This window comes from Platichthys flesus, chromosome 1, assembly GCF_949316205.1.
Source record: "Platichthys flesus chromosome 1, fPlaFle2.1, whole genome shotgun sequence".
NCBI classification, from domain to species: domain Eukaryota; kingdom Metazoa; phylum Chordata; class Actinopteri; order Pleuronectiformes; family Pleuronectidae; genus Platichthys; species Platichthys flesus.
In genome coordinates this window covers 1,274,048-1,398,092 of record NC_084945.1, presented here as the reverse complement: position 1 = coordinate 1,398,092, position 124,045 = coordinate 1,274,048, and the positions used below count along the sequence as shown (strand labels likewise).

The 124,045-nt window shown below is 46.5% G+C and overlaps 11 protein-coding genes across 18 annotated transcripts in view; 9 read left to right on the top strand and 2 right to left on the bottom strand.

Annotated features, from left to right (window-relative positions):
* Positions 1 to 13,610: 13,610 nt before the first annotated feature.
* zdhhc1 (zinc finger DHHC-type containing 1) lies at positions 13,611 to 19,239 on the top strand. Its single transcript, XM_062390786.1, is given in 16 exon segments — positions 13,611 to 13,713; positions 13,716 to 13,784; positions 13,787 to 13,827; positions 13,995 to 14,174; positions 14,694 to 14,794; positions 16,566 to 16,582; positions 16,585 to 16,647; positions 16,650 to 16,691; positions 16,990 to 17,007; positions 17,010 to 17,144; positions 17,237 to 17,352; positions 17,494 to 17,582; positions 18,092 to 18,173; positions 18,175 to 18,213; positions 18,290 to 18,365; positions 18,442 to 19,239. Coding segments are annotated over 16 exon segments (1,695 nt in total). The 3' UTR covers positions 18,966 to 19,239.
* Positions 19,240 to 21,939: 2,700 nt separating this feature from the next.
* Positions 21,940 to 24,943, top strand: tppp3 (tubulin polymerization-promoting protein family member 3). Its single transcript, XM_062390661.1, has 4 exons — positions 21,940 to 22,037; positions 23,047 to 23,247; positions 23,770 to 23,923; positions 24,345 to 24,943. The coding sequence occupies exons 2-4, from the start codon at positions 23,060 to 23,062 to the stop codon at positions 24,537 to 24,539; spliced, it is 537 nt and encodes a 178-aa protein (XP_062246645.1). The 5' UTR covers positions 21,940 to 22,037; positions 23,047 to 23,059; the 3' UTR covers positions 24,540 to 24,943.
* Positions 24,944 to 25,890: 947 nt separating this feature from the next.
* Positions 25,891 to 41,291, top strand: LOC133955589 (transient receptor potential cation channel subfamily M member 1-like). The gene is made up of 28 exons (XM_062390540.1): positions 25,891 to 25,971; positions 29,072 to 29,148; positions 29,314 to 29,506; positions 29,641 to 29,854; positions 30,066 to 30,190; positions 30,294 to 30,465; positions 31,132 to 31,306; positions 31,876 to 31,999; positions 32,968 to 33,040; positions 33,124 to 33,273; positions 33,451 to 33,572; positions 33,913 to 34,047; positions 34,793 to 34,843; positions 35,334 to 35,474; positions 35,591 to 35,620; positions 35,711 to 36,003; positions 36,295 to 36,523; positions 36,724 to 36,855; positions 36,940 to 37,080; positions 37,206 to 37,334; positions 37,473 to 37,724; positions 37,911 to 38,103; positions 38,486 to 38,506; positions 38,700 to 38,844; positions 39,108 to 39,310; positions 39,402 to 39,534; positions 39,646 to 40,007; positions 40,091 to 41,291. The coding sequence occupies exons 1-28, from the start codon at positions 25,891 to 25,893 to the stop codon at positions 40,765 to 40,767; spliced, it is 4,773 nt and encodes a 1,590-aa protein (XP_062246524.1). The 3' UTR covers positions 40,768 to 41,291.
* A 707-nt stretch (positions 41,292 to 41,998) lies between these two features.
* Positions 41,999 to 45,799, bottom strand: galr1b (galanin receptor 1b). Its single transcript, XM_062390177.1, has 3 exons — positions 44,927 to 45,799; positions 44,462 to 44,527; positions 41,999 to 43,207 (listed from the first exon to the last, which is right to left on the bottom strand). The coding sequence occupies exons 1-3, from the start codon at positions 45,608 to 45,610 to the stop codon at positions 42,881 to 42,883; spliced, it is 1,077 nt and encodes a 358-aa protein (XP_062246161.1). The 5' UTR covers positions 45,611 to 45,799; the 3' UTR covers positions 41,999 to 42,880.
* Positions 45,800 to 48,182: 2,383 nt separating this feature from the next.
* Positions 48,183 to 50,155, top strand: LOC133955421 (chymotrypsin B-like). Its single transcript, XM_062390296.1, has 7 exons — positions 48,183 to 48,334; positions 48,698 to 48,801; positions 48,913 to 48,992; positions 49,158 to 49,239; positions 49,314 to 49,494; positions 49,615 to 49,748; positions 49,879 to 50,155. The coding sequence occupies exons 1-7, from the start codon at positions 48,283 to 48,285 to the stop codon at positions 50,038 to 50,040; spliced, it is 795 nt and encodes a 264-aa protein (XP_062246280.1). The 5' UTR covers positions 48,183 to 48,282; the 3' UTR covers positions 50,041 to 50,155.
* A 4,292-nt stretch (positions 50,156 to 54,447) lies between these two features.
* LOC133955509 (chymotrypsin A-like) lies at positions 54,448 to 56,410 on the top strand. Its single transcript, XM_062390415.1, has 7 exons — positions 54,448 to 54,540; positions 55,152 to 55,255; positions 55,338 to 55,417; positions 55,536 to 55,614; positions 55,706 to 55,886; positions 55,971 to 56,104; positions 56,184 to 56,410. The coding sequence occupies exons 1-7, from the start codon at positions 54,489 to 54,491 to the stop codon at positions 56,343 to 56,345; spliced, it is 792 nt and encodes a 263-aa protein (XP_062246399.1). The 5' UTR covers positions 54,448 to 54,488; the 3' UTR covers positions 56,346 to 56,410.
* A 259-nt stretch (positions 56,411 to 56,669) lies between these two features.
* agrp (agouti related neuropeptide) lies at positions 56,670 to 59,210 on the bottom strand. Its single transcript, XM_062390052.1, has 4 exons — positions 58,433 to 59,210; positions 57,536 to 57,693; positions 57,032 to 57,129; positions 56,670 to 56,955 (listed from the first exon to the last, which is right to left on the bottom strand). Exons 1-4 carry the CDS (start codon positions 58,582 to 58,584, stop codon positions 56,764 to 56,766), a joined length of 600 nt encoding a protein of 199 aa, XP_062246036.1. The 5' UTR covers positions 58,585 to 59,210; the 3' UTR covers positions 56,670 to 56,763.
* A 1,342-nt stretch (positions 59,211 to 60,552) lies between these two features.
* Positions 60,553 to 91,995, top strand: vps13c (vacuolar protein sorting 13 homolog C). 5 transcript variants are annotated; one of them, XM_062389770.1, is made up of 85 exons: positions 60,555 to 60,720; positions 61,726 to 61,769; positions 62,086 to 62,128; positions 62,250 to 62,345; positions 63,797 to 63,898; positions 64,667 to 64,776; positions 64,881 to 64,940; positions 65,045 to 65,104; positions 65,298 to 65,378; positions 65,708 to 65,765; positions 66,011 to 66,138; positions 66,230 to 66,336; positions 66,454 to 66,625; positions 66,873 to 66,935; positions 67,015 to 67,153; positions 67,221 to 67,321; positions 67,402 to 67,544; positions 67,640 to 67,832; positions 68,028 to 68,142; positions 68,232 to 68,368; positions 68,444 to 68,576; positions 68,663 to 68,780; positions 68,882 to 69,014; positions 69,121 to 69,193; positions 69,281 to 69,381; positions 69,461 to 69,608; positions 69,749 to 69,828; positions 69,935 to 69,994; positions 70,178 to 70,328; positions 70,406 to 70,522; positions 70,600 to 70,703; positions 70,794 to 70,961; positions 71,607 to 71,642; positions 72,633 to 72,937; positions 73,170 to 73,326; positions 73,536 to 73,644; positions 73,744 to 73,874; positions 73,967 to 74,123; positions 74,196 to 74,275; positions 74,360 to 74,419; positions 74,558 to 74,711; positions 75,057 to 75,176; positions 75,263 to 75,366; positions 75,479 to 75,646; positions 75,780 to 76,084; positions 76,164 to 76,311; positions 76,729 to 76,867; positions 76,958 to 77,076; positions 77,227 to 77,393; positions 77,669 to 77,922; positions 78,029 to 78,255; positions 78,735 to 78,827; positions 78,932 to 79,162; positions 79,251 to 79,382; positions 79,475 to 79,564; positions 79,936 to 80,091; positions 80,257 to 80,521; positions 80,607 to 80,767; positions 80,861 to 80,982; positions 81,078 to 81,375; positions 81,445 to 81,834; positions 82,027 to 82,131; positions 82,279 to 82,431; positions 82,605 to 82,730; positions 82,820 to 82,953; positions 83,109 to 83,235; positions 83,332 to 83,567; positions 83,649 to 83,793; positions 83,995 to 84,135; positions 84,216 to 84,297; positions 84,681 to 84,750; positions 84,953 to 85,064; positions 85,148 to 85,261; positions 85,442 to 85,572; positions 85,755 to 85,836; positions 85,994 to 86,107; positions 86,236 to 86,311; positions 86,551 to 86,714; positions 86,800 to 86,845; positions 86,999 to 87,122; positions 88,745 to 88,859; positions 90,611 to 90,702; positions 90,783 to 90,906; positions 91,037 to 91,117; positions 91,200 to 91,995. In XM_062389770.1, the coding sequence occupies exons 1-85, from the start codon at positions 60,621 to 60,623 to the stop codon at positions 91,299 to 91,301; spliced, it is 11,112 nt and encodes a 3,703-aa protein (XP_062245754.1). In that variant the 5' UTR covers positions 60,555 to 60,620; the 3' UTR covers positions 91,302 to 91,995. The 5 variants fall into 5 exon arrangements, with proteins under 5 accessions (XP_062245912.1, XP_062245754.1, XP_062245607.1 ...); XM_062389623.1 differs by having other exon boundaries at positions 69,461 to 69,650; XM_062389848.1 differs by lacking the exon at positions 71,607 to 71,642.
* Positions 91,996 to 99,629: 7,634 nt separating this feature from the next.
* On the top strand, positions 99,630 to 114,539 carry LOC133957129 (EMILIN-1-A-like). Its single transcript, XM_062392574.1, has 15 exons — positions 99,630 to 100,045; positions 103,506 to 103,631; positions 104,449 to 104,660; positions 104,998 to 105,257; positions 105,617 to 105,790; positions 106,549 to 107,197; positions 107,963 to 108,123; positions 108,601 to 108,907; positions 108,984 to 109,370; positions 109,447 to 109,695; positions 109,872 to 110,063; positions 110,515 to 110,631; positions 110,786 to 110,803; positions 110,950 to 111,084; positions 111,733 to 114,539. The coding sequence occupies exons 1-15, from the start codon at positions 99,912 to 99,914 to the stop codon at positions 112,053 to 112,055; spliced, it is 3,444 nt and encodes a 1,147-aa protein (XP_062248558.1). The 5' UTR covers positions 99,630 to 99,911; the 3' UTR covers positions 112,056 to 114,539.
* A 457-nt stretch (positions 114,540 to 114,996) lies between these two features.
* Positions 114,997 to 121,427, top strand: si:ch211-71n6.4 (para-nitrobenzyl esterase). 4 transcript variants are annotated; one of them, XM_062392076.1, is made up of 10 exons: positions 114,997 to 115,053; positions 116,392 to 116,662; positions 116,753 to 117,173; positions 117,427 to 117,534; positions 118,177 to 118,361; positions 118,641 to 118,840; positions 118,917 to 118,975; positions 119,066 to 119,233; positions 119,327 to 119,554; positions 120,770 to 121,427. In XM_062392076.1, exons 2-10 carry the CDS (start codon positions 116,399 to 116,401, stop codon positions 120,910 to 120,912), a joined length of 1,776 nt encoding a protein of 591 aa, XP_062248060.1. In that variant the 5' UTR covers positions 114,997 to 115,053; positions 116,392 to 116,398; the 3' UTR covers positions 120,913 to 121,427. The 4 variants fall into 4 exon arrangements, with proteins under 4 accessions (XP_062248060.1, XP_062248042.1, XP_062248051.1 ...); XM_062392058.1 differs by having other exon boundaries at positions 115,000 to 115,053; positions 116,330 to 116,662; XM_062392067.1 differs by having other exon boundaries at positions 115,036 to 115,139; positions 116,330 to 116,662.
* Positions 121,428 to 121,622: 195 nt separating this feature from the next.
* LOC133956786 (USP6 N-terminal-like protein) overlaps positions 121,623 to 124,045 on the top strand; it is a 12,870-nt gene continuing 10,447 nt past the window's right edge. Inside the window, exon 1 of the mRNA XM_062392097.1 lies at positions 121,623 to 122,072. The gene's annotated coding sequence lies outside the window, so the exon portion shown is untranslated. The remainder of the gene's footprint in view (positions 122,073 to 124,045) is intronic.

Sequence of the window (124,045 nt, the reverse complement as noted above, 5' to 3'; positions counted from 1 at the left end):
AGTTCAGCACAGAGCTGCTGTTTGTTCACATTGTGACGTCCTGAGTCTCCACGGGACAAAGAGCCACAGAGAAGAAGCGCCAGCAGCTTGTTTCACTTTTCTATAAGTTTACTGACTCAATGTAAAAGTCTGATTTACGGGGCAGCTGCTCAGCACGAGGCTTCAGTTAACCTACATGCATCAGATTCACACAAAGACACGGACACACAACGTCAGAAGCTGTTTTAAGACCTGAACTGAGGTTCGGACATGTTCCCCACATGTTCCTCACATGTTCCTCACATGTTCCTCACATGTTCTGCAGGTTCTGTGTGTGAGAACAAATGTGTGAGTCAGTGGCTCTGGACATGTTCTGGATCTTCTCCTGCAGCCTCCTGGTAAAAGGTGTGTAACATGTCAGAGTGAGTCCATGAGAGGAACCAGCAGGACAACGTGTGGAAGCTTCTCAGAGAGCGAGTGGACGTGTTGATGAGGTTTCTAACACGTGACGGACATGAAACACAAATATCTATTTTCCCGGAGTTCATGTTCGAAAACTAAACTACGTGGCCGAAATGTATCAAACAAGTGAATTAATGGAAACACAACAATAAAAGTCACACAACAGAAACAAAATCCCACAGGAAGTGAGTCACAGTAGATGTTGACAGTGAAGCTGTCAGTGCTGCTCCTGCTGTCAGTGAGCTGTCGTTTGTCAGAACCCGGTCAACCAGCCGTCTGCAGCAGGAACTCACCTGCACCGTCCCCCCTGAGACATGAAGGTAGATGTGTATCACGACCACTTGAATCGAATGGATGGAATCTGATGTGAAACAGCTGCAGACGAGTCAGAGGTTTGTGACGAGTCATCTGATCGATGAGAGTTAAAACCACACGTAACTCTTTTACTGTATGTATTGTTTTTTTTTCATATTGGTGTTTATATTGTTGTTTTTATATTGTTGTTTGTAAAGTGCACCAACCACACCAAGGCAATTTCATGTATGTGCAAATATACATGGCAATAAAAAGAATTCTGATTCTGATTCTGATTCTGATGGAGAACCTGACGTTTGGAGATAAGGTGTAGAAACAGTTACGAGCATCAGAGTCGTCTCTCTTGAGAATCTTTTAGTTTTGATCTGCAGCGTCTCCTCGGTGACCCTGAGGCGAGCGCCGATCCGGACCCGGGTCGGCGCCGCGGCGAGCATCCTCACCACGATTACCTGCTGCTGTGGACACGCCCACTGAGCTCTCACCCCTGTCCCTTAATCCCAGAGGCGTTTGGACGAGCAGCCGCTGCTCACGTGTCCCAGATCAGCTTTACCAGTCAGACCGAGACCCCCCCCGGCCTTGCTGGGATGTCCCACAACCTGCAGATTAAACACAAGACACACCACAGGAACTTGACCCACAGATCCGAGACCGCACACAGAGTCCAGACGGGCGGGTCACCTTGGTGAAGCTGCATCTCCACACTCTGTCTCAGCGAGGACGAGTGTGAGACGGACGCAGCAGGATGTTACTTCACAGAATCCCCCGAGGAATAATCCTTTATTTGTTGAAGTTGAAGCAGAGGACACAGTTCCTGGTCACACACGGATCAGCAGCACATTCTCTACTCCAGTGGAAGATATCTAAAAACAACTCCAGTGGAAGTTAAAGTCTCTGTTCTCAAGTAAAAGTTCACAAGTTCAGGCTCTGGAATGTCCTCAGAGTATAAAAGTACAAACTTCCCCCTGAAGGTCGTTCCTATCCCGACTGAGACTCATGTCACATTGAGATACTTCAATGACTATTCAACCTAAACCGATCTTAGGTCAAATCAAACAAAAACAATAATCACAGGTTAAAACAAGATTTGTGAGCATTAAAATGTGTTACGTCCGTTGTGCGTTGTGTGCACTGAGACACACACAACAAGGAGTGGAGTCCATTAAAGATGAAATCCATCCTGAAGTCGAGAAGTCAGCACACAAATTAAAAAACATGGTATTGAAGCAGTAGAAAGTTCAGATATTTGTATTAAAACGTTACGAGCAAAAGTGACAAGTCTGGAGTAACATAAGTATCTAAAGTAAAGTAACAAAGTATTTTTACTTGGTTACCTCTGAGTGCTCCCTTCCCTCCTGTCTGTGGCCTCAGCTCCGAGCCCATTGGTTCCCAGTGAGGACACGAAGAAGAACGTGACGCAGGTTCCAGCCTCATTCACGTCCCTGACAAGAAGAAAGTGTCGAGATCAGGATGTTCTGTGAGTGTTCTGAAGCCGGTGTCTCTCTTATCTGATGTCCTCACACCGTGGGCTGCGTTGAGGGACCATCGTGAAGTCACTTCACGTTTCCAGCGGCTTCTGAAACAAGTCAAACTCATCTGTCGTCTCAGTGAAACTTACTTTCCCTCGTGTGAATCTAACTTGTCTGAGCAAAAAACCCAGAAATTCTTTAACTCTCTCTTTCAGGGACACACCTACAGACTAATGTGTCAAACTTTTGTTTTTACCAATACCATATACTTAGTCTTGGGAAACTGAATTCTTGAGGCCCCATTTGTTTGCCCCGTCCTCCACAAGATTTAAATCCATTTGAATTTCTACAGCCAGATGATAAATACTCTTTCCCCTCCTCCAAATGAATCATCTGAAAATAAAGACAAATCCGTAAGATTCTGAAAAACGTGATTTACTAATATATTGATTGAATCCAACCGACGAACTTTCCATTTCTAGCTCTGGCCGGGGCTGTGGACTCTATCGTTCAATCAATACCAGACATTTTGTTTTTATTAACATTTCATTTGTATGAACTACCATCATTTATAACTACCGTGTTCCATCTATCTTTCCTCAATAACAGATCCATTGCTATCCCTTATATTATTTTTGTCTCTGGTGCCAAACACCACATCTGCAAAGGAGATCTTGTGCTGACCTCTGACCTCTTGCTCGGTTTCAGAAACTGACTGCATTCCCAAGAAGACGCCAAACGATGCGGTCACTTCACGTCTTCCAGGATCGTGACCTCCCCCGCACTCTGCACACCTGGGGCTGCAAGACGTCCCAATGTGTCCTGACCTTTGGAAGAGGAAGTCGTCCATAATTCTTCTCTTGAGGAGCCAGACAAGCAATTTTTACTCTTTCTGGAAGAACTTCATCAGAAAAGTGATCAGAACGGGAGTGTTTGGATTTCCAGCATCATGGACTTCAAATCCCTCAAACTCTTTCATTTCTCCTCCTTTAACACTTTCCTTTACTTCCTTCTCTGCCAGGTCGGCCCAAACGCGACTAATTAAATCGTTTGTTTGCTCTCAATTTATCACTTCCACCTTTTTTTATATTTTCTTGTCTTTCTTCTAATTACCTTACATTTTTACAAACCAACAAGATTTGTGTATTTGAAGAATTCTTGCTTCCGATGCATCGGCCACTGATTTACGTGTTCCAGCCACTTTCAGAGGCTCCTGCTACTTGGTCTCTTATTTTAATCATTACTTTGAATTATTATTACCTCTTGTTACCTCTTAATCTTTATCTCCAGCTCTCTCTGTTCTCCATGGTGAACCACAGCCAACCGGAGAGGAGAAGCTCGGGTATCCCCTCCACTTCAAACCTCTGACTCCGGCTGCATTTCAAAACAGCAGGACAGCAGTCATGAGGAGCAGAGCTTAACGATATGATCAGCGATAATAATGCCCCCCCCGACAAATGTACTTACGTCCCACCCACCTACTTCTCTGTGATGTCATCAACTTCTCTGTGATGTCATCAACTTCTATGTGATGTCATCAACTTCTCTCTAATCTCATCAACTTCTATGTGATGTTATGCACTTTTCTGTGATGTCATGCACTTTTCTGTGATGTCATGTACTTTTCTGTGATGTCATGTACTTTTCTGTGATGTCATGTACTTTTCTGTGATGCTATCTCCTTTTCTTTGTCTCTGTCCGTGTCCCTCTGTCCTCAGGACAAACGTCCCACAGTAGAGAGACTATGTTCCTGGTGCTGGCCTCGTAGAGTCGGGTCTGATTGCAGCTTGTTGAGCCAAACATGCGTCCAGCTCTCTCTGAATGAACACAGCCCATTAGGGGCGCTGTGTTTGATCCCAGTGCACGTTGGCAGAGAGCGCCACATCTTCAGTGGACCAGCCGCTCCAAGAATCCAGTGTTTCAGAGCACCGCCTAAAAACAGAGTGTGACACTATTGGCTTTTTGTCTGGAGCACATGTTGGCGGCTGCTCAGCCTCAGACTTCACAGACGGTCAGCGAGGGCAGGCGAGGCCACGAGCACGACTCCAACCGCGAGGGCCCCGTCCACCCCCGAGGGCCCCACAGAGCCCGGTCTGTGAACTGAGTGATCTGGCCTGTAGCGGGTTGTTCTGGTCTGCAGTGGTTTGATCTGGTCTGTATTGAACTGAAAATATAAAACTTAAAACCTCTATTTAAACTGTTTAACAGAAAATGATTTCATCTCTTCAGAGGAGTCAAATGATCCGAGACCTGCAGCTCGGAGGAAGAGGAGCAGGTGCAGAAGCCTGGAGGTTCAGTTCAGAGAGCTAACCCACAGACTGAAACCCTGGAACATGTTGCATCTTCTCACACGAGCTCTTGAGTCCGAGGCTGAACTCAGTCCCTGCAGGAAAACAGCTGAAGGAGGAGGAGGTTAAGTTTCATAATGCGGACGGGCTGGACGGGGGGGAAAACAACATGGTGGGGGGCAGTCGGGGTCATGTGACCTTCTCGGAAGCACGAGGACAAAGCGGTGGGAGCGGCTCAGCACGTAGGGCTTCTGGTCCGGTCTGCTAAGCAGCACACAGGGAACAATGGAGCTGCAGATTGAGGTCAGTGTGTCACAGATCTCCTCTGCTGCAGCTCTTACCATGGAAACCAGTCAACACCTGTTGGGTGGTCACTGGGCGGAGCTACCTGACGAGGGCGGCGACCTTTAACTGTGTTCTAATCCTTTAGTGTGTGTGTGTGTGTTACTGATAATTATTAGTTTTCAATAACTATATCATTATTATGAATTATTATCTGTGTAATAAGTTGCATGTTTATCAGGAGTAAGGAGAGGATCTGAGGTCGGTTAAAGATGGAAGCTGAGTTTCAGCCTGATGATGAATCCTTAAAAATGAACGACAAACGGGTGAAGATGGTAAATGATGTCACACGATGGATAGATGGTCGATATGTATCGTGGCGATTCATAAAATATCATAAAATACATAATCTCATGGCACTTTACATGTAAACAATGAAACCTTAACGATGATAGAGAAACCAACAGTTCCCAGAATGAGTGGAGAGAATGAAACCTCCAGGCCCCGACCAGCAGGAAGTGGCCAGTGGGCGCCACTTCCTGCTCCTCTCACCTGAGCCTCATCATCATCCAATCAGATCATCAGCTGCTGCACCTCGTGGAGCTCATGTTCAACTCCATCACGATCTGTTTCTCCTCACACCTTCATCTCCAGCTTCTCCTCCACTGAGGTGTGGTGGCTCTGCGTCTGTGCTTGATGGTGCTGAGAGTCACTGACATGTCTGGATCCGTGGAACTTATTAGTACTTTAATTTCCTGTTTATTTCTTCAGAATCCAATTATTCGATTTTTCTTTCCTTCATCATTCTCTCGGCTAAAACAAATGATCATGTTTTAGTTGAGTCTCTGCTGTGGTGGATTCATTGAGAACTGAGAAAAACTCGGTTTCGGGCGGGGGGGGGGAGGGGGGGGGCTGAGTGCAGATGGATGCGTCTTCGAGCTGATTGGTCACAGGATGAGACAACGTGAGTTTCAACTGATCTGGAACATCCTGCCACAGAACGTCTGTGCTGCGGTTTGAACACTCTGACCTGGTTCAGGGGGGGGGGGGGGGTTATATACAAAGTCAACTTCCTGCCTCCGGCTGAAGAATGCTCCCTTTGTGGAGGTGGAGGTGCTGCTTGGAGGTCAGCGTGTGCTCGTCTCTCATTAGAGGATGGCGTGACACGAGGACACAGCCCGATTCAGACGCTGTCAAAACGCTGCAAGTCCACAGTAAACAGGAACAGCAACAATACCACGCTGGCACGCCTCATTTAACCATTAGGGCTTCAGCAGTAAACAACATATTGTCTGTGAGAGCTCGTTGGTCACATGTGAGCTCATGTCAAACTGCCCCTGGATCAGAGGGAGCAGGAGGACGCTCGACCAGCCGCTGAGCCGACCAGATCCGCACAGACCAGATCCGCACAGACCAGTCAGTGGACAGACCAGTCAGTGGACAGACCAGTGAGTGGACAGACCAGTCAGTGGACAGACCAGTCAGTGGACAGACCAGTCAGTGGACAGACCAGACAGTGGACAGACCAGTTTGAACAAAGTTGAAGTTGGTTTTAAGAGGAGTCTAGAATGTGTTGACATAACCAGCTGACTGAGCATCTCTTCATCTTCACACACCCTGACTATTGAGTAAGGGTCACAACACTGCTCCGCTTCATTAGACCTCTGACCTCACTGTGACCTCTGACCTCCGAACCCACCCTTCAGTAATGACCCTCCTGTCAGAAAGAACTGAGGGTCTCACTGGAACCAATAAACACTGATTACTCAACAGTTAATCTGAACGGGCCCAAGTCCAGGACTGTCCCTGACCGCGACACTAATGCTTGTTCCTTTCCACAATCCTGTTCTTGGACAGCGTCCGTATAAACTCAGGAACAACAGGTTCAGATCATGTGAAGAACATGTTGACAATGTGTTGAGACAGTTTGGGAACTTGTAGAATATGAAACCCTCTGTTTCTCAGTGTGCTCCAGCTCTTCTGGACAGTGGGTAACAAACAACTTCTCCTTATTCTTCTATCGCCTTTATCCCCCCCCCCCCCGCCACATTCATACCTGTCCCCCTCTAAACAATGGCAGGGGGGAGATAGTTACGCTGTGGCAAGTGGACATGCTGCTGCAACGTAAATACCACAAGTGAAAATATGAGTATGAAATCATTTTTAAAGTGCTATAACTGATAATGAAAGCATCGTATATTTATAGTAAACTTAATTCTTCCAGTAAACAATAATGCTTTGAAATTATTACTATTGAAACATATAAAATGTAAAGAACTTGTGGAGAACATGTAGAGAACATGTTAGGAACTTATGAAGAATATGTTGAGCATGTTTTAATAACATGCTCAACACGTAGAGAAGCTGCCATGCTCTCTTCTGATCTTTTCTCTAGATGGTTTCATCATGAACATGGTAACATTTGTACAACGTGTGTAGATCATGATGACAACATGTGAAGAACATGTTAGGTTCCTTCCTGTCTCCCAGTGGTTCTTCTTTCAGTGAACAGGTTACGTACAGTTCAAAACTTGATCCTTCACTTTCAGGAAATGATCTGCGTCCTGGATTAATGTCTCTTACATAAAGCATCGATGTTGTTGTTGTTGTTTTGGAACGAGGTGGAAATACTACTCGTCACGGTCCCTGTTCCAAACGTAATGTTCCTGGTGGCGAGGTAGTAGGTGAGCCGCTAAGCAGCTTGGCAGAAGTAACTGCTTTCAACAAACGGAGGTTGGGTGTTCTAAGATAGTAGACAGCTTTAGCAGGATTGAACGGAACCTTTCCAAAAGACAATCTGACCTAATGCTTCCCGTTAAGACGGATAAACCCACGGTGGAAAACACATCAACTGGAAACAAGCAGAGCGACGCTACAGTCCGGAAACACAGTCTGACACCAGGTCTGACAGCAGGTCTGACACCAGGTGTGACACCAGGCCTGACACCAGGTCTGACACCAGGTGTGAAACCAGGTCTGACACCAGGCATGACAGCAGGTCTGACAGCAGGTCTGACACCAGGTCTGACGCCAGGTCTGACAGCAGGTCTGACAGCAGGTCTGACACCAGGTGTAAAACCAGGTCTGACACCAGGTCTGACACCAGGTCTGACAGCAGGTCTGACAGCAGGTCTGACACCAGGTGTGAAACCAGGTCTGACACCAGGTCTGACACTAGGCCTGACACCAGGTCTGACACCAGGTGTGAAACCAGGTCTGACACCAGGTCTGACACCAGGTCTGACACTAGGCCTGACACCAGGTCTGACACCAGGTGTGAAACCAGGTCTGACACCAGGTCTGACACTAGGCCTGACACCAGGTCTGACACCAGGTGTGAAACCAGGTGTGAAACCAGGTCTGACACCAGGTCTGACACTAGGCCTGACACCAGGTCTGACACCAGGTGTGAAACCAGGTCTGACACCAGGTCTGACACCAGGCCTGACACCAGATGTGACACCAGGTCTGACAGCAGGTCTGACACCAGGTGTGACAGCAGGTCTGACACCAGGTCTGACACCAGGCCTGACACCAGATGTGACACCAGGTGTGACAGCAGGTCTGACACCAGGTCTGACACCAGGTCTGACACCAGGCCTGACACCAGGTCTGACACCAGGTCTGACACCAGGTCTGACACCAGGTCTGACACCAGGTGTGACAGCAGGTCTGACACCAGGTCTGACACCAGGCCTGACACCAGATGTGACACCAGGTGTGACAGCAGGTCTGACACCAGGTCTGACACCAGGTCTGACACCAGGCCTGACACCAGGTCTGACACCAGGTCTGACACCAGGTCTGACACCAGGCCTGACACCAGATGTGACACCAGGTGTGTCACCAGGTCTGACACCAGGCCTGACACCAGATGTGACACCAGGTCTGACACCAGGCCTGACACCAGGTGTGACACCAGGTCTGACACCAGGTCTGACACCAGGCCTGACACCAGGTGTGTCACCAGGTGTGTCACCAGGTCTGACACCAGGCCTGACACCAGATGTGACACCAGGTCTGACATCAGGTCTTACACCAGGTGTGACAGCAGGTCTGACACTAGGTCTGACATCAGGTCTTACACCAGGTGTGACAGCAGGTCTGATACCAGGTGTGACACCAGGTCTGACAGCTGGTCTGACACCAGGTCTGACACCTGGTCTGACACTAGGCCTGACACCAGGCCTGACACCAGGTGTGAAACCAGGTCTGACACCAGGTGTGAAACCAGGTCTGAAGCCAGGTCTGTCACCAGGTCTGACACCAGGTGTGAAACCAGGTCTGACACCAGGTGTGAAACCAGAGCACTGCCTGTCAAATAAGAATTGCTTAAAGTGTTTTAGGTTAGAAACAGCAGTGTGTAACTGTCTCAAACTGACAACAGTCATATTAAATGTGTGTGTTTCATATGGTAACACAATATGGTTTTAATATATCACTGTATAGAGTGTTTCATTTTGAAAAGGATCGGAGGTGCTCTGCTGATTGTGTGTGTGTGTTTTGAAAAACGTGCTTCAGTAATGGGATAATGACTTGAGTTGGAACATGAAACTTTTTCAGGAAATCTGTTGTGGCCAAAGCTGGATTAAACTATGTCTGTGTGGGGAGGGGGAGTCCACCAGACCACAAGCACACACACACACACACCACATAACACACACATAAACACACACATAAACACACACACACAGATAGTCACACTACATAAAATTAGGTCTGAACTTAATTATCTTGCAGTTAGAGGCAGTCTGTAGATCAGAGGACCAGAGGACATGAGGACCTGGCTCCTGTTGCGTGAACAGTCTGTATCAGTATTTGACTGAGAAAAGATTGTGCAATATTAGCTTTGAAGTTTATGAACATCTGGATCTCACAATCTGACATGAAGAAGAAGAGAAGAAGAAGAAGAAGAAGAAGAAGAAGAAGAAGAAGAAGAAGAAGAAGAAGAAGAAGAAGAAGAAGAAGAAGAAGAAGAAGAAGAAGAAGAAGAAGAAGAAGAAGAAGAAGAAGAACCAAACTATACAGTTGTCATGTTCACTGCGGCAATTCAAAGTGCCTTCCATAAAATATAAACTGTGTCATCGTCAGTGTAAAGGCTTTTAATTACAAAGGTGGATGGACAGAAGGACGGATGGATGGATGGATGGATGGATGGATGGATGGATGGATGGAAGGACTGATGGACTGATGGACAGACGGTGGGACGGATGGACTGATGGATGGATGGATGGATGGACGGATGGATGGACTGATGGACAGACGGTGGGACGGATGGACTGATGGACTGATGGACAGACGGTTGGATGGATGGATGGGTGGATGGATGATGGATGGATGATGAATGGATGGATGTTGGACAGACAGACAGTTTTTCATAGACTAAGAACGACTCAGTCTGATCGCAACGTCTCCTTCCATCAGGACATTAAACACATCATAATCTATGAGACACAGCTGAAGACCAACCTGTGAATACCCCCCCCCCCCCCCCCCTGCTCCTGAGACCTCTCTTCCTGTCCTGGCTGCTGTGACTGGTTCCAGATGTTCTGGATCTTTGTCCATCTCCTCCTCCCTGTCACATCTGGAGGAACGGTCGCTCCACACACTATTGAACATGTCATGGAATCAAACATGTCTGACTGACGTCAGAGCGTGAGCTGAGCCGATGAGCCCGGCCTCCCGGTCGGTGTGTGACGCTCTGAGGTCGAGGACAGGTCAACTGGGATGTGTCCCGTCAGCCAGGACGCCGCACACGGCCACTTAGTCTCCACTAATGACGCCGTTCTAATGAGGACACTGGTTTTAATGAGGGCGACTGAAAGTCGGACAGAGCAGCAGGTCCTGGATCAGTGACAGAGGACATCGTGCAGAAGCAGACGAGTCGCTCGCTCACGGTGATGACGTCATGTTAACCCCCTGTTTTGGTCCTGGGGGGTGAAACCGTTGTCTCTGTTTTGGACAGATGATGAGTTCAAGACTGAGAATCCAATGACTCAGAGACGGGGCCTATAGGGGCCTCCGGGGGGGGGGGGGGGGGGGGGGGGGGGGGGGGGGGGGACACTTTAAACACCAGCCCCAGTTCAGACGAAGATGTGGTCAGTTTGTAGTTATATAACACACACACACACACACACATACACACACACCGCCCACACACACACACATACACACACACACACATACACACACACACAAGCACACACACTCACTGATGATGAAACAATATAAAATCTGAAAGAGATATGCCAGGCACAAATATATATATACAGATATAAGTTTTAAATTCGTTATTATTGATTGATGAAGTTCTTATGCCTTGGATTTGATGTAAAAGTTTATTAAATATGTATATTTATATATATGATATTGAGGGTAAATTATTATAACCGAGTCAAAGTTTAAAGTCAATAAAGTTTTATGTAAAGTTTTAAACACACACACTTCATATGACTTAATTCTGTTTGAGCCAGTTTCACACTGCTGTTGCTAACTTTAAACACTTTTAGCAATCCAGTTCTCAGTGATTAGAGTACTGTAAGTGAAGTACTCTGAGAAAGTGCAAATATACAATAAATTCACCAACACTACCAAATACCAATACTGCATACTCATGAAAATATAATGAATTCCTCTCCATATCCCCAAATCAGTCATAATGGAGAATCACAACAAAACATGTCCCAGTTGTCATGCTACTACAGGAGTGTGCATAACACTGCAAGCTCGACAAATATCAGACCAGCAGAAACTTCTGTATCCAGTACAGTTTCAATGAGGGAACCTGAGCCTGGGGCCGGAGATCGTAAACCCTCCATCACCATGCTGAGAAAAACTCTTGATTGGGTTAGAGACGGCGAGTATGGTGGAAGGTATGGTACTGTAAACTGTGGATGTGTTGAAACCAGTTCTGGACCAGAGCAGAGCGGTGGAATGACTCATTGTCCCAGATGACAATGGATTGTATCTGGTGCATTTGGTTTACTGCTGCAAGGAAGTGACATCTTGATTAGGGTTGCAAAGTTACGGGAATATTCAAAGTTGGAAACTTGCCATGGAATTAACAGGAATTAACAGGAAATTGTGTGGGTAATTTATACTAACCGTATTTACCTTGTCATACACAGACATAAATATAAACATTTTGTTGTGTCATAGGCTGATTGAGCCCTGAGGAAACGTTGGGCACTTGACTATATGCTTCTGCATCTTTTGTGATTCTTAACATTGGTCTTCGCACAGTATTCATAAATGTACACAGCCTTTCCTCTACATTGGCCAGCTGAAATGTGCAAAGATGAGAAGAAAGCTTATAAAAAAACACTAATGCAATGCTAGAAATATAAATAGTTTGCCAAACAATTGGAATCATTTATAATATATTTTCCCCAATAATATCATTGTAACTTACCTGACTAGTCCTGCACACTACAGCAGGCCTCAATAGCCCTCAATTGTCCGCCCCTTTGCAACCCTAATCTTGATATACTTCTTTGTTTAATGTATACAAGTGTGTTTAGTGTTTTGCAGATCACTGTGTGTATTGTTTTGCATAAAGTGTGAAGGTGACATTGTGCTTATAGTGGTGCAGATCTGGGCCATGTTTTGCTCCTTGAGTGTCAGGTTTTGATAATTGTGTAATACTTGATTGTGGTGTTTATGCAATCGAAAAAAACCTGTGAATGAAAACACGCGGCTGTAGCTCTGCTGCCCCCTGCTGGACACCTCCTGCTCTCACAGCTCAGCGGCACCGACCAATAGGGGCAGACCTGGAGCGTTACCATGGACACGTTGTACAGCGCAGAGGGACGGTCGGAGGCAGCAGAGAAGCTAACAGGCTAACAGGCTAACAGGCTAGCAGCTAGCAGGCTGGTCAGCGGACTGTTAGAATATGAATATTAATATTTAATATGACTCCCCCGGTGAAGTCACACATTCAGACCGAGTCCCGCCGTGTGATTCGCTGCAGTTAGCATGTTAGCATGTTAGCCTGAGAACCAGCCGCCGGATCGACGCGCTACCCGCACATTACGCCGTTATAGAGCAGGGAGACAGCACCGACAGACCCACCGACGGGAGGGATGCGAGTAGACGGCCGGACTCGGACAGTGTGACCCGGGACTGTGGCTCTCTGGGCGGGGACAGTGTGCCGAGACACGGCAGAGCTGCGCGCCGCCGGTCAGGCCCCGAGTCTGGGATGAGATGCGGCGGAGCAAAGGGCCCGTTAACCCGAGCTAACCAGGTAAACTGAACCGAGCTAACCGGGTGAGCTAGACCGAGCTAACCGGGTGAGCGACCCTGTACGATGCTGTCAGACATTAATGTATGATACATGGACCGAAACCATCAACCACTGCTCCATCAATAATCGATCCCCCACCCTCCTCCAATTTATAATCAATGATTAGATCTCTAATTGTGAATATTATATCTATTTCTATACCTACAGATGAGCAGGTTATTACTGATGCTCACTGTGATGAAGGTAAATTAGGGTGGATATTAAACATACTTCATGTTAGAAAATTATATTTATAATAAAAAAACGTCATATATCAACTGGCTACAATCAATGTTTCTCAAATATTAATACTGAATAACTGAATCCATTAAGAGAGGTGTGTCCTGTTTGACTTGTGAATCAACTGACATGATTTGTGTCAGTTTTACATTATCAGACCAAACCAATCGTCATTGAACTCATTGATCAGTCGAATGAGAACTGACCCGATTGTTTGATTCGTTATAAAAGAGTTGGACCAGTGAACTAAAGGTCGGCTGATGATTGTGTGATGCTGTTGTGGATTCAGTTTGCAGGATGGATGTGTGCAGTAGGAACCCGAACCGCACGGCGCCGGTTGGTGAGGACGGACTGCAGGGCGCCGACGTGCCGCTCTGCTCCCGCACTAATGGCTGGAGTTGGCGCCTCACCCCTTCCAGCTGCTCGCATGGCTGCTCTACGTCTACTTCGCTGTTACCAGCTTTGGTGTGTTCGTCCCCTGCTGCCGGCTCACTGGATCCCTGCAGGTTACATCGTATCCTTCCACTACACGTAGACGGTCACTGTGATGAGCCTGAGGGCCCCTGAAGGCCCTGAGGGCCTCTGTGTGCCCCTGTTCACAACAGATAATAACTCTGTGAGTTGTGTGACAGTTAGATGAAGAAAACGCTGTTTGTGTGTATGTCCTTATCTGCGAGTCAGTGCACGGGCATCATGTTTGTGTGTCACCTGTGTGTCCACGTGATGGCGGTGTCCATGGACCCGGCCGACTACAACGTCAGGACAACGAGCCACAAAGGTCCAGTGCCCGTTTTCGACCGCTCCAAACATGCACATGTCATCGAGAATTGCCACTGCTACCTCTGCCAGGTGGACGTGTGAGTAACACACACAAACACACGGACACGCACTCATACCCACTCTCTCTCTATCCGTCCACATCTGAATGTTTCAGGACTTGTTCACACCTGGTTTGTTTCAGAGCTTCAGACTCTTCAGTTCAGTCTGAAACTAAACATCAGGTGTGAATGTTCCTCAGACCAGAAGAGGAGTTCTGGATCTGGATCAAACTGAACCAGGTTCTGTTGCTTTGCAGTGAAAACACTTTGTTGATAGTTCAGACTTTTGGACCAATCACAGGAAGAAGAGACCTCTAGAACCTCTGATCCACTGACGTGAACAGACCGTCAGTGGTTTTATCTGCTCCACTAGTTTTACATGTTTAATGCAGCTCAGCCCTTCAACATGTATAAATAATGAGCTGAGTCTCTAAGAACTGGGTCAGAGGAGCCAGACGTCCTGGAGAGGACCACGATACCCATGATCCTCAGCTGCTGCTGTCTGATCAAGCTGAGCAGTGTGTGTGTGTGTCAGTGTGTTGATGCTGTTGTGTTGTTTCAGGGGACCAAAGTCTAACACTGCAGTGCCTGTAACAAGTGCGTCGCCAACTTCGACCATCACTGTCGATGGCTCAACAACTGTGTTGGGAGCAGGAACTACAAGTGAGTCACATGATCTGACGACGGGAGTGTCCCCTCTGTGCCCTGTGTGTCCCTCCTGGTGCTGAGCTGTCCCCTCTGTGCCCTGTGTGTCCCTCCTGGTGCTGAGCTTTCCCCTCTGTGCTCTGTGTGTCCCTCCTGGTGCTGAGCTGTCCCCTCTGTGCTCTGTGTGTCCCTCCTGGTGCTGAGCTGTCCCCTCTGTGCTCTATGTGTCCCTCCTGGTGCTGAGCTGTCCCCTCTGTGCTCTATGTGTCCCTCATAGTGCTGAGCTGTCCCCTCTGTGCTCTGTGTGTCCCTCCTGGTTCTGAGCTGTCCCCTCTGTGCTCTGTGTGTCCCTCCTGGTTCTGAGCTGTCCCCTCTGTGCTCTGTGTGTCCCTCCTGGTTCTGAGCTGTCCCCTCTGTGCTCTGTGTGTCCCTCCTGGTGCTGAGCTGTCCCCTCTGTGCTCTGTGTGTCCCTCCTGGTGCTGAGCTGTCCCCTCTGTGCTCTGTGTGTCCCTCCTGGTGCTGAGCTGTCCCCTCTGTGCTCTGTGTGTCCCTCCTGGTTCTGAGCTGTCCCCTCTGTGCTCTGTGTGTCCCTCCTGGTTCTGAGCTGTCCCCTCTGTGCCCTGTGTGTCCCTCCTGGTGCTGAGCTGTCCCCTCTGTGCTCTGTGTGTCCCTCCTGGTGCTGAGCTGTCCCCTCTGTGCTCTGTGTGTCCCTCCTGGTTCTGAGCTGTCCCCTCTGTGCTCTGTGTGTCCCTCCTGTTCTGAGCTGTCCCCTCTGTGCCCTGTGTGTCCCTCCTGGTGCTGAGCTGTCCCCTCTGTGCCCTGTGTGTCCTCCTGGTTCTGAGCTGTCCCCTCTGTGCTCTATGTGTCCCTCATAGTGCTGAGCTGTCCCCTCTGTGCTCTGTGTGTCCCTCCTGGTGCTGAGCTGTCCCTCTGTGCTCTATGTGTCCCTCCTGGTTCTGAGCTGTCCCCTCTGTGCTCTATGTGTCCCTCATAGTGCTGAGCTGTCCCCTCTGTGCTCTGTGTGTCCCTCCTGGTTCTGAGCTGTCCCCTCTGTGCTCTGTGTGTCCCTCCTGGTTCTGAGCTGTCCCCTCTGTGCCTGTGTGTCCCTCCTGGTTCTGAGCTGTCCCCTCTGTGCTCTATGTGTCCCTCATAGTGCTGAGCTGTCCCCTCTGTGCTCTGTGTGTCCCTCCTGGTGCTGAGCTGTCCCCTCTGTGCTCTATGTGTCCTCCTGGTTCTGAGCTGTCCCCTCTGTGCTCTATGTGTCCCTCATAGTGCTGAGCTGTCCCCTCTGTGCTCTGTGTGTCCCTCCTGGTTCTGAGCTGTCCCCTCTGTGCTCTGTGTGTCCCTCCTGGTTCTGAGCTGTCCCCTCTGTGCTCTGTGTGTCCCTCCTGGTTCTGAGCTGTCCCCTCTGTGCTCTGTGTGTCCCTCCTGGTTCTGAGCTGTCCCCTCTGTGTTCTGTGTGTCCCTCCTGGTGCTGAGCTGTCCCCTCTGTGCTCTGTGTGTCCCTCCTGGTTCTGAGCTGTCCCCTCTGTGCCCTGTGTGTCCCTCCTGGTGCTGAGCTGTCCCCTCTGTGCTCTGTGTGTCCCTCCTGGTTCTGAGCTGTCCCCTCTGTGCTCTGTGTGTCCCTCCTGGTTCTGAGCTGTCCCCTCTGTGCTCTGTGTGTCCCTCCTGGTTCTGAGCTGTCCCCTCTGTGCTCTATGTGTCCCTCATAGTGCTGAGCTGTCCCCTCTGTGCTCTGTGTGTCCCTCCTGGTCTGAGCTGTCCCCTCTGTGCTCTGTGTGTCCTGCAGGTTGTTCCTCTACAGCGTGTCTCCGCTCTGTTGGGCGTGTGTCTGGTTCTGGTCGTCGCCTCCTACGTCTTCATCGAATTCTTCTGGACCCGACTCAACTCCGCACTGACAAACACTTCTGGGTTTGTCCTGATCTGTATTCACTTGATTTGAGTCCTCTGCTAGAAAACAATAGCTGTGTCTCAATTCAGGAGCTGCGTCCTTCGGAGACTGCGTTTGAGACAGTTGCGTCACAGTGATGCAACTGGACATTTCAGAGGCAGCGGACAGGGACAACATGTCCTGTCGTCCTCTGGAGATCAAGGCTCCTCAGAAGTGGGTGGCACCTGGATTCAGACACAGCTGAAGACTAGCAGTCTACAGAGGTTTATAAAGATGTAAGGGTTCCCCTAATGTATGTGTGTGTGTGTGTGTGTCCGTCCAGTGAGGAACGATACAGGTGTGTGTTCGTCTTCCTGCCCGTGGCACCGGTCCGATCAGCAGCAGCCGTGATTCCGTGTCTCGCCGCCGTCTCCGTGTCCCTGGGTCTGTTGTCGTCAGTTCTGCTGAGTCACCTGCTCTGCTTCCACGTCTACCTGAGTACGAGCTGCCGCCCCTCACACCTGACACCTGCCTGTCTGACTGTTCACCTTGTGTTGTGCGTGTCTCACTGTGTGTCTTTGTGTGTCCAGTGTGGAACCGACTCAGTACCTATGAGTACATTGTGCGGCAGCGTCACCGTCATGACAACCGAGACTTGAGGAAACCAGGACGAGTGAAGGAGCCGGAAACTCCTTCAGACGTCAGGGTAACTGACACACACAAACACACACAGACACACACACACACACACACACACACACACACACACACACACACACACACACCACACTGACATACTCTGACATACTCTGAGGTGTTGGGTATCTGCTCTCTGCTGCCCCCTCAGGACCTGAACTACTCTGGGACACTGGGTTATACCAACCCTCAGCTGGACGTGGAGGAACCTACCACTGTGTCGGCGCGGGGAGAGCCAGAGTAAGTGATCCAGGTTCCGCCCCTGGCCTGCTGTGATTGGCCGAGGCCGACTGACCGGTCCTAACAGGATTCAGTCGCTAACGCTCGTTTCATAACATGAGCGGTCGCCATGGACACCGTTTTCTTTGCAGTAAACAAAGTTAGATTCTTTGGCCGTGAAAACAAAGTGTGTATTGTGTGCTTGAGGGGTGTGTGTGTGTGTGTGTGTGTGTGCGGTTCGGGTGTGCGTGTGACCACATAAATAACTGTACTCACCCCACTAAACTTTATTTTTACAGGACCTAGGGACGGGGGGGCATGTCTACCCACCTCTTTATGCTGCTGCAGGGGGGGGGGGGTCATGTCCACTGTTTACTTTATGCTGCCGTGGGACAGAGGCGGAATGGGGGGGGGGGGGGGGGTCGTCATAGTAACATATGTTATTTTGGACTGTTACATCATAAACAGGAGTGAGTCACTAACCCCTGACCTCTGGTGTGTGCATGTGTGTGTGTTTGTGTGTTTGTTAGGTTCCTGGTTAACGGCAGAGTGAGGAGTGTATCCAGTCCTGTCATGGAGGAAGAAGCTCCACCCGCCATGTCTACACAACTGAAAGCAAACAGCACATACACACACACACCGACGCACACAGGTAAACATACAAACACACACTCACACACTCACACTGACATCTTGTCTGTGTTGATTTGTGTTGTTGCTTTTGACAGAAAAAGAAGAAGAAAGTCCGTAAGGTTCCAATCGAGGAAACGAGGGAGCAGTGCTCGAGCATGGCCCCGCCCCCAGGTACACACACTTCCTGTGAACAGTCGAACCTGTAGAACCTGTTTCCACCTCTGATTGTTGCTGTGTTGTTCTCCAGCAGATCCCAGTCTCTCCTCTGTGTCGCTCAGTCAGCGACTTCCTTTCCCCGTCTTTCCTCTGAGGGCCTCCCTGCCCCCCCTGGCCCTCCCCTCGGGCCCCGTCCAGGCCGCCGCCCCCCCTGCTGAGTACCACTCGGACTCTGCAGAGTCCTTGGAGGAGATCCCTGTGGCGTTGGCCAAACTGGGCTCTTCGTCCTCTGCCGCTGCCGGAGACGCCTCCTCATCTTCACACAGAGCCTTCCCAGGGTTCCCCCTGCCCTCGCCCCAGCCCAGGACTAAGAGGAAGTCCACCTCCTCCTGTGCAAATAAGAGCGCAGCGGAGCTGAGGTTTGAAATGGCCTCCACCCAGCTGCCCACTGTGTTTGTAAGCCGCGCCAGTGGAGAGCCCCGAGAGGACGGCTTCAATCTGAGCAGGAGGCAGATGGGGCCAAGACCCGGGTCCAGACCTGGATCCAGATCTGGATCCAGACCGGCGTCCCGGGCGTCACTGGGCTCAGGTGCAGCTTCCTGGATGGAGCGATAACCTGAGCCAACAATTCTGTTAATCTCTACAATCATGTGCACTGCAGCCACGCACAAGTCTTTATTTAACTGACTTTTATTTTGAAGGGTCTTTGTATATCTCACTATTTATTGTTTTGATATTTTTTTATTCTGAAGCCAAAGGCCAGTTCCTGTTTGTGCACAATCTTTATACTGCTGCTTGTGTGTTGAGCTGTTGAGACGCAGCTCACTGAGTTTGTGGATGTTTGTCTCTCTGTTCCTCTGTGGACCTCATGCCCCCCCCCCCCCCCCCCCCCCCCCCCCCCCCCCCGCCATCATAAACTCCTGAGACGCCATCACATGGTTTTACTGTTTCCAGGTCTCTATGGTAACCCAGCACAAGAGGGATGGCGGTGTTATTAGGGAGATTATATCACTTCCTGTTCTCACAAGTCTCTGTTTAAATGCAGAAACAAAATGAACACACAAAATGCTCATGGTGAAACCCCAACCCCCCCCACTACATATGTTATATTGAATATTCTGAACCATTCATTTATATCACAATATCTTTCAGGCACCATTCATAATATATTCATGAATGAATTTATTTGTATTTATTTTATAAATACTTTTTTTATTTAAAAATATTTTTACTACATTTTTTCATACACTTTTCAGCCAATCAGAGGCCTCCTCTTCCTCTCTCTTGGATGTTGATTGGTTGCAGGTTCAGACCAGAAACTGATCATCGTTCCAGACGAAGCTAAACTCAACAGTTTGTGGACACATGTCTCACTGAGGCTCATCAGATCCAACGTCTCTCTGGACATTTTGCTGTAGCGTTTATATAAGCTGCTGATGCTAACGGTGGCTAACCTGGTTATAGCAAACACCCCCCCACCCCAGCCCCACCCACTGAAATAAAATCAACTTCTGATTTTTACTGGAGAGCTTCGATCTCAGCCCTGACCTCTGACCCCTGAGGTCAAAGGACCATCGGTCCTGACGTGTCTCAAACTCCTGAATGTTTCAGTTCGTCCCCTCTGACATTTTTGTGACATTTTCTCACCTGCTGAACAATAAAATCGGAAATCTGAGTTTTACATCACGTCTGTTTCCTTCCTGTCATTATCACCACCTTCAATCATTTGACTTTGTAAAAGCTGTCATCACATGTCCTCACCTGTCCTCACCTGTCTCATGAAGCTTGTCCTCACCTGCATTCTGAAGCTCATTTAAGATTCACAGGTTCCATCTTTACTCGCCAATGTGAGCCAAGTTTCTGCTGCTCTAGATTTCTACTTATTGGCTCATGTGACCTCAGGACCATGTGACTTCAGAACCATGTGACCTCAGGACCATGTGACCTCAGAACCATGTGACATCAGAACCAGGGACCTGATCCCTCGTTAGTATCAGCCGGTAAAACCACAAGCAACCAATCAATCACACGTATCACCAGTGCTTCGCTCTGGTTTTATTCTGAAAGGCTGCTAACTGTGTGTGTGTGTGTGTGTGTGTGTGTGTTTGCATGTCATCATCCTTCCATGATGTGAGGAGTGGTTGCCCCGGTAACAGGCCATGACAACATCATAACAGCATCAATCAAAGAGGAGTGGCGATGAGAGGTATGAGACACACACACACACAAACACACACACACACACACTGCACTCAACACTTTGATGACATCAACAGGAAGTAGCTGCGGGCTGAGGACTCTGTCATGTGACTCTGTCCCTGCTGGTCGTCCAGGTCCCCAGAATCCCCCGTGCCCTCAACAACATGATGTCATCCTGAACCCCTCCCACTCTAACAGCTGCTTCCTGTTCACACAGCCACTGACATGAGGTCACTTCCTGCTGCTCGTGTGTGTGTGTTTTCATTCACACTGTCGTCATGGAGCCGGGATGGAGTGTATGTTACTTACCACAGCAGCATCACAGCTGAGCTCTGTTACAACTCAGACCACACCCAGCTGTGATGTCACAGCAGCTGTGGTCATTGAGACTGAGGCCACTGGTCTGACTGGTTTCACTTCACTGTGTAACGTGGAGCAGTCGTCATGAGGAGCGAATAATAAAGTTTTATTTTGGCTCTTTCACAGTCTGATTATTAAAACAACATGTAATCATGAATGAATATTAGGTCACGCCCACAAACCCTGCAGCTTCAGTCATATCAAGTGTCTCCAGACTCATACAAGGTCGTTTTGACCTCTGACCCTTGATCAGTTCATCTTTGAGGCATCTGAACAACATTTCAAACAGGAGTGACCTTGACCTTTGACCCTGAACCACCGAAATCTAATCTGTCCTCTGTGTCCATGAGACCAGACCGTCTCTGAAGACATTCCCTCAGTCGAGCCTGAACTCCTTCCTCCCTATGAGGATCCTCTAGCTCCATGACTTTGGTTTTCCAGTGATCTGATTGGTCAGTAGTACATCAATATCGGATGAGAAGGTCAAAGGTCGTGATCTGATCAATTATCACAGAGATGTCTTAGAGAACAGACTGAGGCACGATGAGGACAAACGTCTCTCTGCTGGAGACGGTCTGTCCTCCTAAGACACGTTCAGAGGACGTCACCAGATGCAGTTCAGTCCAGAGTGAAGACAACAGAGAAGAACCGGGACAGAACCGGGACGGACACCACAGGAGACAGGTAGAGACGGCACAGCAGAACTCTGACAGCCTGGAGAACCGGTCCTGGAGAACCAGACTCTGCTGGAGACACTGACCCACTGCCCTGGAGTGGGGGTGCAGTAACAAGTATTTCCTCCTCTGACCTTTGACCTCCAGCTCTGTGAACTGAAAGGAGCCTGCATGGACGAGCTGCTGTACGACCCGCCTCCTCCCTCCCTCCTCTTTTCTCCTCTCTCCCCCCCTCCCTCTCCCTCCGTCCCTCCCTCTCTCCCCCCCTCCCTCTCCCGCCGTCCCTCCCTCTCTCCCCCCCTCCCTCCCTCCGTTTTATGGCCCTCCCCTGATTTTGGACAGGATGTCGTTATGGCGACAGGGTAAACAGATGATAACAAACCCTCGACTCTTCAGAGCTCATTTGAATCCTGCAGCAGCAGCCGACGGCCGGAGGAGAGACACAAGAGACAAGGTGAGGGACGGACTGACAGAAGAAAGACAGAGGACTAGGTGAAGCATGGACTGGCGGGTGAAAGACAGAGGACTAGGTCAGGGACGGACTTGCAGGAGAAAGACAGAGGACTAGGTGAGGGAGGAACTTGCGGGTGAAAGACAGAGGACTAGGTCAGGGACGGACTTGCAGGAGAAAGACAGAGGACTAGGTCAGGGACGGACTTGCAGGAGAAAGACAGAGGACTAGGTCAGGGACGGACTTGCAGGAGAAAGACAGAGGACTAGGTCAGGGACGGACTTGCAGGAGAAAGACAGAGGAGGAGGTGAGGGAGGGACTGGAAGGCGAAAGACAGAGGACTAGGTCAGGGACGGAATGACAGAAGAAAGACAGAGGACTAGGTGAGGGAGGGACTGGTAGGAGAAAGACAGAGGACTAGGTGAGGGAGGGACTGGCAGGAGAAAGACAGAGGACTAGGTGAGGGAGGGACTAATGGAGGACAGACATAAAATGAGGACGGACAGGTTGGACAGTATGTCAGGGCTCAAGATTTTAGTTTAGTGAGTTTATTTAAATGTGTAAATGCATAAAGTTTTATTTATTCCGATTTCCGAGACGTGTGTGTAGGAATGTTAATATGTACACAAACACACACACGCACACACGCACTTCTTTATTAATCCTCTGCTTTGTCACATGTTCAGGTAAAGACACATTTACCAGATCAGATATTCAGATCAAATGTTCAGAGACTGAAGAGAGAGACGAGGACGTGTTAAACACCCACTGTGGTTGTGTAATGATTATTTTTGCCAGAAGGGGGAGACAATCAATCACAAGTCAGCATGACACACTGACACTGAGCCAATGTCTCTGTCCCAGAGGACCAGACCAGGATTGGTTAATTGATTGATGATCAGAATCTAGACTTCCTGAATGTGACGGCTCAGGGATCATATGACTGACCAGTGTGACGTCAGTTTGTGATGATGTCACAGATGATGTCATCAGTTGTGTTTGTGTGTTGCAGGTTTTCTTGCATCATGGCGGACAGCGCGGACATGGAGCAGCTGCTCGCGGCCTTTAAGAAGTTCGCCGTGCGTGGAGACACGAAGGCGATGGGGAAGGAGCTGAACGGGAAGAACTGGGCCAAACTGTGCAAAGACTGTAAGATCATCGACGGCAAGAGCGTCACCGTCACCGACGTGGACATCGTCTTCTCCAAAGTCAAGTGAGTCTGTGGACCAGGTGCCTCGTCCTGATTTGTTCTCACCAGTCACATGACTCGACTACCAGTGCTAACCATAGATATATATTTATAAAGGCTAGATGTCTCATCGGCGTTTCTGGTCAACGGAGTCGAACGTCCGCACATGGCGGCCATCTTGCAACAGGCAGCTCGCCCCCCCATAACATCGTGTTGGTAGTGGTACATGTACTTTTTGAATAAAAAAAAAAAAAAAACATTCTTGATGTATATTTGTAAAGGGAAATCTTGTTCCTATATAGAACATTATTCTATTTTTTAGAAATTAAAATTGTTCATAAGTATGCAGTGTCATAACTACATCTCGACTCTGTTGGCCAAGACATCTAGCCTTTATATATATATATATGGTTGTAACTACAGACCATTGCTAACACTTCCTGTCATCAGAGGTTCCATTCCGTCACCTGACCAGTATCATCCAATCACATCCAGGTGTTTGGTCACATGTCAGGTATCTGACCTCTGCTGTGTGTGTGTGTGCAGACAGAAGACGTCTCGTGTCATCACGTTCGAGGAGTTTCACCGAGCGCTGCAGGAGTTGGCTCCAAAGAGGTTCAAAGGTCAAAGTAAAGAGGAGGCGCTGCGCTCCATCGTCGCCCTGGTGGAGGGAGGAGAGCCGTCCAACGCCGGAGTGACGGTGAGAGGATCCGTGTTTGAAAAGGTCATCGCGTGTTTGTAGAACGACCACAAGGCTCAGGGCGTTTCATCTGACGGCAGTGAGAAGGCTGAATGACAAGATGAGACACGAACACAACACAGACACAGTGAAACCTGAGACCGGTTAAAAGTGTCAGGTTGCAGCTACACAACGACAACACAACACAACACTAACCGCTCTCCTTCGTCCCGACATGACCCTGGAACATCAGTTCAGTTGTAGACCACATTTCATTGTTGTCGTCTGAGGACATGTGAGAACGTCCAAAATCCTGTGACTACTTCTGTACTTCCTGCTCCAGCCTCTGGGGGGACGCCCCTCCACTGTCCCCCAGGGGGCAGCGGCTCAGGTGAAACTGGGCTTTGGTCTGATTTGTTTCCTGTCGTCTGTGTTTCATCAGAAAGTGGCGAAGACGGCGGCGGTGGACCGTCTGACCGACGCGTCCCGCTACACCGGGTCACACAAAGAGCGCTTCGATGAGAGCGGCAAGGGCAAAGGTCGCGAGGGCCGCGAGGAGCTCGTGGACAAGACCGGCTACGTGGGAGCGTACAAGAACGCTGGGACGTACGACACCAAGACTCCGGATGAGAAGTAGAAAGGCAAGAGGTGGCGCCCCCTGCTGGAGGTGACAGGAAGTACAGCTACAGGCCGTTTGTGTGTGTGTGTGGGTGTGTGTGTGTGTTTGTGTATGTGTGGGTGTGTGTATGTGTGTGTGTGTGTGTGTGTGTAAGTACGGCTCATGTGATCGGTCTGCTCTCTGATAGTTGGGTTTTCATTGGACAGCTGTTAAACTAGCACCTAAGTGATGTCACTTCCTGCCAGCTGCCTGATCTCCAATCACATGTTCAAACAGCGGCAGCTTTTGAATGGATGTTGTTTAAAACTGGAATCTGACCTTTGACCTTTGCTACAAAGTAGAAATCATGAAAAATGTGTCTTAATGTTTGTGTTGACGAAACTGGAAACAAATGTATTGAACCAATAAAGAACGAAAACACAGTTCTCTGTTCTCCATGCTCAGTGACATGTGTCATTACACAGAGTGAACACTAGATGGCCCTAATCATCATCATCATCATCACCATCATCATCATCATCATCATCATCACCATCATCATCATCATCATCATCATCAAAGTTGATAAATGTTTCCCTGCACTATCTTGTCTTCGTCATCTTAAATCTTGACTTTGTCCCTTGAACGGCTCTATACAAATTTCACTTAGTATTATTATTATTCTAAATAAAAAATCTTATACTTTTAATATTTATATAATATGTTTTAATCAGTTTCACTCTTTAATGTTCACTAGGAATAGAAATAGAAAACTCTTAACTCCTCACAGCAGCAGCAGCTGGTCTCAGCTCAGCTCCGTCCTCTGCTCCTTAAATCACAGGACAGTGTTTCTTCAGCAGCCAATCAAACAACAGCATGGCCTCAGGTGCTCAGAGACACCTGGACGCAGGTGTGTCCACTGCCAGCAGGGGGCGCTGTGACGTGTGTCAGTGGATTTGAAATGAATAAATAAGCTTTGTGTCCTCGGCTGCGTGATGACTCGTCCTGAAGTGGATTTACCTTCAATCACCATTTATTAAATCTCCATCCATTAAAGAGCAGCGTCCACTAATCCTGATTATACAGAGAGGACGAGGTCTCAGTCTGTCCACAGACGCCTGAACGCACAACACACTGCAGGGTCGACACAGAGGACACAGAGGAGACAGGGGAGGAGACAGAGGAGGAGACAGAGGAGACAGAGAAGGACACATAGGAGACAAAGGGGGACACAGAGGAGGAGAAGAGGAAGAGACAGAGAGGGAGGAGACAGAGAGGGGGAAAGGACTCAAAGGAGACAGAAACAAAGAGGGAGGAGACAGAGGAGGTGACAGGACAACAAGGAGAGAGACACAGAGAGGAGGAGTATGAAGGACAGTTGAAGTTCATCATGGACAGAGGAAGGAGAGGAACGAATGGATCCTTCAAACGATCGTCCATCAAACGCAGCGCATCGTCTGGATCACAGAAGGTGAGACTCACCCCTGTCTCACCCCTGTCTCACCCCTGTCTCACTCCTGTCACACCCCTGTCTCACCCCTGTCTCCCTCCTGTCTCACCCCAGTCTCACCCCTGTCTCACCCCTGTCTCATCCCTGTCTCACTCCTGTCTCACCCCTGTCTCACTCCTGTCTCACCCCTGTCTCACCCCTGTCTCACCCCTGTCTCACTCCTGTCTCACCCCAGTCTCACCCCTGTCTCACCCCTGTCTCATCCCTGTCTCACTCCTGTCTCATCCCTGTCTCACCCCTGTCTCAGCGCTAACTCACCACTGTCTCACCCCTGTCTCACCACTGTCTCACCCCTGTCTCACCTCTATCTCACCCCTGTCTCACCACTGTCTCACCCCTGTCTCACCCCTGTCTCACCCCTGTTTCAGCCCTGACTCAGATTGATAAATGATTGTCTGTCCTCAGTAAAGTCTCAGTTAAGACCTAAACACTCTAATTAAAGAGTGAAGAGTAAATAAATTGATCTGTTATCACTGGGACGTCCCCTTCACCTTCCAAATGCACCCATTTGACGGTACCAGCTGTCAATCTAACTGTGGTACCCCCCCCCCCCCTCCCATACATCCGGTGCTTCATGGTCTGTTTGACTCCAAATGATCATAATTCACTAAATGAACATCAGCTTTTTGAAGACGACTTGAAACTAGAGAATGAGACATGAACTCCTGAATGTTTACTGACGTTGTAAAGTGAGAAGTAGAGTCACTTTCTACAGACTTCTATAGAAACTACCAGTGGAGTCGCCCCCTGATGGTCAGTACACAGTATGCAGTCTGCCACTCTTGATTTGGAGTCACTGTGCACAGGAATCAAACCCGTGGCTCCATTCACGCAGGACTGTGTCTGTTTCGGTGAGCTAAGGTCTTTGATTGGTTCACAGCTGCAGGTCAACTTCCTGTGTCTTTACAAAATAAATAATGATGTCACAGCTCATTACACAAACATGTAGTAATCTAATTTACAAGGCTGCTAATCCTGCTGACCTCCCTGTCTCTGTTCACTGTGCTGTCACATTAAACTGCTCATTACCAAACACAGTGTGTCGGTGCAGGTGGTGGTGAGCTGCTCTAGAACCTGTCGTCACTTTAGAAACTCTGGAGCTGAAATCTGGGGATTCTAGCCAATAAACTAATTTAACACATACATACAAGTGAGTTGTTACTTTCCACAGAATTCATTTAGATCAAAAGTGAAAACAATACACAAGGTTTGGATATTTGGTTTCAGTTTGGTTGAAGTTTGGTGGATGTTGATGGATATTTTGCAGATGTTTGGTGGATTTCTTAGAGCAGATCTGTTGAGTCTGGTTCATTCGAGGTTGAACGTACTGGAGGAGTCATGAGACTCTCAGGAGGATTAACTCAGAGCAGAGTCATGAGACGAGATCCAACAAAGAGTCCTGCTGCCTCCCATGCTCGTCTTAAGAACCCGCTCAGCTGCAGCAAGTCAGGGTCTGAACTGCCACAGAGAGACAACTGGTCCTCACAAGGCTGCACCGAGACGCCACAGGGAGACAACTGGTCCTCACAGGGCTGCACCGAGACGCCACAGAGAGACACCTGGTCCTCACAGGGCTGCACCGGGACGCCACAGAGAGACACCTGGTCCTCACAGGGCTGCACCGGGACGCCACAGAGAGACACCTGGTCCTCACAGGGCTGCACCGAGACGCCACAGAGAGACACCTGGTCCTCACAGGGCTGCACCGGGACGCCACAGAGAGACACCTGGTCCTCACAGAACCGCCTCAGTCTTCATACCACTTTGAAGGACGAGACATTTGGACGCTCAGGTAGGAACAGGAGACAAGCTTTTGTCTGAGAGGATTGCTGAGAACTTAAACGTTCCAGAATAGTCGGTGAGCAGACACATGTCGGTCAATCATGATGATGATGATGAAGAGGATGTTGATGGTGGTAGTTTTTCATTCATGTGAAAACCGTGTAAAGCTGACGTCCGTGTGAGAGTCAGTAATCCTTCATCATCCAGAGTGAAGGAATTTGATAAAGTGCTTCAGTGAATCACACAATAACACACAGTATCACAGTAACACACAATCATACACAGATAGTCAGGAGTTGTGCATGTGAACGTAGAAAATGAGACTTGTTTATGTTTCTTGAGGAAAGGGAGATGTTTCCAGGTATCTAACGACTCCAAGTCTTTATCCTGAGACTCGTTCTAGATGTTTTCAGACATGAACTCTGGAGAAGTATCCACACAGTCTGGACTTTCTCCGGAGATTGTCTTTCCCCTTTCCACCCCAGATTCCTGCTCGTATCACTAAAACCTCTGGTCAGTGTCTTCTACGTGTGCAGCTCCACCTTCTCATCCTGAGGGCTTCGTGTTCTTTTTGTTTCCCTTTTTTCATTTTTGCATCTTTTGCATCTGAGAAACATTCAAACAGCCACTTGCTCGTCTGGAGAAAGAAACAGCAGGGAGAGTGTGGAGCCCCTTTTTCACATTCAGCCACTCCATCAAATCAGGAGATTATCAGGAGTTCAGAGCAGCTCTGAAAGCAGCTTAAGTTAAACAGTTCAGTTAAAGACATTGTCGAAGTTTAATTAATTACATTCATCCGACATCATTGATAAGTCCAGCGTCTGTGTCTGTGTAACAATGTTTGTCTGTGGTGCTTTCTGATAATGTTGCCTAAACGAAGCATATATGAAGTGACACACACACACACACACACACCAGCAACATTAGAGCAGACAGTAAACCGGTTTAAAGGCTCTTCTGTGTGTTTCGCTGCAGCAGGATTACCAGGACTCAGAATAAGAGGATTAGATTCATAAAGACAGTGAAAGCTCCGCTGCTCCAGTAATTAACCAGATAAACGAAGACAACAGCAGTTTGATGCTCAGCGGTTTGTTTCTGTTTGTTCATTTCACTTTCATCTTCACCTGTGAGGAGGAAACACACAGTAACAGACAACATGTGTGTGTGACCTCATCGTGTGAAGTGTGTCTGTGCTCAGTTCTTCTTCCCTCCTCTCTCCTGAGTTTCATTCTATCTGAGTTTAGTTGCTTTAGAAAACTCCGAGCTTGTTTCTCTTCAGGTTCACAGAGTCTGGATCGAGAGGACGTTCCAGAAGAGAGAATGTATCCAGATCATTCCCAGCAAAGACGCCAGCAGGTACTGACACAAACATTACAGGGACTCAAACACGTCTCTAGACCCAGTGTTGACGTCTGAAGAGTGACACCTCACAGAGAGCGAGAGTCCCTCTGGTCATTTAGTCCAGTTCTGTCCTGCAGAGATCTGTCCCTCAGGTTAAGGACGTCATGTGCTGTTGTTCAGGTGCAGTTGTGGTCAGCTGGTGACTCAGCACACTGCCATCCTTCCGGGGGCCAAGGAGGAGGGGGCCCCACTGGTTCAGCTGGAGGTCCAAACTGCAGAGAGATGGAGTCCCCTCAAACACACCCAGGGATCCCCGACTGATGCCTACGGAGTCATTGAGTTCCAGGGAGGAGGACATATCAACAAGGCCATGGTACCAAAACCTCCCATACACCGAAACCTCTGATACACCAAAACCTCTGATACACCCAAGCTGATAGAAGCAGCCGTTTTAATGCTGAGATGTTCGTCTCTGACTCTTTTCTTCTCCTCCTCCTCCCCCTGCAGTACATCAGGGTCTCCAATGACTCTAAACCGGACTCCCTGCTCCACCTGATGGTGAAGGACTGGCAGCTGGAGCTCCCTACGTTGCTCATCTCTGTCCACGGAGGCCTTCAGAACTTTGACCTTCCTCCCAAACTCAAGCAGGTCTTTGGGAAGGGACTGATCAAAGCCGCTGTGACCACCGGAGCCTGGATCTTCACCGGAGGAGTCAGCACAGGTACGTCAGTTTAGGCTCCTCCTCCTGGATCTTCTCAGGTGCAGGTGACCACCTCAGGTTTTTAATCAGGTGTGTGTCTTTTGAGGTCTTGACTTTGTGAGCCGATTAAAAAAAATCTATAATTTTTAAAGGTATTTGCTTCTAGGTGAATTTAAAAAACAACAGGTAAATGGAACATCTTGACCACATCCTGGTCCGCTGTGTGTTTCAGGAGTGATCCGCCATGTTGGAGACGCCCTCAAAGACCATTCGTCCAAGTCCAGAGGGAAAGTCTGTGCCATCGGCATCGCACCGTGGGGGATCATCGAGAACAAAGAAGACCTGATTGGGAGAGACGTAAGTCAAACCAGAGGGAACCAGTCCAAAGTTGCCCAAACCAAACTGATCCACACTGAGACAAACCGTACTGAACCAGACTGAACCGGACCGTATGTTTCAGGTGACTCGGTCGTACCAGACCATGTCCAACCCGCTCAGCAAGCTGTCGGTGCTGAACAACAGCCACTCCCACTTCATCCTGTCCGACAACGGGACCACCGGGAAGTATGGCGCCGAGGTCCGCCTCCGCCGGCAGCTGGAGAAACACATCGCTCTGCAGAAGATCAACACACGTGAGTCATGGGGTCAGCTGCAAAAACCAATCACTGCTGGGTTTCAGCCTCCTGCATTTACAGGTTGAAGGTTCAGTTCAACCAAACCAACGTATCTTCAATTGTTTTATTGGACTCATCTTGGTTCAGTTAAATATGAGTCCCGGTTTCTCTTCGACTCACCTGACCAGACCTGCCACAACCATGTGACTGATCATGTGACCTGTGGGTTTCCCTTTGTCATCCTATTCCTGGAGCTGTTTGTAAGGCAGGGGCCACAAAGGGAGGCTCAGCCGTCACCTCTGACTGCAGCCACTGAGGAACCAGAGGAACCAGAGGGTCCACCACGGGCTCCACAGTGATTCTCCTCACCTCTCTCTACAGCTCTGCCCAGATTCGTTAGCTACTCAGAGTGGTTGCAGTTACTGTAGCTCAGCTATCCGCGCAGCCAGCCTGTTGGTTTCCTCACTGTCATGCAAGGGATCCTGGGATATGCTCCGAACAGGACAGCACAGTCCCGCCGCGGTGACATCATTGATCTTCAGACGCAGCCTCAGTCTCTATTGTTTTATTCTGGTTCTCTTTTGATGATGAAACTGGAAAATTAGACTCCAGGAGAATGGAATCAGTTTTACAGGCACTTAACTTTATCATCAACTTTACAGACTCTGGATCTGTGTGTTCCAGGTCTGGGTCAGGGGGTCCCGGTGGTGTGTCTGATCCTTGAAGGGGGTCCTAACGTCATCTCCATCGTGCTGGAGAGTCTGAAGGAGGATCCTCCCGTCCCTGTTGTGATCTGTGACGGCAGCGGTCGAGCCTCTGACATCATTTCATTTGCTCACAGATATTGTGCGGAGGACGGGTGAGGACGTCTTTGAAGTTATTATCTCTCTGGTCCCTGTGAACTCTTCTTGTGGTTTCTGTTGTGTTTTGAAATAATTGTTAAATTATTGGACATGTCTGCACTCCGTTGTGTGGACAATGTCCAGATTCAGATCAGAACCTGCAGCTGAACTTCTCTGGATTAAATCCTCCACTGTACAACAGATGTTACAGATGTTCCACCATCTGACAGACCTGGATTCAAACTGTACATTAAACCAGATGAGAACAAGACCTTTGACTCTGAGGTTCAGTCAGACAGAGGCAGATGTGGGGCAGGTTGAACTGGGGGGGGGGGGGTTATTCGTGCCTTGATTCTCTGCTCGTATTCACATTATACGACAGGTCGGGCTCTTCCTGCTGTGAGTGCAATGCATGATGGTATATCGCTCTGCTAGTGACCATGGCTTGTAAAATACTTTTCATGATGCATTGTGGGAAACAACAAACATCACTACTAAGTGTCACTGTATCGTGATCAGTGAGTGTTGGTGTGAGGAGGACCTGACCTAACGAGTCACATGATCACAGTCTTCTCTTCCTCCACAGGCTGGTGAGTGACAGCGTCAAGGATCAGCTGCTGGTCACCATCCAGAAAACCTTCAACTACAGCCGCAGCCAGGCGCAGCAGATCTTCCTCATGGTGATGGAGTGCATGAAGAAGAGAGCTCTGGTAGGTCGAAGACGCCCCATTGGTTCATGTCTCAGTGATTCTGTTCTCCTTCTGTGCATTGATTAAAGAGCTGTTCATCCACGTGTGGTGTGTGTCGTCGTTCATTCACCATCATCAACAACTCAGACTCCTTCTAACATCTGTGCAACATCTGCACAACACAGACCTGCTGTCAGACCAAACCTGTCTGAATAATACACTGTGGGAAACCAACCTATTTGTGATCTGATCCCTGAACTGCTGAGAGGTTTGTTGTGTAGTGATCTGAGTTGGACGGGACTGAGACTCGACTGACTCTACGTCTGCTCTGATAAATCTCTATGTTATATGACAGGATGTGAGGTCATCAGTTATTGACCCAGTTACCCACTGTCAAACTTCTGATTCTCTGCATTAATAAACATCGTGTTTGCTTCCACGATAAATCATTGAATGAAAAAACACCTTGATTTAAATATGAATCAATAAATATCTGCTTCTTCTGTCGCTGGAACTCGTCTTCATCACAGAGCGTGGACATAATGATAAAGGTTTTAGTGGAGATTGTTCTGTCGTTTATTTAATCCCACAATCCTTTGCTTCCTCCAGAGAACAGCTGCAGCTGCCATAAAATCACATCCCATCACTTAAAATGATTTGTCGTCAGATTAAAATCTGCAGCAGGTCGAGATGTTTCTGCACAAACGTGACCTGCAGCCTGTTAGCATGTGAGCTAGCACATCTGGATCCACATGAAAAGATCATGTAGCCTCTAAGTGCTGTTAGCGTGGCTGCTAACAATGAGAGGATCATGTCCGTCAGAGTGGCCCAGCGGGACAGATACCTTGTCCACCAGGGGGCGCCACTGAGCAAAGGCTACTGTTTGGGCTGAATTAGAGTCAAACGTCATCGTTATTTATGAGACACATGTTGTTATGACTCAGATGAAATAAGACTCATGGGAGGAGTGTGTGTGTGTGTGTGTGTAGATCACAGTGTTCAGGATGGGGTCCGAGGGGCAACAGGACATTGAGATGTCGATCCTCACAGCTCTGCTCAAAGGTAACAAGGTTTATTCAACACACCTGTTCCATGTAGTGAGTGATGTCACATGATGTCACATGTTGTGATTGTGTTGATTTCAGGGACCAATGCATCAGCGTCAGATCAGCTGAGTTTGGCTTTGGCCTGGAACAGAGTGGACATCGCTCGTAGTCAGATCTTTGTGTACGGACACCACTGGCCCGTGAGTCCACCTGTCTGTCTGTCCGGTCTGTCCACCATTCTTTTCACCTGTCTGTCCCCTGATCTTCAAACTTGTCCACCGGCCACATCTTCATCTGTTGCAGTATAAGCTTTTTTATTCTTTGTTTTGTGTGTTTCTCTGAGTTTGTTGAGGTTTTTCTTGTTGTCGTCTGTTCAGCCCGTCCGAGTCGGGGATCGACCGAAGAGCCCTGCGGCCCAGAGAGCAGGGGGGGGAGGAGGGGGAGGGGCAGGGAAAGGGAAAGCCAGAGGAAAGAAGGGAAAAGGAGGAAAAACTAAAGTTGAACCTCCTGAAGAGACCGACCCCAGAAAACTGGAGCTGCTGAGCTGGGTAAGAGACGTTTGAGCTGCTGCATGAGGTCAAAGTTCACACAGGAGAAAAGACCCCGATCATCAGCTGATCATCATCAGCTGATCAAACATCAGCTGATCCATCAATAACAATTCACTATTTATCCTATATTTTCATCCACCAGTTTGATGGTGATATTAACATTGACAATATTGATGATGCCAAAAAGCAAAGGGAAACTGCAAACATCATAGACAAGAAGTAAATTATAAAACGTCATTTCAAATAAAAGACAACAAATTATAGAGTAATCAGAAATATTGATAACATTGATGAAGATGATGATGATATTGATGAAGATGATTGATTGTTCTGGCAGGTGAACTCTCTGGAACAGGCCATGATGGACGCTCTGGTTCTGGACAGAGTCGACTTCGTGAAGCTGCTGATTGAAAACGGTGTGAACATCCATCACTTCCTGACCATCCCTCGCCTGGAGGAGCTGTACAACACGGTGAGACCACGCCCACTCTGCTCCACCTGAGGTCACCTGAGGTCACTTGAGGTCACACAGCAGGAGCCCGAGATGATCAGTGAGATGAGGTCAAAGTTCAGTTGAGATTCTCAGATGTTAGTTTCTCAGACGTGACAGTCGTTTCTTTTCTGATAAAACAGAAACTTCAAAATCATCACATGTGGAATTAAAATCTGAAAAGTTCTGATTCAAAGCTTTATTTAATATGAGGTAATTAAAGCGTTTATGTGTGAACTTACATGTCAGTGATTCTCCTCCTTCCTCAAACTAACTCTTCAATGAATCCTTCTACATGAAGTAAGAATCATCTCTTTGTATTTGTTATGATGATCATTGTGACACAGATCAGCTGATTACAGACGACCGGGGGACAGAAGTGCTTCTTCACTTTGTCTTAAAATCTAATGTGAAACAAAAGCTTTGGGCTCGAACATCTAAATTCTCACTGACATGTTTATCTGCAGCTTAACGTCCATCAGTGGTTCACGTCTGTTATATCACTGCTGCTCTCTAATCTTAATCTGCTTCCCTAAAAGAAAAAGCTCTTCAAACAACATGTCCGTCCCATTATTGTCAGATTACAGCTCTCTGCTGCCGTGTGACCTGCTCACCTCCTGCTGTTCACACGTTCATCTGCTCATCAGTGACACTGGCTAATTGCTGCGATGACACCTCCACACTAACTCTGCTCATTAATCTGCTGTCTGTCTTCGTGTCTCTGCAGAAGCTGGGTCCGGCCAACACGCTGCACTTTGTGGTCCGTGACGTGAAGAAGGTGAGAGCTGTCACTTGTCCACGAGCAAGCATCAGGATTTGTACCTGACATTTTATAAACTCCAAATTCCTCTGATGTCATCATGGGATGTGAACCCTGAACCTCTGCAAGATGGCGCCTGCATGAGCAGCAGCTGTTCAGCTTCCTCTGAGAAGTGTCTTACTTTCTTTAAACTCTATCTATCTATCTGTTTATCTATCTGTCTATCTATCTATCTATCTATCTATCTATCTATCTATCTATCTATCTATCTATCTATCTATCTATCTATCTATCTATCTATCTATCTATCTATCTATCTATCTATCTATCTATCTATCTATCTATCTATCTATCTATCTATCTATCTATCTATCTATCTATCTATCTTTCCAGCACAGTGATGCAGTGGTTAATACTAAAAGAGTCTTGGCCGGTTGTTGAGAGAATGTATGCTGTGATTCGGCACAATTCAATTCAAAGTGAATTGAATTGAACATTTGTGTTTTAGGGGAACCTACCTCCAGATTACCAGATCACGCTGATCGACATCGGACTGGTGCTGGAGTTTCTGATGGGTGGAGCCTATCGCTGCAAGTACACCAGGAAGAGCTTCAGGGCGCTGTACAGCAACCTGTACGGCCTGAAAAGAGTGAGCACACACTTCTACTGAAAGTTCTCCAGGAAGGACGTCACGTTCCTGAGAATCAAACAGTGTTTCACTGAATCTGCAGGGAATTAACTGCTCTGTCGTCTTTTCTCCTGCAGCCAAAAGCTCTGAAGCTTCTTGGGATGGAGGTTTGTTCTTGCTGTTGTTGTTGATGTGGTCTTTAAATTTAGTTTGAATGTTCTGATGTGTGCGACTGAGATGTGGTCTTGTCTCTCCAGGACGATGAGCCTCGCTCGAAGGGAAAAGGAAAGAAGAATAAGAAGAAGGAGGAGGAGGTGGATATAGATATGGACGACCCTGAGGTCAGCAGGTTTCAGTACCCCTTCCATGAGCTGATGGTGTGGGCAGTGCTGTTGAAGCGCCAGAAGATGGCGCTGTTCCTGTGGCAGCGGGGGGAAGAGGCCATGGCCAAAGCTTTGGTGGCCTGTAAACTCTACAAGGCCATGGCCCACGAGTCATCTCAGAGCGAGCTGGTGGACGACATCTACCAAGATCTGGAGAACAACTCCAAGTGAGTTCCGGGTACAGGGTCAGTCCAGGTCCAGGTCCAGGTCCAGGTCCAGGTCCTGGTCATGGTCCAGGTCCGGGTCAGACCATTTTTGATATAGACTGAGGGAGATCCAGACTGGAGCCTGATCTCTGTTTGATGAGCAGCTCCAGCTTGTGAAGCTCAGTTGATTTGAATGTTTCCTGTCATGTGACCAGCCGGTCTGAAAACTCCATTGTTGTTCTTCCAGTGTTTTTGTTTCTTGTGTGTACTATTCATGACAGCCTGATGGGGGCGCTTGTGTTTTCTGTGCAGGGAGTTTGGTCAGCTAGCCTACGAGCTTCTGGATCAGTCCTACAAACACGATGAGCAGGTGGCCATGAAGCTGCTGACGTACGAACTGAAGAACTGGAGTAACTCCACCTGCCTGAAGTTAGCTGTCGCTGCCAAACACAGCGAGTTCATCGCTCACACCTGCAGCCAGCTGCTGCTGACAGACATGTGGATGGGCTGTCTGAGGATGGGCAAGAGCAACAGCCTCAAGGTAACACAGCAGCGCTCACAGAGCCTAAACACAAAGAACCAGAGGTTGTATATCTGTGAAGAACCTACCACAAAGCAATATATGAATATGAATTAATACATGTGGCTCATACAAGGGACCCTGAGGGACTCCACCAGTGATGAAATCGTCACAGTGACTGAGGGAGATGTTAATAAAGTTCTTGTGAATCTTGTCTCCAGGTGATTTTAGGCATCGTTTTCCCTCCTTTCATCCTCCTCATGGACTTTCGTCTTGGAGAGGAAGCCTCATTCAATTCGTCCAAAGAGAATGAGGACAGTAAAAATAAAGATGACGACAACAAATCCAGCAAGGTACAAACCAAATAGAAATCTTCAGTCAGAGCGACATGGTTCTTTAAAAGCAGAATAAAAACAGTAATGTTTGTGTTTTCATAGGATACCGTCTCTAATGTTGACACGACATCAAAGAAAGGAGACGAAGAAGAAAACCAGAAGAAACATCGGAGGAGGGTTCCCATCGGGAGGCGGATCTACGAGTTCTACAACACTCCCTTCACCAAGTTCTGGTTCAACACGGCAAGGACACGTTTTAGATTTGAAATGCAGAATACTGAGATGTCCAGTTCACTGTTTCACCATCAACATTCAAACAGGACATGTGGAGTCACAGCAGATTCAAATAAAACTGCTTCTCTCTGTAGATCATGTACATGGTCTACCTGATGTTGTATAACTACATCATCCTGGTGAAGATGGAGCGATGGCCGTCCCTGCAGGAGTGGATCGTCATCTCTTACATCATCACTCTGGGAATGGAGAAAGTCCGACAGGTAAACACACCGGAGGTGTCACGACAAACTGTGAAACTCACTGTGGTGAAGTTGTGATGACAGAAGAAAGTTCTCCTGAGCCACATGCATGTTCTATGACTGACGGGGTTTGACCTGACTGAACTGTTCTGTGGTCAGATCCTGATGTCGGAGCCGGGGAAGCTGAAGCAGAAGATCAACGTGTGGTTGGAGGATTACTGGAACATCACCGACCTGGCGGCCATCTCCGTCTTCCTGCTGGGTCTACTGCTGCGGCTGCAGAACGAGCCCTACATGGGCCGCGGACGCGTCATCTACTGCGTGGACATCATCTTCTGGTACATCCGAGTCCTGGACATCTTCGGAGTCAACAAGTACCTGGGACCATACGTCATGATGATCGGGAAGATGGTACGACGTCCTGTCACTAGCATCACTTACAGATAATACTAAAAGTGAAGGTTCTTCTTTCTGAAGAACTTTCTGAGGATCATTCAAAGATTATTGATCATTAACAAAATGACAGATTCTGTGTCCACACGATCTCAATTTGACCATCTCATGTGCCCACCCCACCCCCCCACACTTGGTGTCCAGATGGTGGACATGCTGTACTTCGTGGTCATCATGCTTGTCGTGTTGTTGAGCTTCGGAATCGCTCGACAGGCTATTCTCCATCCAGACGAGAAGCCGACGTGGCGTCTGGCTCGCAACATCTTCTACATGCCGTACTGGATGATCTACGGAGAGGTGTTTGCCGACTCCATAGACCGTAAGACTAGAGTTCATAGTAAGACTCAGTCCACTAACAATCCTGACCTGTCCTCACCCCTGTCCTCACCCTCTGCATACCCTAACACTAGAGGTTATAGAAGGCTCACCGTCAGCTGTCAGTCCTCACCCATCCTCATCCTCTGTCCTTATCTGTCCTCACCTGCTGTGTCCTCATCCTCCATACACCATAAGACTAGTCCACTCCTGTCCTCACCCTCTGTCCTCACGTTAAATGTTTTAATATCTTTTAATCGTATTAATCTTGATCAACTGTTTGTCTGTGTTTAGATGAGACAAAGACATTGTGAACTGCACTGTTTAAACTCTGCTGATGATCATGATCTGTTCTCGTCTTGATCTTTTTCTGTGTCTGTCTCTTTGTCTCCTCTGTTGGACAGTTTACGCGATGGAAATCAATCGTGAGTATTGAGAACTGAAAATGTATAACTTCTTGCAGATAGGAAGCTGTTTGACATAAAGACGATCGATGATCAAATAACAATCAAACCGCAACTTATCAGAAAGATGATGACTATCTATAAACTGCAGTGTGATATTAATGTTGTTATTAAATTGAACATGTGATTAAAGTCAGTGTTGAACACGTTTCAGCTCCGTGTGGAGACAACATGTACGATGAAGACGGGAAGAAGCTTCCTCCCTGTATCCCCGGAGCCTGGCTCACTCCCGCCATCATGGCCTGTTACCTGCTGGTCGCCAACATCCTACTGGTCAACCTGCTCATCGCCGTCTTCAAGTCAGTGGTTTGAAACACAGACCTCAGATCAGATACTGACTGACAGACAGAGACAAACAGACAGAGGGACAGATTCTTCAGAGTTCAGAGCTTGCTTGTCAAGTTTAAATTTGTGGTTTGAGTCATTGCTTGATTTTTGTATTGACTCATTCCACATCAGTTCGTTAATTGACGTCTTCTTTGGACTCAATAGGAAATGAGCACTTTCTCAGTTATTGAATTGATCCAACATCAGTAACTCCTGATCCTCTTCGTCTCCTCAGTAACACCTTCTTCGAAGTGAAGTCCATCTCCAACCAGATTTGGAAGTTCCAACGTTATCAGCTGATCATGACTTTCCACGACCGTCCTATCCTGCCGCCGCCGCTCATCATCTTCCCACACATCTACATCCTCCTGAAGAGGCTGTGCTGCCACTGCCGCCGCCGGCCGGAGGGAGACCACGACGACCGCGAGAGACGACTCCGTAAGAACCGAGTTCAGATCAGCTTCACCAGAACTGAAAATATCAAGTGTCAAATATTAGAAACTGATGACTGATGGATTGTGTGTTTCAGAGCTGGTGTTGAATCCAGAAGAGTTAAAGTCTCTTCACGAGTTCGAGGAACAGTGTGTGGAGGAATACTTCAGAGAGAAAGACGACGAGAAACAATCGTCCAACAACGAGCGAATCCGAGTCACATGTGAGAGGTCAGAACCAGACACTGTCTTTAAACACATGTTAATAAACAAACAAGTGAACAATGATTCACATTGTGTTCGGCCTCACGTTTTCTGTTGTTTGCTGTTTGTCGTGTTGAGGGTGGACAACATGTTCATGCGTCTGGAGGAGGTGAACGAGCGCGAGCACTCCATGAAGGCGTCCCTGCAGACGGTCGACCTCCGCCTGGGTCAGCTGGAGGAGTTCTCTGGTCGGATGATGAACGCTCTGGAGAAGCTGGCCGGCATCGACCGAGCCGACCTGGTCGGGAGCCGCTCCAGAGGGTCGTCGGTGTGCGAACCGGCCGCTCTGCTGCGACACGGCAGCATGAACAGCTCCGATGGCTACAGTCTGTACCGATACCAACTGGAGCATGACGACCGGGTCTCTGTGTCCGGAGACACGGAGACGAATGAAAAGAAGGTGCCGCTGAGTCCAGAGAGACATCGAGGAGACGCAGCAGGTCCGACACGTCACTATCCTGGGCAGAGGAACCAGCAACCTGCTGAGATAAATGATGGTTTAACTCCTTTTTCCCGTTTCCAGGTGAGGTGAAGGGGTTCGGTTCGACCCTGGAGGTGCAAGGCCTTAGGGACAGGACTCAGTCTCAGTCCAACGTGGACATCTTGATCTCCCCCTGCGACCCGGACCTCCGACCAGCCCACCCCCAACCTGCTTCCCCTCAGGTGGAGCTAACGGACACTGATGTGGAGAAACCTCCTGAGAAAAGCCGGCTGCAGGCGGTGGCCTCGTTCCCTCTGGAGACGCCAAAGGTCACCGACTATTTATCCTCCAGCAGGAAGTCAATCAGCAGCATCGTCTACAGCCCCGCCCACCAGGCTCAGGACGCAGCCGTCAGTTTGACCCCCCAAGAGGCGTCTGCTATGACGGAGGACAGTGGCGGAGGAACTGAGCCCAAACAGGAAGTGGAGCATCCTGGGTATTCCGATGGGGAGCAGGGGGGTGAGACATTGATTGATAGCCATGGTAATGGAGAGGGGGAGGAGTCATCAGAGCTGTTGCTGCTGGGGGGGGACAGGATGTACCCGACACTTCGCTCCAAGAGTCTGAACGTCAACCCGAGGAAGACGAGGAAGAAGGAGGACGAGGAGACGCTGCGCTTAGCGAGCAGCGTCCGGGACCTGGTGTCAGCGTTCAGCGGGGGGGCGGGAGACACCAGACCAGAACCAGGTCCGAGTCCGAGTCCAGGTTCAGGTCTTTAACAGCTGTTTAAAGCCATTTTTTTAGACGTGTCCTGCAGAGAAGTGGGTCCGGACCTTCTCCACAGTTTACCTCTCACACGTGCACTGCATGGATTCAAACAGCCACAGAGTCTCAGGTGAGGGGTGGAGGCGGAGCCAGAGGCAGGAAGTGACGTTTCATTTCCACCGGGTAGATCATGTGTTTATGTTTCCAACAAATTGTTGTTCTCTATTTGGTCGTGTCAGACACACAATCTCCGGAGTTCAGTGAACGTGTGAAACCAACTTACGTTACCGTTCAATTCCACAGTCGTTTGTTTGTTTGTTTGTTATGATGATTCATTTAGTTCTTTTATCAGATTTTTTAGAATATTATCATATTTCTGCAGCTATCAGACACAAGGAGTGAAGGTTATAAAAGGTAATAAAAAGCAACTGTTAAATTTAACTTTATATTAGAATATATTAAATTGTTTGTCTGAAATAAAGGGAATTAAATGAGTAGTTTAGTTTTTATATTTATTAGATTGTAATGTTTTTACTGTATCAAATATTGGGTTCACTTGTATTGATTTTATTAACGAAGCTGAAGATCTTATTATTATACTGAGTGTGAATAAAGGGAATAAAATCTACCTCTGTACAGATGTTTGCAGATTATTACTGATCCTTGAATAAAATAATCTATCACCAAGTTTTACTTTTTATCATTTCACGTTGTGTTCGTGACGTTCCCACCCTGCTGTCGTGGTGACGAGTTAAGGGCGGAGCTAGAGTGACCAGATGAGAAATGACTCGAGAAATCACAGACAGAAACAAAGACTCAGAGACACAAGGACTTAGAGACACAAAGACTCAGAGACACAAAGATCAGAGACACAAAGACTCAGAGACACAAAGATCAGAGACACAAAGACTCAGAGACACAAAGATCAGAGACACAAAGACTCAGAGACACAAAGATCAGAGACACAAAGACTCAGAGACACAAAGACTCAGAGACACAAAGACTCAGAGACACAAAGAGAAAAAGGAATATTCTGTTTGTGGTGTTTTAAAACGCCACTTATTTAAACGCTACATGAATGTGAGCTAGTTAAACACAAGGTGATTAGATTCCAGAAAGTTTTCTTATTTGTTTAGAGCTTTATAAACATTTCAAAATAAACCTGCTCCGCTTGGATTCAAAGATTTATTTTGATGGTGATTATTAGTTATATATATTGTTTAATATAAAAAACTAGCTGAGAGCTGAAGAGGTTAAACCTTTATTTTTTTTCCATCTGATGGTCATATCAAGAATTACATAGTGTGACAGCAGTGAGTCTCAGTTCCACAAAACACACACAGGCATTTTAAATTCCATTCACACATTTCAAACCTCAAATAAAAACACCAAACAAATTCAATTGTCAAACTCTTAATAAATAAATCAGTTTGTAAATCAAAGCTGTTCTCTGATCAATATGTGATAAATATTTGATCAGTTTATGATGAGTTATGGTCAACTATCAATTATCAATTATCTATTAGGTTCACTCATCTGCATTCATTTACATCTAAAAAGTTGATATCTGAATATATCATATCTAAAGTTATTACATTGATCCCTGACTGATAATTTACTCAGCATCATAATAAATAATTGAATAAACATAGACACTAATACAGAAAAACATGCTGAGTCATCGGAATGAATCAGAAACTTTTAAAACAAAACTCGAAACTTGAGACATGATGATAATTATGGATAAGAACTGAATCTGATCAGAAACAAAACAACCTGTGAATCTCACCAACAGAAATCTGTGATCATTACAAAAATGTATAAAAGAAGTGGTTAATATGATTATTTAATATGAATTATATATTTATATAGAAAATGCATAGAAAACAGTTTACGAAATTGTTTTCTTGTGATCAATCAGGTTAATTTGTAACAATTGATAAATTATACATGAACCATTATTTTTAAACTGAAAAATTTGAGTTTAACTTTTTTATTTATTGGCTTAAAATATTCTACTTGAAATTTGTATTATTTCCACTTCCTGTGCATCCAGCAGTTCTGTTGTCACTCGACCAGATTAGTGAGAAACAGCTCCCCCTGCTGTTTGGTCTGTGCTCCTGTGGTTTATCTGATCACACTCATTCCCACGTGGGTTGTGGAGGAGAAGTTCTCCATGGGGACTCGAACCACTTTACCCTGAGGAGCCGGTGGACACAGGAAGTGGGAGGTGAAGACTTTGCGGCAGGACTTGCGGAAGTTCTCGGACAGGAAAGCGTAGAGGACGGGGTTAATGCAGGAGTTTCCGTAGGACAGACAGTGGGACACGATACGAAAGGCGAAGGAGGCGTCATTCAGAGGGAAGGTGCCAAACTCCACCCACATGGCGATGATGTGATGAGGCATCCAGCAAATGGTGAAGGCGCTGATGACCAGGAGAACAATCTGAGTCGTCTGCAGGGAAACCCAGAGGAACCACTCATTAAACACTAGACCTTCTAGAACCATCTCTGAACCTTTCATAGGAACCTGGTTTAGAACCTTATTTAAAGGTTCTGTGTGGAGAATGTAGTGGAATCTAGTGGTGAAGTGTCACGTTGCAGCCCCCCCCCCATCCTCCCCCCTTCCAAACATGAGAGAGAACCTGTGGTAGCTTCAGTTGTCATAGAAAAACAAAGGTTTAGTTTGTCCAGTCCAGGCAACAGGATTAATAAAGTATCCATCTATCTATCCATCTATCTGATGTTAATATACAGTTTTTCAATAATCACAAGAACACAAGAACTTTCTCTGGAACCCTCTTAAGAACCTTCTTTAGAACTTTCTCTGGAACCTTCTTGAGAAACCTTATCTGGGACCTTCTTTAGAACCTCAAGAACCTTCGATGGGACGTGCTCTGGTTCTGTGTTTCACATCTACGTATTTACAGCAGAACAATCTGATTCTCTACACAACTGAGTCTCATCATTGAGCAGCTGAATAAAAACCTGCTCGTTCATTCAGGCGTCACCAGAACGTTCTGTTTCTCTCAGTGAGGTGAGGTCAGACTTTGTTCTCCAGGTTCTCCAGGTTCTCCAGGTTCTCCTGACTGTGTTCTACGACCATCAGGTTTCGTGGTCTTTGTTTTGTTCATTTAAAAATGTGTTTTCTGAAGGTTCAGCTTCAGATGTCTCTGAGAGTCAGTCAAACAAAAAGAGGACAAACAGGTGGACACGTCCTCTCCAGAGAGGACACACAAACAACACCCTCAGTTTGGTGGAGGACATTTCTGTGTCCACAGGACCGAGCTGCTCAGTCTCCTCCGTCTTCGCATATCTTGTCATGTCCTCTGAAGTGTTTGGTTTGGTCGTCATTCTGAGAGAATCTTCTATTCTTAGTCTCTTGTCTAAATATTTATTCTGACCTCAATCAGGAGCAGCCGAGACTCTGCTGGAGACCTGGGGTTCGGTGGAATCATTTATTACCTTTCGGGAAGGATCAGACTGAGAGACATTAAGTGTTTCAGCAGACGCCAATAAGACTTGTTTGAATTATCTGAATGAAAAGAAAAGGAGCTTTAAAGCTTCCTCACTTATCTCCTTCAGCAGAGGAAACAATGAACCTTCCTAAAAAGAAGAGGAGACATTTCTGTCCCACAGCTCAGAAGCAACAGAAGAGGAGGAGGAGGAGGAGGAGTAGGAGGAGGAGGATTGAGGAAGAGGACTGTACCTTCCTCTTGACTCTCTCAGACCTCTGTGACATATTCTTCATTTTGTTGTAAAGATGAATCAAAACCTGTAAAAATACAAACAGTAAATTAATCAGGGAAAGAGATCAGAATATGAAGAAGTTCACTTCATCATCAACGATGAACATGTGGATCAACTTTCTCTCGAGCTGTTGATTCACTTTATATTTAGTTTTTAAACTTCAATCAGGAACCAACACATTCTGAAGTCACAATATTGATCTTATCGATATTAATCAATAAATCACTGCTGAAAGAAACACGTTTCAGTTTTATTTTGAAACTTCTCTACGGTGCTATTCTCCGCGCGCTTGCCGTGCGCTTTTACGCACAGACTTTACGATCCTCGGGACTTTGTCTGCGCACTTTGCTCTGTGCGCTGTCACAGGCACGTGTTTTACAGCAGCTCAGTGAAACATTACAGATGTTGGAGCCGGTGCACGGACCCTGGTGTAGCAGCAGCTGATGAGCAGCAGCGGTAGCAGGTATCCGAGCAGCAGGATGGACACTCTGTACGCGCGTCTGGAGGCTCCGCTCCACTGCTCCCAGCAGAACGTGCTATTTGGCGCGGAGGTGTGAGTGGTGAGGGTCTGGTGCTGAGCCACCGGCACCGCGCACGCCACCGACAGCGTCCAGATGACGCACGCCCCGACCAGCGCGTTCCTGCGGCTCCGGACGCACGGGGACTGGTTGGAGCGCACCACGGCGATGTAGCGGTCCACGGACATGGCGACCAGCGTGAAGATGCTGACCAGCATGGACACTGTGAAGAAGAAGTGACCGAAGCTGCAGAGGAACGAGCCGAACACCCACTGCGGCAGGGAGTAGACGGTGGCCTGCAGCGGGACGCAGAAGAGGAGGAAGAGGAGGTCCGCGACGCTCAGGTTCAGGATGAAGATGTTGGTGGTGCTCTCGGTTCGCCTCCCTCCTCCTCCCCCGGCGCCGCTGCACCTCACCCCACAGATCACCAGAATCACCAGACTGTTCCCCACCAGCCCCACCACGAAGATCAGTCCGAACACCAGCGGCACCATCACCGCCTCCGGACTCGAACCCAAGTCCTGCACCTCCGACTGGTTCATCCCCAGGACCCAATCCAAGCCGGAGGACGCGTTTCCCAGCAGCAGCATGATGGAGCTCCTTGGGGGGGGAGGGGGGGGGGGGAGCTGGAGGCTCAGAGAAGAAGCCCGTTAAGGACTGAGTGAAAGACCAGGTCCATGATCCCAATCAAGGACCTTCAGCCGCGCAGACTGGGAACCACTGCAAGTTACTTGGAGGACAGGGAACACAGCTTCCTGTCAGGATGTCAAAGTAAAACAACTTCATCCATTTGAAAGTTCAAAATAAAATAATCTTTGATTCGATTCACAGGAAACAAAGATAAAACCTTGAGTTGATAGTGTCAGGTGAGTTCAGATGGAAAACGCAAAGACACGGTAATACTACTACAGCTACTACTAATAATAATAATAATAATAGTAATAAAATGGACCGTTCTATAATAATGTTTAATACAAATTCAGTTACTATTTCTATACACGTCATTTGTCTCGCTGTTTTCTTTTCTATGATAATTATATATAAGATTTTATTTTGAAGGCATGTGAACTTCCTGTTGAGAAGTCAGTGAAGCCTCTTTATGACAAAGAGTTTCTTTATTACACAGTTTAATTAATGTTTATTCTCTTTATTATTTTAGTCACTTTATTACAGGCGCTGTGTTTGAAGTCACGTGAGGGAGCAGATGAATAGTAACTAGAGTTATTAAGTTACTGCTCTCTCTTTAGTCACTACAGGAAAGACTCATGGACAAATCATGATGAACGCTTCATGTTTCCAGACGAAAGAGTTAATTTCCTGTCTGATGATTTATGATGTCACAGATATAATAACGTTTATGAGCGTATGTGTGTGTGTGTGTGTTTCCAGTAAAAACACCAAACTTATCATTAACAGTTGACCTAGTTTCTAGGTTGGAGGTTAAGGTCAGAGGTCAGATGTGATTAGCTGTTGGAGTTGGTTATGAATAAGTCATGATAAAGGTGAGAGATAAAGAGTCCTCACTTTTCCAATGGGCTGAGGGTTAAGACTTGGATTGAGGATTAGAATTAGAATTAGAATTAGAATTAGGTTTGGGTTTAGGTTTAGGTTTAGGTTTAGGTTTAGGTTAGGTTAGGGTAAGCGTTTAGTTTTGATAGTTAAGGTTTGGGTAAGGGGCTGACGAATACATTACGCCAATGAGTGTCCTCACTAAGATAGAAGTAGAAGAATGTGTGTGTGTATAGCATGTTCTTCATTTCAAAATAAGAGCGCACTAAAGCACTGTGACTTCATTCAGTGAAGCTCAGTGATTTGAATTAAAACTTAAGACTCTGTTTCATGGCAGGCTCGTGTCTCGTGTCATTGGCTCAAAGTTTCCTCGACTGGTTCAAACATATCAGGGAAAAAGCTGCTGATCAGCAGCTGAGGAGCCGCCACGTTTCATCAGAGGTTAATGATTGGTGTGTGTTTGTGTGTGTGTGTGTGTGTGTGTGTGTGTGTGTGTGTGTCTGGCTGTGTGAGTTAAAGTTTCTGTTTGCTCTTTAAAAACCTTCAGAACATTTTAAAGACATATTTAATGTCGAACAAGTCACATAAAATGAATATCTTATTGTTTTCCTTGTAAATAAATATAAACATGACACCTCATACTTGTGTTTCCGTTATATAATCATGTTCCTGTTAAGTGACTGTAAAGTGGTGCGGCTGTCAGGGAGACGGTGGGATTTTCCTTCATGGTTTATTTTGTGTTTATTCATGTGTGTGTTAATTATGAGCTAAGAGATTTTTAATAAAGGTTCTGATGAAATAAACACACACACATACACACACACACACACACACAAACACACACAACAGTCATTAATCCCATATGACATTAGCTGACCAATCATTAACCTCAGACAGAACGTGGCATCTCCTCAGCTGCTGATGATCCCCATTTTCTCCACTTTTTTTTTGCTTTAAGTGTGTATTTTTGTGTGTGTGTGTGTGTGTCTTTTAACATAGAATGAGACCCTTGTATACACTCAGATACAATATGTAACAGCTCTTCATTAACTAGACCTTTGTTTTATATTTTGTTGACTTGTGAACCAACATTGTGTAAAAAGATTTCAAAAATGTTGGAACTCGTAAAATTATTCAAGTTTACCTACAAGTTGGAACGACAGGAAGTAGAAGAATGTCACAACTAAAGATCTGAGGACACAATTTTGAATTGAAAATAAGTTTAATTTAGTTGGAAAATAAGTTGTGGTAAAACTAAAATTATGAACGTGGAGAAAACTGTGTTAAAACTTTACAAACGATGAAATGTCAAAGAAAAGTAACCAGAGATCAATAAACTTAATCCACATTTCATTAACTCATGTTTCTGTCATTGAATCGTTTAAATTCACTTTCATTCTTCTCCTGTTTTATTTCAAAGCAGTCTGAAACATCATTCATAATAATAATAATTATTATAATAACAATAGCAATAATAATAACAATAATAATAATAATAATAATAACAAAAATGTGATGAGTTAAAATGTATTAACTGTTCTGATGACTGGTTTCTGTGTCCAGTTATCAATATGTTTTCAGATGTTTCAGCCAATCACAGAGCAGCAGATGAGGGCGTGTGACCCGTGAGAATGACATGTGGCCTCAGCTCTGATAAACAGCTGCGGACCAGCGAGCGCTCTGATTGGCTGTGGCCCAGCAGGGTTAGAGGATAAAACCTGAAGGAGCACGACTTCTCTTCACCTTCATCACCATGGCCTTTCTCTGGATCGTCTCGTGCTTCGCCTTCATCAGCGCCGCCTATGGTCAGAGTTCGATTTTAAATTATATTGACAAAAATATTATTAATTGTTTAAAGAGTTTAAAGAGTCAGTAATTCATAGTTTAACAAACTGAGCAGGAGCATTGTTTTGTTTCTGGATCAATCACATTCAAGTGATGATTATTGATCAGTTTGTGTTTCATAGTTCAGTGTCACTGTGCCTCTGCTGCCACCTGCTGGTTACTTCACTTGAACCCGTTTCTTAGAGTCAAGGTCACATTCTATGTTTGAGCAGGTTTTATCCAGCAGGGGGCAGATTTACTCCAGTGGCAGAAAAGCAGAATAGTCCTTTAACGCCTGTCTTCCTGTCCTAACTGTCTTCCTGTCCTACCTGTCGTCCTCTCAGGCTGCGGAACCCCCGCCATCGCCCCCCAGGTGTCTGGCTACGCCCGCATCGTTAACGGTGAGGAGGCGGTGCCTCACTCCTGGCCCTGGCAGGTGTCACTGCAGGTGAGTCAGCTGACCTCAACTATCTCCTCCTCCTGCTCCTCCTCCTCCTCCTCCTCCTCCTCTTCCTCTTCATCTTCTCCAGTTCAGATGAGTATGTTTTTTTTCTCACAGCAATCCAGCGGCTTCCACTTCTGTGGAGGATCTCTGATCAATGAGAACTGGGTGGTGACCGCCGCTCACTGTAACGTCAGGTCAGAGCAACACACAATCAACACAACTAGACACAACATGTTAAGAAACATTGTTCATGCTTCTTTCAACATCTGATGATCATTAAATGTGTTGTTTATAAATAATAAATGATGCAGGTTTGTGTGAACTGACCTTTTAAAGTCGTGCTTCCTGTTTCCTGTCAGGACCTACCACCGTGTGGTCGCTGGAGAACATAACAAGGGATACGGCTCCAACGAGGCCGTCCAGATGCTGAAGCCCGCCCAGGTGAGAACCAACCGTCAGCCAATCAGCTTTAGAACACACCAACTTCCTCCACTAACACACACCTCCCCTCCCAGGTGTTCACCCACCCCCGCTGGAACCCCCAGACCATCAACAATGACATCGCCCTCATCAAGCTGTCCAGCCCCGTCACTCTGGGAACCAACGTGTCCCCCGTCTGCCTGGCCGGGTCCGCTGATGTCTTCTCCCCTGGCATGTCCTGCGTCACCTCCGGCTGGGGTCTGACCCGCTACAACGGTGAGACAGACGTCAGCTGCACCCACTGAACTTTCTAATGACTTCAGTGCATTGACTCCACGTCAGAGACTTTTACTTTGAAAGGGGAAGAGGATTTCTGAGTGTTTCCTGTGTCCACAGCTGCCAGCACTCCCAACTTGCTCCAGCAGGCGGCGCTTCCCCTTTTGTCCAACGAGCAGTGCAAGAACCACTGGGGCAGCAGCATCTCCGACGTCATGATCTGTGCTGGAGGAGCTGGAGCCACTTCCTGCATGGTGAGGCCCCGCCCACACACCTGACCCACCTGTCTCACCCTGTCCAGTCACATTCCTGTGATGTTCAGTTCTCTCTTGGTCCAGTTTTTTGTTGTTGATGTTTGTTGTTGACCTGTTTGTTGCGTTGCAGGGCGACTCCGGCGGTCCTCTGGTGTGTCAGAAGGATAACGCCTGGTCTCTGGTCGGTATTGTGTCCTGGGGAAGCAGCCGTTGCTCCACCTCCACTCCCGCCGTCTACGCTCGCGTCACTGAGCTCCGCAGCTGGGTCGACCAGATCCTGGCCGCTAACTAAACTCTCAGGAGCTGAGCCGCCACCTTGTGGGGAGACAGGGGAACCCTGAGACCCCGGACCTCGGTCCCCCGTCAGAGTGGGGTTTATGAAGGATAATAAAAACAATGAACCTCAATGACTGTGTTCGTCGTCCTTTGAATTTGTGTCTTTTCAACAGAAACTGAATGAACCTGATAAAACGACTCAGACACAGAAAGGTTAGAATCGAAGAACCTGGTTTATTTTCAGACTGTTTCTTCCATAGATCTCTGACGTCTCTCATCATCTCATCCAAACATCAACTTGTATGAACATCCTGTCTCAGAAGGAAGACGAGACACAAGATGCATTCGTTACCTCTGCACTGGATTATTGAGATCCTTATTATCAGGAAATAATTCTTTAATATAATTACAATCTGGGCAAGGTGAAGGACTCTTGATTTCCTGGATTGAGGTGTTCTGGTCCTTGTGATCATCAATTGTTCTAATGTGTTTCACCTGTGGTCAGAATTAAAGTCTAGTTGTGAAGTATTTAAAAGTGTTCTGAAGTGACTGGTTCGTCTCTGGCTGTTGTGGTGAGACCCCTGTGGGATCATTACAGTTAATGAGCGTTGTGAGATTATGATGAGCCCACACACGTTGCATCATGTATTAAAGAGCTCATTGCACCATGTAATCCAAAACATCACATCTGCAGACTGACTGTGGCTCTGGAGTCTGGAAGATCAGAACAGGAGGTGAAACTTCAGCTCCCAGAGTCTTCTCCTGTAGATGAGTCTGTGATCAGGGACATGTGTCAATGTCAATTATATTTATATAGCACATTTAAAACAACCTGGTTGACCAACATGCTTTACAGGTGTAATGCTACAACAAAAGGAAGGTAAAATGTAATACATCATGTGCAAGTAATACAAATAATATAAAATTATTAACGTAAAATTATTGACAAAAATAAAATAAACAAAAATAATATACTATAATATTCTAATTAAACTAAAAAATAAAATGAAATATAAGATATAGGAAAAGATGAATAAGATCAGCTGCTATGAAACGTGCTGACATCGAGGAGAGCCTTTGAGAACAGGTGTGTTTCAAGTAGTGTGTTAAACACTCGACCTGAAGTGAAGATTAAATGACTGATGAATCAGAATCTAAATCTGAATCAGAATCAGAAGTATTTTATTGCCAAGTAGGTTTACACCTACAAGAAATTTGCTCTGGTTATTGGTGCTCACAATGAACATAGAAACATAAAACGCAATAATACAACATACATAGGAAAAGTGAAAAGTAAAAAGTGAAATGCAAAATGCAAAACAGTAAACAGGGTCCGATTGCAATATGCAATGTAATACAGTATAATATAATATGAGATAATGTGTTAATTTATTAATTTAACACATCCTTGAGGTGTGGGGGTGGAATAAAAGTCTGAGTCGGGTGGGGGTCCCGGGCCTTGTTGATGAGGCCAGCTGCAGCTGGGAAGAAGCTGGTCTTGTGGCGGGAGGTTCTGGTCCTGATGGACCGCAGCCTCCTGCCCGAGGGAAGAACCTCAAAGAGTTTGTGACCCGGGTGGGAAGGGTCAGCCACAACAATGACATCATCACCACTGTGTTTGTGAAGCTGTAGAGGTCCAACACAACAACAAACATTGCTCATTGTCAAAAACAACAAGAGACAACTTAATAAACAATAAAATCTAAAGATCAATGCATTTACCAATGCGTTGATATTATAATATCACTTATTGTAACTAAACGCAATAAAACTAAATAACAATCAAACAAATTCTTGTTTCTTGTTTTATGTTCTCAACAAGTATGTGTGTGTTTCTGCTCTGTCCCCATATTGACACCTGTTCCTGTTTGGTGTGTGTTCCTGACTGTGCTTGTCAATCAATTAATCAATAATCTAATCAATCAGTCTGTTGAAGTTGTTAAGTATCAATTATTTGTATCTAAATCCTGTTTATAAAACATATATTTATATGACCATATAAAATAAAAAAGTAACATTCATGAAATGATTTATAATAATTTTATAAATAGTTACTATTATAACTAACATGTCTTTACATCATCCGTCAAATAAATCCTCAAAGACACACAACTCTGAATCATATGTTATAAAATAATATGTTTAATATCCATTTATACAAGATTTTCATGTTTGTTCTGTTTTGTGGATCATAAAAATGTATTAATGAATATGCTGTTGCACGCACAGACACACAAAAACACACACACACACACATATGGTCTGGTTTGACATGCTGGGAAACTCACACATGTTACAACAAACTGACCTTCAACGCAGAAAGACACACAAACGACATATCAGAAATAAACCTGAAGTGTGTGTGTGTGCATGTGTGTGTTTGTGCGCGTTCTCATGTGTGTATGTGTGTGTGTTTGTGTGTGCGTGTGTGTGTGTGTTTGTGCGCGTTTTCATGTGTGTATGTGTGTGTGTTTGTGTGTGCGTGTGTGTGTGTGCGTGTGTGCGTGTGTCATCACAGAAACGCTGTGACAGCTTTTCTCTCTGAGCTGATTCAACTATTCTTTAAAATCTTTTATCACTGAAAAGCAAAAGTGTCGCAATACAAACAACACAACACCATCACTATGTTTCCATTTATTCATTGATCCATTCATGTTTATTTTATTATTGCATTGATCATGTGACCAGAGCACAGCAGACATTATGGGGAAACAGAACATTTCATTATCATTATCATTATTGTTATTATTGTTTTTGTTATTGATAGATAATGGTTTAAAACCTAGTAAACTTGTTTTTTTAATTTAAGTTGTTTAAATTCATCAATTTTGTAAAAACTCTGAAACTCCAGTGAATAAATGTTTAATTGATAAATTCACATGTTGAACTTGGTTCTATTCAATTTTGTGTTTTCTTCATTGAATCAGAACAAAAAGTTGTTGATTCAGATGAGCTTCTGACACACCCCAAATGCAGTCATGCAGTACATCACATCATTTTTGATGTTTTGATGTTTTTTCCTACTCCTGGCATCCGTTGAACTTCTGTCCGTCCTGGGAGACGGATCCTCACATGTGTCTCTCTCTGAGGTTTCTACGTATTTTTGCCCTGTTAAAAGGGTTTTTAATAGTTTGTCCTGACTCTTGTTGAGGGTTAAGGACAGAGGATGTCTCACCATGTTAAAGCCCTATGAGACAAACTGTAATTTGTGAATATGGGCTATACAAATAAAATTTGATTGATTGATTGATGATTTTTAACATGAAATTAAGTGCCACGGGTCTTAGTCTAGGGGGGTTAACTGCCCATGGATGTCTTGGGCCCAGGCCATCAGGATGCAGACATATCAGAATTGAGTTACACATTAACATTGTCCACAAACACAGCACATCACACATGACATTACATTAAGACAGTATTCCTAAAGAGAAAGAGGATGGCCTGCAAATGTCCATCGCTTAAAAGGAAAAACAAATAGAAAATAAAATAAAAATATCTTTATATTCTGCTAATCATATCAAATTGAAGTGTAGAGCAATGGGGGACCAGTTGTTTATGAATACCTCTGTTTTCAGTTGTAATAGAGCAGTCAAATGTTCCATCCTGTACATATCTGGAATTCTATCCCTCCATTGGGTTATTGCGGGGGGGCTGTGTCTTCAGCCAGGAGGCTGTTATTACTTTATTCGCAATATAAGAAGGTTCTCAGAGGTTTTGTTGGGCTATTTTCTTCAAGGTTATCAGGCAATATCCCTAAAATAAAGTGTGATGGTTCTAAAGGTATGTCTATAAATAAATATGTATTTATTTCCCTTTGTATTTTTTGCCAGTATTCTGATTACTTTGGACAATCCCAAAATATATGTGTACAACCCCTCCAACATTGTTCTGAGGTGTTGCTCCATTTAGATGTTATGAGTGGAGTTCTGAAGTATCTCATTTTAATCTTCCATCCAAATTCCCTCCAGTTAGGACTACTGGTTACTCTCTCTCCCTGCTCGCACACACAAACAGTTTTAATAATGATACATTAAATATAGAAGAAAATGCTCATAATGTGAACTCAGTTTATTAAGTGTAAGGAAAATCATTATATTCAATGTTTGTGATTTATAAGTTATAATTATCATTATTATAGTGAATGTTTCCACTGTATAAAATAATCTGTTCTTATTTTTTGTTTCCTTTGATTTATTGTTTGGTTTAAATTAATTTAATAATAATATTAACAACACACGGATGAATCACATTTTAGTGGAATTCATATATCATTTTTTCTCGGTCGTGATCAAACTGAGCTGAGAAACTTTGTCTGTTTTCTGAAAAACTTTCCATCATCTCCATCTGTCCAAACTCCCACCGTCCTCTGATACCGTGTCCTGTCCCGCTCTCGTCTCGTCCAATCACAAGTCTCCCTGGTAGTATAAAAGCTCCTCGCTCACCCAGACTCATCACAATCGCACCATGAACTTCCTGTGTATCCTCTCCTGCCTCGCCTTCGCCGGCGCTGCCTACGGTGAGTCGTCCACATCAGAGTTTTACTCTCAGCAGATAACTATTTCAACCAGCAGGGGGCACTGTGGTTATGGGATAATCAACTCTACGATTTTATACATTTGTATTTCTTATATTTTTATTATATATTAAAATAATTAACCTCTGAACTGACAACTCAGAAGATTTAATTGAGGCTGTAATATACAACTTCACCACTAGATGACACCCAGTCCAGTATACTGGTCCTTTAACTTGCTATATCTTATCATCAAGAATTGAAATGAAAATTTAAATAATCTAAAGTTACCTATAAAATATGGATAAAGTTTTGTAGCAGCTCAAACTTTAACATCACTTAGTCAACACTGAAAGATTCACTTCTAATTTTAAACCAGTATATTTGAGTTTTAAACTTTATTGAACCAGTTTATCAAAGTGTCTTTTAGAACAAGCAGAAAATAAAGTTTGACGTCAAATCAAATGAAGCAGTGAAGCTATAGAAAGTTTTCTCTTGAATCTTGTCTGACTTCAAAGTTATAGAAAGTTTTTTCTTGAATCTTCTTTCTTTCTGATTTCATCTTCACATTCATGTTGTTCTTGTTGTTGATGATGTCATAATGATGTCACCAGGTTGCGGCACTCCCGCAATCTCCCCCATCATCACTGGCTACTCTCGTATCGTGAACGGTGAGGAGGCGTTGCCCCACTCCTGGCCCTGGCAGGTGTCCCTGCAGGTATGCACAGACACACCCACGCACACACAAACACACTCACACACACACTTACAATTGTGTAACTGAAGGTATGTGTTTTTAGGACTACACCGGATTCCACTTCTGCGGCGGCTCTCTGATCAGTGAGAACTGGGTTGTCACCGCTGCTCACTGCAATGTCAGGTAAACGCTCAACTGTGTCTACAACATCATAATGTAGTTTGACTGACATTTTAAACTTTAATATCATAAACCAAACTAAACTAACTCACTGCTCCCTTCACCCTCCTGGCCGGTGCAGGACGTCCCACCGTGTGGTCCTCGGAGAACACGACCGGTCGTCCTCTGCTGAGGACATCCAGGTCATGAAGGTTGGCAAGGTAACTGACGCCGGCAACTTTTCATCTCATGTGGGGGGGGGGCGGGACTTTCTGTCTGTTTACAACTCAGGACACTTTCATTTCCTCTCAGGTGTTCAAGCACCCCCGCTACAACGGCTACACCATCAACAACGACATCCTGCTGATCAAGCTGGCCTCCCCCGCCCAGATGAACATGCGCGTGTCCCCCGTGTGCGCGGCTGAGACCAGCGACAACTTCTCCGGAGGCATGAAGTGTGTGACCAGCGGCTGGGGCCTGACCCGCAGCACCGGTGAGACTTCCTGTTTCCACAGCTCATGACCTATTGTTGTGAAGATCAGTGATGTCTGACGCGTGATGTGGTTGTGTGTTGCAGCTGCCGACACCCCCGCCCTGCTGCAGCAGGCCGCCCTCCCCCTGCTGACCAACGACGAGTGCCGTCGCTTCTGGGGCAACAAGATCAGCGACCTGATGATCTGCGCCGGAGCCGCCGGAGCCTCCTCCTGCATGGTGCGTGTCCACACAGAGCAGGATGAAGATGTGTTTCACATGTTGTTCACATTCATTTAATGATGTGTTGTGTTTGCAGGGCGACTCTGGCGGTCCTCTGGTCTGCCAGAAGGCCGGCGCCTGGACCTTGGTCGGTATCGTGTCCTGGGGAAGTGGAACATGCACTCCCACGATGCCCGGCGTGTACGCCCGTGTCACCGAGCTCCGCGCCTGGATGGACCAGACCATCGCTGCCAACTAAGCATCTCAGAGCGTACCACTTTCTGTTTCAACCTGATCATCAATAAAAAACAGAAACTCTGAAAACCATCTGTCTTTGTGTTCTGTGTCGCTCTGTACAAAGAGCTGTCAGTGTGTTAGTTTAGCTTAGCATCGACCCTAACCAGTAACTATGGCTCTGTCCAGTGTCCAATACATATGTCTGTCTTCATTGACCAGTAAGCATGTTCTAGGCATGTTTGCAGCAAGATTGTTACCATGTTCATATGTCCTCCTCGTGGTCCTCATGATATTTTAAAATGATATATTGAACTGACATTTGGAGACAGACTTTGTCCAACAAGTCATTTATTACACAAACAGCACATTTCATACATGTCATGGGCAGAGCATCCATTCAGGTGATTCTCAGTTTGCACGTATCTGACAGTGTGACATCATCAGGTGCGTCGGGGGGGGCAGGCGTGGCCGACTCTGCGGCAGTAGCAGATGGCGTTGAAGAAGCGACAGTAGCAGGTGTCGCAGGGGTTGCAGCAGGGCAGCGGGTAACCCAGGCACGACTGCTGGTGAGGGATGCAGCGGCGAGACGAGCGCATGGCCCGACCCTGCAGCTGCAAGGCGGCTGACGAGTCCTGGAGACAGGGGAATTCACTGCAGTCAGCATTTCTGTGCTGGAGTGTTCTGTGTCTTTAAATCAGTCGTACCCACCTCGTCGTAGGAGCCCGTGTCCATCAGGAAGTGATCCTCCATGGAGTCGCCAGGCAGGAGGGCGGGGTCACGTATGGGCTCAGGGGCGTGGCCTCTCCCTGCAGAGGATGAGACAGAAAACAAATGTGTCTTGTTACCTGTCGTCAACTTAACTTAACTCGAACCAGAGCTGTATAATCATTTGTAATAATCCGTCTCTATGCAGATGATTGTCTTCTTTAAAACTCAGCAACAACTGGAGGAGGAACATCGCAGCGTCAGCACAGGATGTTGAGCCTGAATGAGACTCAGGTCATGAAGTCACCTGAACAACGAGCTTAACAAAGAACCTGCTCACAGAAAAACTTTATTCACACTGACATGAACCACCATCTTTATGTGAGCTGAACTACAGACAAGACTCTGGATGTGGAACTGGTCTTTGGACCTGTTCACTGGATGTGAACCTGTTTTCCGGTGAGTCAGGTGACAGATGAGCTCTCTGATTGTACGAGTGTTACTGACCGATGTCGGACAGGTAGGAGGAGTCAGTGCGTCGGTCATCATCCAGCTGGATGTTCCCATGAACCAGGGAGGAGGAGAGACGCAGCAGGCCGAAGGACCAATAGCAGAGCAGCACAGAGCCAAACATGGTGTTGCTGTCAGAGAGAAGCTTCTCTGCTCTGAGCCGTCGAGAGGAGGAAACACAATAAGAAGATTTTAAGACTGAGACCAGTTGTATGAGATGTTTTTATTCTTAATCTTCATCTTCGTAAAATTGATACTTAATGATGTGTATATTTTTAGATTTCTGTGTAATAATCTGAAAAGGTTCAGCGTTAAATTAATTTTAGTGAAATTATTCAGAAAAACTGAAGAATACAACAAACCAAAGTAAAAGAAAACTTTCACATTAGTATTCAGGTGGTCTTGTGTTTTCATTTCAAGAATAAATCTGTACTTTTAAGAAAGAAAACATCCAAACAGGAATAAAATATTATAATAACAATAATAAAATATGAATCACATAATTTACACATGTTTGCGGTTTATAATTTTCTTTTAAAATGATTTAAGCTCCTTCTCAGAACAACTGGTTTGTTGAGTAAGATAAATATGAACATAAAAGTATATCATCATCATTATTATTATATGTTATACCATTTACATCAAAAAGGTCAAATATTCAAAGTGAATTAATGTGTATCAGCGAGAGAGAAAGAGAAAGAGAGACAGAGACAGAGAGAGAGAGAGACAGAGAGACAGAGAGACAGAGAGACAGAGAGAGAGAGAGACAGAGAGACAGAGAGACAGAGAGAGATAGACAGAGAGACTGAGAGACAGTTAGACAGAGAGAGAGAGAGAGAGAGAGACAGAGAGACAGAGAGACAAGAGACAGAGAGAGAGGCGAAGGGGACTCACCTGTCACTAGGACTATGCTGTCTCGCTCTCTGAGCCGGCGACAGGCCCTTTAAAGACACTCTGAGAGGGGGGAGGTAACATGACCAGCTGAGAGGGGGAGGGGGTGAGGTGAGGAGGGTGAGGGGCATGGCCTTTATCTCTGCATCATTCATTCATTCATAGGGGGAGGCTGTGGCTCAGGGGTGTCCTTCTTACCAGAGGAACGGCGGTTTGATCCCACACTTCTGCAGGATACTAGAACCCAAATCCCCCCCCACAGAGAAAGTGCTGCACATTGATGCACCGTGTGAATGTGTGTGTGACCCGGTGAATTAAGTGTAATGAAAAGAGCGTTGAGTGGTCGTCAAGAGAAGATCGATATAAATACAGAAGATTCACACCTGGACCTGGCGGAGAAACCTTAAACACTATTGAGCCTCAAAACAACTAAACAACAACAACAACTAAATAAACCAGTGACATTGTCAGAAGATGAACCAACGGATCAACGACAATGTAACAGAACAAAAAGACAACGATGACGTCAGAGGTCCAACAGGTCACTGAATGGACGAATTACGGCGTCAGAGGACATACTGAACGAGGGCAGCATTAGAGGACCAGTGGACAAAAGACAGTATCAGAGGACATATGGACAAAGGACGGCATTACAAACAACAGCCTCAAAAGACAAAAGGTCAACGAATGGACCAACATCAACGTCAGAGGACGAAGGGACCAAGGAGGAGTCAATGAGTCTTCATCAGAGTCATTAGTCTTGTGATTTGTCTAAAGGTTGATGATTTATTCTCATGTGTTTCTCATTCGATATTTATATAAATGTCTTAGATCTGAAATAGAAAGTTAACCTGAAACATAAAAATTGTATTATTGATAAAAAAAAATGATGATGATGATGATCATATCTATGTCACTGTCACAGAATGTTCTTGTTTTTCCTCTACAGATGTTTTTACCTCTGCGGTCAGTCTCTCTCTCTTTCCCTCTCTCTCTCTCGCTCTCTCACTCCCCCCTCTCTGTTTATTAGAGAACATTGGCTCAGATGCTTCAGCTGCTTCGTTCATGTGACTTTTATTAAGGTCAAAGTGCTGTTTCATTCAGCTCTTCGTCCTCAGTCTGGAAACATGGCGCTGATTCTCTGAACTCTGACGTCAGCGCTGCGCTCAGAACACACGACTGATTACAGGTCATCAGCAAGAAACGTCTCTTCATTTACAGGTTCTAAACGATAACATCAACAGCAACAACAAATCTCACACACTTCCTGTTTCCGCCCGAGGTATGTCTGTCCTGTGTTACCGTAGTAACAGTGTGGGATGGTATTGCAGGAGAACATTGGAGGTGTGGAGCATCAACTCTTATTGTGAAAAGCCTGAAACAACAAGCTGAACTGGGATCACATTCTTGAAGCTGGTTTGAAAATGGACAGTGGGAAAAGGTTGTCCATCTTTATTTTGTGTTCTTAACGAAGTCACACAGACAGACAGGGTATATGTGCAGTTATAACCTCTAGTGCCCCCTGGTGGTTTGACCGACTTGGACTGGACTTTTATTAATTGTGGACAGTCTTACCAAAACCTTTTCTACAACCAAATCCATTGTTCCTCTTTCTTTAACCTTAATCTTAACCTGAACCTGAGATTGATAAATGTATTTTTCCCCCATAAGGACAACAGCTGGTCATGTGACTGTAAACAGATGGGGGTCCCCACAACTGACGTAATACCCGGACAACACACAGACACAAATGTTTGAAGATATATCTAAGTGAGGACCAGACAAAATGTCCTCACTCTGTAGGATGTAGGGTCAGTGGTCCTCACAAAAAACATGTACTAGCACACATACACACCTACACCTACACACACACACAAACACTTGTCTCTCTATAGCTGTGTCATTGACATAATGCATTCCCTACCCCCCCCCCATCACAACTAGATGTCTCAAACAACCCTTTGTGAGGACCAGATATGACACATCATGTCCTCACAATGATGGTGTTTAAACTAAATTGGCCTCATAACTATAGAAAGACAAGGACACTTACACACAAACACTAACACACGCACACCTCTCGCTCTCTCCCCCCCCCCCCTCTCAGACATCACTAACCGATCTCCTGTCACCATCTGAACCGGAAGTCAGACGGTGGCAGCTCGGTAGTCCGGGTTCGGATCTTTGCGTCATGGTGTTCGAGTCCCTGGTGAGCGACCTGCTCAACAGGTTCATCGGGGACTATGTGGAGAACCTGGACAAGTCTCAGCTGAAGATCGGGATCTGGGGAGGTGAGCCTAGCAGCTAGCTAGCAGCTAGCGCAACAACACGCCAGACTCCGATCAGTAATGTCAGAAATTAAAGTCCACCGCGGTCTGTACGTTAACAAACACTTCTAATCACGTGTCTGAACACACACCGTGGACCTACAAACCCGTTGTTCAATTCGGCGTCAAACCTAACGACAAATTATCTTGTGTTTGGATGCAATTTAAAGTTTGGTCAAAGCTTCGCCCTGTTCTGTCAGGCAAAATATAGTGAGACGTCAGAGGAAGCAAGCGGGATGTTGTGTGTTTAATGTGAAGTCTCGAGGGTCAGACGAGCTGTTGTGGGTCTGTGTGCTGCCGAAGTGCAAAACGGCTCTTTAGCATCAATGAAACTGCGCAGACTCATGTTCTCATCCATTAAATTACACCTGCGAAACCATTCACGTGAAATTAGAGACAGTTCGAACGAGGTTTGGTGCGATTATCTCAACTGTCATCGGGCCAGAGGACACGTGACAACAAGCGGTCACCGAGTAAACACGAGGATGCAATTTGAACTTGTGATGAAAAACCACATCACGTGGAACTGATCTGAGAACAGAGTCCGTTTATTCTAGTGAATTATGACCTAATCAAACCAGAGAGATCAATTACATATATGGACAAGACGGAGGCGGTGTATCTAAATGTCTCATATCCGTGATGAATACCCGGGATGTTATGGCAGGTGTTTGTCACTGGTGAAACCGGATCAGCGTTCATACCGGAGTCACACCGGAGTCACATGACTGACAGCTGAATCCACCAATCAGCTCTGAGTTCCCTGCAGGTGGAAATCACTGTAATCATTCATTGATCATTACCATAACTTAAACTTCAGATTGTTTTTCACACAGAATGACACAGACGTGTTGGACCAAGACATGTTACATGTACACTGTGGACACATGTTTATATGTTCATGTGAACTAATGACTGCAACATATAATGTGAAACAATAGAAACATGTTTCTTCTTCCTGTTATTTAGGAAACGTTGTTCTGGAGAACCTGAGGGTGAAGGAGAACGCTCTGGTAAGTGACAGTGACTCTGTGGCGTTGGTGTGAAGCCTCAAGCCTCATCGTGGTCACAGATCGTCGTCACCATTGGACGTGTTAAACACAAAGACTTCTTCAGTATGCCAGTCTTCTGTAGCTCATAATAGTTTGTAGTTACAGCAGCGCCCCCTTCAGGCTGTACAGAAACCCAGAGAGGTTCAATTAGTAAAATCTAGGTGAAGACGGCAGGTTATACTTAAGACTTAATCTTCCCTCATTCTTTAGATGATTTATTACTGCACTAATTATTGAGTCTGTATTGATAACAGCAGTTTGTGTGTTTGTGTTTCAGAGTGACTTCGATGTTCCCTTCAAAGTGAAAGCAGGACAGATCGGTGAGTTCCCACCTTCTCTGCATCTCCTGCTCTTTGTCTCAACACATTCACCCTCTGATCAGTAGGTCTGATCAATGAATGAATACAAACAGTGGAACCTGATACTCGTCCTGTGTTTCAGGGAAGTTGACGTTGAAGATTCCCTGGAAGAACCTTTACAACGATGCTGTGGTCGCCACGTTGGACGGTCTGTACCTGCTGGTGGTTCCTGGAGCCAGTAAGTGATGCGATCACGTGTTTAAACTTCTGTCAGGTTGTCAGGCACCAGATAAATGGACAGATATTCATGTTTCACTCCCCCTGTACAAAAACCTGAAGACGGAGCTGTCTGGGGACTTTGTTGGATTATCCTAAATCACTCAATGATCAGAAAGCTCGGGAGACTGATATCCCATCAAAGTTCTGTCCTTTCATCTTCCCCTGGTCACCATGGGAATTGGCCTGAGACCGGTCCCTAAAGGTGAAGCAGGACCTGAGGGGGGTTCTGATGGGGTCCTGGTCTACCTCAGGGTCTTCCAGTTGGATGTGTCAAAAGGAATAGTTCAGACTCGTATGTCATGTCCATGTCCAACTCAATCTAAAGACACAGGAAGTCTTGATGGACAAACTGTTCAACAGCAGGTCAACTGATCCAAGACCAGGACCGGATCCACATCAGTCCTCCTGAATCTGAGATTCATCACAGACATCAAACAGGGACCAGTCCTGACTGGGGTGTTACTTCAGTGTTCTGCTGCTTCAGGACCACTAAACCTAAACAGACTTGATGATCCTCAACACTCTGAGGCGGGGGGGGGGGGGTCACTTCCACCTTGTTTTGTGTGGATTAACTTAATGAACAGTTGCTTTAATTTCCCCATTCAAACAATACTACATGCAAGTCAGACAAACAAACCAATCAGAGTCAAGTAGGGGTGGACGCAGGTGGTCATCACCATCAGGACTGTCCTCAGACCGGATCATCTCCAGAGATGAGGGCTGGTAAAATCAATGTTCAAAATCTCAGGCTCTGATTGGCTGGTCTGGAGGCGGAGCTCATACATGATGTCTGACATTGTGTTATTTAGGATGGAGTGTGTTTTCTCAGGTGTGGTTGTGTGTGTGTTGCAGCTGGATCTCAGCTGGAGTCGTGTCCGTATAACGGTAAGATTCAGGTTCTCAGGTGATGGTCCAGGTCTGATCCTGTCTCTTGTTTCCTGTCGTTAATCAAACATTACCCTTCACAATAAAAGACTTGAACATTGCGTTGTTCGTCATCTTTCTCCTTCAAATTCAGACCTGAGGTTGATTCACGTTCACTGCTTTCCTTTTTAGGTTTTTGGTTTCTGTTGTAGTTAGGTGGTCTCTATTGGTTTCTGTTGTAGTTCTCTGCTTTCTATTCTGGGACCCAGGAGGTTTTACTAGTGTCTGGTTCTGGAACAGTTTTCATTCTGTAGAATAAAAACCTGCAGCAGAGTACGAGGACACGGATCAGCATCATGCAGGCTGTTATCAGAGCAGGTCTGGGATCAGATGTGGGGCTGGTCTTGGCAGCAGCTGCCGTGTCTGTCTTTAGGTGTAGTTTCCTTTATGTCAACAGGTGGATCCGGTGGCTGGAGGTGACGGGTGAAGTAAAACATCTGCTTGATCCAAAACTTGACTTTTTGCTTTGTGTTTTTTTTATTTCAGCGATCAAGTTCGATGCGGCGAAGGAGGAGCGTCACCAGCAGGAGGCGAAGCAGCGAGAGCTGCAGCGCATCGAGGAGGCGTTACAGATGGCTGCACGCAGAGGTGAGACCCGCTGACCTCTGACCTCTCACTGACCTCCTGTTTGTGCTTCCTGCTTCCTGTTGTTCTTCCTGCTTCCTGTTTGTGTTCCTGTTGTCAGACACAATGAAACACAGCAGACACACACAGAGACACACACAGTTGGAATGGATGCATGTATTAACTTTGTCTGTGCTGTTCATGCTGCGTATGATGTCAGCATCTCAGACTGGAGATCTGCTCTTTGGTCTGGAGAGTGTTGTTTACAAGGAGCCTCAGAACGGTAACACACAATGACACACACGATGACACACACAATGACACACAGACATGTAGTGACACCCCACTGTCACTGACTGTTGCTACGTGATGACATCGCACACTGTCAGTACCCTCACCTGCCTTGTCACACACTGTTGACTCATTACACTCACTCTGACCTTTGACCCTCACCTGTTGAAGGTGGGTTTCTGCTCCCTCTGTGTTTTCGGGCTTTTCTGTCACTAACTGTTGATTCTCTGCTTTTAACGCTGCCAAGTCCCAAAAGGATTTAAAAAGCATAAAAAGAACAAAAAAGGTTTGAAGAAGTTGAAAGGACTCGACAACAAATCAGGTGAGTTTTCACCTGTTGGATCTGACATGAGAGCGTCTGGTCGGAGGAGACAGGTCTGCTGTCTTTTCTAAGGTCAGACACATCGGACATGCGTCCCTGGTGGGACTCACGTTACCTCTGAGTCCAGGTCTCAGATTTCTGTTCAGGTTCTGGTCTCTGAGCGACTCTCTTTGTTTCAGAAAAACCTCAGGAGGAGAAAAAAGACACGTTAATGGAAAAACTGGCGACGCAGGTTATTAAAAACCTTCAGGTGAAGATCAGCAGCATCCACCTGCGCTTTGAGGACGACGTAAGTACTGATCCAGGTCCAGGTTCAAGTCCAGGTCCACGGGGTAAGACCCCAACTATATTATATACAGTGTTATACTATAACACTGTCTCATTGTGTTTCAGCTGTCGGACCCAGAGCACCCCCTCTCTGTGGGAGTGACCCTGTCCGAGCTCAGCCTACTGGTAACACACACACATACGCACATGCACATGCACACACACACACACACGATCCACTTGTGATAATTATGGTGTTGACCTGTAATTCATGTTTTCTTTCTGTTCAGACGACTGATGAGAACTGGAAGTCGTGTATCCTTAACGAAGCAGCAAAGATCATCTATAAGGTGACAGACGCTCTGCTCACTTCATTTAACTGAGTTTCATCATGGGGTAAAGACAGAAGCTGATTGGTTTAGTAACAGAAGCTCTGTTTGGTTACCTGTGTAACCCGGTTTCTCCACATTGAGCCAAAAGCTTGTGTCCGTTCTGTCTTCTGATTGGATCGATTCCTGACGCCACACTGTTTGATGGTTTCAGCTCGGGCGTCTCGAGTGTCTCTGTGCCTACTGGAACGTCAACAGTCCCATATTTTACAAAGGATCATGGGAGGAAATTGTGGTGAGTTGTGATGCTCTAATGCAGCAGCTTTGTTTCCACTAAAGAAAGTGAATAATATTGGATCATTGATGATCCTTCTCCCCTTTCTCCTTCTCTTCCTCTTTCTCTTTCTCCTACTCTTCCTCTTCCTTCTTCTCCTTCTCCTTCTCCTTCTCCTTCTCTTCCTCTTTCTCTTTCTCCTACTCTTCCTCTTCCTCCTTCTCCTTCTCCTTCTCCTTCTCCTTCTCTTCCTCCTTCTCCTTCTCCTTCTCCTTCTCTTCCTCTTTCTCTTTCTCCTACTCTTCCTCCTTCTCCTTCTCCTTCTCTTCCTCTTCCTCCTTCTCCTCCAGACTCAGTTGAAGTCTGGGATCAGCAGCTCAGACCAGCAGCTTCATCACTACCAATACAGTGAGTTTATGATTCCTCAACAGTTTTTCTCACATTTAATCAACATTTGTTCAGTGAACATGTAGAAGTAACCAGTACACACCAGAAGGTGGCAGTATAAAAAGTAGATGGTATACAAGTTTGCAGTAACACATTACATCTTCAGTTACTTCTACAGTAAATCAGTTATTCATTAACAGTGAGATATTTATTAATATTTGACACATCCTGTTCTCTGATTGGTTGATTTGTTGGTTCTTCTGTAGTTTTCAAGCCGATCTTTGCTTCTGCTAAAATGTGCATCAACCCGAACGCGGAGCTGGAACTGAAAACCCCGAAAGCAAAGCTTCACCTGGAGGTTCAGAACATCGCCATAGAGATGACCAAACCACAGGTAACACCTGAGACACATGAGACAGACACGTGTGTGTGTGTGTGTTTGTGTGTGTGTGGTTGTCTGAGTTTCGTCTCCGGTGTGTTTACAGTACCTGTCCATGGTGGATCTGCTGGAGTCTATCAACTGTATGGTGAAGAACGCCCCCTACAGGAAGTTCAGGCCTGAAGTCTCTGTTCACAAAAACACAAAACTCTGGTCAGTGGAGCGTCTTCAGAAAACCTGTGACAGTGATGAATCCTAGTTGAGATTTCTCGCTGCAGCTTTGACATGTAGTTTCTCAGACCGACCAGTAGGGTGTGCTTGTTTTCTCAGGTGGAGGTACGGCCTCGACAGCATCCTGGAGGTCCACATCCGGCGCTACAGTCGCATGTGGTCCTGGTCCAACATCAGACTCCACAGAGAGAACCTGAAGAAGTACAAGTCCGTCTTCAAGACCAAACTCAGTCAGGGCAAGTCGAGTCCGGACACAGAGCGACACATCCAGGTGCAGTACAAAAAATGACCACAAGGGTCTGCTCCTGTATGTAAACGCAGTCAGTCTGTCAGAAGATTCGTCTCCTTTAGAATCTTCACCAACACAACGAAGTGGAGACACTCAGAAACCAACAGTGATGAGTTTATAAACCATTTAGAACTGTGAGACATGTTCAGACAAAAGTTCTCTGCTGTTTACGAAAATAAAGATTTATCTAGAAAATGAACCTCTCTGGATCTGAACGTGTTTCCTCCAGGAGCTGGAGAAAGTTCTGGACGTGTTCAACATCACTTTGGCTCGACAGCAGGCTCAGATGGAGGTAAACTCCGCCCCCCCACAGAGACACAGGTCCAGTTTAACACTGAACACTTCAACATGTGACTCCTCCCCCCCAACAGGTGATCAGGTCCGGGCAGAAGGTGGTGGCGAAGAAAGCGGCGGGGGGGCAGAAGCAGGGGGGAGGTTTCTTCAGCAGCTTGTTTGGGAGAAAGGCTAAAAAGGAGGAACAGGAGCAGGAGGAGAGCAAGGAGACGGAGAGTAAGTACTTGATCTGAAAAGGATTCATTGGGTTAAACAACAGAAACTAAGAGTTTGTTGTGTTCAGGTTCAGGACTCGACGAACTCATGACGACTGACGAGAAGGAAAAACTCTACTCCGCCATCGGGTACAGCGGCAGCTCCCACAGCCTGACGCTCCCCAAGCAGGTAGAATGTGTTTCCATGTATTGACTCTCTAGCGCCACCTTCAAGACAAACATCACTCTTTGAATCGGCGTGTGTTTCAGTACGTAGCCGTGGTCGTCAGCTTCCAGCTGTTGAGGACTTCGGTGACCCTCAGAGAACTGCCGGACGTCCCAGAGATCCTGAAGATCCAGATGATCGACCTCAGCACCAAGATATCTCAGAGACCTGGAGCTCAGGCCATCAGGTGGGCGTCTCCAGGGCGAGGCCAGAGCGCCATGTGATAAGATCACATGATCTCATCGTGTGTCTGCTGTAGTAAACCCCTCTGTCTTCCTGCAGGGTGGAGGCGGCGCTGGAGCACTGGTATGTTACTGGTTTGCTGCAGCAGAGGGCGATACCTTCTCTCATCGCCTCAGTCGGAGACTCCTCCTCATCTCTGCTCAACGTTGTGTTTGAGTTGAACCCAGAGGAGAGCGCCGCCGACCAGCTGATCAGAGTCCAATCACAGCCGGTGGAGATCATCTACGACGCGGTGAGAGCAGATATCATATCACATGAGTCTGATCTAAATCTGTCAGTACCGACTGGTTCTGCTCCTGGTTCTGCTCCTGGTTCTGCTCCTGGTTCTGCTCCTGGTTCTGCTTCTGCTCCTGGTTCTGCTCCTGGTTCTGCTCCTGGTTCTGCTCCTGGTTCTGGTTTGACCCCTCTGTGTCTGTTTGTCCTGTAGCTGACGGTCAACAGCATGGTGGAGTTCTTTCAGACGGGGAAAGGTGTCGACCTCGAGGTCCTGACCTCGGCCACTCTCTCAAAGCTGGAGGAGATCAAAGAGAAAACAGCCACAGGTCAGTTTGATGTGAACAGCCGTTGTATTGATTAATGGTTCCGGTGTGTTTCTCAGGACTCTGACGGGTTTTGGTTCTGGTCTCTGCAGGTTTGTCTCACATCATTGAGACCAGAAAAGTTCTGGACCTGAGGATTGACCTGAAGCCGTCCTACCTGCTCATCCCAAAGTCTGGCTTCTACAGCGACCAGTCGGACCTCATCATCGTGGACTTTGGCAGTTTACAGGTCAGTTCTGTTCTGTTGTGATTCTGAATGAAGTTGAATTGTATGAAGTGTGTAGTTAAATGTGTGTGTTTTCAGTTGAACAGCGTGGATCAGAGCAGCTTTAGTTCGTCTACATCGTCCTTCTCGTCTCTAGAGGAGATCATGGATCGAGCCTATGAGAGATTCAACGTAGAGCTGAGACGAGTCCAGGTCCTGTACAGCAAGTCAGGTACACACACACACATACACACACACACACACACGCACACGCAGGTGTGTGTACATTTTCTGAGTCCAGGTGTGAACTGGTTCCAGGTGAGGTGTGGAAGTCGGCTCGTCTTCAGGGTTCCTCACTTCAACACATCCTCCAACCGATGGACTTCACCCTCCACCTGGCGAAGTGCATGGTGGCCAAAGACGCCAGGATGCCCAGGTAACTCTCCCCTGTGGACACCAGTCCCTACACTGACTCTCCTGCTGACTCTGCCCCCCCCCCCCCCCCCTGACTTTGCTGTTGACTCACGTGTGATTCAGGTTCAAGGTGTCTGGGGAGCTGCCGCTGCTTCATGTAAAGATTTCGGACCAGAAAATCCAGAACGTTTGGGAGCTGGTCCAAAGCATCCCCCTGCCAGACATGGGCTCCTCCCCCTCCACCCCCACAGAGAAGGTAGAGTTGGTAAAGTCCAACAATAATAGCCATGAGGGGAACAAGTTTGATTGACAGGTGACTGCAGCATTGATGTCACCATATTTGGCCGTACTTCCTTCCTCAGGTTCGGTCATTGGCTGACGTCAGACCACGAGCGCTCAGCCTCCCCCCCGCCCTCCTGGACGCCATGGAAACCGGTTGGTGCTTCCTGCATTGTGATTGGCTGCACATGTTCCTGTTGTGACTCTACGTGAGCTCCTGTTTGATCCTTTCATGTTTCTCAGACTCTGATGAAGACGTCAGTGAGAAGTCGACTGATGAAGACCTGCAGCGCTCGGCTCTGGAGGAACTGATCGACCTTCACTTCCAGTTCGAGGTCAAAGAGGTGCGTTGGGCTCTTCTGTCCCCGGGTCAGTGGCAGCCATGTGGCTCGGTGTAACGGGGACCTCTGGTGGTGTGTTCAGGTGCTGCTGGAGCTGACGCGGCAGGAGGACGAGGAGAAAACCGTCTTGTCCCTCAGTGTCTGTCAGCTCGGGGCTGAAGGGAAGAGGCGGAGCTTCGACCTGAGCGCCACCTCATACCTGCGCAGCGTCACACTGGACTACTGTGGAGGTCCGAACTCTAACCACTGTTTGTTATCTGAATGTCAAGAAGGTGGAGACTGCTGTTACCATTGAAACAGCTCAACGTAAACACATAGAAGGTTGTGTGTGTGTTGTTGTTGTGTATTTATGTGTGTGTGTGTGTTTCAGATGACAGGACTCGTCCTCTCCACCTGATCAGTTCTTCAGAGCAGAAGAGTTCAAACCTGCTGAAGGTCGAGTTCACCAAGGTGAGAATCATCCAGTCACCTGTTCACCACAGAGTCACATGATCTCAGGTGCATCAGATGTGTGTGTGTGTCTTTTAATGTGTGTGTCTGTGTGTGTGTCCTTCAGGCCGACCCCAAAGGGCCGAGCTTCCAGACTCTGTTCGACAACACTGAGCAGACACTGAAGGTGAGTGGAGGAGCAACACAATGAGAGCTGCTTTATTTATTCTTGATTTTATTAATTTCTTTCAGCTTCAAAGTTGTTTCATGACTTTATTTCTTGTTCTCTTTGTGATCTGTGTTGAGAGACGAATGAGGAGACGTTTTTCTTCCTGTCAGCTGATCACAGCTGTTTCCTTCCTGTTCTCAGGTGGAGTTTTCCTCTCTGGACTTCCTCCTTCACACTAAAGCTCTGCTCTCGACCATCAACTACCTGAACAGCGCCCTGCCGTCAGATCTCAGCACCGCCCGAGACCGAGACTCCAAGAAACAGGTGGAGAAGACAGGCCCGGGGCGGACAGGTGAGTGACTCAGCACAAGTGTGTCAGAGCGTGACATCCTGAGAGTGACAGGACGTCTGTCTCTGCTCCGCCCACAGTGTCTAAAGGAGTCAAAGATGGCGGCGTCTACAGCTTCAAGCTGTTTGCTGTGTTGGGTTGTTTCCACGTGGAGGTGTGTGACGACCGCTGCAGCATCGCTGACATCAGAGTCCAAGGTACGAGCATCATCAGCTACACACTCGACCTTCATGAAGCTCATCGACTGAACCGTGCTCGCTGTCGCCCCCTGCAGGAATCGATGCGTCAGTGTTGGTGCAGGCGAAGGAGACCGAGGTGTTCGCTCGACTCCGAGACATCGTGGTCACGGACGTCAACCTGAAAACCGTCCACAGGAAGGTGTGAGGACAGACATGGTTCGATTCCCATCACGCCGGTGTGTGTGATGATACCACGCCTTCTCTGACAGCTGATTGGCTCTTGTTGCAGGCTGTGTCCATCATGGGTGAAGAGGTGTTCAGCTTCAAACTGGTGTTGTGGCCGGGGGCGACGGAGGGGGACGGCTACAGAGACATGTCCAAGGTGGACGGGAAGGTCTCCATGCGTCTGGGCTGCATCAACATCGTCTACCTGCACAAGTTCCTCATGTCGCTGCTGGTCAGTAGCTTTATCTATAAATACATAGAAACAAGGAATAATCTACACATAATACTTTATATACAAAAACACATTTATATATTCACAGTGTTGATAATATTCACATATATTCAGGATCCGTTGTGTTTATTGAATGTTCTGTATTTGTCTCATGTTGTCTCTGTGTGATGTCAGACACTCTATTAACTTTCATCTAGATTCCCAGCAATCACCTCTTTGGATAATATTTGTAATTATCATTGATGGTAATAACCAACAAACATTTTATTCTGTAAAAACTAAACTGCCTTAGAAGTTTTAGTTTTTATTAATAATTAACGATCATATTTCAGAAGTTATCACAACCTTCTTTGCATCATAATCAGCTGATCCTGTGATTGGTTAGCAACCAGAATAAAATGTTAACTATATAACATTTATTCTATTGTTTTCATTTTGTAACATCAATGTTTCCAAATAACTTCCTGGTTAGTTCAGCTCATTTCCTGTCTGGGTGATGCTAACAGGATGTAATGACTATAAACCATCTGTTAACTATAAATAGATAACAGAATCTTTTAAACAGAACTTTATTGTGAAAGTGTTTGTTTGTCTCTTTCCTGTCTCTCATGTTTCTTGTCTTGTTGATGTGTTTTGTTCTTTCAGGCTTCTTTTTGTTTTCAGTACTCGTCTGCTGATCAGGTACAGCTTCCAGCACGAGCGCTGATCAAACCTTCTGCTTTAGCTTCACTGCACCGTCACTTTAAACTCCATCCTGATGAATAACATGCAGAGTAACCCGTTTGTCCTGAGGGAGGCGCTAGAGGAGAAGGTCCAGGTTTAACAGGATCTACTTTATCTCTGGTTCTCGACCCCGCGGCTGATTTGCACTCGTTGACTCGCGTTGATCCGACGTCTGTGTTCTCATCTGAGTCGACTCTTTTCTGCTGCAGTTCAAACTCCTGTAGTTTCAAGACGTTTTTTTCGATTTGGAGAATTTAAAGTGAAACCGAGCAACAACGATCCAGCAGTCGTCTGTTAACGTGTTTAAATCATCCTCCAAAAAAAGAGACACTGACAGTTTAACTTCACCCGTCTGAGACTGTGAGAAGGTCAAAACAAACAAAGTCACATCTGATTGGCTGAGCTCGGATGGAGGGATGAAGAAAGAAAAGATGAGGGAGGGCTGCTCGTGTTCATCTCCTCATATGTGCTGTTCATGTTCATCTCACACAGCTGCCATCACTCACCCCCCCCAGCCCTCAATCACATGACCTCTGCCTGTGTGACCTCACTTCCTGATCACATGACAGATTTGAATCTGTTTGAACTTCATTCTTGTTTCATAAACTTCAAGCTGTGAACATAATAAGAACAATCAGGTTTCAGATTCAGACTTGATATTTATTATTATTATCTAATGAATAGATTAGATATTCTCAATGGAACTTAAGAGTCAGAGATAATATTCAAACTGTGAGTCTCATGTTTCCTCTCATACACTTTGTATAAATGTAGAAATCATTTTTTATGTTTTTATCTGAGGTTCACATTTGACCTCTGAATGTTTATGAGACAGAAATGAACGCCCCACATCGACTCCCTCTCCTGCCTCATAGCGTTTCTCTGAGCGTCTCCATCCTGTCTCTCTGCTCGTCGTCTCACTCCCGGTTTCTTTGTGTTGTTCTTCAGATGTTTGTAGACAACTTCCAGACGGCTAAAGAAGCTCTGAGCGCCGCCACGGCTCAGGCCGCGGAGAAGGCGGTGTCCAGCGTTCGAGACTTTGCCCAGAAGAGCTTCCGTCTGTCCATGGACATCAAGCTGAAGGCGCCACTCATCATCATCCCCCAGTCGTCCACCTCCCAGAATGCAGTTGTGGTGGATCTAGGTCTGATCACGGTGGAAAACAGCTTCTCTCTGCTTCCTGTTGAAGGTTTCTCTCTGCCGGCGGTGGTGGAGAAGATGAACGTGAAGCTGACGCAGCTGAAACTCTCCAGGTGAGTAGATCAAACACACACGTGCTTAAAAACTCAGTCACACAAGAGAGAACTCACCTCTGAGGTGACCTTTGACCCTTTACCAATGACAGAGCTGGATGGTGCTCCTAGCCAGATAGCATCTTAGCTGTTAGCTCAGCAGCTGCAGGTGTTCACTGACCCAGGGAGACACCATTACATCATCATGACTCAGAATAATATAATATTGAATACATGTTTTTTCTTTATTTAGAACCGTTCTGAGGCCGGACTCCTCTCAGCTCATCTCCTCAGACATCGAGATCCTTCAGCCAATCAACTTGGAGCTGCTCGTCACCCGGAACCTTGCAGCTTCCTGGTTCACAGAGATCCCTGCGGTCCAGGTCCAGGGAGTCCTGCGCTCGCTGGAGGTACGTCTCAAACCTTCTTCTAGAAACTGAGTCAAACGATTTGGGAACGAGACGACAGCGTTTGTCTCACATCTGCTTTTAACATCGCATCACAACCTACGTTATCTCAAGGCTCTTATGCTAAGCTAAGTCATTACTGAGCTAGCTTGAACGTTGACCAATGAAAGAGCAGTTAAGACTCACCTGTGACGACTGTGTCTGTGTTTCAGATGAGCCTGAGTGAGGAAGACCTCGGCGTGCTGATGAAGATCCTGGTTGAGAACATCGGTGAAGGAAGTAAAGAGCACGACATGGACGTCAAAAGTCGGGCGGCTCAAGGTGACTCAGGGTGCATTATGGGAAATCTGGGCCACTGACTCTGGTGATAATGGTCCAATCAGATGCTGACCCCTGAGATACTGTGCTCTGCCTCCACAGAGAGGGCGGTGCTTGCTGAGCAGCAGGTGGAGGTGATGTCACCACAGTCGGGATCTGCTGTGACCCCGCCCACTATTGGAGGTCCGACTGAAAACATCATCAACGTCCTGCTGAACTTTGAAATCAAAGAGGTATGAGATGACAGAACATCTCTGTGCTTAAAGAACCTGAGAAGGACCCTCACCAGGTTCTGAAGCTGCTCTCTGCTCCTCCATGTTCTCAGGTGCTGTTGACCCTGAAGAAGCCCAGAGAGAAGACGGAGACGCCCTTCCTCGTCCTTCACGCCGCTCACCTGGGCATCGACACCAAAGTGAGGAAGTACGACATGTGTGCCAGCACGTACATCAAGAAGATCACCATGAAGTGCCTGGAGTTCAAAGGTCAGAGCCGTCTGTGACCTCCTGTAGCCTTTCCACCATAAAGCAGGCGCTCATCACTTCCTCTCGTTTCAGACTCGAGTGGCGAGCCGCTGTGTCTGGTCAGCTCGTCGGTGGAGTCCGGAGCCGAGCTGCTCAAAGTGCAGTACTTCAGGGTGAGGACGTCAGACCGCTGGGATCACATGATCAGAGTTCTGACATCATTGGATTTGACCTTTGACCTGTGTGTGTTTTCTCAGGCCGATCGTTCTGCACCAAACTTCTCCACCAGCTACAAGAACACGGAGCAGATGATGAATGTGAGCTGAACGCACAAACACACACACACAGACATACACTGACACACACACACACAGACGTACACTGACACACACAATGACACGCTGACTGTGTGTGTGTGTATTTAAATGTGTGTACCTGTGTCTCTGATTCTCCAGGTGACCTTCACCTCTCTAAACTTCCTGCTTCACACTGAGGCTCTGCTCTCTGCCATCGACTTCCTGTCCACTGCCCTGATGTCTGACAGCATGATGTCCTCTGACAGGGACGTCAAACCAAAGACAGACGAAAAGACGCCTTCTGCCAAGTCCAGTCAGTACAACACACACACACACACACACACACACACACACACACACACACACACACACACACCTCATGCTCACCTGGTATTTAGGTCCGATCACTCTTTTCTTTGTGTGATTGTGAGGGACCCCCTTCTCAGCAGACGACCTCTGACCTCTGCAGGTTCATGATGAATCACAGATTTGCACTTTTCTCATTGAATTGTTTTTAAAAGGTTAAAATCTTTCTTCATCGTAGATCTACACACAGCCTGATTCTTTCAGTTCCTCCTGACCTCACTCCAGATTAGTTTCATGAACTAACTTCGGCCCATTTGTCTCTCACGAGTTGTGTTGTTGTGTTTTCTGTCAGCTGCCACGATGTCACCTGCAGACAGTGATGTCATCGACCTGAAGGTGATGATGTCACTGGGTGCCTTCAATGTGCTAGTGTGTGACCAGAGCTGCAACATGGCCGACATCAAGATCCAGGGTAGAGAACCACATCTGAGTTTTAAGTTGAATTGTTATGATTTTCATGGTCAGCTCAAGTTGAACAGATGTGTCTTTTGTCTCCAGGTGTTCACGGATCTTTAGTGAAACAAGGAGCTCAGACGTTTATTTCAGCTCGACTCCGAGACGTCGTCGTCCTGGACGTTGATTCTCAAACCATCCACAGCAAGGTCCCATCAGAGACTCATAATGATAAGAATATTAATAAGACTCTAACACTGGGAGACTCACTGTGAGACACTGGGGATGCTGCTTGTTGAACTTTGACCCTCTGTCCTCCAGGCTGTCTCCATAGTGGGGGACGAAGTCTTCAGCTTCTCCATGAGTCTGACTCCGAACGCCACCGAGGGCGCCGGCTACACCGACACGTCTCAGACTGACGGCAAAGTGAAGCTGAACGTCGGCTGCATCCAGGTGGTTTATCTGCACAAGTTCTTCATGTCTCTGCTGGTGAGTTTCACTCCGACACCCAAAGAAAAAATCACATCTTTTTCTTCCTTTGGTTTAGTTTGGTCAAGTTCTCGAGTCAGATTTTTATCGTCTAGGATCGACTGATATTTAAAACATGATTTATTTCTATCAGAACTTCAGCAGCAACTTCCAGACGGCGAAAGAAGCTCTGAGCGCCGCCACGGCTCAGGCGGCGGAGAAGGCGGCTTCCAGCGTTCGAGACTTTGCTAAGAAGACTTTCCGCCTGTCCATGGACATCAAGCTGAAGGCGCCACTCATTGTCGTCCCCCAGTCCTCCACCTCCCAGAATGCACTGGTGATGGACCTGGGTCTGATCACGGTGGGTAACAGCTTCTCTCTGCTTGCTGTGGACGGGTGTCCGCTGCCGGCGGTCGTGGACAACATGGACGTGGAGCTGACGCAGCTCAAACTGTCGAGGTCGGTTGAACAGAGGAGAAAGAATAAGAGCGTGTTTTCAGAAAAGTCTCTCAAACGACTGGTTTCCTGTTTCCTCCAGGACCTGTTTGGACCTGGAGTCCGGTCGACCCAGCATTGAGCTGCTGGAACCCGTCAACCTGCACCTGAACATCAAGAGGAACCTCGCTGCTTCCTGGTACAAGAAGATGGCGGCTGTGGAGATCGACGGGGACCTGAAGCCCATGATGGTTGTTCTTCTCATAAAAACATCTGAATGATGATGAATATATCCGTTCTGACTTTTCCTCAGAGATGTTATAAAGTTGTTCTGATGCTTCACACAGTTTAATTCTCTTTAGGCGTCGTTAAGAAACACACGTGAACTAACACAGAATCACATGCTCTTGTTTTACATCCAGTCCACATGTGAACCAGTGAAGGTCAGTTGTTTCTGAAGAGTCGTCTCCTGTAGTGAAGAGTCAGTGTCTGTAGTGATCTGACCACATTGTCTGTAGTCGTCTGGACGTAGGTTCGGATTGGACCAGCAGATCCGTCTTTGTGCTTAGTCTGAACTTAAGACCAGGTCTGAAAGCTGCTTCAGTGACTCAGGTCTCAGCTTCTGCTTCTGGATGTTAATAACTGCCATGTCTCTATTTGGCCTGTAGGTGGAGCTAAGTCAGGAGGACCTGAAGGTGCTGCTTCGGATCCTGATGGAGAATCTGGGAGAGGCTGGGAGTCTGCAGCCGACCGCCCCCAAACAGGAGATCAGTCTGCCTGTCCGAGCAGCGGGAGCGCCCCCTGCAGGTCTGAGGACAGATCATATTTACATGTTGATGTGTTTGTGTTCCTGTCGTCTCTGGAGCTCTCGTCCTGATCCGGGTTTCATGTCTGCAGATGTTGTGAAGTCGAGTGTGAGCACGAGTGAAGAAGAGGATGAAGCTCTGGAGTCCGTCAAGTTCCAGTTCAACATCGAGTCTCTTGGTCTGGTTCTGTACCGTGACGACCCACAGCAGGTCCGTCACAGTAACAACAGTTCAGTAAGACTGGTCCAGGATCAGCTGGTCCAGGATCAGCTGGTACAGGATCAGCTGGTACAGGATCAGGTGGTCCAGGATCAGCTGGTCCAGGATCTGGTGTGTGATGGTTGTTCCTGTTCCCTGCAGCCTCTCCAGCTCCAGCACCTGGAGAACCTCAGACTGGGCGAGTTCACCCTCCGGTCCCTGAGGACGTCGGGGGGGATGTTTGCCAGCGGCAGCATGGAGGTGACCACGGTGCTGACGGACTGCACGCTGGACGACCTGAGGTCCGGCATGGAGAGGGTGACCTCACGGTGAGTCATGTGACCTATTCAACTCTTTTATCTAAATATATTTGTTTATCCTTTGATAACTAATATACATATATATATATATATATGTATTAGTTACTATGTACAAATTCACTGCTGCTCATGTGAAAGTCATTTTACTGTAAAATATTTTAAATAAATCTCATAATTCTCACATGGAATCAGTCAGAAGTTGTGTTAGTGTGTTGAATCGAGGAGTGTGTGAACATTGATCAGTGACTCCTCTGCTTGATGAGATATTTACATCTTGTTTGCAGCATGGTGAGACGGAGGGACGAGTCGAGCTCGGAGACCATGATCGACGTGACGTACCGGCAGGGCGCCGCCGAGCGGGGGGTGGTGGCGGTTCTGCAGAAGCTCTACCTGTGTGTCAGCGTGGAGTTCCTCATGGCCGTGGCAGATTTCTTCCTGCAGGCTCTGCCACAGGATTCAGCCCTGACCAGCGCCCCAGCCCCAGGGGACAGACTGCCGCTGAGACAGACTGCAGAGCCCCGAGCCGACGCCAAGACCGGTAAGACCCAGAGACACAACTCAATGATGTAGAGCGACAAACCACAGTAGGATCACAGCCAACCCACAAACCTTCACCCGGCTCTAAAACCCTGGTCCCTCTGCAGCCGGCGCGGTCAGGACCCGTCTGCGGGCGGTGGTCGTGGACCCGGAGGTGGTGTTCGTGGCCAGCCTGATGAAGGCCGACGCCCCCGCCCTGGTGGCCTCGTTTCAGTGCGACTTCAACCTCCAGGTCGAAGGCGACGGATCCCAGAACATGAAAGCAAACCTGAGGGAGCTGAAGGTCCTGGCGTGTCCGTTCATCCGGAACGAGGCGGGCAAAGCCGTCACCACCGTAAGATCACATGACCCTGATTCTGAAACTCACATGGATGCTGCTGATGGACAGAGGGACAGTTTGTTCAGGTTGTTTCTTTATATTTGGATCAAAAGGATCAAAGCGTTCTCTTCTCTTCTCATTATTATATACCAACCCACTGTCCATCCCTTTAAGGCTATACTAGTCCCATGCACAGACTTTACCACTTTTTTTTGTTTTGTTGTTTTTATATATATATATATTTTATTGTACTATCCCCTCCAGCAGCACAAGAACACTTTCCTACTGGACACTGACACAATCACATCATTGCATTCCTGTTTCTGTAAATATGTTCTCCGTGTGTGATTCATGTTTGTATGTCAGTGATGTGTTTAAGTGTACAAGCTACTGGATGATCTGAATATCCACACGGATTAATAAAGTATCCATCTATCTCTCTATCTGTCCTCACCTGCTCGTGGACATGTCTGTCCCACTCTGTCGTCCCACAGGTGTTGAAACCCTGCTCCGTTGTTTTGGAAACCAGAACGCACCCCCACCAACCGCTGAGCGGCTCAGTGACGGTGGAGGAAGTCATCGTCAAGGTGCCTCCGTCCATTCACTGCTTATAGACGTCTGTGTAGAGCATCACCGGTTTGTTATAGAAAACAAAAAGAGTTTGGAACTCATCGTGTCGCTCTCTGCTCAGATCTCCCCGTTCATCATCAACACGGTGATGACCATCACTGCCGCCATGACGCCGAAGCAGCCTGACGAGCAGAGTCCAGACGCAGTGGGAGTCACTGACCTGTGGTCAGTCATGAACATCTATGACTGTAACTACTGGTTCCTGGGAGTGGATCAGGCCATGGAGGTCACCGAGAGCTTCACCGAGCCCGACGGACGCAACCAGGGAGAGAGCTTTGCTGCAGAGGTCAAGGTGGGATGACCTCTCACGCCTCCAAACCGTTAGAACATGAAACTAAAGTAAACAGTTAATGTTTGACGAGGTGGTGTTTGATCCGCAGGTGGTGCAGGTGACTCTGGAGTCTGGGTTGGGTCACCAGACCGTCCCTCTGCTGCTGGCCGAGTCCTCCTTCAACGGATCGGCCAAAAACTGGTCTTCTCTGCTGCAGCTGAAGGCCACCATGACGCTGGAGGTGAGAACCACTGCTCCACACTGGAGCCTGAACCAGCAGAAACAAACTCACCATCAGTGACTGATGTGATGTGACACATGTGGAATCTGCAGGTGAACTACTTCAATGAGATCCACGCCGTGTGGGAGCCTCTGATCGAACGAGTCGATGGCGGCAGCAGGAGATGGAACCTGGAGCTGGAGGTAAACTGATGAGACGAGTTCTCCAGCTTCAGATCAACACCTCGTCATCCTTTCCCAGTGGTGAAGCCTCTGGTTAGAGTTTCCAGTGAATCCAGTGAATAAGGTTTCTGATGGTGAAACAGTGTTAGAGGATAATATTTCACAGATTAACAAAGTGATGAACCAGGACCTGTGTGCTGAGATGTTCTGACACAAACAGACATAACATGAGGATCACAACCTCCTGAACTGAACTCATCACTTACCACATCATGTTTCATTGTCTGAGAGGCACGGCCCTGATTTCACCCTCACATCAAACAGACCAGACACTCTGTGATGACCTCTGATAATCTGTGATGATCTGTGATGATCCGTTTGTGTCTCTGAAGATGAAGAACAACCTGCTGCAGGACAAGAGTCCAGTTCATGGAGACGACTTTGTGATTCTTCCTGAACCTCGAACAGCGATTCACATCTGCTCCAAAGACACCATGAACGTGACCGTGTCTCAGAGCAGCCTCAACGTCTTCCAGAACCTCACCAAGGTCTCACATCACATCATCACATGCTCTATCACATCATGTTCAGTGGAATGTGAAGTTAAACCTGTAGATTACTTTATAGATGAAGTTATAGATCGACTTGTTTCACTTGTAGATTAACTTCATTAATTTGTAGGTAAACTTTATCTCTGGTGTTTTGTTGATCAGGCTTTCTCTGAGGGCACAGCCTCCACCTTTGACCCGTATCTGAAGGAGAAGGCCCCCTTCACCATCAGGAACTCTCTTGGGATCCCTCTCATCGTGCAGCACAGCGCCACCCTCAGGCTGGTGGGAGTATCATCACAGGGGAAACTTCACGAGCTGGCGGTGGATCAGAGCCTGGACCTGGAGCACTCCATGATCCGTCCGTCCTCACGAGGCAAACTGTCGGCGCTGCAGCGGCAGGAGAGCTGCCTGTTCCACCTCACCATAGGTCAGACCCCGTCACCTGACCTGCTCTCACGTGGCTCTTGTTTCTGTTACATGTATGAAATAAACACGTGTGTGTGATTGTGCAGTTCCCAGCGGATACAGCGAGATCGCCAGCGTGGCCGTGGACAAACCAGGTCGTCGTCTCTACAATGTCCGCGGCCCGATGCTGCAGGAGGCGGTTTCTGTTCTGCTGCAGATCGACGCCGCCGAGGGAAACAAGGTCATCACCATCCGCTCGCCGCTGCAGGTGAGAATCAAAACTGTCCTCACGGTCCAGAGCGTCCAGAGCGTCCAGAGCGTCTCCACAGCAGCACAACGCTGTACTCTGTTTGTATTTCAGATCAAAAATCACTTCTCTGTGCCGTTCACCGTCCTGAGGTACTGTCCGGTGTCCCGCGGTCTGGAGCGCGTGGGACAGGCCGAGCCGGGGACAGAGTTTCACGTCGCCTTGGAAACATACAGGTAGACTCCCAGTGCACCCAGTAACACAACGGAGCGCCTTCCATCTATGTTCTTCATTTTGTTTGTTTTGGTGTTTGACCTCGTCTGTCCTCCAGGTGTCAGCTGTTTGTCCGTCCAGCCGGTCCACTGGATGGACAGTACGGAGCGTCCTCCACCTGCGTGTCCTGGAAGGAGCAGGTGCACCGCAGCTCCGAGGTGCGCTCACTGCTGCAGTGTCCTGCGGCTGACAGCAGCCTGCTGCCGCTCATGGTCAGCACGCTGGCCGTCCCAGACGACCTGCGACACATCGCCAGCCACGGAGAAGACGACTGGGACCCGGCCTACATCATCCACCTCCACCCGGTGGCCACGCTGCGCAACCTGCTGCCCTACACGCTCCGCTACATGATGGAGGTACGACAGCTTCCTCCTGGTTCTGATGTGGTTTGATTCAATCTGGTCTGATCCGACCTGTCTTCTCAGAGCTCCGCGGACTCGTACGAGCTTCAGGAAGGTGGAACCTCCGACCTCCTGAACGCCCGTGTCTCAGGTGAGATCATGTCTCTGGTGCTCATGAGGTATCAGGGTCGCGACTGGCACGGACACGTCCGCATCAGGCAAGACATGCCGGAGTTCTTCCACCTGACTCTCACCTGCGACTCGGACGCCAGCCTGACGGTGGACGTGAGCGTGCACGTGACCAGGACCACGAGCACGCTGCTGCTGTCGCTCTTCAGCCCGTACTGGATCATCAACAAGACGTCCCGCGTGCTGCGGTACCGAGCCGAGGACGTCAGCGTCAAGCACCCGGCGGACTTCAGAGACATCGTGCTGTTCTCCTTCAGGAAGAAAACTGTGTTCAGTAAGAGCAAGGTGAGACCGGCTCCTGCTCCTCAGAGGATGAACCCTGGACGTTTCATCTGACTCTTCTCTCTTGTGCTCAGTAAAAAACTATATCTAATTAATACTTAACGAGAATAATACATTTGAATCCGGTCTCACTCCCCAGCAGGCGTTCAGCTCATTGTGTTCATTGTGTGTGTGTGTGTGTGTTGTGTGTTGCAGCTGCAGCTCTCTGTCTCCACCAGCTCCTGGTCCGATGGTTTCTCCCTCGACACCGTCGGGAGTTACGGTTGTGTCAGTTGTCCTGGCGACAACATGGACTTTCTGGTAACTTCTGTTTAAACTTATCCTCTGGTATTTATAACCAATGAAAAACCAGGATTCGTCTCTGTCTCTTAGTCACTCGTGCTGGTTACTGATGAGTTAGTGGTCCTGGTTACTGGTGCTGGTTTCTGATTGGTTACCGTGTGTCAGGTGGGCGTCAGCATCCAGCTGAGCAGCTTCAACCTGACGAGGATCGTCACCATGAGTCCGTTCTTCACACTCGTCAACAAGTCTTCCTATGAGCTGGAAGTGGGAGAGGTCCTCCCCACGTCCACCAGGTGGCACTACATCTCCTCCACAGAGGTGAGTCTCCTCTCACCTCACAACCAGAGAACCGTCCAATCACAGGGCTGAGTCAGAGGAACGTGATTCCTTTAGTTTAGTTTTGAATATGACACGACTCTGACGTCATAGCTCTGATGGATGTTCCATGGTAACAGATGAGTTTCAGGTTGTGTTGTGTTGTTGTGTTGCAGTGCCTCCCCCTGTGGCCGGAGAACCCCTCGGGGAAGTTGTGCGTCCGTGTTGTCGGATCTGAATCGGCCTCCAAGTTTCTGTTCTTCAACCGACAGGACAGTGGCACGCTGATGAGCCTGGACATGGTCAGTTCCCCTGGACCAATCACAGCAGTCCATTTCTCCTCAGTCGTCAGTTTTATATATATGTGTGTGTTGTTTTTTTTTTTTGTCAGTGTGTTGGAATCATCGTGGACGTCAGCATCTCCGATCACTCAACCGTCATAAGCTTCACTGATTATTATGATGGAGCCGCTCCTGCTCTGATGATCAACCACACACCCTGGGTCACCATCAGCTTCAGACAGAGGTCAGAGGTCAACACTCTCACACACACACACACACAGGTGCACACACAACACGTAGCCTCGCTGCGTATGATGTCCTCTCTGAGGACAACTGAAACTCCTTTTTTTGAACATGTCTCATTGACGGGAATCAAACTACCACCTTTCTCTTCCTCAGCGGCTCGACGGTGGCTCATGAGCTGAAACCGGGTCAGGCGCGGCGGTTTGTGTGGGACGACCCGGCGGGCGTCCGAACCCTCAGCTGGAGCTGCATGGAGCATTCAGGAGAACTGGACCTGCTGAAGGTCTGATCCCACCACCAGTCACTCGGCAGCATTTAAAGTTTTTATATTTTAACCAGAGACTGAAACGACAGTGTTTCTGTATGTTCGGTTCCTCAGGACGATGTGGGTCAGTTCTCCTACGACAGCCTGTCTCAGGTCCACTGGGTGTCCTTCCTGGACGGACGGCAGCGGGTGGTGCTGTTCACCGAAGACGTGGCCGTGGTGTCCAAGGCTCGACAGGCCGAGGAGCTGGAGCAGTTTCAACAGGAAGTGAAAGTGTCGCTACAGAACCTTGGACTCTCTCTCATCAACAACACCAATCAACAGGAGATAGCCTACGTTGGCATCACCAGGTTGGAGCTGGTTCATCACTGGTTATCACTGACCCACTGAGTTGTGTGTTGTTGTTGTTGACTCTCTCTGTTGTCGTACAGCTCAGGCGTGGTTTGGGAGATGAAGCCGAAGAATCGTTGGAAACCGTTCAGTCAGAAAAACATCAACCTTCTGGAGAAACTGTACCAGAGTCAGCTGAGCAGCAAGACAGAGGGAGGCTGGGTCAGACTGGAGAGCAGCCTGGAGGTCAGAGGTCAACGTGTATATCAGAGATCACTGTAACGTTAGAACCCTGGTTTAGACATGTGTCTACATGTCTTATCTAGTTCAGTGTTCTGATGTGAGGAATCTGAAACTTCTCCTGATGTTTATGATCAGACTGTAACACACACTTCAGTCGTTTGTCCAATGAGCTGACTGAGATGGTGTGATGTCACTTGTTGTCAGGTGAACCTCAGCAGCGCCATCATGATGATGCGTCAGCCGATTTCCTGTCAGGTGAGGAGGAACTTCCTGTCTGGGATCCAGGTGGAGTACAAGCAGTCGCTGCATCAACGCAGCCTGAGAGCTCAGCTGCACTGGTTACAGGTACACACAATTTAACACACACACTGAACACACACACACACACAACCTGAACACACTCTCTGACATGTGTCTGTGTACAGGTTGATAATCAGCTTCCTGGTGCCATCTTCCCGATCGTCTTTCATCCAGTTTCTCCTCCAAAATCCATCGCTCTGGATTCAGGTGAGGAAACATCAACTCAGCAGATTATTATCAGATTCAAACTCAGATTATTATTTCAGAGATTAACACAAAAAGTTACAGATTTAACATCAAACAACTTTGAGATAAAAAGTCCAGGTCATCCTCGTCATATTTAAAACGTTTTGTTAAATTCAGTTGGATGAAAAATATTTTTAGAATTAGAACCGAGCAAATAAATAATCAAAATCCGTTTGTTGAAAGTGAAACATCAATATTCATCATCAGGTTTCACTTAAGAATCAAACAGAATAATAATCAGACGTCTTGTTCAGTTTGATCTGAGTCTGTCGTTGTGACCGTGTGAGGTCAGGGGTCAGGGGTCAGAGGTCAGAGTTCTGAGTCTCTTCATCCTGTCGTCTCAGAGCCGAAGCCGTTCATCGACGTGTCCATCATCACCAGGTTCAACCAGCACAGTAACGTCATGCAGTTCAAGTGAGTGTCCAGCAGGTTTAACGTTCAGGCTCAGGCTCTGTTGTATTTCATCACCGTTCTGGAGGTCAAGCGGGTCGTCCACTGACCGCAGGATCGGTGGGTCGATCCCCGGATCCTACATTCTGAATGTTAACCCTATTGATTATTATTATTATCTTTAACATTATTATTATATGACAGATTTCTAATGTCTGTTCTTCAGGTATTTCATGGCTCTGGTTCAGGAGATGGCAGTGAAGCTGGATCAGGGTTTCCTAGGCGCCATCTTGGCTCTATTTGCTCCGGCTGCTGACCCCCAGGCCGACAAGCAGAAGGTAGAGCTCGGCAGCAGGTTGACGGTTCAACTCCCCGACACAGGAACAGCTCACAGAGGTTAACATGAGGGTTTGTGTTTCAGTCCCGGCTGCTGGACAGAGATCTGCAGCTGCTGCAGGCCGAGCTGATGGAGGCTTCGCTCAGCGACACGTCGGGACTGAGCTTCTTCGAACATTTCCACATCTCCCCCATCAAGGTGAGGACACCTCACTCCTCCTTCTTTACCCTCAAGCTTTCTGTGAAGATCAGAATCACAGCTTCTCCCTTTAGTCCAAAAACTGATTCATGTTGGTGTTTTAATACATTTGATCTATTTCAGCTGATTTTTGTTTATATTTCCGTTTCCTGTTTGTTTGTTTGTTTGTTTGTGTTCCAGCTTCACCTCAGTCTGTCTCTGGGCTCCAGCGGGGACGACGTCTCTCAGGAACCAGCAGCCGTCCAGTCTCTGAACTTGTTGTTGAAAAGTCTCGGAGCTTCGCTGACGGACGTCGACGACCTCATCTTCAAGTGAGAAGCTCTCTTCTGTTTTCATCTTCTACGTGTCAATATGTCAAATCATCAATCTTTGTGTTGTTGTAATAATGAATCCAACGTTACACAATAACAATGATCAAACTTCTGAAAGAAAATGTCTGACTTCCTGTCTGGTCTGATGTGCTCGTTGCTGATTGGTCGTCTCTCCCTGACAGACTGGCGTTCTTCGAGGTGAAGTTTCAGTTCTACCGCAGAGAGAAGCTGATGTGGGCGGTGGTCCGACACTACACCGAGCAGGTAACGTCTCTACGTCTTCGTCTGTCCACGCGCTGAAGACACCTTCTGCTTGTTCTCCTGAAGTCTTCTTCACGTCCTCCTCGCTCTGTGGATCAACGTTCCGCCTGTGACACGTGAGAAAAGCTCTTATTTGAAACGTGTTTCTTTGTGGCTGCAGTTCCTGAGGCAGATGTACGTTCTGGTTCTGGGTCTGGACGTCTTGGGAAATCCGTTCGGACTGATCCGAGGTCTGTCTGAGGGAGTGGAGGCCTTCTTCTACGAACCTATCCAGGTAACGTAGAGACTGGAACTCCGATATAACCTCTCTAATGTTCTGAATTCACTGATCCTACGACCTCATGTGTTTATTAGTTTTATTGACGTGGTTTGTATCACGTGTGTATTCTGTGTGTTGCTCAGGGAGCCGTTCAGGGTCCAGAGGAGTTTGCTGAAGGTTTGGTGATCGGCGTTCGCAGCCTGTTGGGTCACACTGTCGGTAAGAAACTGAAAATCTAGTTCCAGTGTTTCACCGGTGAGAAACGACTCTGTGGTAATGTTGCTGTGGCGTCCGGTGATGTCACCTGATTCAGTGTCTGATGACCACGATAAAGAGAAATGACAAACATGTGGTTCAACGATCTTTAGTCTTAATCACACACAGATAATGAAACTGTGTGATCACGTGACCGCTCTGTGGTTCCTGTCATCAGCTGTCTGTCTCCTCCCGTCCTGCAGGGGGAGCTGCAGGTATGGTGTCCAGGATCACAGGCTCGGTGGGTAAAGGTCTGGCCGCCATCACGATGGATAAAGAGTATCAACAGAAACGGCGAGAGGAGATGAACCGGCCGTCCAAAGACTTCGGAGCGAGTTTGGCTAAAGGAGGAAAAGGACTGTTGAAGGTAACGAGTTTGTTCAGATGTGATGTCATCGTCTGGCGGCAGCTCATTGGCCGACGAGACCCAGTAACCAATTGTCTCTCTGCAGGGAGTCGTGGGTGGATTCACTGGCATCGTCACCAAACCTGTGGAAGGTAAAAGTTTCTCTGATTCTACGACTGAAGTTAAATGCATGAAATTTACAGAAGAGACTGAAGATGGAAAACATCAGTTTCCTCTCGTCATGATCACGTGACTCAGATCTCAGGTTGAACTCTGACCTCCGCTGGTGTCATGTGACTTTTCAGGGGCGAAGAAGGAGGGCGCCGCCGGCTTCTTTAAAGGAATCGGTAAAGGTTTGGTGGGCGTGGTCGCGCGGCCGACAGGCGGCATCGTGGACATGGCGAGCAGCACCTTCCAGGGCATCCAGAGGTACGACAGCCGCTCTGCTCGGGTGGCTTTGTTTTGTTTGTTGATGAACTTCCTGTGTTGTTTGTGTGCGTCACAACGTTTGTTGTCTCTGTTCTTCTGTTCACTAATTTTCACATTTCCTGTTTTTGTTTCCGTCTCTTGTCGTTTCTCTCCGGAGTTTTCTTCTTTTTCTTCTTGTGGTTTTTGTTTTGAGTATTTGACATGAAATGTGTTAAAGCTCAGCTCCTTCACTTCCTGCTTTTCTTACGTCGTAAACGTTTAAATAAAGTAAAAAGTATTCTCCTGTGGTCAGGAACGGGTCTGTGAATATCATCGTTGACTCTGATTGGCTGATGAGGCCGATAAGAGCGGCGAGTTGAAGGAGACGAGCTTTAACAGACATCTTTAAATGTGTGCATGTTGTTGTGCAGCGGACGGACGGTGAGTTTGTGCATCGTGTCGCAAATCAACTCCATCCATCGTTTCCAGACTCATGTCACTTCCTCTTCTAACACTGCCACAAGCCCCGCCCACTACAAGCCCCGCCCAAGCCTGTTGCAGCATCATGAGTCAAGAGGCCACGCCTCTGAGGAGAGTCACCGTCCCGCTTCACTTCCTGATTCATGTTTCCCACAAACCAACGACCAGCTGCTAATCCAGTGATACGTGTTCATCATCATGAGTCATCACCTGATGAGCTTACCCAGAATCCCCTCTGCACTGCCTGTCCCCTCCTCAGGGATTGGCTGATTGGCTGATTGAATGATCACATGGTTCTGCTGAGTTTGGTTGAAACTGATGATTCTGAGAAACACGAACAGCCCCAGTGTTTGTTTGTTTGTTTGTTTGTTTGTTTATTTTTTCAAACTGCTTGGCGACTAAATTCTGCAAATAATTGACAACATTTAAGAACATGTCAATATTTACAAATATTAATTTATATTTGAAATGAAATCGAATGTTAAAATATACAAAAACATTTAGATACTTGTGTGAAAGCATGCATCCTATAAAAGACAGTAAGGACAAGAATCAAATGTGAATATTTGTAGTTACAAATAATATCAGTAAATAAACAGAAGAACTTAAAGACATGTAGTTAATTTAAATACGTAAATAATGATAATAGTTATTATTTAGTCAGGAAACACTGACGTGTAGCGGCTCGACAACCTGCCTGTGTTCCTACATTTCCCAGCAGCCTCAGTGATCCATCTGTCATGTGACTCATCAGTCAGTTCATTATAACCTGTTGATCGTTATGTTTCATGCCGTCACTGTAGAGGTCAACAGAGGTGAGACATCCTGAGATTCTTAAAGAGCATCTGTGCATCTATGAGGCTGCGTCAGGTTCAACCTGATCAACTCGCCCACTGATCCTGAGTCAGTTTCTTTAACCCGATTAACTCGCCCACTGATCCTGAGTCAGTTTCTTCAGTCTGATTCATTTACTGAGCGATCCAGAGTCAGATGAATCGATCTGATTAACTCAGTGTTCATCCCACGACGTGACTCAAACACAGAAACTGATCCAGCGTCAGGTTTTTGAAAGACTCAGTTTCACAGGTGAAGTTGTGAGCTGCTTTAAAAACGCATAGCTGACCTGTGTGTGTGTCTGTTTGTGTGTGTGTTTGTGTACACAGAGTGGCAGAGTCAACAGAGGAAGTGACCAGACTTCGTCCGGTGCGTCTGATCCGGGAGGACGGGATCATTCGACCTTACGACCTGACGGAGTCTCAGGGCTTTGATCTTTTCCAGGTTTGCTCACTTTCACTTTTTACAGTATGATGTCACTTCCTGTCGTCAGCCTCCATCACGTGTTCTGAAACCGAATCTTCACGAAAACAAAACCGTGTGTCGTGAAACGATTCACTCAATAACAATATTATACATATGTATAATATTTATTATAAATAGTATAGTGTCATAATAATATCAACATCTAAACGCTGTGTTTTTTTTTTAACTCACAGCCGTCGTCTGTGTGAATGATTTTTCATTTATTACTAATCCAAAGTTTCTTCCACTTCCTCTTCCTCTTCCTCTTCGTCTTCCTCTTCCTCTTCCTCTTCCTCTTCTTCTTCTTCCTCTTTTGTTTGTGTCTCATGCAGCCGGAGGAGGAATAAACAGGGTTTGAATTGAGCAACTTTATTGTACATGAGTTTTTAAACATTATTTATCATATGATTAATTTCTCACTCTGCTGATCTGATACTTAATATATAAATATTGTTGTATAAATATGAATCATTGAATATGTGGAACTAATTTCGCTTCATACCTCAAACTGTTTTTACTTTGTTTACGACAAAATGTTTCACTGTTGTTTTTATTTATAAATTATATTTTAGTTAATTAAAAAAGTTAATTTATAATTATTTTATTGAAAATAGAAGCTCTATGTGAATTATTTTAACTTTGTGATAATTGTTGTTTGTTCTGTAGATGTCATCTCAGTTATATTTTTATAAACATCAGATTTAAATTCATCCTGCAAATATATACCTTATTATATTGTATGTAATATAACCATGTTATATACTATATAATGTTATATTATGTACTTTATAATACAATATCAATGTTATAGTATAAACTGTTTAATAGTGTATTATGTACTATATTATCTGTATTATATTATAAACTATATATTGTTGATAATTCTGTGTTGTGTTCCTCTGTGTCTGATACTTTTCAGCATGACCTCTGACCTCTGACCTCTGACCCTGTTTTTTCTGTTAAACTGAAACTCTGTCTGATTCGGTGTGTGTGTGTGTGTGTGTGTGTGTGTGTGTGTGTGTGTGTGTGTGTGTGTGTGTGTGTGTGTGTGTGTGTGTGTGTGTGTGTGTGTGTGTGTGTGTGTGTGTGTGTGTGTGTGTGTGTGTGTGTGTGTGTATAATCTTATTGTTCAAATCTCAGATGTAATAAATCTTCTCTCTTCACTAACTCTCTTTTCTCAGATGTGTCAACACAAACATCTCTCGATTTATAGTTTCTTCATTTTTCCAGATGTTATTGAAATGTACACATCACATCTGTGCATATTAAATGAAAACTGTTATTATATGAATGGTATCATGTGTAAATACCAGTGATTACTATATGAAATAACTGAATAATTAAATTAATTCATTTAAATCTTATTCTTTAATCTTAAAAAAAAGTAATCATTTAATAAACCAAAAGTTTTTCTACAGTGAAAATCAGATGTTCTGAAATATTGTCATCATTGACACTCACACCAACTAATGCTAATAAATAACTAGCTGTAACTAACACTAACTTTAACTAGCTCCATTTAACAATAACACCAATTTACTAACTCTGACTACCTAACACTAATTCACTCTACCTCCTATTACTGGTTGTTTTAGTTTAGTTCATTCAAGTTGATTCTCTGGTTACTCATAGTTCGTTCTAGGTGGAGGTTGTACCCTCAGATGAATCCAGTGTCACAGTTCAAACATAAAGACGCAAATTAAATCAATAATCAAACTGTTTGTTTCCAGCGTTCACAAATCCAACAGTTGGACGGAGAAGTTTTCAGACGTCACTGTCTCTATCCCGGACACAGCAAGACCAACATCATCATCACCAACAGGTACAGACCTCCACAATAAAAGCCTCACGAGCATTGTTGTGTTATTGTTGTTTTACTGTTTCCTTTGGTTTGTTGTGTAGGAGAGTCATGTGCGTGAAGGAGATCAACTTTGTCGGCCATTTTAACAAAGAGTGGGAGTGTTTGTTTGAGAACTTCTATCGTCCTCCGGCCGTGATGGGATCTGAGCTGAACCTCTACTGCAGGGTACCAAAATAAAACTTCAGATAAACCTTCAAAATAAACTGAAATGAACCTGAGATAAAACGCAAATGAAACTTGAAGTGAACCTGAAACAAACTGTAAATATAAATGTGTGTGTGTCCGTGTGCATCAGGAGCAGCAGAAGTTAAAGTTGCCAAAGAGAGATGAGGAGTCGGTGAGGAAGCTTCAGCTCAGAGACACAAACACTGCTCAGGTATTGTGTGTGTGTTTGTGTGTGTGTGTTTGTTGTAATGTTTATGGCCCCTCACTCACTCTGATGCTATGTTGACCTGCAGGCGCTGCAGGCGGCCATATCAGACGCTCAGGCGGCGCAGAAGCAGCATCGCATGGCGAGACAGAAATCACAGCGCTTCCTGAAACCGGACAACAAGCAGTGAGGTCACTTCCTGTCAGCGGGTGTCACTTCCTGTCAGCGGGTGTCTTTGTTTGAATATAAGATATTAAAGAGGATTTTTATGAAATGTTGAGCTGTGCCTTTAAGTGTAGAAACAGATCCAGACTGACTTCCTGTTTACACATCTGCAACCATCCAATCAGAGCTCACTTTGCACTTTTTCAGTAAGGTTTAATTGAATAGCCTCATAAAACTTTATTGTTTATATGTATTGAGACATTAGACCAATCACTAGTGGACAGGAAGTTGTTTATAAAAAAAAATTAAAGCTTAGTTGTTATTGGGCTTTTACTTAATGGAGGAATTATGAATGTTGTTTAACTTCCTGTTTAAAAATCAGTCGCTACTGAAGGAAATTCTAAATATATCAAATATTTTTATCTGTTGTCATCAGAGAAATGTTTTTATTTTATTTTAATAGGATTATTTTGACCACTTGGGGCTGCGGGTTATCTAGGTCCCTGCTGTTTGCCAGCAGGTGGCGCTGTCACGTGTTTAAGATGAAGTTGTAAAATGAGGTGTTGCACTAAAATCTTTCCAGAGAGAAGAATCAGTTCCACTTGTTTATGAACTGCTTGATTTATTTTCATCTGTTTCTGTCTTTGTTGTTGTTTACATCTGAAGATCAAAGGTCAAATAAAAAACCTGCTCTGAAGCCAAAGAGATTTTTAAAAGACGATTGTTAACATTTTCTTTACGAGTGAACTTTGATCAGAGCGAGAACAGCTGCTGTGGTTTCACTGTGTAAATCAGTTCAGACCAGCAGGAGGCAGCAGACTGCAAATCTGACCCCCCCCCCCCCCCCCCCCCACACACACACACACACACACAGGGGGTAATGTGTGTAACAGCTGGTTTCAACACACACACACACTGTGGGGCTGTCGCTCTGCAGGGCGTCGTCATGGCAACAATGAAAACAGGATCAAGGTGAAGAAGATGATTTCCAGATGTCGGTTGTTTCAGCTGTTTCCTGATTGGTCCGTTCTCAGGCTGATGTGTGATCTGATTGGATGGTGTTTCTCGGAGGGAACTGACCCTGAGTCAGTTTATACGAAGCTCTGACAGGCTGGTGGGGGAGTTGTCCCAGTGCACCATGGGAAGATTTCCCTCAGTGTTCTCTGTTCAGAACTGGAAACATCTGGAACAGGTCATTCAAAGAGAGAAACAGACCTGAGGTCAGTTTACTCGACTAAGACTCTGCTGTTAAAAATTATATTACACACTAAATTACATTTTCAGTAAAAACTGATAATAAAATGTACAACAAAAATATTCTCATACATAATTTAATCACTGGTGGTTTTCAGACTAAAAGTTTATCCTCCAAAGTAAAAGCATTGTCTGAACAGATGCTTCCTGTCTGCTTGGTCTTTATGGAACCTGCTTCCTCCAGGCGACCTTTGACCTCCTGGCTCTGAGTGAGGTTTCCAACCTCTGATAATTACGTTTAAGATCGTTTACTGAGCGTTCAACTGTTTCACTACATCTAGGAGTGTTTGCAAACTGTTTACAGACTCTTAACCAGCTGTTTACAAACTGTGACTCGGACCTGAGTTCTGTGATGTCACCAGACAGATGCATCATGGTCCGAGGCGACGAGCTGCTCGCCAAACATCGCTCACAGATTCTCGTGACCTCAGCTGAGACGAGAAGACGAGAAGACGAGGGACTCATTGGACTCGTGTCCCCAGTTTGAAGGAACGCCCATTGAGACGGATTCAGACCCGGACAGAAGGATGTGCTGGTTCACCGAGTCAAAGGTTGCTGATTGGTCCAGAGTCGTATCGACCAATGAGCTGCAGCCCGACCTTCTGTCACCGATAACAGCTGATCGCTGGCGTCTCCTCTGATAAGTAAACTATGTTCATCCTGTCTCCACGGAAACCGACTCTGACTTATGATATCCATGGCAACAGATTGATGACTTCCTGTTCCTGCTAGCTCGGACAGGAAGTGAAGACACGTCCCTGCAGGTCAGGGTCATGTGACTCTTTATCGGACGAGTGAAGGTCAGTTTAACAGTTCTATTTCACGGTGAAAGTATTTAACAGAAGATTAAAATAAACGAAGGAGAAGAAGAAAACGACGGAGAGGCGGCGAGTGGACAGATTCGACTTTGAACTCTTCTTCGCTGGTTTTAAAACAATCAGACGTTTTCTGGCTCTGATGAGATTCCGATCATTTAAACATCACATGAATAAATCTGACTCTTTTATGAGGTTCACTCAGTTTGCTCATGAGTTCAGTCGCTGTCACATCACATCAGGGTCAGTGGGTGAAAACCAGCTCAGTGGTTTGTGGGTTAACCAGAACTCACCAACCACTGACCACTAACCAGTTTGGTCATGTTGGTGCTGATGTTTCCTCTCAACACGTTGATCTGTTCACGTGAACCACAATAACTGAAAGTAGCGTGAGCAGCCGAGTCCTCGAGGAAACGATCGTGTTCGTTTGAACCTGCAGCAGCTTCTCTCCTGTCGACACCAGGGGGCGTGGTTTTCTATGTGAGGTACATTTTCACATCAATATTCTTCCAGATGTGTTTTTTTTTAGCTTTTGCTGATTGAATAAATGTCATCAGCCAAATCGCTTGAGTTAAAACTATAGGACAACACATCAGAGTGATGTCATAGTGATGTTGGAATGATGTCATAGTGACGTCAGAGTGATGTCAGAGTGATCAGATGATTTGATTTAAAACTCAACTCCAGATAATTATTGAGGAGATGATTTTTACTGAGATGTTCTGATGTCGTTCTTTAGTGTTTGTGGCTTTTCATCATTTTGTCTTGTTGTCGTTGTCTGTTGTGTAACATCGACTGATCAGCTGACTTTATTCTGACCAATCAGAGCTCACAGCTAAATTTTTTGGGACTTTGTTTTTCAGAGAAGCTGCTCCATATGTTTCCTGTTGGAAGGGCTTGAGTGATTTCAAAATAAAATAAATCTTTTTAATGAGCCTTAGAACAGAGTGTCAGTCGTCATGCAAGGTTGAGGCAGAATTCTGGGAAATATCAGGACTGAAATGTGAAGTTTTTACGTTACTGATGATCAATGAGTCATTTTTTCTTCGGTGGTTTCCAGTGTGAAGAATCTGTGTTCAGTCTGATCTCAGAGCTGCTGTTGTGTTTCAGCTTTAATTAGAGTGTAAAGTTTAACAGGCCTGTTTGAACAGCAGCACTGATCCCAGTGTCTGTTCTCTGCTGGAGGTTCCACTCATTAAACCCTGGATCAGATCCAGGATCAGAATCTAACCTGGAAGCTTTTTATACTAAATCCACTTTCAAAGAGTCGGAGAGAGAAACGTGTGCAAAACAAAGTTTTATCAGACGCAACATGAATGAAACTTCTTCTTCTAAACTTCATCAACATGTAAAATAACTCAATAATGTATAATAACTCAATAATCAGGCGTGTTACTCAAGTTTCAGATTCAGAAACAGAATTAAGTTTATGTTTCTACAACAGACACAACCTGAGCAGCGACTGACACTTGATGATTGATGGATCCGGGTTGGTCAGTTATGGATCCGGGTTGGTCAGTTATGGATCCGGGTTGGTCAGTGATTGGTCAGTGACTTTGCTGCAGGTTTAAAACCGCTCCGTCACAACGATCTCTCTGATTTATTTTGTAGTTTTTTCATCTTGAAAACACATTTTCACGTTAAAATTGTAACCTTTCGATCGACGCTTGCTGTTAATTATTATTATTAGTATTATTATTATTGATGATGTTTGTGAATCTGAGGGTTGACTTGTTCCGACTGAGCGCTGCTGTTACACTCGACTCACTTGGCTCGGACTCGTCTCTGAGTCCTGAGTGGATTTATAATGTGGTGAAACACGGGGGGGTGGGGTGTAATGACTTCCAGCTGCTGAGGCCGAGCGGAGGAGGACGTTTGATTTCTACACAGTCCGAAACAGAACATGTGACCTGCTCACTTCATCATGTGGAACGATTCCCTTCTCACCTGAGATCGACACCACAACATGAAGTTACTGTATTTTAGAGTTGAAGTAAAGTTAAAGAGTTAAACAAGTTTCTTTTTTTTTTTCTTTTGTTTTCCTCTCATGTGGTTTTAGACCTTTTATATCTTTTCTTAACTTTTTTCAGAATAAAAGTCACGTTGATTTACAACAAAATGTTTGTGACCCTTTGAAAAAGTTTCTTCTTCAGTTTGACAGCTTCACATCTCCGAGCTCCCATCATGCATCAGGGGAATCGAGTTGTCTCATTTCAAAGGCTCCGATTGGTTGATCCTTCCTGGTCCAGCATGTCCCAGAATTCACTGCGTTTCAGTATCAACCCATTTTTCAAACAGGTGATGGCGCCGGTGAGTGCAAACGGTGAGGGTGTGAGGGCGGGGCCTGATGACTGATGCTGAAGATGGTGGTGGTGTGATGAAGAAGATGAAGATTAAAATGAAGGTGGTGTGATGAAGAGATGAAGGTGGTGGTGGTGTGATGAAGATGATGATGATTAAGATGGTGGTGGTGAGATGAAGATGAGAATGATTAAGATGGTGGTGGTGTGATGAAGATGATGATCATGGTGGGGGTGTGATGAAGATGAAGATGATGAAGATGGTGGTGGTGTGATGAAGACGTTGATGAAGAAGGTGGTGTTTTGAAGACGATGATGAAGATGGTGGTGGTGTGATGATGAAGATGATGAAGATGGTGATTATTAAGATGGTGGTGGTTTGATGAAGATGATGATCATGGTGGGGGTGTGAAGAAGATGAAGAAGATGATGAAGATGGTGTTGGTGTGATGAAGACGATGATGAAGATGGTGGTGGTGTGATGAAGAAGATGATGAAGATGGTGGTGGTGTGATGAAGACGATGATGAAGATGGTGGTGGTGTGATGAAGAAGATGAAAAAGATGATGAAGATGGTGTTGGTGTGATGAAGATGATGATGAAGATGGTGTTGGTGTGATGCAGAAGATGGTGGTGGTGTGATGAAGACGATGATGAAGATGGTGGTGGTGTGATGAAGACGATGATGAAGATGGTGGTGGTGTGATGAAGACGATGATGAAGATGGTGGTGGTGTGATGAGGAAGATGAGGAAGATGAAAACCAGTTCATTCTCTGTTTTCCTGATTCAGACTTTTCCTCCTGAATCGTTCAGATTTTCTTCAGTAGAAAGAAAGGATCGTGTAAAGTAAACAAAGGGAGGGAGATGGGGGAGGGTGGGGGAGGGGTGAGTGGAAAAAGCAGAGTGAGGGTTAATGGGGCCTCCAGGTATGTCCCCCCCCCCCCGCCCCCCCGCCCCCCAGCCACTGAGCTGAGTTTAGATTTTCTGCTCTCAGACTAAATATGAAGCTGTTTGTGTTAAAGTGAAGCTTCAGCTGAACAGAGATAAACAGAGAACACAGCTTCGCCCACATTCACCCAGACTGAACCGGACTCTGCAGACCCTGACCCAGAGTCCAAGAGTCCCTGTGACCCACAGAGACCCTGGCCCAGAGTCCCGCAGCTCTGAGACACAGACCTGATTCATACAGACCTGGATCCACACAGACCTGGATCCACAAAGACCTGGTTCCACACAGACCTGGATCCACACAGACCTGGTTCCACACAGACCTGGATCCACACAGACCTGGATCCACACAGACCTGGTTCCACACAGACCTGGATCCACACAGACCTGGTTCCACACAGACTTTTTATATTGTTATAATGTTTTATTCTATAATTCTAACATCTTTATTCTGTGTTATATAGACAAACAGAACAGAAGCCTGTATTTAGATAGTATGTTATGGGGGGGGGGGGGTCTTAGTAGTGAGTTCTTTCAGTCAACATTTGAATGACCTCTGACCTTCGACCTCTGACCAGCTACGGTGGCCTGCAGGGTCATATCAAAATAAAAGCCTTCAGACGGACAGAACCTCTCAGGACGTCTGTGTTTTACAGCAGCTCTTAAAAACCAGTGGAGACTTTATTGACCCCTGAGGAGATCAGGTGATCAGGAGGTCATGAGGTCAGATGATCAGGAGGTCATGTGATCAGGTGATCAGGTGATCAGATAGGTAGCCAGGTGAGTGCCTGCAGGCCGTACAGGTGACAGAGGAGGGGCGTCAGGCCTCAAATGAGCCGATGGTAAGTGATCAGCTTCTTGATTGATTCTGTCAGCGTGTTGCTCAGAGGCACTGCAGCAGGGCCTGGAATTCACCTGTTCCTCCCTCAGTGTGGACTGACAGGCACCAGCCGCGTCCTCACAGAGACACAGGCTCCATCAACACGTGGAAACAAAAACACAACGTCACAGTTTCCACGTTTCAAATGTTTCTGCTGTGAAACATGAGTCGACACATTGTGTAGCTGGAACAACAAATAAAAGTCATGTTGACGGTGATGTCACTGTCATGTGACCCAGTGTCTGGCCCTGGTTCTTCTTCTCTGCTCTGTCGACGGGTTCAGGGTTATGTGTGTGTGTCAAGTGTCATGTGTGTGTCATGTGTGTGATGTTGTTGTTGACCTGGTTGTCTTCTTGTCTGATTTCATCTGATTATTGATTTTTATTTCTGTCCAGAATGAGAAGCAGTAAAAAAATAAAAAAAATTATAATGATCATATTTTTTTACAGTAAGGTTTGAATGTGTGAAGCAGCTGTTGTTGTTTCTCACGTGAGCTTCTTCCTGTGGAATGTGACTCCGTCATTAAAACAACAGCTTCTTTTAAAACTGCCTCATAAAGTGCAAACAGTGAAACAGTGTGAGTGAAGTGATGCATTCTGGGTGGTCCGTCTGCATAGAGGGAGGAAGGAGCAGGGGGGGGCTGATAAAGAGAATTTCCACTGTTTGACTCCGACGCTCTTATTGTGAAAAGAAACTTTGCTCACGTTTTCTACACATATATATTTTATTCTGAAAACACAGATTCATCTGTGTGAATTAGTCTTCATGTTCAGAATCAGTCGTCTCTGCAGTCCAAGGTCCATTTGCATTGTGGGTAATGTGAACCCAAGGTTAAAGAGTGGGATGATAAATCTGCTCCTTTAACGTCTTCAGCTTCAAATTATCTCTGTAATAAAACCATAAATAAAATCCTTATCAGAGCTGCTGTGGGGCCCCTGAGGGACGGTAGGGCCCCTGGGGGGGCTGTGGGGCCCCTGATAGAACAGGGCCTCAGCAGTTCACCAAAATAGAGCCTTGAAATTTGTCATGTTTTACATCATTGTGGATAAAAACTATATTTACATCAAGGTCAAAGAATTTGTGATTTAATGCTCCACCCAGTGGAAACGTTCAGTGACACAAATCAAACACACCCAGTGAACAACAAGCTTCCAGAGACAGTTTGTTATCATCTGAGTGTGTGCGTGTGTGTGTGTGTGTGTGTGTGTGTGTGTGTCTGTGTGTGTGTGTCTGTGTGTGTGTGTGAGTGGTTATTTCAGGAGAAGCTGATATGAAACATCCTTTAACTTCAGGAGGTTTCCGATCGAGGTGAAAAGTCACTGAACAGAAAGTGAGACAAAGTTGAATCATCTTCTTCAGAGTCACGTTAGTTTATAGTTACTTTCAGTTACAGTTACATTCAGTTACAGTTTGAGTCTCTGTTGTGTAACATTTTCATATCATGTGAAATAATGACTTTGTTCATAAATCACAACTTCGTAACTTTTGCTCAAAATGTGAATAAATGCACTCAAATATTAATATAGATAATAGATCCAGTTTATAAATGTAAATCTATCGTTGTTCACATCAAACTGAAGAAACCTGAAGACCGAGAATCTTTAGATTTATGAAAATCTGAGTTAAAACACAAAGAAAACAATTAACAACAAACACAGTTTGTTATTTAATCTCCTTTACATTTTTTACAATTAAAAAAAAGGCTTGATCCACTTTCATCCTCACGTGTGTTAAATGTTGTGGTGAACTTTAATTTGTGTAAATGTATATTTTAATGTGGTATTTCTCTTAATACTGAAACTGTCCTTCACTTTTCTTCGTCCCAGTGAAGACAAACTTTTCACTGATAAAACTTATAACTTGGAAAAATGGACGGATCAGGACTAAATGATGAAGACTAGGACCTGTGATGAAGACCAGGACCTCTGATGAAGACCAGGACCTGTGATGAAGACCAGGACTGTGATGAAGACTGGAGATCTGGACCAGGAGTGTGGACCAGGACTGTGGACAAGGATCAGAACCAGTACCAGGTCCTCGTACTGCAGGTGAGGCTGCAGAGGCGCACGTGTCTGGTTTCTCCTGTGGGAGGGGCGGGGTCAGTTGGGTGGGGGGGGCGGTGATGAAGAGGAGGAGCAGCTGCTTCAATCTGTCGCAACGTTTTCTTTGTTTCACATGAAAAGTTCTGATGAACAATCTCAGACCGAGTCTCACCGATCAAACCGGATTAAACTGGGATGAAACCGGATTAACGGGGGATTCAACCGGACTACAGGCGCAGAAGAGGAGCGGCGGGACTCGAACCGGAGCAGAAGTTCGAGTCTGGACCAGAATCCAGATCATGGATCATTAGAACCGGACCTGGAGGAAACGGGTCTACATGGAGATGAGAGGATCTCAGAAGTGATCGCGTGTTGATTGTTTATTGATCAGCGGAATGGCCGCGCTCCCGCTGCTGCTGCTCGTGCTCTGGACCTGCGGGCACGGCAAGAGCGCGTTCGCGACGCGACCCTCCTACAGCCTGTACACCGGCGGGCACGCGCACGGAGTCCGCGCAGCCAGCAGACACAGGTAGGATGACACGTGCACGGAAAGGAAGAGGATGATGATGGTGATGGAGGAGGAGGATGTGGTGACGTCATCTCAGACGGGTTCTCTGTGAGATGTTTTTATTGTGAAAGAGAAGAGGAAGTGTTTAAGAGTTGCTGGTTTGAATCCTGGTGCTGGAGGTTCGATACATCTGACTGTGACGTCACGATGAAGTCACAGTGACGTCCTCTCTGCTGGTCCCATGGTCACGAGCTCATGATGCAGCTTCAGGTTATTTAAATTAATTTAGATTTATTTAAATGTATTTAAACCCAGAACATCCGTCAGTAGAACTAATTCCTCCATGAGCATCAGCTCCTTAAAGGCTCAGCGTGTAGAGCTTAGTGACATCTACTGGTGAAGTGTCACGTTGCAGCTGACCCCCCCCCCCCCCCCCCAAACATCCTGGATCTGCACCAAACTGAAAAGACTGTGTTGTGAGATCTTTGGTAAAGGAACCGGGGTGAAAACATAACCTCCCTGGTGAAGTTAAATATTCACGAAAATTCTTTCAGGATATTAAGATAAATTGTCGTGATTCAGTTTGTTCATTGACCTCTGCTGACCCCTGACCTCTGCTGACCCCTGACCTCCAGATTCAAACTCAGGTGTTGTCTTCTGGGTCTGAACTCGCGCTGCGCACGAGCCAATCACAGCCCACTGATCACTTCTAACCCGGGTCTGTAGGATGTGTACGACACTTTCCACGCAAACGTTTGGATCAATAACAACAAACTTAATGTTAGTTGATCATGGTCCTGGTCCTGGTCCTGGTCCTGGTCCTGGTCCTGGTCCTGGTCTGGGTCTTGGTCCTGGTCCTGGTCCTGACCCTAACCCTGGCCCTGGTTCTGATCATGGTCCTTGTCCTGGTCCTGGTCCTGACCCTGGTTCTGATCCTGACCCTGGTTCTGATCCTGGTCTTGGTCTTGGTCCTGGTCCTGGTCCTGGCCCTGGTTCTGATCATGGTCCTTGTCCTGGTCCTGACCCTGGTTCTGATCCTGACCCTGGTTCTGATCCTGGTCTTGGTCTTGGTCCTGGTCCTGGTCCTGGTCCTGGTCCTGGTCCTGGTTCTGCAGGAACCGTCAGTAACAGATTTGTTTTTAACTTGAACAAACTATTGAAGAACTTCACGTTCACTGATGTTCTCATATTTGGAGAATATATATATTAGTTTATAATAATCCTATTTCATTAGTTTGAAGGATTATAAATTAATATATAAATGAGGTCATAGTAATGTTGACATTCTTCTGTTTAACTAAACGTATTATGATCCTGTTGAATGTTGGAACGCACAGATTTGCTTGATATTCACTATTTTAGTTATTTCTATATTTCTATACATTTACAGATCATTTTTTATATTAATAGCAAATTGTATATTACAGTGAGTTAATGTCTATGTATACTAAAAATCATATATTACTCACCGGTACACTACTGTGGCATTATATCATTTATAAATTCATATATTTCACATTATTTTACTATATTTACCAGTTTACTCAAACTCATATTCATATTGTACAAGATATGTTCTTATAACAATATAAATGTTCACGTTAATTTCAACATCTTCTTGTGCTCGTGCTCAAACACAGTTTCCTGTGTCACTGAACCTTCACACAGGATGTTAGTCTACGACACGGATCCTCAAACTGTGTCGCGCGCCCCGAGTGTGTGTGTGTGTGTGTCTGTGTGTCCAGAAGCCAAGCTGAAGAGAAAGGACGATGAAGCTGCCTTGCTTGTGGGTTCACAGTCAATGAAGGAGGAGCAGAGACCAGTGAAAACTCTATGAGACCCAACAGATAGACACTTAGCAACATTACACCCCCGTCACATGCATGTGTTCTTTTTGGTTGAGCTTTATCATTGTTCACAAAGTGATTATATTAAAAATTATTTTTCTCTATTTTTGAAAAAGTAGAGACTCAGTGACGTCACCAAACGTACTTCAATTAAGTTGAATTTAAGCAAAGTTATTGAACTATTCTTTGAAAAAAGTGGCAAATGTCACAAAAAGTTGTTTTAAAAAGGTTTTCAGCAATTCCTGAAGTAATGTGACTTTGTAATATTTCTCTGAAGAATCTGAAGATCTGCTGCTGTGACAGGTGGATTTCTCAGGTGTGGGTTCAGTTCTCATCTCATCTCTGGAATCAGAACCTCAGTCTATAAACATTTTACTCATTTTCACGATTCAACACGTCGGACACGAGGCCGGAAACGGTTCTGTTTGTTATTTCTGCGATAGAAGCGTTTGTGGAATCTGACGTAAGAAACTTTCGTACAAACTCAGCATGCGAACAAACGTACGAGAATTTAAAGATAAAAATAAACAAACACTAATTGATGTTTTTGATTTTAAATAAACATTTTCTGAACAAGACAAGTTGACGTTTGTGTTGTTTCCCGTAACTGTTCACATGAAGTCACAGTTACAGCTTGTATGGAAAGACACAAACACACACACACACACACACACACACGTAAACACACACACACAGTGAAGTCTGAGATGTCATCATCATACATTTTAACAAACGCCTAAATGACTCATTTCCTGTAGAGAGAGTGACATCATGCTGTGTGTGTCTGTGTGTGTGTCTTCTTCTCTCTTTGTGAGGACCAGTTGCTCAACACAATCGTGATGTTTGAGGTTTGTGTTGCATTATGTCGACGAGCGTCCTCACAAAGAAGAAGTGAAGTTAAAAACGTTTGGGTTTGTTTGTCGTGTTTGTACGAACAAATGTACGAGAGATGTGAGACCAGAATCCGAACATCTTCTCTCATGAGGTCGAATGATTCCTCTCATCTGTCTGTGGTGTGTCAGTGTCTCAGCCAGCTGGAGGTCAAAGGTCAAAGCTGCTCCTGATACTGAGGGTGAAGACGTGACAGTGACATCAGGACTGAATGTTGGAAACAGAAAATCACACATTTTAACCCTTTGATCTCCTGGAATTCTCTTTTTATTTTACTAATGTAAAACAAGCTGAAAAACATCAAACAAATTCAACACATCTGATATAAATTCAGTTTTAATCCAATTAAATAAAATCCCAGAATAAATTCTGTTTGAATTAAAGACACGTTTTAAAAGACATCATCTCAATTTAACAGATGAATGTTCCTGTGGCTCACTGATCATGTGTCAGCTTGACAAAGATTCAAATCTCCTCGATTCATTTTCTCTCCACATTTAATCATTCGTACGTTAAATAAAAAAAGTATTTTTCAGCCGAAACAACTTAACCAGTCGAAAACCAGTAGATTCCTGGTTGTTGTTCAGGATTCCAGAGAATTTTAAACATGATTTAATTTTAAACACAAAAAGACTGATGACATCACAACCACGCGCTGAACATTTGCTGAGGGTTTTACCCACAATACCCCTCACACATCAACAATGTTGTGCTGTGTGTGTTTGTGTGCGTGTGTGACACAGGAACTGGTGTTCGTTTGTGGTGACAAAGACGGTGAGTTGTGTTGTCGAGGACGGAGTTGAGACGTATGTGAAACCTGATTATCATCCCTGCAGCTGGGGGAGCGGACAGTGCAGCCGAGTGGTGGTGTGAGTATACACACACACACAGACACACACACACACACACACACACACACACACACACACACACACACACACCACACACACGCTGGAATGTTGGTGCATGATGACTTCACTGTTTTAGTTATTTGCATTTTACAGTATTAGCAGCTGCTCCTTCAGAAGTTTGCTGACGTGTTTTCTGTGTGTGTAGCGCCACCATCAGGCCACTCCTCCACACACAGCTTCCTGCTGATTGAGACTTTAAATAGTAACAACAGGTCACATGAGGGATTCTAACATCTGTTCCTCGGTGTTTCTGTTGGTGATTCTCTTCTGGGCCGACCGGCCCTGCAGACCCACAGATGGATTCAATCACGTTTTACTTTCAGTTTTCAGAGGCTCTGATTGGCCGAGAGCTGCTCGCCAACATATTTGTGGTGGACTGAAGGGAAAGAGAAATAAGAGAAGTTTGCCTGAGATCTGAGATCAGATAGAGAAAATCTTCTGATCAGCAGGAAACTGTAGAGAAACTGGTGGTCGGTTCGTTTCACAGGATTAACAAATCCAGGTTTATTACGTGATTTCACTTCCTGTTCCTGCAGGTGGAAGCAAAACATGGTTCTCTCTTACTGAGCACATGAACCCGTCCAATCACAGCCCGCAGCCGACCCGCTCCTCGTGATGTCACATGGACACGTCATGATGTCACATGTACACGTCGTGATGTCACAGGAACATGTCATGACGAGCCGGTCGGTTGCTGGCTGTGATTGGACGGTCTTGTTAACATGATGTCAGACAGGTTCTTGTGTGACAGCAGACCCCCGACGTGTCTCTGCAGGTACCGGAGCTTCATGAGGCCACGCTACAAGGTGGCGTACAAGATGGTGACGCAGATGGAGTGGAAGTGCTGTCAAGGCTACAGCGGAGAGGACTGCTCCATCGGTCCAGCTGGTGGAGCAGGACCCCAGATCTCCACCTTCAGACCACAGCCCAGACCTGGACCTGGAGGAGGGACGGGCTCTGGAGGAGGACAGAGCGGAGGACACGGTGGTGAGTGGAGTCACAACGTTATTGTTTAGACTTGTTTTTTAATCATAGTGTCGTTAGAAGACACTTTAAACATTTCTTCTCACTGGCTTTAGAGGAGTCAAAGACCTGTTTCATCAAAAGAGTTGTTGAATATTATAATTCTCAGCTATTTATGATCTTAATAATCAGTTTTTCATTTAAATTCTTTAGACAAGTTGTTTCTAAGTTCAGTGAAACCAACTCGAGAAACTTTTCATTCTCAGTCCAACACACAGCAGCAGTCATGTGACCTGTGCTGACCTCTACTGGTGACCTTCAAGAACTGCTCCTCTTATTGTTCTGTTTTTATTTTTTCAAGGAAAAGCTGAGAATGAGAAGATGAGGCAACTTGAGGAGAAGATCCAGAGTCTGACCAGGATCGTCACGGACCTGCAGTCCACCATAAACAATCCGTCCATCAGCAGAGGAGGAGGAGGAGGAGGAGGAGGAGGAGAAGGAGGAGGAGGAGGAGGTGGCTCGTCAGGAGGAAGAAACCCTGCTGATGCTGCTCAGCCAGAGATTAAAGAGACGATTCACAGTATCCAGACCAAACTGGACCAACTGGACAATCGCACACAGGTGTGGCAGCATTTCCCTTTTTCCATATTTACCTGTGGGGCGGTTGTGTCAGATCCTGACGGGTCAGATCCTGACAGGTCAGATCCTGATAGGCCATATCCTGACAGGTCAGATCCTGATAGTCCAGACCGTGATGGTCCAGGTCCTGATAGTCCAGTTCTTGATAGTCCAGATCCTGACAGGTCAGATCCTGATAGTCCAGACCCTGATGGTCCAGGTCCTGATAGTCCAGATCCTGACAGGTCAGATCCTGATAGTCCAGACCCTGATGGTCCAGGTCCTGATAGTCCAGTTCCTGACGGGTCAGATCCTGATGGTTTGTGTTGTTTTGTTCATGTTGGCTCCTTCTCCTCCGACAGGCTCATGATAAAAACCTTCTCAGCATCAACAACCACCTGGTGAACGGGAAAACCAACGATCTGGACGGAGGTTCTTCTGGAGGAGGACTGAGCGGAGGGAAGCTGAACTCACTGAAGGAGGAGATCCTAAAGGAGCTGGAGACCAGAGTGTCGCTGTCCTGCTCCTCCTGTCAGGTATCACCAAACTACAGTCAGCCAATCACAGCGCCCCCTGATGGTCAGGAAGTGACTACACTCATATGTGAAGGAACAGTTCAAAATTTCCGACAATGTGTCAACACAACATTACAACCAAATACTCACAACACAATGACTTACTTGTAGCCCTATCAAATACTCCAACACACGTATTTCAACGGGACTCTAATTTGTCCTGAACATTGGACACAAGAGTTGAGTTGAGTGGATGGATGATTGATTAGTTGATTAGTTGATTGGTTGGTTGATTGGTTGGTTGATTGGTTGATTGGTTGATTGGTTGATTGGTTGGTTAATTGGTTAATTGGTTGATTACTTGGTTGATTAGTTGATTGGTTGGTTGATTGGTTGGTTGATTGATTAGTTTATTGGTTGGTTAGTTGGTTGATTGGTTGATTAGTTAGTTGATTGGTTGGTTGATTGATTGATTAGTTGATTGGTTGATTGGTTGATTGATTGATTGATTAGTTTATTGGTTGGTTAGTTGGTTGATTGGTTAATTAGTTGATTGGTTGATTGGTTGGTTAATTGGTTGATTACTTGGTTGATTAGTTGATTGGTTGGTTAATTAGTTGGTTGATTAGTTGATTGGTTGGTTGATTGGTTGGTTGATTGGTTGATTGGTTGGTTGATTAGTTGGTTGATTGGTTGGACGACAGTGGAAAACGTCTGTGACAAAGCAAACTTCACTGAAGCTGAAGTCGAACTGTTTTTGATTCAATTCTGTTTTCCAGGCCGGCGTGGAGGATCTGCGGCGACAGCAGCTCGAGGACCGAGAGCGGATCCGAGCTCTGGAGAAGCGGCTGAACGTCATGGACGCTCGTCATGGCCAGGGACTGGACGGGCTGCGGCGGGACGTGCTGCGGCTGCAGGGATGCTGCAACACGGTCAACGACCTCCGAAACCGCGTCACCGATGCTGAACGTAAGATCAGCTCGGCCTCAGAGAACTTCGACGTTCTACAGAACCGCTTGGACAAGACGCTCAGCGGAGCAGGAGGCAGCACCGGCCCGACCAGTGGGACCCAAGGAGGAGCTTCTGGTGGTCGTGGTGGAACCAGTGGCGGTGGAAGAAATGTTGTGGTGACCGAGGACATGTTGGACAGTCGCCTAAGAGACGTGGAGCGGCGGGTCAACGACACAGTGCAGCAGACCGAGCAGAGCTGTTCACACCTGGAGAACGACTTGAAGGACTACGCCCACAAAGAGGTGAAGGACCTGAGGACGGTGTTCCTGGACCGGTTCGATGACCAGGCCTTCAGGATCGCAGACGTGGAGCTGGACGTGGGCCTGGTGAAGAACCGAGTGAGAGACCAGAACCAGAGGCTGCTGCAGCTGGAGAACAGCACCTCCCTCATCATCAGGAGGCTGGAGCACTGCAGCTGTGGAGGAGGAGGAGGAGGAGGAGGAGGAGAGGGAGGAAGCTGGGAAGGAGGCGACCGAGGAGAGGGAGGAAGCCAGGGAGGAGGGGGAGGAGGAAGAGGAGGCGACCGAGGAGAGGGAGGAAGCCGGGGAGGAGGAGGAGAGGGAGGAAGCCGGGAAGGAGGAGCAGGAGGAGGAGGAGGAAGAGGAAGAGAGGGAGGAAGCTGGGGAGGAGGGGGAGGAGGGGGAGGAGGAGATGGAGGCGACCGAGGAGAGGGAGGAACCTGGGGAGGAGGAGGAGGAGGAGTGAGAGACCAGAACCAGAGGCTGTTACAGCTGGAGAACAGCACCTCCCTCATCATCAGGAGGCTGGAGCACTGCAGCTGTCGAGAAGGAGGAGGAGGAGGAGAGGGAGGAAACTGGGGAGGAGGGGGAGGAGGGGAAGGAGGAGGAGGAAGCCAGGCAGGCGGGGGAGGAGGAGGAGACGACCGAGGAGAGGGAGGAAGCCGGGGAGGAGCAGGAGGAGGGGACAGAGGAAAGGGAGGTAGCTTAGGAGGAGAGGGAGGAAGCCGTGGAGGAGTAGGAGGCGAGGGAGGAAGCTGGGGAGGAGGAGGAGGAGGCGAGGGAGGAAGTCGGGGAGGAGTAGGAGGCGAGGGAGGAAGCTGGGGAGGAGGAGGAGGAGGCGAGGGAGGAAGTCGGGGAGGAGTAGGAGGCGAGGGAGGAAGCTGGGGAGGAGGAGGAGGAGGCGAGGGAGGAAGCTGGGAAGGAGGAGTAATTCCAGGAGGAGGTAACAGGGGAGGAGCAGGAGGACGGGTCCCTGGGACCGGAGGAGGAAACACCACAGAGAAGTCTCTGGCGTGGAGAGTCGTGGCCAACGAGGATCAGATCCAACATTTCAACACTCGACTCAAAGACCTGTCGGTGTCCGGAGACTCTCTGTACGACAAGGTGACCTCACCACGTTTTCATATCTGAATATCATATCTGCTTATAGAAAATATGAACTCACTTTGACAGATTGTATCAAAACTATCAGGACAAAGATCAAAGACGAACAGTGACGTCAGAACTGTTATATATAGAATGATAAGATATATATATATATACTATACATAGTTATAAATAGAGTTATGTAGAGAGTTATATATACTCGTAAAGTTATATTGAGAGTTTTCATTCTTAGAAAGTTATATAGAGACTTACCTACAGAGCTAAATATAGTTATAAAGAGTTTTTATGTAATACGAAGAGTTATTTAAAGTTACCAGAATCAGAAGGTATTTATTGTGTTATATAGAGTTCTAAATAGAGGTATATGTAGTTACAGAGTTTTATGTAGAGTTGGTGGTATAAATAGTATAGAGTTATAAAGCGTTATGTATATATTCTAAATATATTGAATAGTAACTGTGAAGTGGTTTCCAGGTTGTGGACCTGAGTCACGACGTCCGTAAGATCAAAGCCCTGACGGGCGACCGCGGTGAACACTTCACCAGGATCGTGACGGAGGTGGAGACGCTGGGACACGACTGCGACCTCTGCAGGAAGGTGGAGGAGGAGCTGCGGAGGCTGAGGAATCACTCCCAGGATGCACTGGGGCGCATGCAGAGCCACATCAACAGACTCCAGACCCGACTGGACTCAGAGAAAGATGGCTGCCTCCAGATGTGTTCACACCTGCAGGGCGACGTCCGCCTGCTGAGGGACGACGTCAGGAGGTGCAGCAGCAAATGTAAGAGCCGCTCGGACACGCCCACAAATCTTTAACCCAGACCGACTGACAAATATTCTAATGTGACGTCCAACAGGTGGTGGTTCTGGTGGTTCTGGAAGTTCTGGAAGTTCTGGTGATGCTGGAGGCTATGGTGGTTCCGGAGGTTCTGGTGGTTCTGGAGGTTCTGGTGGTTCCGGAGGTTCTGGCAGTTCCGGAGGTTCTGGTGGCTCTGGTGGTTCTGGTAGTTCTGGTGGCTCTGTTGGTTCTGGTGCTTCTGGTACCAGTGAAGGTGGAACTGGGCTGGATTCTGCGAAGCCATTAGACGGCCACAGTGTGATCGGAGGCTCCGTCCACAACAACCAGCTGAAGACGCTGCAGGGCGAGCTGTCCGAGGTCGTCCTCACCTTCAGCTCCATCAACGACACCCTGAAGGGAATCGAACACACGATGCAGAAACACGGCAGCGTCATCACCGACCTGGGTGAGTCCAACTCGATGTCCTCATAGCTCCCCCGTCCCCAGCTGCCGTCCCTCACTCATCCTCTGATCCCCACCAGGAAACACCAAAGATAAAATCATCTCCGAGCTGGACAAAATCCAGCTGGAGGTGACGGAGCACATGGAGGAGAGCCGGGACCGTTTGGACGGGCTGGACCGGGACGTGCGGCGGTTCGAGAGCACGCTGCTGGTGGAGATGGGCGACTGCAGGAGGTCCGGAGACGGCCTGGAGAAGAGGCTGTCCAAGCTGGAGGGCGTCTGTGGGCGACTGGACGGCGTCTCCGACTCAATCCACAAGATCAAGGAAGGTACAGGTTCTTTTTATTCTCACTTTAATTCCACTAAACATAAAGTCTTCACATGTTCTTACGTGTTCATACGTGTTCATACGTGTTCATACGTGATGTTGCTCCTTGTTAAGATCTATGAGACAACTGTGATTTGATTTGATTTGATTGAATGTTTGAACTGTTTCCGTGTTCAGGACTGAATCGTCACGTGTCCAGCTTGTGGACATGTGTCTCTGGTCTGAACGACACCGTCGTCCATCATGGAGGAATTCTGGACGTGATTCAGAAGAATCAGGACGACGTCCACGGCCGGATGAAGAACCTGAATTCAAGCCTCAACCACGTCCTCAGAGATCTTCAGAACTTCTCTGAGCAGGACGTGAGCGGTGAGCAGTTTGTTTTAGAACTTTATTATCATGTTTTCACTCCTGTTCATACGACTGATGGTTTGTCAGTCAGACGGATTCAGATCTCAAATTTTGTCTTTTCATTTTCAAGTTTTTATTCTGAAAATATTGTTGTTATTATTATTGTTGTTATTGTTATTATTATTATAAAGTTCAATCAATGGTCACAGTTGAAACACAACAAAAATCCTGTCCAATCATGTCACATGAGCAGTGATGATACTTCCTGTCGTCAGTACATGGATCAATAACTGACATGTTCAAACCCACAGAACTTTATTTTGATGAGGCAGAGATGCAGGAGTCAGCGTTTTCTTCACCTTGTGAATAAAACTTTCAAATTGGATTTAAAAAATGATGAATGTCGATTAAGCAGCTTCTACTTCTCTGCTCATTGTGATTTCATTTTATTTTATTTATCATTACACAGGCCAGCCTGGACCCCAAGGACCACCTGGTGAAAGAGGACTCAATGGGCTGCCGGGCCCCCGGGGGCCCCCAGGACCTTTTGGACAGCAAGGACACACCGGAGCTCGAGGTTTTCCTGGTGAGACGGATGTTTTTTATTTTCAATATAGAAAGTTAATGTGTAATGACCTTAAATCACAGGTAGAATTTTACTATTTCAGTTCATATGAACATGCGTGTGAAAACATGTATTTATATATTTATATTTCTAACATGTAATCTGGTTCTTCCAGGTCCCAAAGGGGAATCAGGTATGTGATTTTTTCAACACGTTACAAATCATAATCATCATGCATTCTGCAGTGATGTGTTTATACATGTGTGTTCCTGTTTATGTGTGTGTGTATGTGTGTGTGTGTTTGTGTGTGTGTGTGTGTGTGTGTGTGTGTGTTCTCAGGTCTGCCCGGTGCTGATGCTCATGTCCCCAGACTGTCCTTCTCGGCCGCCCTCACCTTCCCTGTGGACAAAGCTGGGACCATCGTCTTCGATAAGATCTTTGTGAATGAAGGAGATTTTTACGACCCGAGAACAGGTAGCTCGTCCACTCATCACAGGGTTGTTGGTTCAATCCCCAGCTCCTGAGTGTGTCTCTGTTGTCAGTTTGTCTGAAGACCTGAACAAACTGAAACTGAGATTTGTTTATAATAGTTTTATTATTGCAAACTATGAATCCTGATGATTCACTTTTCAGACAGAAGAGAACTTGACCAAAATAAACATATGAATATATAATAATAATAATATGTAACAGTAACTTGTTAAAACAGTGGAATAGTTTCTTGTTGAAAAGATTTGCTTCTATACAAAAAGCAGCTTTTGTCTTTTTCTTAATTGGAAAAGAATCACAACCTTCTCGACCGTCGCCATGTTTGTTGTTGTCTGAAACTCTCGACCCGGTGCTGCCCCCTAGTGGATGTATTGATTAACAGTCATGCCAATGTACCGACTCATGAGTAAGTGGACAGTGACGGTTTCTCTTTTCGTTCTGTGAAGTCAGAATAAATGAGTCTTTAGTTCACTGAGCCGCTTCACAAAGTTCTGCTCTGGGACTGTATCGCCACCTGCTGGCCGGCTGTGCTTGTTTCAGTGTTTGTAGTCGCTCTGTGTTCTTGTCTGGACGGAGATGTTTAGTAAGACTCTGTTAGTTGATCTGGTGTCTCTCTGTGAAATGTCCCTCCAGGTGTTTTCACTGCCCCAGTAGACGGACATTACTTCTTCAGCGCCGTCCTGACGGGTCATAAGAACGAGAAAATCGAGGCAGTTCTGTCAAAGTCTAATTACGGCATGGCCCGCGTGGACTCTGGAGGCTACCAGCCCGAAGGCCTGGAGAACAACCCAGTGGCCGAGGCTAAGACCACTCCAGGCTCCCTGGCCGTCTTCAACATCATCCTGCCGCTGCAGGCCCGGGACACGATCTGCATCGACCTGGTGATGGGAAAACTCGCCCACTCCGTGGAGCCGCTCACCATCTTCAACGGGATGCTGCTGTACGAGGACATGTGACCGCCTCGTCCTGACGGAGCCTGAGAACCAGACAGGAACAGGAAGTGTGACGTCAGAGGGTTCAACCCTGACCCTGAATGGCCCTGAATGACCCTGACTCTGACCCTGACCCTGAATGACCCTGACTCTGACCCTGACCATGAATGAATCTGATTCCCGAATGAATCTGACCCTGAATGACCCTGACTCTGACCCTGACCCTGAATGACCCTGACTCTGACCCTGAATGACCCTGACTCTGACCCCGAATGAATCTGACCCTGAATGACCCTGACCCTGAATGACCCTGACTCTGACCCTGAATGAATCTGACCCTGAATGACCCTGACTCTGACCCTGAATGAATCTGACCCTGAATGACCCTGACCCTGAATGACCCTAACCCTGAATGAATCTGACCCTGAATGACCCTGACCCTGAATGACCCTGACTCTGACCCTGAATGAATCTGACCCTGAATGACCCTGACTCTGACCCTGAATGAATCTGACCCTGAATGACCCTGACCCTGAATGACCCTAACCCTGAATGAATCGGACCTTGATTGACCTTGACTCAGAGGTTATGACAGAATATTTTAAATGAGGTCATTGTTTCTAGAGTCTTTACGTCTCTTTACCTGTGGACGACAGCAGCAGTTGAACTGTGCGACTGCTTTAGTCCAATCACCTGATGTGATGTGGTCACGTGACCTCAGAGCAGCACTGTGAGGACACGACTGTAAACCAGGACTCGCTGGCGCCTGCTGCTACTTGAATCTTTTAAACACACGACTTCCTGTGGTGAAGAATTACAGAATTAACAGTTTGTAGCAATACTACCCCCCCTACAGGCAGCATAGTTCATTACAGCCACAACATACAACCTTGTCTTTTCTGATTCTTCAAGTTTGAACCATAGAGGAGCAAAACCTGCAGAATGTGACCAGAAGGTGGCGCCACTGGAGAGATCGTCTGCATCTAAAAACAAGATCGGGACATTTATTGATGATCTGATTGGTCGATATTTAGATCCGTGTGTGGTTGATGATCTGAGTCAGAGACACTGAGACGTCTGGACAGAGTGATGATCCTCAAGCTCCGCCCTCAGCAGGTCACATGGGAGTTTAACTTTGAGTTTGATGAAAACCAAGAAAACGTTTTGCTTTATAAAAGCAGAACATGTTCTCTGTTGAAGTTGATAGGAAGTGAGTTCACATTGTGAATGTTTTTATATTGAGCTGCACCGTCTCTTGTTTTAATTGTGTTCATTTTTGTGTTCGAGTTTTTAAACCATTATAACAAAATGTCACTTTTAACGTGTTTAAAAGAACAAAGGCATAAAACACACCATATTTTCTTATTGTCAACAAATCACATTAAAGAGCAGCAGTGGATGAGGAACGTCAGAAAACCACACTGTAAAAATACAAAGAGAAGTTTTTATTTTAAATGTTATTTAAGTAAACATAAAAAAATATTTATCATTTAAATGTTTTATATTTTTTAAATGTATAAAATCGTATAATATTTTATAGCTGTGCGCATATACACACACACGTACACACATACACACACAAACACACACACAAACATTAAACTCATCTTTAGAATCTGACTGATAAGAACACCATCTATAAGATAAAATAAGATAAGATAAAATATGTTAAGCTACGATAAGTTTAAAATAGATAAGATAAGATAATCTGTCCTTTGGTCTTTTCAAACAGAAACAATACGTTTGTTTATTTACATGTACAATGAGGAAATGAGATTTGACCACAAGGGGTCAGTGTAGTCACATTCTAACATCAGGTGTGAAGAGAACCAGTCACATATTAGTTAGACACACAGTAGTTGCATAATCAACTACTGTGTAAAGTACTTTATTACAATATGTGAGTAAAAGTACTCAGTAACTGTTGTTACTCTAAATAGAATCTCATCAACAGACACATTATTAAAACTTAGTTTTCTGCTGAACATGTGATTTGTTGACAGAAATGAAAATATTGAGTGTGAACGGAAACAGTTTAAATCTGAAGTTAAACCTTCACCACTGAGATGTATGAAGGACAAACACACACACACACATACACACACTCACACATGCACAGACACACACTCACACATGCACAGACACACACAATGGTTTCTGCTCTAATGATCATTTCTCTAAGAACGACGTATGAATCATGTATTTCAACTAAACCTTCTGTTATTTAATGACTTCATCAGAAGCTGATGTGAGGATGAGTGATGGTTTCATATCACTGACGTGTTTGTTTTCACTATTCACTGAATAAACTGATGAACCAGATATTTATAACATGTATACTTTAGCTATCATCTTCATCTAGTCCGAGAGGAGAAGTCTCGAGCGTCACTTGTGTTTGAGTGAATTCTAAAGTTGATTCTCCGACAGGCTCCAGCTTCACTTCTCATGTTAAATCACACTTTTGTATCCAGTAAATTTCACTGTCATTAAAACACGAGTGAAACCAAAGAGATCGTTTATCGAACTGTGTTGTTTTGTCTTGACTGACACCCATTGGACGGTACTAGCTGTCAATCACTAAGTGGTATCAACCCCCCGACACGTCTGGGGCTTTATGGTCTGTTTGACTCTAAATGATCATAATTCACTAAATGAATCAGCTGTTTGAAGAAGACTTGAAACTAGAGACAGACATGAACTCCTGATGTTTACTGACGTTATAAAGTGAGAAGTCACTTTCTATAGACTTCTATATAAACTACCTGTGGACTCGCCCCCTGCTGGTCATTATAGAAAGTACATCACTTCCGCATTGGCCTCACTTTCTGGACTCGGAGTCTACGAATATTTGTGTTTCTATTTTTTGACCTGAAGCACAAACAGTGCGAGTTCGTCTCCGTGTACTGTCTCTTTAAATGTGACTGAGAGGGGGGAGGAGCCGGGCATGCGCGCTCACGGTGCGCGCTCCACCCTGAAAACAACTTAGGTGCGTCAACTGTTATACCGCGTGAGACGGGACATGGTGAGTAAATCCCATTTTAACTTCAAAGTGTCTGAGGGAGAAAGAGAAGAAACGATTCTTCAGAAGAAGAGAAAAGAAGAAGAAGAGTGAGAGAAGTTCTTCAGCATAAAGTTCACTTTATCTCTTCTTCTCTTTTCTGCAGGAAACGAGCTCAAACTTGACAAACTGAAGTTTATCATCTCGTTGTGTTGACAGAACTCATTAATCTGTTGTTGTTGTGTTGTTGTGTTAGTTTATTGTTCATGTGTTGTATTCCCTTCTTGTGTTTCTGCGCCTCAACACGTTCTGTTCCGTTACAGGATGTGAACACACAATCTAAAATATTACTTCATTCACTTCATCAGAAATACTCACAACCTTTATCAACATACATAATACTAATACTTCTGCTACTACTACTAAAAATAATAATTATATCTATGTATCACTTCTCAAAACAAAGTTAAAAATCCTTCACAAATAACAAAAAACGAGTAAAAACACAAAATAACAGTTAAAACATGAACATCACAATAATAAAAACTGGAATCAGAGAATGTAGCTTTGGCTTTGACGTTTGGAGATAACGCTACTGGCCAATAAACCAAAGAAGAAGACGTGTTAGACTGAGTTTATTTTAAAATAGTTTCTGTAGAATTCATGGAATGTATAGTGTTAAATTTAACGCACGATTTTTCATTGTTCTTAGTTAATAAAAACATGTCCCTCCGAAAATATCGAGAGAAAGGCCAAGGACAAGTTAAAAAGTTATATTTCATTTTAAAATATCTCCTGTTAATGTCATAATATCATATATTATCATAATATAACCAGTGGTCACTTTATTAGGTACACCTGAACAAGTTGAAACAAAACTAATCCGCAGTGAGAGAATCAGAAGATAATTCTGATTCATGTTCATGTTCATGTTGTACAGGTCGTACAAATGTTTGATTTATTTAAGGAAACGAAAACTCACCGACTGGGTCTGAAGATCGTCGGCTGTTTTACAGACTCTGAGACAAGTGATGAAAAACATTGAGTATCAAAACTTCAGTGCAGATAAACCAGGTGGATGAACACAGTTTCTAACTAGTTTATAAAAGCTCAGCACACAAACTCTAAAAAGTGACAGAATGTTGGAGAAGAGTTTGAGGACGACTCACTGAGACGAGGACGAGTTCTGAAGTGTCAACACAGGACAAGACTTTCTGTCCTCTCTTTGTCTTTGAAAGCAACAAATTCAGTTTACAGTTCAGTTTCACGTCCGTCTTCTTCTTCCTCGTTTCTCCTGCAGCTGTCGAACAGATTGAATCTGATCTGAGGTCAGTCCTGTTCCGTTCCTTTCTTCTGACGCAGAGCGGAGATGAACCAGGACGCGTTTGAGGTCCCGGCGAGGACCGAGTACCGCTACCTGGTGCAGGAGGAGGACGAGGAGGAGGTGCAGTACGTCCGCCACAGACACTACATCAGCCCCTTCCTGGTTCTGTCCAGACGCTGCATCTTCTTCATCGGCCTCGGCGTCCTCGCCCTGCTCGCCCTCGCCACCTACCTGGCCTACGTGGCCCAGACGCTGCCGCCCTCTGCCGCCCAGGTGTCCACGAGCTGCGGAGAGTTCAGAGGAAGACACGTGAGTTTATTATACACAAAGTAGAAAGTAGAAAGTAAACATGCAACATGTCAACCAGCATCTCGATCCTTCTTCTTCCTTCTTCTTCAGAACCATGGAGCCTACTCTTTTAAGGGGATAGCGTACGCCGCCCCCCCCGTTGGCGAGCTGCGTTGGGCCCCTCCGGCGGACCCGACCTGCCGGAGCAGGGTGACGGACGCCGGACGCTTCCGCAGCATGTGTCCCCAGGTGCGTCCCATGTCCAGATCGGGGAAGGTGATGGGCCAGGAGGACTGTCTCTACCTCAACGTGTGGACGCCCTCGCTGCAGCCGGACGCCAAGCTCCCCGTCATGGTGTGGATCCACGGAGGACACCTGCACTCGCTCAGTGGGGGGGAGCCCTGCTACTCCCCCACGGAGACGCTGGCCGCCAACACGGGCGTGGTGTACGTCAGCTTCAACTACCGACTCAACGCCTTCGGCTTCCTGGCGCTGGAGATGCTGAGAGAAGGTTCTCCAACAAACACCTCAGGTCCGTCCACACACACACACACACACACACACACACACACACAACATTTTCATGTTCATTGTTTAGAATGTTAGTGTGATGGGATCTCCTCCATGTTAATGAAATGAATTTAGTTCTTAGCGAGATGTTTTTTCCGATGAAGTAAATGGGACACCATTAACAAGGTCCCATAAAGTCTGCTTCTCGTTACTGACTGATCCTCCTCTGTCCGTCCCTCCGTCCATCCGTCCCTCCGTCCCTCCGTCCCCGACAGGGAACTACGGCCTCATGGACCAGATCGCGGCTCTGAAGTGGGTCAAGAAGAACATCCGCACGTTCGGGGGAGATCCAGGGAAAGTCACCATATTTGGACAGAGCTCAGGTACTAAAGAGAACAAGTTAGAAGGTCACTGACGCACTATGAGTCTGAAGAGACATTACTTTAAGTAAATGTTTTATACTGCAAAACATTTTTATGCAATGGTTAGAAAGGGGAGATTCAAAAAGTGGATCTTTAATTGATAATTAAAGGTCCAGTGTGTAAGATTTAGGTTAAAGGATCTTTTGACAAAAACAAATACGATGAAGATCAAATTCAGGAATCACCTGAATCTACAAAGTGTTGTTTCATTATCCCAGAATGAGCTTTTTATATTTATATATATTTATATATACACATCGAGAGTGGCTCCTCTTATATGGAGGCCGCCATGTTGTACCACCATGTTTCTACAGTCGCCCAAAATGGACAAAGCAAGAACCTTGGGTTCTTATGATGCCTGAGCTGCAACATGCAACTTCACCACTAGATGTCACTAAATACTACGCACTGAACCTTTCATTATAAATCAATATGTTGAGTATTGATTCATATTTTAAATCAGAAATGTGTCAATGGTTTTCAGGTTTTCAGACGTAAGAGTTAGCAGCTTCATTCTGTTTTAACTCACAAACAGTTAACAAGTCGAACAATCGTTAATTCATATTTGAAACCTTCTGTGTGGTGGTGGACATGGAACCTCAGTGTGGACCCTGATGACGTCCCAGCCGGCGAAGGGTCTCTTCCAGGCAGCGGTGGACATGAGCGGCCCGTACGTCCGCGACGTGCCCCTGAAACAAGCCGAGTCCGACAACCTGGTTTTCCTAAAGAGGACGAAGTGCGAGGACCTGAGCTGCGTCCGACGTCTGTCTGTCCCTCAGGTGCTGCAGGTACGAAACCTGCACTCTGCCACGGTCAGGTACCTTCTCTGAGCTCCCTCATGGACTGTAAGTAAAGGTCAATGACATGACAGCTCTCAAAAGTAAAGACAAACCATGTGGATCGCCCCCTGGTGGCTGTAGTTTACCCTGCCTCCTCCATGTTAGCAGATGGGACATGGACCAAACAAACAAAAAACACAGTAGACGTTAAATACGTTTTTTCTAAAAGATGGTTTCTCCCAAACACACTAATTCAACTATGACCCCCCCCCCCCCCCCCCCCCCCAGGCCATCCCGTGGCAGGAGCACCCCTTGTGGGCCCCCGACGGGATGACAGACCTCCCCACTAGAGGGCACTTCATCGGCCCGGTGGCGGTGGTGGACGGATTCGTCCTGGAAGCTCCGACCTTGGAGGTGTGGGGGACGAAGGGAGGACACAGCGACGTCCCTCTGGTAGTGGGGTCGACTGAGCAGGAGATGGACTTCAGGTGAGAGCTCAGCCGGTTCAGGTGAGTCGCTGTCAGCTGACCTGTCGGCTGATCGGACTGTGTGTCTTCTCTCCAGACCTCCGGCTGAGAACATCTCCAGGTGGACGTGGGAGGACTACAGGTGGTTTGTGACAGGTACCAGTCTCAGTGGGAAACCATGATGAGCTCCGTGTTCATTGTTCTCAGTATCTCTGTACCTGAACGTCTCCTGTTTCCTCCCGACAGATAAACTCGAGCCCTTCAATAAGACTCTCCCTAAAGATGCGTTGGACCTGTATCCGGTCTCTGGAACCTGTCCCACCGTGGACCGCTGCCCGGAGTGGGCGTACACCACCATGGCGTCCGACATCCGGGTCACGTGTCCCAACAATGAGCTGGCAGGGTTGGCTGCAGGTAAATTACATTTTCAACCTGTGATTCTACAGACTCCAGTTTCCAGCGTCTGTTGTTTATGTCCCGACATCTCACATCTGTCTGTTGCCTCAGCTGCACTGACGAGCCCGGTGTACCGTTACGTGGTGACTCACACGCCGTCCGGACCGATCAGCGCCACCAGCGACCTGCTGCCGTTCAGCAGCCGCTTCGCCTTCCACCGCCTGGACGCCCTGGCCTTCTTCAGTGGACTGGAGTCCGTCCTGGGGACGCCTCTGTCCGACGGGGACAAGAGATTCCAGGAGGTCATCACACGTCACCTCGTGACCTTCGCCAAAACAGGTGATGACGATCCTCCTCCTCCTCCTCCTCCTCCTCCTCCTCCTCCTCCTCCACATCATCATTCCTCCTCCTACTCATCCTCATCCTCATCATCATTCCTCCTCCTCATCTTCATCCTCCTCCTCCTCATCCTCATCATCATTCCTCCTCCTATTCATCCTCATCCTCATCATCATTCCTCCTCCTCCTCCTCCTCATCTTCATCCTCCTCCTCCTCATCCTCATCCTCATCATCATTCCTCCTCCTCCTCCTCCTCCTCCTCCTCCTCCTCCTCCTCCTCCTCCTCCTCATCCTCATCATCATTCCTCCTCCTACACATCCTCGACCTCTTCCTCCTCCTCCTCCTCATCATCATTCCTCCTCCTCCTCCTCTTCCTCTTACGCTTCCTCTTCCTCTTCCTCTTCCTCTTCCTCCTCATCTTCTTCCTCCTCCTCTACCTCCTCCTCCTCATCATCATTCCTCCTCCTACTCATCCTCGACCTCCTCCTCCTCGTCGTCCTCCTCCTCCTCCTCATCATTCCTCCTCCTCCTCATCATTCCTCCTCATCCTCATCCTCATCCTCCTCCTCCTCCTCCTCATCCTCCTCCTGCTTATCATCATTCCTCCTCCTCCTCCGCCTCCTCCTCATCATTCCTCCTCATCCTCGTCGTCCTCCTCCTCCTCCTCATCCTCCTCCTGCTTATCATCATTCCTCCTCCTCCTCCTTCTCCTCCTCCTCTTCCTCTTCCTCTTCCTCTTCCTCTTCCTCCTCTACCTCCTCCTACTCCTCCTTTACCTCCTCCTCATCTTCCTCCTCCTCCTCCTCCTCTACCTCCTCCTCCTCTTTAAATTTAAAAGAGAGGATCAAGTTGTGGTATCAGTGAAAAGCAGTTTCACTTCATTTTACAGAAACAATCTAGTTTCTGTTAAATAAGAACTCACTTCTCGTTCTCTTAAGACTTTATTCTTGTTGAATTACGACTCAATGCTCGGAAAGCTACAACTTTACGTTTCCTCACATTATGACTTTATTCTTGTAATATTACAACTTTATTCTCATAACGTTACGACTTTATCCTTGAACCAGGATTTTCCTCGGCATGGCCCTAACACCCGGAAGGTTCAGTGTTTTGAAATGTAAATAAACAGCCTCACGGAACTTTGAACTCCGACCCGTGAGACTCGTTCTCGTTTCCTCTGAACGTGAAACTGAACTCTCTCTCTGTCGTGCAGGTAAGATGGAGAAGGCGTGGCCTGAGTTCCCAGCAGCCACTGCTCTCCTGTCCGGCCGCCTGTCGGTGACTCCCAACCACTCGGCCGCTCGCTGTGATCTGTGGAGAGAGAACGGCCTGTTCGACTACGCCTGGCCGAACTGAGAGCTGAGGGGAGGATGTCATGAAGACGCCCCCCCCCCCCCCCCCCCAGCTCAGAAGCGTGGACTTGTGGGTAATTGGAGCCTCAGGAACTCGAAGGTGAACATATGAGAAGAACAGGAACAGAGATTCAGTTTGTTACGTGCAGACGAGGAGGATTTTCAGGGACGTGATTGGAGAGGAGACAGAATGAGAAAGGTTGTGTAGCTTTATTTGTGTTGTTGTTTGTGAACATGTGAGTGAATCACACTCTTGTGTTGTGAACTTGTGAAGTTCGGCTGTTTGCACTAATTAATTATCTTGGATTCATTTATTTTATTTCCTGTTTGATTTGAACCTGTTTTTAGTTTTGAAGCTTTTTCATGAATCAAAGTTTTATTCACAAATTCACTACAAGTCTTTTCTGAGCTTTTTGAGCTTTTTGAACTTCTGAGCTTTGCATCGTGTTTTGTTGTGTCGACACTTTTTCACTTTATATTTTATAAGCTCAATAAACTCAAACCACTTCCATCGTGTTATTTAATGTTTGGTTTCATGTTGGATCTCCTCAGAACATCTACGCACAAAGAGACAAATGAACAAACACAACAACCACAACAGATACAAACAGACACACAAACACTACAAACAGACACAGCAACCACAACAAATACAAAGAGACACACAACCACTACAAATACAAAGAGACACACAACACAAAGTGACCACAAACAGACACAACAGCTACAAAGAGAGAACAGCTACACACACCCGCACACACACAGACAGAGAGCCTGCAGTACCGGCTCTCTCCAGCAGAGGTCGGCAGAGCGGGGAGCTTCTGTGTCCCTCAGGCCGGATCTGACGCGTCTCTCTCGGCTGCTGCGGCTCCAGTCTGACCCGCTGCGGCTCGGACCAGGACCCGCGAGCTGCTCGGTCCGCGTGCGTGTGAGGCAGTGTTTGTGGCACAGTCTGCGCGTGTGTGTGATACTCAGCCTGTGTGTGTGTGTGTAAGTGTGTTTTAGAGCGTGTGTGCGCGTGTGCGCGTCTGTGTGTGTACCCATGGATGAGTCTATTGTTGTCATCCCGGTGCTTCGCTCTGTGACCGGAGGATGCTCCTGACGAGCCGGAGCTCGGAGCTCTGTTCCCGCACAGCAGACACAGAACCGCCGCGGTGCATCACGGTAACTATTCTCCTTTATTCACTCTGTTATCTTTATTTTCTTCTGTGTTTTATTCTCATTAGAATGAAATGATCTCGCGTGAGGTCGTAGCATCGTCACTAACCGTAGAATCTCCGCTCATCCCGCCGGAGCCCCCGGGTTTGTGGACCCGCAGAAAGCGAGATCCGAGCCCCGCGGAGCAAGTCGGTACCGAGCGGAGCTGCTGAGGAACCGGGTCCGTGAACGCATCAGTCTGGGATACAGTGAAGGCAGCATCAGCTGTGGCCTGCAAAACACACACACACGCACACACTAACACACACACACACACACACACACGAGATGGTCCAGCTCCACTCAGGTGAACCTTCTCTCCTGGTGACCTCTTCAAAGTGTGGTTCTGCGTCTGTTAAAGTTCAGACAGTCACTGGCGGGTTCCAGGTCTGTGGTCTCTGCTCATGTCAGTGAGATGTAGCAGCTCCACCAGGTCGGACGTGAACCGTGTGTTTGATTTGATTCAGATTTAAAAGGATGAAACGACCTCAGCTGAAGGTGGAGATGTTTGTTCTCCTGACAGGATGCTGCTGGTTTCAGTGGATCTGTAGAAACTGATTCATGAAGTCAGACTCTTCACCACAGGCAGCTGTGTTTCAGTATCTTGAGTTTGAACGTGAGGATTTTTCTCTTTCCACCTCCGTCCACAAGTCACAGGAGTGAAATCTGACTCAGGTCCAGTTTAATGAGGTCATCACTTCAGACCAGATGCATCATGGGTGGACGCTCTGTGGATAAATCACCCATCATGCTTTGTTTTTGTAGCTAACCAGAGAAAAAGTCTTATTTTCGGCTTTGTCGGTTGGCCTGTTGGTTGTCCCGTCAGGTGGAGCGCGTCCTGCATGTAGGCCTCCACCCTCCATCCGGGCCTCCACCCTCCTCCGGGCCTGCACCCTCCTCCGGGCCTCCACCCTCCTCCGGGCCTGCAGCCAGGGCTCCTCTGGGATTCCGGGCGCTGACCACATGCAGCCGCGGCCACATGCTTCAGGGTTTGAGTCCGAGCGTCTGCACAGCCTCCGCCGGTCTGAAACCAGATTCCACAGTTTCTCCTCGTGACTTTGATCTCTTCAGGGTTTGATGGATCAAAGCATCATGTGACCAAAACCAAAGTATCTGAACCGACAACAACCCAATGACCCAAACTCTCCTGGATCTGATGTTTACAGAAGGAATCATCAAAACAAACAATTCCCAAAACCCTGAAGGTTTGGAATCAGGAGAGTTAACATGAGAAGTGTTGGGATCTGACTGCGTCCCCCCACTCAACACTGGATATTACCCATGATCCTTTGCTTCCTGAACCTGAAGAGCTGCTGCTGTAACAAATCCACAGAACTGTTCAGAATTCTTCACATTGTAAAAGTTTCCTGATGAGTTTTGGAGATAAACTCTGGTTTTTAATAAACTTTAAGTCTTTTGAACTGATCTCAGTTCAGCTCCACTCCTCAACTTGCTGCAGATGATTGTGAGTTCTCATGTTCTTCAGGTTTTATGGAACCTCAGTGACGTTCTGATGATTACAAAAAATGTGAAGGAACCTGAACTCATTCCGTCCTCCAGCTGCTGTGGATCCTCACGTTTCTCTTTGTTCTCACTTTCATTACATAATCCTGCTTTGGAGAAATTCCTAATCCACATGGTTTGCGTGTCTAGAGAACGACCGGTCATTGGTGAGGACCCTGCACAGAGGAAGTAGATTAATCTGGATTAATACCCTCGCTGCTTTGTGGTGGGATGATCTACCAGCGGCCGTCTGGATCCAGCTGGGATTGTGTGCTTTGTTTTAAAAGAGACTTAAGTAGCTCAGATAGAGGTGATGATGTCATAACACGTCCTGTGAGCAGAGGAAGTCAAGAAGCTTCACTTCCTGGGATTCTTATAAAACCTTCTGACTCTGCAGCTCTTCAGTCTTCTTGTGTTTTTTTAATCTGTGTGATGGA

What these genes read in the sequence shown, in the direction of transcription:
- vps13c (XM_062389623.1), top strand. Translation starts at nt 60,621, where the DNA reads ATGGTGTTCGAGTCCCTGGTGAGCGACCTGCTCAACAGGTTCATCGGG. An exon ending in ACGCAGCTGAAACTCTCCAG is followed by an intron (nt 72,938 to 73,169) that starts GTGAGTAGATCA and finishes TTCTTTATTTAG; the next exon opens with AACCGTTCTGAGGCCGGACT. An exon ending in ACCGTGACGACCCACAGCAG is followed by an intron (nt 77,077 to 77,226) that starts GTCCGTCACAGT and finishes TGTTCCCTGCAG; the next exon opens with CCTCTCCAGCTCCAGCACCT.
- si:ch211-71n6.4 (XM_062392050.1), top strand. Translation starts at nt 115,051, where the DNA reads ATGGTGAGTAAATCCCATTTTAACTTCAAAGTGTCTGAGGGAGAAAGA. An exon ending in CATATTTGGACAGAGCTCAG is followed by an intron (nt 117,535 to 118,176) that starts GTACTAAAGAGA and finishes ATGGAACCTCAG; the next exon opens with TGTGGACCCTGATGACGTCC. An exon ending in GCTGGCAGGGTTGGCTGCAG is followed by an intron (nt 119,234 to 119,326) that starts GTAAATTACATT and finishes CTGTTGCCTCAG; the next exon opens with CTGCACTGACGAGCCCGGTG.
- tppp3 (XM_062390661.1), top strand. Translation starts at nt 23,060, where the DNA reads ATGGCGGACAGCGCGGACATGGAGCAGCTGCTCGCGGCCTTTAAGAAG. An exon ending in ATCGTCTTCTCCAAAGTCAA is followed by an intron (nt 23,248 to 23,769) that starts GTGAGTCTGTGG and finishes GTGTGTGTGCAG; the next exon opens with ACAGAAGACGTCTCGTGTCA. An exon ending in CGTCCAACGCCGGAGTGACG is followed by an intron (nt 23,924 to 24,344) that starts GTGAGAGGATCC and finishes GTGTTTCATCAG; the next exon opens with AAAGTGGCGAAGACGGCGGC.
- LOC133955509 (XM_062390415.1), top strand. Translation starts at nt 54,489, where the DNA reads ATGAACTTCCTGTGTATCCTCTCCTGCCTCGCCTTCGCCGGCGCTGCC. An exon ending in CTTCGCCGGCGCTGCCTACG is followed by an intron (nt 54,541 to 55,151) that starts GTGAGTCGTCCA and finishes TGATGTCACCAG; the next exon opens with GTTGCGGCACTCCCGCAATC. An exon ending in CCTGGCAGGTGTCCCTGCAG is followed by an intron (nt 55,256 to 55,337) that starts GTATGCACAGAC and finishes ATGTGTTTTTAG; the next exon opens with GACTACACCGGATTCCACTT.
- LOC133955421 (XM_062390296.1), top strand. Translation starts at nt 48,283, where the DNA reads ATGGCCTTTCTCTGGATCGTCTCGTGCTTCGCCTTCATCAGCGCCGCC. An exon ending in CCTGGCAGGTGTCACTGCAG is followed by an intron (nt 48,802 to 48,912) that starts GTGAGTCAGCTG and finishes TTTTTCTCACAG; the next exon opens with CAATCCAGCGGCTTCCACTT. An exon ending in GGGTCTGACCCGCTACAACG is followed by an intron (nt 49,495 to 49,614) that starts GTGAGACAGACG and finishes CTGTGTCCACAG; the next exon opens with CTGCCAGCACTCCCAACTTG.
- LOC133955589 (XM_062390540.1), top strand. Translation starts at nt 25,891, where the DNA reads ATGGACAGAGGAAGGAGAGGAACGAATGGATCCTTCAAACGATCGTCC. An exon ending in GCATGAAGAAGAGAGCTCTG is followed by an intron (nt 32,000 to 32,967) that starts GTAGGTCGAAGA and finishes GTGTGTGTGTAG; the next exon opens with ATCACAGTGTTCAGGATGGG. An exon ending in GAATGGAGAAAGTCCGACAG is followed by an intron (nt 37,335 to 37,472) that starts GTAAACACACCG and finishes TTCTGTGGTCAG; the next exon opens with ATCCTGATGTCGGAGCCGGG.
- LOC133957129 (XM_062392574.1), top strand. Translation starts at nt 99,912, where the DNA reads ATGGCCGCGCTCCCGCTGCTGCTGCTCGTGCTCTGGACCTGCGGGCAC. An exon ending in TGTCCTGCTCCTCCTGTCAG is followed by an intron (nt 105,791 to 106,548) that starts GTATCACCAAAC and finishes TCTGTTTTCCAG; the next exon opens with GCCGGCGTGGAGGATCTGCG. An exon ending in CAGCGTCATCACCGACCTGG is followed by an intron (nt 109,371 to 109,446) that starts GTGAGTCCAACT and finishes GATCCCCACCAG; the next exon opens with GAAACACCAAAGATAAAATC.
- galr1b (XM_062390177.1), bottom strand. Translation starts at nt 45,610, where the DNA reads ATGCTGCTGCTGGGAAACGCGTCCTCCGGCTTGGATTGGGTCCTGGGG. An exon ending in TCAGCTGCTGCTACACCAGG is followed by an intron (nt 44,528 to 44,926) that starts GTCCGTGCACCG and finishes GTATTTTTACAG; the next exon opens with GTTTTGATTCATCTTTACAA. An exon ending in CTGAGAGAGTCAAGAGGAAG is followed by an intron (nt 43,208 to 44,461) that starts GTACAGTCCTCT and finishes GTTTCCCTGCAG; the next exon opens with ACGACTCAGATTGTTCTCCT.
- agrp (XM_062390052.1), bottom strand. Translation starts at nt 58,584, where the DNA reads ATGAATGATGCAGAGATAAAGGCCATGCCCCTCACCCTCCTCACCTCA. An exon ending in CAGCATAGTCCTAGTGACAG is followed by an intron (nt 57,694 to 58,432) that starts GTGAGTCCCCTT and finishes TCGACGGCTCAG; the next exon opens with AGCAGAGAAGCTTCTCTCTG. An exon ending in ACACGGGCTCCTACGACGAG is followed by an intron (nt 56,956 to 57,031) that starts GTGGGTACGACT and finishes CCCTGTCTCCAG; the next exon opens with GACTCGTCAGCCGCCTTGCA.